Source organism: Solanum stenotomum, chromosome 7, assembly GCF_019186545.1.
Source record: "Solanum stenotomum isolate F172 chromosome 7, ASM1918654v1, whole genome shotgun sequence".
Lineage (NCBI taxonomy): Eukaryota > Viridiplantae > Streptophyta > Magnoliopsida > Solanales > Solanaceae > Solanum > Solanum stenotomum.
The window spans coordinates 54828821-54972999 of record NC_064288.1 but is presented as its reverse complement, the minus strand read 5'-3'; the positions used below and the strand labels follow the sequence as shown (position 1 = coordinate 54972999).

Sequence of the window (144179 nt, the reverse complement as noted above, 5' to 3'; positions counted from 1 at the left end):
AATTTTAAGTGATAATAATCAATTTTAAATATAATATTTATATATATTTAATGAATTTTATCAACACAAATATATGTTTGAACAAAATCTATTAGATTCTGACAAACATGTATGCAGATTACTAGCTCCGCCTTTGAATGCACCATAATTATCAATATCTTAGCTACATTGACGAAAAGGTGGTCAATTAAATAATATTTGTCAAAAAATTGTATAGCATATTAAGAAAGTAATACTCAGTAGATACATGAATTAAAATTACTTTTTATAATAAATGTATTAAATTTTAAATATATAAAAATTAGTGGATTTCACTTTTCCTTGAACACTACTCAGCATATCTTGTTACCATAATATAAGCTAATTTTAGTTGGTCAATGTGAATAAAAGATTAATAGGACTCAACTGTTATTAGTGCATATATAGAAAAAATATATATTTATAAACTCTGAACATTTATAAAATTATTAAAGTATATATAATTATTTCACCTAAAAGTGAATTATTTTTTTAAAAAAAAATACACTTTCACTTGCATAATTACGTTTTCAATGTTAATAACTTATAGAAAGCCTCAGTTTAAATAAAGAAAATTAAATTCATAGAAATATATGAAATTCATGAGGATTTAACATCTTATATTTACGATATACATTACGATAAAAGGATTAGAAGAATTTCCTCACATACCTAGCTAACTCTACCCTATGTAATTTAACGTAAAATAACATTTTCAACTATTTATTCTAAATTACATATTATTATTATTATTAAATATAATTACTTATAATTATTTTTTAAATAGTTTAATTATATAAATATTTTTTACCTCGTCAATATATCGAATTCATAATTATTACAAGTCTTATTGGCGGTGACCGCCCAACAAATGAACAACTAGTCTAAAAATAAAAAGACTCCATGGTCCACTCAGTCTCCAAATGGGGAAAATTTCATAAATTACTAAAATCAAGAATTGTGATGGAATTGTCAGAAATTTCTTCATTTTAAATTAGAAACATTTTATTCAAATTGATAAAGTGAAAAAAATTCTTATTAAAAATATTTTTTTAAAATTAAATTTTATAATATATAAATTTAAATTTAATCAAATTTTAATACGATATCAAACTCCACTACAAGGAAAAATACTAGAAGATGATATTTCTCATCTCAACGGGTAAAAAGCAAAGGAAAATAATTAAAAATATAATCTTCTTTTCTAATGTGGGGTTACAAAAAGGAGATGGTGACATTACATTTTGTAAATGAAAAAAAGAATATTTGTCTGATAAAAATAGTATTTTATTGTAATAGTTGGTTGATTTCCATTTTGAGAGTATCATGATAGCAAAAGTCATAAAAAATTCTCAAAATTTTTAGCCTATAATATGTATATTTTATTTTTTTTGATACTGTGATATTCTATGTATATTGATTTGTGTTATACTTAATAAAAGAAATTTACTACACTTTAATTTCTCATTTCGATATGAAATTTATCTAAAATATCATATTTATTTCTTTTCAAGAGTTGTCATCAACCTAAAAGCTGATCAGTCTTCTTATGTGACCTGCCTTACGTCAATGAAAATCACATGAAAATAAGAGAGAATCTTATAAATTCTTTTTTTTGTCGTGTCTTATTTGATGGTGGATAGGATTACTTTCGTGAAAAAATAAATAATCAATCGAAGCTAAATTTTTGTTTATTATCCGATATTCAGTATCATATTAGAGTTAACTAAATTTAGAATCATGTATTGCAGAGTCCGTTCACGAAGATAACGATGCTTCTAACAAATTTTTTCCGTTATTGAAACGGTTGTATACTTGTATACTCTTCTTTTACCTTGTTCATTTTGGCTTCTTTAATGAATAAAGGTATATTAATATAATAACAAGATTTGGTTAGAATATAGAATGGCTTGCAAGCAATATAATCAAGACGTTAATTGAAAAATGCCAACAACAACTTTTAAGAACCATAAATTGAAAAATATCAAGGGCAAAAGAAATTTACATAAACGAATTTGGACGGGTTAAAATTGGCTAAGTTAATAAATCAATAGATTATGATTTGCCTTTTTGAATGAGTCAGTATTCAATTTTTGCTTTTTAAATTGGCTGATTTTTAATTTTTGTCCTTCGAAATCAAATTTATGCCTAGCTAGCAAAGAAAACGGTCTTTAAGGGCACGGGACATAAATAATGAAATATTATGATGTAAAAATATAAATTTATGACATGCGAAAATGCATAAAATTAAAGACCAATACAAAATAGAGGAAAAAGTGCAAATAACCTCGTTAACTGACCACACTCGAATGAGGTGAATTGAGTTAATAAAATCAAAAGTGATAGATTTAGTTGAATTTGAAGGAGTATTTTCATAAATTAATTTAACGATGTGAATGTATTTTGAAAAATGGTATCAACAAAGTAAGCAAATTAGCATGTTACGTGCCTTTGGCTCAAAGAATATATAATAGTATACATATATATAGTAAAAAAACGTTATATATAGTACACGTGCATATAAAATATACAGAACAATTCCACGAGTAGGGTCTGATGAGGATAATGTGTATGCAAACACATATATTAATACTCCCCACGCACCGATACATCAAAATTTTCAGTTAACATAATGACATGATAAATGTTTTCTCGTATGAAAATGACATATAGATGAGCCAAACTTTTAATGGATAATGTAGATGAACACTTTCTCAAAATTTGATGACATATTTAAATCGTACCCTAATTATTTGTCAATATCCAAAACTAATTCAAGAATCAGTTAAGCTCGTCAACAAGAAAACCAAAGAGCAATGTGAATGCGTTTTGGAAAATGGTATCCACAAAATAAGCAAATTAGCCTTTAATTGGCTCAAAGATACATATAATTGTATAATAGTATGAGTGCAACAAGCACAATTCTATTTCTATACTTTGAATTATGTATACACGTGCAAAATATATATATATATCAGTATAATTTCACGAATTTGAGACTTTGAGGAGATAACGTATACGCTAACACATATATTAATACTTTTTGCCCACTGATTACATTAATTCAAATTTTGAATTCGTCTATAACATTCAATATTTATAGTCTTATTATTATATAATAAAGTCTTACTATAAAAAAGGTATGCATTTTGCTTGCTTCACAAAAAAAAAAAATGACAACATGAATGATGAAATGAATTTCAATAGTAATAAGTAAGTTCCTCATTGCATAAAAAAAGTTGGATTGCTTCTTCAAGCTTCTAATTAATTATATACCGTGTAATTTATAGTGTAGACCATTCCCTAATATCCTTAAAATTCGTTAGATTTAATCAGGATTAAAAAAACGGTACGTCATGCAAAAGTTAGTTATTATTTTATTAATATTGAATTGGACAGGTTTATAATATATATATATATATATATTGGGAAGAAAATATCTCATGAGGTAGGATCTCCATTAAAATTGTGAAATGTCATATTGCATAATCCAAAATTTAAAAATCACAATGCTAAATATCTCGAAATTAATATTTAGCTTATTGTACTTTTATGGTATATGTCTTTATCCAATTGCTAATTGCTGCAATTTGTGTGTGGATGACAAATCAAAATGCAACCAACTAAAAGAAGCCACAACAACAAAACAAAAAAACTTGATATAAAAGTGAAAAGTGCAAACCATATCATATATACCTAACATAATCACTATAATAGTTGGATATTTATTGATTACATAGAGATATTTTTTGTTATGTGAAGCCCTTCAGCTTAGCTTGTGATTGACGAATAGTTCCATGCATAAAGTATTCTGTATTCACGTAAGATTTGGAGAAAAACCGCATCCAAAAAAATTTGATATAAATAGTTTAACTTGATATGATAAGCTTTCACAATTTAGCTTAATTTATATTAACAAGAACCTAAAAGGCTAAAATGTTATAGTAAATTGATAAGAACCTAGCTTCATTAGTTAATGTTCTTTTATCATATACATTTGAAAGTTTGATGAATGACTATGAATCATGAGACCATAAACCAAAATATTTTCATTAAAATAATTTCTGGTGTAATAATGTAAATAATTAGTGAAAACTTTATCAAATTTGAAAAAAATTGTAATTTGTAAACAAGTATCAGTAAAAGATAATCATTTAGTTTTTACCAAAAAAAATGGCAGTCTACCTTTTTTTTATCAATCTATCTGACATTAATATTTACTGACTCGATTAATTCAATTTAATACCACGCATATAAAAACAATTAGGGAGAATCACTTGCTATCAAATGTGGACCTACTCTTAACATGTAAGGGGAATCGATACCTTATTAAAAGGTTTTAGAGCTGCCTTTATTGGTTATAAATGGTTTTTTTCAGAGACACATTGGCGAAATACGAAAACAACCTCATCTACTTCATCATATTGTTTGTAGTTGTAATATATAATTTTAGGCCAAATATTACTCATTGACTCAAAATATGATCTATTAAAAATATATAGATACCTTGTAACTTCCATTCTCTTAAATTCTCCAAAATATATCATGAGTTATATTTAGTGCTGATTACTATATAATAAGAAAGTGCTATTAAATGTGGCTGATATTACCTACCTATTTCTTTCCTCTATTTTAATAATAATTAATTCTTTTTCCCTGTTGTTTTGCATGAAGGATTCAAACTAATTTCTACCCCCACCCACAAAAATATTCAAATGAGATGCGATAGAAATTCAAATTAGGATTCATAATATTTAAAGACAGATTCAAAATTTGAAGATGTTGATTCCTGCATCAACCTCAAGTATAATAATGTACTAAATTAAAATAAAATATTTATATATTTTTAATGAATATATATATTTAAGCCATAAATCCATCCTTTATTATATTGTCTTTTAATTTGTCATGCTTGAGCCACCCTCAATTTCTTTTTCTTTTTTTTTCTCTTGAACATTTGCGTGTTGATAACATCACCAAGCACTAGTTTATCTTTTTTTTTTTTAATAAAAAAACTCTATGATGCATTTTATTTTGTAGTCTCCAATCTCTTCAATGTTCAAGTGGGGTCTCTATCATATTCATATCATCAATTCCTTTTTTTTATTTTTATGGAAAGTCAAAAAATGATGTTTTTCTTAGTTAAATAAATTTTTATGTATATCATCATATTAGGAGGATAAAGCATGAAAAGTGTAATAAAAGCAATCAATATTTGGTAGGTTAAAATTTAATTTGCACGCCATGGAACACAACTTGAGATCTAATCAACTTGATTGTGCACTAAATAATGTAATATGAATTAATGATGGATAAAATTACCTGACTTATTCAACTAATTATTAAGTGTTAAATCATTCCATTATCAACATAGTATCATGATAAATGTGTATAGTTATTATTTCATAATTGAGGATTATAAACTTTTTAAAATACATTAAATACCACATATTTTCAATATGAAAAGGATAAAAAAATACGCATTTTAGTTAGCTAAAGATTAACTATACTTAATCAGATATCATATACAGATCAAAATCCAAGGTCATAGATAAAAATACAATTATCCTCAATAAAATGCCAAAGTGAGGTGTATGCTCCATTATACGATTGATTTTTGTGAGGATATTATTAGTACAACAAAATAATATTTATACTATCAATATGATGTTACTTATTATTTACTTTATGAGGAATAAAGTGTGTATTTTGTGATATTTGATTTTCATTCTTTCTAACATTACCTATAACAAATCACCCTAGAAATGATCATTTTTGGATTCCACAAACATTACTAGAAAATATAAAATTAGCTATGAAATTTATTGATATCCTCAATTAGTCCAGAGCTAAATATTACATAACTAATTAAATTTTCTTATAATCCATCGCCAAATGAAATTTCTGTTATTTAACTATTAAGTTTTGTCTGTAGTTAATTTTTTTTTTTTTAATTAACCGACTTAGAGCAGAAAATAACAGAAAATCCACCAAGGCCCAAAAAAAAAAATAGTCAACGAGTGTAAACTTATCATGGTGCATAGTAATTAGTAGTCAACCACTTGTGTTACCAAAAGGCCTTAGTGGTCCTACTTGCTCTTTTAACTTATTATAAATGAGGTAAATATATATATATGGTGTCTGGTGAGAATCCACCAACAAATTAAGGTGGATTTTTCCACAGTAATTAACAACTAATAACAGCAATAATCTCTACTTGCAAACTCATTAGATGGACAAAATTGAAAGACATCAGAAGTATTAAGGATAGTCTAATTAATACGGATAAGACACAAGTACCCCTTAGACTATGACCAAAATTCCAGAGGCACACCTTAACTAAATTAAGGTCTTATTATCCTCCTGAACTTAATTTTTTTTGTAATTTTGTACACCTTTTGTCTTACGTGGCACACTCCGTGACTCCACGCAATTGAGGAGCGTGGGAGATATTTGGATGATACGTAAGTCAAAAAAGTGCACAAAATTACAAACAAAATGGGTTCAGTGAGGTAATAGGACCTTAGTTTAATTGAGGTACTTGTACATTTTCCCTAATTAATATGGTATAATATTGTCTGGTTTGAGCTAAATTACTTTTATATGTTATTTTTTCCCCTTATCAATTTTTAAGGTGAGACGACTTACCCCTGAGCTCAATAACAAAATCGAATTTAATGAATGAGGTTTAACTAAATCCCCTCCATCCAGAGGTGAAGAAGTGTCAACACCAGTTTCAAAACCCAAATACTCTCATCGTGGAGTATAGAATGGGGTTCAATAATAAAAATCTTAAAGATCGAATATATAAAGGTTCAAATTCAGGATCTGATCTCTATCTTTATCCAATAATTATATGGTGCAAACATGATTATTTAAAAAAAATAAAGTTTTTGTGTATATTATATAAACAGTTGAATCCCATGTACATAAAAAAAAAGCTTCCAAGTATATAGCATTTTAATTTCCTATTTTTGAATCCTCTGATCTAACTTCTGGCTTCGCCACTATCTAGCCGTCAAGTTGCACAATCAACAAAAATCAACAAGGTGGGGTCCAAAGTGTTTCCTGAATTTGACTAGCAAATAGCCTTTCGACGTTTTTTTTTTTGGTAAACTTATTTGATATAACTAGTTATCTTACAATTGCAAGGAGCAAAGATGTCATGTTAATTACTTCGTCTGTCCTAATTTATGCGATATTACAAAGTTTTCTCATATTTCTTAAACTCCATAGTACAATCAAGTTACATCATATAAATTAGAACAGAGGAAGTATATATATATATATATATATATATATAATAAGCTTATAACTCCAGTTCGTATTATTGAATTGTTGTCGTGTCTATATTATTACATTGAAACTCTATTTATAGACACTAGAATACAATCCTTTACCAAGTAGGATACTAATTACTATTCCTATTTCTATTCTAATAGGATTGTATAAACATATTCCTATTCTAATAGGTTGTATAAACCTATAATTAATACGAGGACTGATGAGGGGCTTGGTGAGATATCTGCAAGTTGATCGGTCAACTTCACAAAATTTACAGTCAATTTCAATGTGCTTGTCTTCTCATGAAATACTGAATTTGTTGCATAATGCCGATAAAACACAGAGTGATAAAATTACAGTGTTGAACTTCCCAAACCAAACTTGCAAAGATTGTTTCAGACCATAAAGTGACTCACATAATCGACATACAAGCTACTAAACTCCCCTGAGCAACAAAGTGCTCAAAATCTAGTATAAAGTATATGGATTGAGTTGGAATCAATAGATGAGTCAATATTAAACAAGAAAGTCACTAAAAAATTGGTCGGAACATGCTCATACGCCAGAGTATAGATTTGATGGCTGAAAGTGGTCACAATCTAAGAAATAAAATTACATGGGTAGGGAATGATGGCACGACCCAACTAGAAAATAAGAAATTATTTAGGAAAGGTCGGATTAATGGCACGACCCTATTGAAGAAGAGAAAGTATATGGGTAGGGTCGGAATGATGGCACAACCCTACACAAATCAGATTTGAGAAGTCACTTAAAAACTAATGAAACTACACAAATCAAATCTGAGGACTCACCAAAAAGACACATGCTGCTATGCAACTCAGATATGAAATAGTAGTTCGGAAAAATCTATGGTACCACGCAAATTAAATAGGAAAAATAGTCCAGAGAGATGCACGGTGCTATACACATAGGATATGAAAAAGTAATCACCGGAATGATGGCACGGTGCTTTTTTTTTTTTTTGGTAAACTTATTTGATATAACTAGTTATCTTTGACATTCAGCCTAACTTTGATGAATAGGTTGGTTTTTTCTTAATATAACTTTTGAAGTATATTAGTAATGGAAATGGATATGTCAATAAAGCACTAAGAAGCAATTGCAACAAAAATATACAAATTTAAGTAATTTATGACGGAGATATGTTGAAACAAAAAGTTTGCTTCAATTTGACAGATGCATATTACATTCTTAAAATAATAATTTGAAAAATAGAGGAAGAAGTAACTTCAGGAACACTAAACTTGTCAATAATAAGTTTCGTGTGTCAATACCCTACTTAAAAAACTTAGTAGCTAAATTGATAGTTAGTAATATGGAAACATTTTTGCCCTTATATTCTTAGAAAAAGGTTATATTTATCCTTTATAATACTTTTTTTGATATATGAAACTTAAAAAAGAGGGGTGTGTTTCTCAAACTAATAAGTGATAGTTTAGGTATGCAACTCACACTCATAATAGTTTATGTATGAAACTCAAAAAAACGAAGGGAAAAAAGGGTCAAAAATGCCCTTAAACTATGTGAAAGGAACAAAAATGTTCTCCGTTTATAGTTTGGCTAAAAAATTCCCTTACCGTCAATACTTTAGTTCAAAAATGCTTTGCGGTCAATACTTCAGTCCAGAAATGCCCCTATTGTTACAAAATGGGTCAAAAATGCCCTTTTCCGAATAAATATATTATTTTTTTCTTTTTAAACACATCTTCTTCCTAATTAAAATACGGAAAAGGGTCAAAAATACCCTTAAACTATTCGAAATAGCTCATATTTACCCTTAAATCGTTTCTAAGGAAAATGGAGAAATGAGGGAAAAATTAGGGGAAATGGGTGAAATCGTATTGAGGGGAAAATTATTAGTCTACGGGGCAGTGGAACCCTATTGGCGCTTATGTGGCATCCACACGGCATTTAACAACTTCCGTTAATAAGAAGGGTATTTTTGACCCAATAGTCGGAAAGGGTAGATTTGAGCCGAAATATTGTTTAAGGGTAAATATGAGCTATTTCCGATAGTTTAGGGGTATTTTTGAGCCTTTTTCGATTAAAATATTATTAAAGAACACCATTCTTGTTTTCTTTCTTCTAAAATCACTTTAACAAATAAAAATGTAGGAAATAATTTTTTCTTCTTAATCTCATTTTATCAAATAAAATAGAATAACTTCATGTACCATTTCGACTGATAATATATATCATCTATATAAGATCATAGTATATCCATCATTAATTTATATTTATATAAGGATAAAAAATAATGATAATAAAATAAGAAATATTTTCATTTTTTTAATTTTTTTTCTAAATTGAAGTAAGATAAACATTTGCTAATTTAAAAAAAAAAACATTATTCGAAAAAGAATGTGTTAAAAAGAATATAATAATATATTTATTTAGAAAATGAGCATATTTGACCCATTAAATGACAATAAAGACATTTTTGTACTAAAGTATTGAGGGCAAGGGCATTTTTGGACCAAACTGCGAACGGGGGACATTTTTGTTTCTTTCACATAGTTTAAGGACATTTTTGTTCCTTTCACATAGTTTAAGGGCATTTTTGACCCTTTTCCCAAAAAGAAATAATTTAGATGTGTTTTTGACACTTATCTTACAATTAACATGCAGTTATATATCCTTTCACGTTGCAAGAATGAATATATTCTCACGTAATTATATAGTATTTGATCAAAATTTATTAAGTTTTTCTATTATTTTTTTCTAACGGATGAAATCTTTATTACTCATTGTTTTATTTTTTTTTATAAAAAAAACAGGTTTTTAGAGTCGCCACTTAATTTTTAAAGAAAAATTAAGAAAACTGATTTTTAAAAGATTAAACAAGTAAATCAATTGAAAATATTATAAAGGGTTTGGGGTTCATATTAATGTTTTAAGAAGGTTTTAAAAGCACCTAAAACGTTCGCTAACTCGCGGTTATTCGATAATTAAAATATTTGGCTAATTATTTAAAAGAGATAAGCATGCTTGATTAAATAGAGGGAAATAAACAACTTAAGGCTAAAAATCACTTTAGAGGGGAGAGGGGAAATATTATAAGGATATAACTTAAAGTTGAGAATACTAAAAAATCCAAAGTCAAATAAAATATACTTGTTTGATTTTAAAAGATATGGTTGATTCATCTTTCGGGGAATTGAATTAAGGAAAAAACCTTAGAATCAAGTAAACAAATAGGAAAAATTGTATGAAATAGTAAACTGTTAATTCAAATTAAATGTTGTAGCCATAGTTTATTTTATTTGTAATTCGCAGCAAACTTCCCATTTTTTTACCATCTGATTCGGTATACAATTAGTCATTTTCGGTATACAATTACCCATTCAGTATACAAATGTATAAAATGCGTTTGTGTTTGTATAAAGCAAGAGAAAAATGTATATACAAATACAAATACATATATTTTCGTCCTATACACTTATAATTATACAAATACAAATCTTATTATACAAATTACAATGTATAAATGAATTTATACAAAACTAAACAATTTGTATAAAATTGGATGTATCTAGTGAATTATATAAATCAAAAGCTCCGTAGCAAACATAAAATTTGCTATGAAGCGCAATTATGCAAACTATAGCTATAGCATACAAATATGACTTTTATGTTTGCTATATGTGAAAGTTGCTCCAAAATTAATTAATCCACCAATTATATAACAAAATCACAACTTAATAATTTTTCTAAAAGTAACTCTTTTGTGTGTTGTTTAATTTACTTTCTTCCCTTTTGTTGTGTAAATAAAACTTATTATGAAAATATTTAATTATGAATTCTGAGGTTTAGAGTAAGAACTTCAAAATAAGTCTATCAAAATATGATTCGCTTAAATTTGGTTGGCTTAATGATTCGACTATTTATTAGTAATTGAACTTATTTTAATCCATTCAAATTCAATCCATCTTTTAGGCTAATTAAGTATGTATCAAAAATTGATCCATATAAAATCATGTTAAAATATTTTGTTTATTTGATATATTATATAAAGTCATAGTGACGAAGAATAAAAAGTTTAATATGTCAATTAGGAAATATAGAAAAAAAATCAAATAAAGAAATGATAACTTTCAAAGAATTAGAGGATAATGATTCTTCATTTGTCAATTTTAACATGTTCAAATTCAACTTAAAATACTCATTATAGAGTATGGAAGGTAAAAATAGTTAAACACAAATTTTATTTTTTAAAAAAAACCTACGTTGCTGACATAACTTGTTATGTTTTTTATGGCATAACTTATGAAATATAATGATACGAGCATATAAATTTATATTGCAACAATAGTGTTTGTTGTCACTCGTGAACTTTTCATAAATGCCTTTTTCTTTTCTATAGAATCCCACATCTCTTCAATTTTCAGATTCTTTCCTTGCTGCATCATGTGTTTGTGTTAAAGGCAGATGAATACATTACAATTCTCCATGGCTGGTTGTTCACATAAGGTTCCTCATACTTACTCTCTCTTTGAGGCATGAATATGAGGTACAATCAGATGGTCTTGCAAAGTACAAGCCCTGGCAACATATATTATTACAGTGATTAGTTACTTCAAAATAACTTTCTGATGGTTAAATACTTCTGGTTTTATTTGATATTTTTGTGCTCCACCAGAAGTTTTGGATTATTCAGTTTTAACACAAAAACCATACAAGAAGTACAATTTTGAGTTGTCTTTCAATACGAGAAATCTTGAAGAACCTAAAAGTTGTCTCATGTAAAAACTTATTGTGATCTTGAATGGATTGTGGACACGCAGTCTGGAAGACACTATTTGTACTTTGTTGAGTGAAAGATGGCAGATTTCCACCGAAGATTGGTTTCCNAGTCGTCTTTCAATATGAGAAATCTTGAAGAACCTAAAAGTTGTCTCATGTAAAAATTGGTTGTGATCTTGAATGGATTGTGGACACGCAGTCTGGAAGACACTATTTGTACTTTGTTGAGTGAAAGATGGCAGATTTCCACCGAAGATTGGTTTCCTTGCCTCCTTTTTTATTATATGTTTTACTTGAGCTGTAGCCAGGCCAAGGGTTCGCTTGGGGCCAGCAATAGTCTCCGAGTGTCTGCCACGTCCAGGGTACAGGCTCGGGGCGTGACATTTATACTCTTAAAAATAGATTTATATAAAATACTATAACATCAAAATACAAGAAAAGTTCTATTCTAATAAATTTTAATGAAGAATGTTTTAACCGAGCGAAGCGCGGATCCATTTCCTAGTTATAGTTAATATTAGTTGCGCGTCACACGAATACGTGTACTAATTTACTGTAATTATTAGAACTGTCAAAAAGGGTCGTCCTAGTCCCACCCAGCCCAAGCCTCGCAGGCCAAGGAATTTGAAGGGCTAGGGTGGGTTGGTCCTTCATTCGGAAGGGCTTGAAAATGCTCAACCCAATCCAACCCAGGGTCGAGGACTGGGGTGGGCTAGCCCTTTTTTCTGTTTTTTATTTTTTTTTCTGTTCAAACTTATAATTCTATAACATCAAGAAAATGAGAAGATTTTCAAATCAAATTTGCAAAACAATGGTGTTGTTTTAATAACACTAGCAAAAAGTCTAGTGTAATTAGCATGTATCTCGCATACCAGATACGCGAGTGAAATAATAGAGTAACAACTAAGATTGGAGGGAGGCGAGGGCGCGAGATTTGTCTATGCATCTTAGATACATGTGAATCTACTTGGATAGAGTGTATCTAAAATAGATTAACCTAATTTTGAGTCCATATATTTCGAGATACATGTATTTGAACGTACCAAAATCGGGTAAGATTCATAATATTACAACATAATGTGTATTTAAGTAATTAGATTATATACTATGAGATTATTGTAAGTTACCCTTAAACAAAATGTTTTGGCCCATGGGCCGACCCGACCTTGCCCCGATCAAGCCTCAAGGGCCAAAAGCTTATATGGGTCGGACTTATAAGCCCTACTTTAAAATGGGCATGAAAAATTATATCTCAACTCTACCTCAATAACGAGTTGGGTTGGGTTGGGTTGGACCGGCCCCATGGGCTAAGCCCATTTTGACGGCTCAAGTAATTATAGGGGTCAAACGTATCACCCATGTTCATAGAACTAGTATACCTGAACTCGACTAGAAAACAACTTTTTTGACTAATTCTTTTAAGTTTTTTTTTGTAAACTTATTGTAATATAAGCCGTCTAAATCACAATTAAAATATAAAGAAATATGAATTTTATTAATGAGTAATGCGGGTATAATTTTGTTTCTCTCTTTAATTTGTGACATATTTCTTGAACTAAGATGGTTTGAATTTGATACCTTGTAAAGTCCCAATTCGAATTGAACACGTAATTATATATGTGAACTAGGCTTCGAAGAATTTTAATTGAAATTGAACACATTTTTTAGAGTTCCAACTCGAATTGAACAGGTCTTCCATTTGGAAGAGTCGTGTCTACCGTAAAAAGTAAAGAGGCCATGCTGATTAATTACATAAAGCTTCTTCACGTATTAGAAAAGAAAAGGCGGGCAAATAGCCTAGAACAATTAAACAATAAAGGAAAGTAAATTGCAGGAACAAAAAATAATTTTGCAACACAGAAATTAAAGTTGGAATAAAAATTGAAGATCAACTAAAAAGAAAAAAAAAAATCATGTTTCTGTTGTAGCGATTTCATCTTGTTTCCACATCTTTATGGTCTTGTTAGAGTCACAAGTAATAAGTGTTGTACCAGTAACGTCATATGTGAGAGCATATATAGCCTCAGACTGAGACGATCCCATTGTTTGAGCTTGCTGAAAATTGTGACCGCTTGTCCAATCCCAAAACCACAAGCTTCCATTGTCACCTCCGGTAGCCATAACACCTTCATGATTGACGGCCATTGCATTGATTATAGTCGTGGTGTGTTGCATATTGTGTAAAAATTGTGGGTTGGGAAGGTTGAATTTTTTTATGTTGCCATCGGTTGATGCAGAAGCAAAAGAGGAATAATAATAATTTTGAACCATAGCACGTACAGATCTGTTGTGATGAGTGAGTGTTTCCATTGTCTTACCATATCTTATATCCCACAACTTTATGGTTGAGTCGTGAGAAGCTGTCACCACAAGTAGCTGTTGAGGAAGAGTAAAAACAGAGGAAACAGTGTTTTCATGTCCGGAAAGAAGATGAATGTGAGTTTTAGTGCGGATATCCCAAACTCTGCATGCACAATCCCTAGATCCCGTGAACAGAAGGTGGTCCATTGTGGGATGAAGAGACAAGCAGTAAACGCCACTCAGATGGCCATGAAAGGAATGAATCACCTTATTTTGTTCAACGTCCCAACATTGCACTTGTCTATCATCTCCAGCAGAGAAGATCATGTTGCTGTTGTTGTTAGCAACAACACCTCTTATTTGCTCAACATGACCTGTCAACGTTACCTTTAGCCTACCACTTGCTAAATCCCATATCTTGATACTACAATCCGCGGAACCTGTACAGAACCAAGTATTAGTAGCATCTACCGCAACTGATCGTACCCACCCCGAATGACCGCTAATAACCCTGTAATTTTTCCACCTTCTCTCCATCATGCTTGTTTTTGTCCAAAACGTTTTGATTTCATAGTTATAATTGTCAAATCCTAAATGAGGTAGGATTTATAAATTTATAACTACATGGAAGGCTTGAGGTAGCAATGGCAATATATGGAGCGGGTGATTGGAGAAACAGAAAACTTAAAAATAGGACTAGGAATTTATTCAATAGGCTCAAATTTACTTCTATACAATTACAGCAATTAAACTCCTTTTAATAGAGTTTGATAGCACTAATTCCTACTATCACTCAATTACTAACAAACTGAAAGGATTGTGCTATCTTTATTCAACCAACTATGTACGTGAGACTAAGTCAAGTCAATTGAAATATATTTATTATTCTTATAATCAACTTGATGAAAAATTTAACACTATTTATAATATGTTAATCGTTGTAACAAGCCGCCTTCAGTTGTAGGCTAACAATATGACACAAAAAAACGAAATTCTTGCCCCTGGACCCGCACAAAACTAAATTATTTTAATATTGACCCGCTCCGCACCCGCATATATATAAATCCGCCTTGCCCCGTCCTATTGCCATCCCTAGCTTGAGTGATGATAGACAATTCCTCAATGTTTTCCAATTTTTCTATGCAAGTACAAGATGCACTTCTTCCTTCTGCGACAAGGCAAGGAGAAAATCAATCAACTAAAACCTAATCCAAGAGATTAATAAGAGCCAGATATTGCAAGTTAAAGAGAAGGAACCCAAAAAAACCCAAGAAAACAAGTAATCTCACAAAAATACGGGGAGGCAATATATAATAGAAAATGATGAAAGTTATTTGAAAAAAAATGTTGGAAAAAGGTTAGTTTCCATACGATTTTGTCATGTGATGACAAGCCATATACAAGTAAAACCTCTATAAATTAATAATTTCTCTAAAATATTATTTTCCTCCAATTTCGACTTGGGCCAATAAAAAAAAATCATCAAGTTCAATAAGATAATAAGATAATAAGATAATATATTTTCAGAAGACCCCTATAAAGATATATGGTCTCATTAATATCATAAATTAATAATTCTTTAAAGTACAAATATATCTAAGACAAATTAGTGAAATATGATTCTATTGTGTTCTATTTTTTCTTAAAATTTAAATCTAGTTGAAGCTCATCTCTAACTTTTCTTATAGCATCCAAGAGCTCCGGTGTTGTCTTTTCTAACTGCACCATAAAATTGTGAATAGTTCTAGATGCGATACGTGTTTCCTTACGCGTAACTGGTTCCAAAGATATAGTATCATCTTCAACTTCATCATCAACATTGTTTTTTCGATGATATCCACAATTTCTTCTAAGGTCTGGACCTCTGAACATGTATCACTTTCACTCGGATAATCCAACATGTTATTGACATCCATTTTATTGCGGTAACCGAGATCATCAATCATTACCTCAAGTTCATGAATGATGTTTTCACAAGTGGATTCATTCAAATTCTCTAAGATTACATCCCCAGACTAATGTTACAGTGTCGAAAATAATTTGCTATTGTCTCTTGCTGAACATTTGTTGTCCAAGCAGGGATTGCAAAATTTATAGCATCCAAAACATTAATCTTTGTTGGATCAGTTTGTCCCACTTCATAGCCTTCTAATATCTTACGATAAAATCTGTTATGATAATACATCTTGAAAGCTCTTATTATCCCAGTATCACAAGGTTGAATTTTGGATATCATGTTGGGTGGCAAGAAAAACAATTCAACAATTTGTAGTCCTTCAATATTTCTATTATGGGTTGGACAATTATCTCTATTCATTGTAAAGAAATTCAAGAATTCAATCATTCATTGTAAAGTTGTCACGCCCCAAACTCAAGGGGCGCAACTTGCTCCTAATGCCAAAACTCAGGCCCGAGCCGACCCTGATGAACCATTTGCTACTAGCGCATGGCAGTCACATGCAATTAGAAAACAAACAAGTATATCTCGGCTTAAAACTAAGCTATCGGCCGGCAAGGCCCCTGTCAACAGATCTACAAAAGAAACAGCTACTCCCAAGAGTTCATATAAAAAAATTGTCAACTAGCACAAAAGTCCTGATTGGGCCGTCAAGGCCACCATGATCTCTATACCAAAACTGAAAGCATGTATATAACAAGACAATGCATCACACAACTAACAAGCTTCAGCAAACCAACAAACTAGGCCAGCATGGCCATAACGTAGTTATAAACCCCACACACTAGTCTACAAGCCTTTAAAAGTATTAACGATTGGCGGGACAGGGCCCTAACCTACCCATAAAACTATGTACAACAAAATCTAACAAACCTCCAAACACTGGCAGCTTCGGAGGAAAGAGGCTAGCCAACTGGTTAGAAGTCAATCCTGCTGTTGAGGAGGTCTACTTAGTCATCTGTCAGGACCTGCATGCATGAATGCAGCGCCCCCAGGCAATGGGGCATCAGTACAAAATAATGTACAGAGTATGAAAGACAATAGGCTATGATCAAGTATGAAAGACAATAGGCTATGATCAAGTATCCTAATATACTGGAATAATCCGATAAATAAATCAAGGATAAAATAAGTGTACTGACCTGCTCCTAAATCTAAATTTATCAAAAATAATAAAACAACAACCTAACAGAGCCCCCATAAGCTCGGCAGGTACAAACAGCACACAAGACCACCTACTCAGGCCCCCATAAGCCCGGAAAGTGTCAATCAGTCTATATACCCCTATCGATAGTCCCCTAGCCCTGTAGGCAATCACATAGCCCTCTTAGGCATTAATATAGCCCCATAGCAGCACATAGTTCTCTTAGGTATCAACATAGCTTATAGACAACCCATAGCCCTCTTAGGCAACAACATAGCCATGTAGGAAGCCCATAGCCTTCTTAGGCATCAATATAGCCCTATAGGCAACTCATAGCCCTTCTAGGCATCAATATAGCCCCGTAGGCAACATATAGCCCTTTTAGTTATCCATTTAGCCCCATAAGCAGAACATAGCCCTTCTAGGCATAAATCACATTCCTGCAGCTAACCACAATTGCCCCAAGGGGCAATAATAACAATCAAATCGTTAAAAGCGAGCAATCTAGTTATAAGCAACCTGTACAAATAGCTTCTAAGTCGTGTCCAACATAAGGACGCTACAAACTGAATAAGAATTCCGACAAGGGAGGATTATATCAACTCGAGCAGCCAATAATCAACAATAACTGCTACAAGTATATCAAGTATATTAAGGAACATGCCGTAAGTAGGGAATAGCCTTAACATACCTTTTTTTTGCTAAATTCACGTGGCCTAACGACTTTTACTCATAACTCCCTTGATACTACAACAAGGTAGGACCATAATTAACACACAAAATAAAAGATACCATGACAATACGATAAAAGATATGTATTTCCGTCGCAAATTGCTATTTGCTGCTTATAAAAGCTAGATTCGATGAAAGAAGGGTCTTACCTCGATCTTAGGTTTGTAATACGCCTCAAAACCTTCAAATATATTCAAACCCTTGTTGTCCCAACACTAAAGTGTGATATGCTACGAAATCAATTAAACAAATTATACCACGATGATGAGCCCAACGCGTAGAACAACTTTCGTCAAGGACTTAAGTCGAGAAAATTTATACTTCACTTGATGCTAGAAATGGGTTTCTCTCATTTCTCTGGTTATTAGCTTAAAAATGAAGAAAAAGTTCGAAGAAGAAGATATATGTAACTTTCCACCGACCTAGGGCCCCACCTCACGTGCCTGCTTACGCAGTCCTACGAAAACGTAAATATCTCTCTATTCTGAAGTCGTATGAACAAATGGTTTGATGCGTTAGAAACTAGACTCGTAGACCTTCGATTCGATAGTTTGTGGGCCCCATAAATCTTTATAGATTGGAAGAAAACCTCCAACACATTTGACCCAAATTTAAGAGAAATCTTTAAGAAGGAACTTACGATAACTTCCGCCAACTTTTATTTTGCCTTTTACCTAACTTCAAAACTTGAGATGCAACACTTGAACACTTAAAATAGGACATACCACATAATTCTTAATTTATTACCCACCCTCCTTGTCTTTCCATGGAGATACGAGTAATTTTAGACGTTTTGGAAAGTCGGAATGTTACAAAAATAATACATAATGTTCATTATTTCTTAAAAATCAATTATTATTCATTGTATTTTTATTAAAATTAGCATTCAATGTATGATGATGAGAAAAAAAAACTATATAAGCAACATATGAAATTTCTTTAAATCATATCCAAAAATGGCTTCAATATTTAATATTATGGGATGGACAATTATTTAATATTTATGTGAAATCAATATATATGATACGTAAATTAGTAAGATACAATGATTTTGATGTATTCGTTGTACTTTATGTATAATATTTTTTTTATGTGAAATCAATAAATATGATACATAAATTAATAAAATACAATAATGTTGATATAATCAAAATTAACCTTCATTAAATCTCAAACCATTCTTTAAATTAATAAATATTAATTTAGCGATTAAATAATATCTCTATAAAATAATAAAATTTCATGGTGTCACCTATATTAATTTATTGAGGTTTTACTGCATAACTTTTCGTCAATAGAAACATTGCGATCCTTGATAAATTTGCCCTTGAATACCACTAATTCATCTTCCCAAATGTACTATAATAATCAGAAGATAAACTATCTTTTAAGAAAAAAATGAATTATGAAGAGAACATATAATGATCTATGAAAGTTTAGTCTTGGAATCTAATTTTTAATAAATAAATAGTTAATTTCTATTATTATTTTAATTTACAGCGTATAATATTTTTAACTGATTTCTGTTGGAATGTACGCGTCCACCAGTGATCACAGGACTAGGTCCCTCGACAGAATTAAAGTGCAGAAAATAAATAACACAATGTAAAACAGGCACAAGAGTTTTACGTGGAAACCTCCTTGCTCAAGGGAGTAAAACCACGACCTGTCACATAGGATTTTCAAACTGTTTTCACTAATCTTCTCAAGCAAAAGCGAAACACAGTTTGCAACCACAACGGTGATATTAACACCCTAATATCACACTTAGTAATACTCATATTACTTAAACAAGCCAAAACAATAATCTTATTGCCCACTAAACCAACTAACTCTAGTTGATCTAGACTTTAAGAAACCCCAAGGCTAACTCTAGCCACCAACTCCGATCTCTAAGAAAAGAGCTTAAACGAGCAGCAACTCTGCTGCACCACACATCAACTAACTCTAGTTGACACTCCTAGGCAACTTTACCCAATAGAACACCAAAACAATGGTGTAAAAGGCTTGACCAAAACTTAGAAGATTCGACTAATTAACTCTAGTTAATACGACTCAAACTAAATATTTAGACGAGCAAATGATCTACTATCTTTTATAACTTAGGAGCAGATTTACAATGTAAGCACATAAGACACAAAATTCAAAATACAACAAAGACTCTTCTTCACTCTATCAGGTCCCGTTGTTGAGTTGAGTAGCGTTATTCCTTGAAGATGACCTTCTCTTTTCAAACTTATGAATTTTTAGAGAAAATACAAGTTTTTGTTTGCCAAATCTTGAATTTGTGTTTTGTGTTAAGAGATTATATCAAATGAAGACAAACTGCTTGATACCTCACATTGGCTGAGAGCTTGCTTCTCTGGAAGGACGTGCACCTACCACATCAGAGGTGACAGCTTTTCTGACAACTATCTTGTCGTCCTTTTTACATACACAGTCTTGTAGGGACCAGGTCCCTTGCAAACTTTTCTTAGTGAGTTCTTGAGAAGACTTGCTGACTCTCTCTCCTTTTGAATGAATGATTTATTTTGTAGTTTGTCATGTTGATTAAATCAACCATAAAGAGTTATTGACTATTGGACAAACAACCTCGTCCATTCTGATTAGTGTAGTACGTTGACGCCTCACTAACCTCTGACAGGACAACTATACAGTTGTACACCATTGTAAATTGGACGAGAGAACTCTGCCAGGGATCGGGTCCCTGCAATTGTGAGCCACTAAAATAGACAGTCTCATCCGCTCTTCCTATTAGTGCAGTACACTGCACTTTTCACCTACCACCTGACATGACAACTTTACAGTTGTACCCTACCCCATTTGAATCTGGATGAGAGCACTCTGCTAGGGACCGGGTCCTTGTATTTGTGAGGATCATTAAAACACATAGAATATAACATTTTTATAAAGATCTTTTTGCAATCCATCATAGAAGAATTGTGGAAATTGAACAAAGGCGCAGTCTTTTTCATCATATTGGGAGAGATGGAGTATATTTAATGAGCTAGATTTGGTTCAGTAGTTTTTCAATAAAGTGAAACATGACATAAAACAAAAGATAGTTGATCTTTTTAACTTTTCAAATTCTTCCTCTATTCTTTTTTCAATCTATGTTGCTCGAATCCTTCAACAAACAAACAATTCAATCGTGTTAGAATTCAGATCTTTCAAACATGCATTATTTTTTGAAAATCCAACATGGATACAACAAACTAATATACCTAAATTCATCTAGAAAGCAACCTTTTCACTTTGTTTTATAGTTTTTGTAAACTTATTAAAATATAACTTGATCATTACCTTAAGGCGAAATAATCTAATGGACCATTGTACTTGTATGCGTTTGTATTGTGGATCCTTCTACTTAACTTTTTATCAACTAAACCCTTAAACTCGATCAAAAAATGATTTTTAAACCCCTTTTATCATGTGTGTAGCCCACTCTCCCTTAAATAGATGACATGTCAAATCCATGTCACATAAATTAATAACACGTCATAATTATCTTTATTAACTATTTTTATAAATTATTAATCAAACTATTAAATAAAAGGTAAAATAATTCTTTAAAGTAAATTCTTTTTTCTCTCACCTTCCTCCAACTTCCGTCCACCTCTTCCGACCAAAAACCACCACCACCACCACTTACACCCTCATTGTATCTTTTTCTTCCATTTAAACTTGTCTTCATAAAAAAAAAAAAAGGGGTTTCTTCTATTTAAACTTGTCTTCATACAAAAAAAGAGGGACATTGAAAATGAAAGTCTTGAAAAGAAAATCTTGAATCTTAAATTAGATCTAAATTAATCTTCCTTTGTTTCCTTTTCTTTTTCTTCCTTTGTAACTTGTAAGCCTTTTGTATCTCAAAATTTTACTCTTTAATGATGGTATCTGGTGAAACTAAAATGGAAATTTATAAAATGAAAAAATAAATAAAAAACCGGATCTACTAATGGGGTGGGGGTGACTAAAAAGGGGAATTGAGGCAAAAATGGAGAGGGGATAGTTGAAGCCTGAAAGAGGGGGTTAGGGATGGCTGAAAAAGGGGGTTAGGGCTGATATAAGACCAATGAACAGATTGCTGAGCTGACAAGTTGGTTAAAACTATCATTCAGATAGTTAGTTATATTGTTAAACCAGTTAGTTACACAACTCCCGCCTAATGGAATAGTATAGAATTGTGTTGTAATAGCATATAAAGATCTCAAGTGTAATAGCACCATTCATTGATTGACATAACAAGAATTCTCTTCTCCTTTCTACTATTTCTCTGTCAAAGATAAACACTCAGAACTCCCCTGTTTTAGCCATCATCTTTTTCGAACTATTGTTCCTAGATTAACAATACCCATCCAATTACTGAATTCCATTGTATGTGCATCAATTGGTATCAGAGCAAGGCTATTCTTAACACGGCTATGGCCAGAAGCAAGAATCAAGAAAGACCCACGGAAGATATGGATGCTAGACTTCTGCAAATTCAGGATCAATTGCAGATAGTGATAGAAGGTATGACTAGTAGTAACGATCATCATACGCAAACAGATAAAGAGTTGTTTAAAATCAAAGAGGTGATTGGATACATGAGTACTCGAGGAAGAGAACAAGAACATGATAAAGTAGAATCTTCAAATGCTAGAACGTGTTCAATAGAATGCCCACATGAGAATCGACCCAGAGAAATGCATAATGGAGTTCCTCCTACTCGTAATTTCTAAACTCGATATTCATGATTGGAATTTCCTAATTTTTTTGGATTTGATTTGCGAACTTGGTTGTATAAAGTAGACCAATTCTTTGTTATGGATGAAGTTCCTTTTGATCAAAGGGTAAGGGTAACTTCCATCCATTTATAAGGGGAAGTCATTGCTTGGCATAGGTCCTATGTAAGGTCTAGGAATCCGGTTCTGGAACCTACATGGACTGAATATGAGCTAGCCTTGAGTGAGAGGTTTGGGGAAGGGTTTGAAGACCCAATGGAGGAGCTCAAGAATCTGCAGTAAACTAGCATTGTTAAGGAATACCAGGCTAAATTTGATAGACTACTGACTGGGTGAATCTGTCAGTTGTTTTTTAGAAGGGTTGAAGCCACAGTTAAACAAATCTGTAAGAATTCAGAATCCAAGAACGTTGATGCAAGCCTATAAAATTGCTAGATTGCAGAAAGGTGTCTTTGAAGCTCATGCTCAGTCTTGGCGTTTGAAGACTAATAACAAACCCCAACATTCCATTCTATCTACTCCAACCACTTTTAAACCTCAAATTTTTCAAATGTCTTTCATATCAAACCCCATATTCAGGAAGCTTTTTGAATCAAATGGGAGTATAGTTAACAATTTCAATGGAAACAACCCTGGAAGGGGGTTAATAGTAGCATAAATGGATGAAAAAAGGGCTAAAGGGTTATGTTTTTCTTGTGATGAAAAGTACATGGTTGGCCACATCTGTAAAGCAAAGAAACAAATCTTTCTGGTGGATGTAATTGAAGATGAGGCAAAATCTGAATTGGTAGAGTTAGAGCAAGAGGTCAGGGAGGAGACAAATGAATTCATGACCATATCCTTGCAATCATTTACAGGAGTTACTGGCTATCAGACGATAAGGGTAACTGGTTATCATGAAAAAAGGCCCTTACAAGTACTGATTGTTACAGGAAGTACCCATAACTTCATTGACCAAAAAGTGGCCAAAAAGTTAGGTTATAAGCCTAATCCATTCTTGGAGCAGTCAATTAGTGTAGCAGATGGAAGAAAAGTGCAGACTGCCTCTATATGTAAAAATCTTCAGTGGCTTTTACAGGGAACAACGTTTTTTTTCAGATTTCTTGCTTTTACCTCTGGGAAATATTGATATTGTATTGGGGGTTCAGTGGTTGAACACCTTGGGCAGAATTTTATTTGACTTCAGCAATAGGACCATTGAGTTTATGTATCAGGGCAAAAAAACATATGCTAAGAGGTATTAGTAGTCAATTTAAGGCAACTAAGGCAAGGACCTTGAACAAGATAGATGTAACGACTCGGAAAATGATAGAGTGAAACTAGAGCCTCACATGTGAGTTTGGAGTCGAGAACTTAATGAAATGATTATATTTGAATTTGACCCAAAAAGTTCTTAAAAATGTGCTTCGGAAGTTACCGGAAACTTGTTTAGCGGTATACTAAAAGATCCGTTTCGTTTTTCGAAAATCCGACTTCATATTCTTGTTTAGGGGGTCAAATTGAGTGGGAAATGGGTCTAACCCAAATTTTAGAGCAACCGTATCAAAATTCGAAATTTCCAAGTGAAGCCTTTTTCGAGGGTCTACTTTGGAGGGTCATATCTCCTAGCACACAAATTATTTGGGTGGCCATAATATATCCATGGAAAGCCCTTTGAGTTANGTGAGCCACTAAAATAGACAGTCTCATCCGCTCTTCCTATTAGTGCAGTACACTGCACTTTTCACCTACCACCTGACATGACAACTTTACAGTTGTACCCTACCCCATTTGAATCTGGATGAGAGCACTCTGCTAGGGACCGGGTCCTTGTATTTGTGAGGATCATTAAAACACATAGAATATAACATTTTTATAAAGATCTTTTTGCAATCCATCATAGAAGAATTGTGGAAATTGAACAAAGGCGCAGTCTTTTTCATCATATTGGGAGAGATGGAGTATATTTAATGAGCTAGATTTGGTTCAGTAGTTTTTCAATAAAGTGAAACATGACATAAAACAAAAGATAGTTGATCTTTTTAACTTTTCAAATTCTTCCTCTATTCTTTTTTCAATCTATGTTGCTCGAATCCTTCAACAAACAAACAATTCAATCGTGTTAGAATTCAGATCTTTCAAACATGCATTATTTTTTGAAAATCCAACATGGATCGACAAACTAATATACCTAAATTCATCTACAAAGCAACCTTTTCACTTTGTTTTATAGTTTTTGTAAGCTTATTAAAATATAACTTGATCATTACCTTAAGGCGAAATAATCTAATGGACCATTGTACTTGTATGTGTTTGTATTATGGATCCTTCTACTTAACTCTTTATCAACTAAACCCTTAAACTCGATCAAAAGATGATTTTTAAACCCCTTCTATCATGTGTGTAGCCCACTCTCCCTTAAATAGATGACATGTCAAATCCATGTCACATAAATTAATAACACGTCATAATTATCTTTATGAACTATTTTTATAAATTATTAATCAAAAAATTAAATAAAAGGTAAAATAATTCTTTAAAGTAAATTCTTATTTCTCTCACCTTCTTTATTATTATTGATTGACATAATAAGAATTCTCTTCTCCGTTCTACTATTTCTCTGTCAAAGATAAACACTCAGAACTCCCCTGTTTTAGCCATCATCTTCTTCGAACTATTGTTCCTAGATTACCAATACCCATCCAATTACCGAATTCCATTGTCTGTGCATCAATTGGTATCAGAGCAAGGCTATTCTTAACACGGCTATGACCAGAAGCAAGAATCAAGAAAGACCCATGGAAGATATGGATGCTAGACTTCTGCAAATTCAAGATCAATTGTAGAAAGTGATAGAAGGTATGACTAGTATTAACGATCATAATACGCAAACAGATAAAGAGTTGTTTGAAATCAAAGAGGTGATTGGATACATGAGTACTCGAGGAAGAGAACAAGAACCTGATAAAGTAGAATCTTCAAATGCTAGAACGTGTTCGATAGAATGCCCACATGAGAATCGACCCAGAGAAATGCCTAATGGAGTTCCTCATACTAGTAATTTCTAAACTCGATATTCATGATTGGAATTTCCTAAATTTTCTGGATTTGATTTGCGAACTTGGTTGTATAAAGTAGACCAATTCTTTGTTATGGATGAAGTTCATTTTTATCAAAGGGTAAGGGTAACTTCCATCCATTTAGAAGGGGAAGTCATTGCTTGGCATAGGTCCTATGTAAAGTCTAGGAATCCGGTTCTGGACCCTACATGGACAGAATATGTGCTAGCCTTGAGTGAGAGGTTTGGGGAAGGGTTTGAAGAACCAATGGAGGAGCTCAAGAATCTGCAACAAACTAGCACTGTTAAGGAATACCAGGCTGAATTTGATAGACTACTGACTGGGTGAATCTGTCAGTTGATTTTCAGGGGGGTTGAAGCCACAATTAAACAAATCTATAAGAATTCAGAATCCAAGGACGTTGATGCAAGCCTATAAAATTGCTAGATTGCAGGAAGGTGTCTTTGAAGCTCATGCTCAGTCTTGGGGTTTGAAGACTAATAACAAACCCCAACATTCCATTCTATCTACTCCAACCACTTTTAAACCTCAAATTTTTCAAATGTCTTTCATATCAAACCCCATATTCAGGAAGCCTTTTGAATCAAATGGGAGTATAGTTAACAATTTCAATGGAAATAACCCTGAAAGGGGGTTAACTGTAGCATAAATGGATGAAAAAAGGGCTAAAGGGTTATGTTTTTCTTGTGATGAAAGTTACATGGTTGGCCACATCTGTAAAGCCAAGAAACAAATCTTTCTAGTGGATGTAATTGAAGATGAGGAAGAATCTAAATTAGTGGAGTTAGAGCAAGAGGTCAGGGAGGAGACAAAGGAATTCATGACCATATCCTTTCAAGCATTTACAGGAGTTACTGGCTATCAGACGATAAGGGTAACTGGTTATCATGAAAAAAGGCCCTTACAAGTACTGATTGTTACAGGAAGCACCCATAACTTCATTGACCAAGAAGTGGCCAAAAGTAGGTTGTAAGCCTAATCCTATCTTGGAGCAGTCAATTAGTGTAGCGAATGGAAGAAAAGTGCAAACTGCCTCTATATATAAAAATCTTCAGTGGCTCTTACAGGGAATAACGTTTGCTTCAGATTTCTTGCTTTTACCTCTGGGAAATGTTGATATTATATTGGGGGTTCAGTGGTTGAACACCTTGGGCAGAATTTTATTTGACTTCAGCAATAGGACCATTGAGTTTATGTATCAGGGCAAAAAAACATGTGCTAAGAGGTGCTAGTAGTCAGTTTAAGGCAACTAAGGCAAGGACCTTGAACAAGATAGATGATGAAGACGCTCAGTTCTTCATGATGTCATTGCTACAAGAGGGTAGTAAAGTACTCAGTTGCCACAATATTCAGGTTGATCAAGGCATGGTTGTATCACTAGAGATGTATGTCTTATATGATCAGTTTGCTAGCATATTTGCAATTCCTACTACATTACCTCCACATAGAGGACCATTTGATCATAGGATACCCCTCTTGGAGTATACCAACCCTGTAAACAAGAGACCTTATAGGTATCCAGGTGTTAAGAAGGACATTATTGAAAAATTGGTTCAAGAGATGTTAGATCAAGGAATCGTTCAACAAAGTACCAGTCCGTATGCATCTCATGTAGTCTTGGTGGGAAAGAAAGATGGGAGTTGGAGGCTTTGTGTGGATTATAGAGCATTAAATCAATTGACTATTAAGGACAAGTTTCCTATACCCATAATTAAAGATCTTCTGGATGAGTTGGGTGGAGCTGTAGTATTCTCCAAAATAGACCTCAGGGCAGTGTATCACCAGTTGAGAATGGCTAGTGGAGACACACATAAAACAACTTTTAAAACTCATGAGGGTCACTATGAGTTTTTAGTTATGTCGTTTGGCTTAACTAATGCACCCTCCCCTTTCCAAAGCCTTATGAATGTTGTTTTCAAACCATTATTGAGGAAATCAGTCTTGGTTTTTTTTTTTATAACATATTGATTTACAGTAAAAGTATGAGAGATCATATTGTTCATATCAGGTCTGTGTTTGATCTAATGAAGCAATTCCAGTTGTGTGCTAAGCAATCAAAGTGTGCTTTTGGTGTCCACAGAGTGGAGTATTTGGGACATTTTATCATTGTTGAATGGGTATCTACTAACCCTAGGAAAATTGAGGTTGTTCAACAATGTCCCATCCCTACTAATCTTAAGCAATTTAGAGGATTTTTGGGGTTGGCTAGGTATTATAGAAGGTTTATCAAATGATTTAGTTCTGTCAGTAAATCTCTACATGAATTGTTGAAAAAAGATGCATGTTTATGGAAGAAAGAGACAACTTTGACTTTTGAACAGCTGAAACAAGCATTGATCTATGCACATGTTTTGGCTATGCCTGACTACTTTAAGCCCTTCTTGGTGGAAACTGATGCTAGTGGAAAAGGAATTGGAGTTGTATTAATGCAATAGGGACATCCAATTGCCTACATCAGTAAAGGCAACTTTGGCTTTTGAACAACTGAAACAAACATTGATCTCTGCACTGTTTTGGCTATGCCTGACTACTGTAAGCCCTTCTTGGTGGAAACTAATGCATTTTTATGGAAGGAAGAGGCAACTTTGGCTTTTGAACAGCTGAAACAAGCATTGATCTCTACACTTGTTTTGGCTATGCCTGACTACTGTAAGCCCTTCTTGGTGGAAACTAATGCTAGTGGAAAAGGAATTGGAGTTGTATTGATGCAACAAGGACATCCAATTGCCTACATCAGTAAATCATTAGCCCCAAAACATCAAGCTATGTCTGTTTATGATTGAGAACTGCTAGCTCTCATTTTTGCAGTGACTAAATGGTCTCACTACCTACTAGGTAGACCAATTATTGTCAAAACTGATCAGAAGGCATTAAAGTACTTGCTAGAGTAGAAAATTCATACTGATTTTCAAGTAGTTGGGATCTTTAAGCTTATGGCATTTGACTTCTCTATTGAATACAAAAAAAGGGTTGAAAATAAGGTTGCTGATGTTTTATCAAGAAAACCTGATGCTGAATTACTGGGCATTTCCTTGTTAACTCCTAATGACTCACTTTATTAACAAATTAAAGGCACCTGGTCCGCTGATGCTAATCTGCAAGAGTTGATTGTTAAGTTGCAAGAACGTCCTTGTAAGTCCTTTACTTGGACTAATGATCAGTTGAGATGGAAAGGGAGATTAGTAGTAGGTAATGATCCTTTGTTAAGAAAAAACATCATCAAGTTATGGCATGATTCTACCCAGGCAAGTCATTCTGGAATGGATGCTACAATCAAGAGGCTGCAATTATTATTTTACTAGAAATCCCTCATTTCAGATACCAGGGATTACATTAGCATGTGTGACATTTACCAAAGGCATAAGTATGACGCCTCTGCTTATCCAGGCTTATTACAACCATTACCAGTTCCTGAAGGAATATGGACTGACATCTGCTTAGATTTTATTGAAGGGCTCCCTAAGTCTCAAGGCAAATATATGATTCAAGTAGTGGTCGACAGGTTGAGCAAGTCTGGACATTTCTTGAGTTTACAACATCCATATACTACACAATCAGTTGCTAAATGCTTCATAGATAATGTCTTTAACCTTCATGGGATGCCTGCCACAATTACCAGTGATAGAGATCCTATTTTTCTTAGTGATTTCTAGCAGGAGTTATTTACAATTTAAGGGGTTCAGCTGCAGAGGTCTACTGCTTACCATCCTCAAACAGATGGTCAAATAGAGGTCTTGAATAGAACCTTGGAAACTTACTTGAGGTGTTTTTGTTCAGACAGGCCTACAGAATGGTCTTCATATTTACCGTTAGCAGAATGGTGGTACAATACCACTTACTACACTTCTATCAAATGTACTCCGTATGAGGTATTGTATGGTCAGAAACCTCATATTCATTTGCCTTATATAGTGGGTGAAACTGCTAATGAAATGGTAGATAGGTCCTTGGCTGCTAGGGAAGCTATTCTACAGTTGCTCAAATTTCACATTGGTAGAGCTCAACAAAGGATGAAGGACATGGCTGATAAACATAGGTCTTAAAGGAGTTTCCAAGTTGGTGAGTGGGTATACTTAAAGCTTCAGCCTTTTAGGTAGGTATCTGTAAGTGCCAGACCTTTCAACAAATTAGCTGCGAGGTACTTTAGGCCCTATCTTGTGGAAGCTAAAGTTGGTGCAGTGGCCTATAAGTTGCTTATGATTGTTGATGTTAGGATACACCCTACATTCTTCTCAATCATCTTCCTGTGCTTCACCTTTCAAGTCCTTATTGTCCTTTGTCGGAGCTTATTCTTGAAAGGAGGTTGGTGAAGAGAGGAAACAAAATTATTTGTCAGGTTCTTGTGAAGTGGACTGATATTGACGTCTCTCAAGCTACTTGTGAGTATCTTACTGAGCTTCAATATCGATTTCCTTCTCTCCACACTTGAGGTCAAGTGTGATCTTCAACGAGGGGTATTGATACAAAACTAATGAACAGATTGCTGAGTTGACAAGTTGGTTAAAACTATCATTTAGATAGTTAGTTATATTGTTATACCAGTTAGTTACACAACTCCCGCCTAATGGAATAGTAGAAAATTGTGTTGTAATAGCATATAAAGATCTTAAGTGTAATAGTGACATTCATTGATTGACATAATAAGAATTTTCTTCTCCTTTCTACTATTTCTCTCTCAAAGTTAAACATTCGGAACTCCCCTGTTTTAGCCATCCTCTTTTTCGAACTACTGTTCCTAGATTAACAATACCCATCCGATTACCGAATTCCATTGTTTATGCATCAAGAGCAAATATGGGGGGTGAGGGATGGCTGAAAAGGGGGATTAGGGTGACAGGTGGGCTGAAAAGAAAGGTTGGGACGGGGATAGGGGTAGGAGTGGGGGATGACTAAAGAAGGTGAGGTGAGGGAAAGATGAAGGCGTTTTTTTTAAAAAAATTANTTAAAGAAGTTTCCAAGTTGGTGAGTGGGTATACTTAAAGCTTCAGCCTTATAGGTAGGTATCTGTAAGTGCCAGACCTTTCAACAAATTAGCTGCGAGGTACTTTGGGCCCTATCTTGTGGAAGCTAAGGTTGGTGCAGTGGCCTACAAGTTGCTTATGCCTGTTGATATTAGGATACACCCTACATTCTTCTCAATCATCCTCCTGTGTTGCACCTTTCAAGTCCTTATTGTCCTTTGTCGGAGCTTATTCTTGAAAGGAGGTTGGTGAAGAGAGGAAACAAAACTTTTTGTCAGGTTCTTGTGAAGTGGACTGATATTGACATCTCTCAAGCTACTTGTGAGTATCTTACTGAGCTTCAATATTGATTTCCTTCTTTCCACACTTAAGGTCAAGTGTGATCTTCAACTAGGGGTATTGATACAAAACTAATGAACAGATTGTTGAGCTGACAAATTGGTTAAAACTATCATTTAAATAGTTAGTTATATTGTTAAACCAGTTAGTTACACAACTCCCGCCTAATGAAATAGTAGAAAATTGTGTTGTAATAGCATATAAAGATCTGAAGTGTAATAGTGACATTCATTGATTTACATAATAAGAATTCTCTTCTCCTTTCTACTATTTCTCTCTCAAAGCTAAACACTCGAAACTCCCCTGTTTTAGCCATCCTCTTTTTCGAACTACTGTTCCTAGATTAACAATACCCATCCGATTACCGAATTCCATTGTTTATGCATCAAGAGCAAATATGGGGGGTGAGGGATGGCTGAAAAGGGGGATTAGGGTGACAGGTGGGCTGAAAAGAAAGGTTGGGACGGGGATAGGGGTAGGAGTGGGGGATGACTAAAGAAGGTGAGGTGAGGGAAAGATGAAGGCGTTTTTTTTAAAAAAATTATTATTTTATATTTTTAAAATTTAAATATGTTCTTTACTTGCCTTTACATGCGTGTGGCCACACTCTCTCGCCAACTCATTCATTCTAATGACACATAAGCATGGTCAATAGTCAAAAGGGTTTGATATATTGTGTTTTAATGAGTTTAAGGGCTCAATTGATAAATGATTAAGTAGAAGAGTCCATAATACAAACCCATACAAGTATAGGAGTCATCAAATCATTTCACCAAAATAATTCTAAAATGCCATAGCAATTTTCTACAAAAAAAAATGAAATTAGAATCCGGTTCTAATTTAAGATTGAAGTTATTCATTCAACAATTTTCTAAGAAACAGTGAGTAGTGCAAAGCGAATGAGGTTGCTCTACCGTTGATGAGACGTCTCAAATTCGAGTCTTGGGTATATTAAGGGAACTAAATAAAAATGAACTTTTGCTTAATCTGTCACATTCTTTATAATTTCAAATTTACATTATATTATATATTTTAAATATAAAAATATATTTAAATAAGAATTAACATTAATAAAATCATAAATGAGTAAATCGCCTAATTCCTGTCTCAAAAATATTGTGGATCATCAATTTGGCTAGAAATAGAAAAATAATTTCCAAATCCTAAATAATTTAGGATTTATAAAATTATTTAACTTATTATTAATGTTTAAACCAAGGGTGTGCATTGGTCGGTTCGGTTCGATTTTATGAATTATCGATACGATTTATCGGTTTTCTATTTTTAAATACGCTAAACCAATAAGATAATTTTTTTATCGGTTTTCGGTTTATCAATTTTGTTCCTTAACGGTTTGGTTTTCGGTTTAGCCAATAAGAATATGCTTATAAAACAAATATATGACTTCTCTAATAAATTTGACATGACAAGACAAGACAAGAAAATAATGTAACTTTACAAAAGCTCATAAAATAGAAATAATAATAACAAACATGAAAAGAACTATACATGTGTAACACAAAGAGAAATAAAGAGGAATATGATTATTACTTTAGGTTTTGACGATATGTGTACTGTAAAGTTATGAACTCAAAGTCATGGCGAAGTATGAATTGATAGCTAAATGACAAAGACATAACTATTAAGATGTTGAGATTAATATTTATTAATATGTATGTATATGTAAAAGTATTAAATTACTATAGTCTTAACTCTTTATGGGTTATCGGTTTACCCAATTACCTAATATTGAAAACCAATACCGAACCGATAACCCGATAATTTTTTTTATAAAACCATTAAGAAATCGTTAACCCAATAACCCAGTAGCAATAAATCAACAACACATTTTTCGGTTCGATTTATCGGTCAATTCAATTTTTGCACACCCGTAGTTTAAACTCCTCTATCAACTTGGAATCATATTCCATTTAAGTCGTTTCTAGCTCATATCATACCAAGTCGTCCATGAAGAAAAAATTTTAAGTCAAAATAGTTAACAAATTAAATTTTAAAATGTTACAAAAAATCGCAATAATCATTTTATTTTATTTGACTCTCCAAATAATAAATGTGTCATATAAAGTAGTGCCAATAAAATAATAATTAAAAAAAAGGTTAGTTTGCATACCAACAATTATTTTGTCATGAGGTGTCAAACCATATATAACGTTTCATCCGTGGAAACATGATCCTTGATCCTCCAAATGTACTGTAATAAGCAGAAGATAAATAGATACAAAATATTTTTAAAAAAAATTGAATTATGTAGAAAACATATAATGATCTATAAAAGTTTAGTCTTATAATCTAGTTTTTAATAAATAAATGATTAATTTTTTTTTATCTATTATTTTAACTTACCTCGTGTAGGTCTTTTGATTGATTTTCTTAAGGGTCTTTTTGCAATCCATCATAGAAGAATTGTGAAAATCGAACAAAGACAGTCTTTTGTCATCCTATTGGGATAGGAGTATATATAATGAGCTAGATCTGGTTTATTAGTTTTTCAACAAGGTGAAACATAACATTAAGCAAAAGATAGTTGATCTTTGTACTTCTCAAATTCTTCCATTACTCTTGTTTTAATCCACGTTGCTCAGATCCTTCAACAAGCGACAATTCAATCGTGTTAGAATTTAGGTCCTTCAAACATGCATTATTGTTGGAAAAACCAACATGGATACGACAAACTAATATACCTAAACTCATCTAGAAAACAACCTTTTGACTTTGTTTTATAGTTTTTGTAAACTTATTAAAATATAACTTGATCATTACCTTAATTCTAAAATGCCATAGCAATTTTCTACAAAAAAAAAAATGAAATTAGAATCCGGTTCTAATTTCAATTTGAAGTTATTCATTCAACAATTTTCTAAGAAGCAATGAGTAGTGCAAAGTGAATGAGGTTGATCTACCCTTAGTCAAAGGTCTCAGATCCGAGCCTTGGGTATAGAATATCCTTGGTAAGGAGCGCTTCCTATCGAACGGAGTCCTAATACAAATTTAAATTAATCGGCACCAATGTAGGTACCAAAGACCAAATAAAAAAAAGTTACTCATTCGTGATAAACTATTTATGATGCTTTCGGTCTCTATAACTCTGTTCATTCCTAAATTGCCTATCCATATTCTAGGTAGATTGTATCAATTCGGCGAATAATTTCAAATAAAAGTATCTCCACAAACAACTTTGTTGCAAAAATCTGATTCACTTTTTGAATTTCATAGATTTGTAGGAGTTGTATACTTGTATATATAACAATTATCCTATGTATTTTTTTTTGTACTTTACAAGTACCTCCTTGGTACCTTTTTTTGATGAATCAGAATGATGTTCACACTTGATTTTAAATACTTACAAAATAATTGTCACAATTGTTTTGAAAGTTAAAAGATATTACTTCCGTTCATTTTTAATTATCACGATTTCTTTTTTTAGAATCAAACAAGGGAATTTTGGTCTTCTCTCCTAACGAATTTCTCCTTTGCTACTCCCTTTCGCTACTTGGAGCCATTTTTTTTCTTATTATAAATAACGTACGCACATATGATCTATCTACTTAATGGACTAGCTTCACTACGACTCATTCGATCTTCTATAGCAACTTTCAAACCATTTCATTCATTGTCTTCTTCTCAACCTATCCCCGGTCACTGAACTTTGATTAACATTTTACGATGTATTTTTTATTTATATTGATATGCCAAAAAATTGCAATTTATAGTAATTTTTAAATATCTAAATAATTTATTTAAAATATCAAAAACGTAATAGTAGTAGCAAGTTATATAGTGAGTCATGAGCTCACACAGATTACGAGGTAAATAGGAAGTGCATACGGACTGCCTGGATGAAAAAATAAAAAATTTATAATCCCCAATTCTCCCAAATAACTCGATTTTCCTTTTTTATTTAACCTTTTTCGATTTAACTTCCCACTAATGAATTTTCCTCTCTAATGGATACACTCGTTTACTCAGCGCTTGAAGAAATTTGCTCCAATGGCGATTCCGGTCTCCATCTCTCCAAGCTATGGCCAAAGTTACAACCTTCAATTTCCACTCAAGGCCTTCAACTTTGTCCAAACGTCAAAAAAGTTCTTTGGTTTAACCTCATTGACATCCCGGGCCTTAAATTTGAATCCAATGGCGTTGTTTATAGTTCGACTGATAGTTGCATTCGTTCGTTCGAGCATAGTGAGCGATTGGATTTGAAAATCATCGCGCCGGAGCATATGTGTGATGCTTTTATTGGAGTTTATGATATTGAGGCCTCCGATGCTAAACTTTCTGACCGTGAACGGCGTGTTCTTCGTTACCTTGCTACTGTTAGGTTTGTGTTTGTTTTTTCTTTCAAATTTCTGTTATGAGCATATATGAATTGTTATTAGAGTTAATTGATAAAAGCTATGCTGGATTTCGAATTTCATAGCTTTTATGCTTATAATCTAAATTTCTCTACATAGATCACCTTCATGCAGTTATTTCATGTAGTTATTAAGAGATGAAACAGAGGTGAGAAGGAAGAAGAAGAGTAAAATCTTATTAGAAGTTTTAGCCTCTCAATGAGTACAAATCAGGCCTTTTATATAGACTAACTAATCGAGTGATCAGTTATAACTAACTAACTATCTTAATTATGGTTAATAACTAATACTAACAATCTGAGAGATAGAATTAGACAGTTCTTCCATTTAGTCTACATTTGTTACTACTTGATCCTTCTTCTCAATACTCGCCTCAATCTAGGTAGTGAGAAAATATCAAACACTCTTAGCTTGGAACTCAAGTAGTGATGTTGAACCCTGCTGAGTCCTTTGGTTAGGATGTTTTTTGTAGGAATGTAGCTAGTTGACACCAACCTTGGTTTATTTTTCCCCTTATAAAATGGCAATCAATCTCATTGTATTGAGATTTAGTTCTTTCATGATAGACAGGGTTAGCTTCAATTTACATTGCTGCTTTACTATCAGTATATACGCTCACAGGTTCCTTTGCTTTAACTCTCAAATTCTTCAGAAGTCCTAAGAACCATATCAGTTCAGCCACGGTGGAAGCCATGCTTCTGTATTCTGATTCTGCTGAGCTTTTTGAAACTGTTGACTGATTCTTAGATTTCCAGGTTATCAACGAGTCTCCCAACTTCACTAAGTAGCCTGTTACAGACTTTCTTGAATGAGGACAGGATGCCCAGTCTGAATCACAAAAGGCTGTGATTGTAGAGTTGGATTTCCTAGACATGCCTTGTCCCTGTTGATTCTTCACATACCTTATGGTCCTTAAGTCTGCTTCCATGTGAGATTTTTTTGGTTGTTGTAGCAACTGAGTTAGAGTCTGTACTCCAAATGCAATATCAGGCCTAGTCATGGTGAAGTGATGTAATTTCCCAATCAAATCCTTGGTATCCTGTTTTGTCAGTCAGAGGATCATTGATTTCACTAGTTGAACCCTTAGTTGTAGTCATCATATTGTCTGGTTGTTAGCTTGGCATTAGTATCTAGTGGTGTTATTGCTGGCTTAGCACCACTGAGTCCAGCTTCTGAGATGAGTTCCGGAGAATATACCTCTGATGCATCAATATTCCATGTTCAGACCTTGCAAATTCAATTCCTAGAAAATATCTCAGCTCACCAAGATCTTTCATTTTAAATGCTTGTTTCAGTTTTCCTTTGGTTTCTTCAACTATTTTTAGACTGTCTCCTGTTATCAGCATGTCATCTACATAGATAAGTATAATAGTTGTCCCTTCTGGTGTCTTTCTGATAAACAGTGAGTGGTCATACTCACTTTGTCTGAACTCGAAGTTTGACCAGTGCTTCACACAACTTGGCATTCCATTGTCTAGATGCTTGCTTAAGGCCATATAGTCTGAGCATATATGAATTGTAATTTAGAGTTGATTGTAAAAAAAACACCTAAAGTATCTTGTTTTTTCGAGTTTGGTACTATGAAGAAAATTACTCCCCATGTCCCAAAATACTTGTCATGTTTAGTTTTTGGGGTGTGAAACTACATGAAACTTTGATGGAACATTTAATGTATATTTTTCAACATATTTATATCAGAAGAATTGCAAATTGTAGTACTTTTGCGCATAGTTTTGGAATATCTAAATTTTAATTTTGAAATATTGAATCAATCTAGTCCAATTTAGTTTTGAACATTAATAAAATTGACTCTTCAGAAGCGAGATGTGACAAGTATTCTGGGATTGTGGGAGTAGGACTTGTGAAATTCCGTGGTCATAATAAATGTGCCATTACATTTGGGGGATGTAAAACTTTTGTAACATAAAGCTTCTCCTTAATGCTAAAGTGAGAAGTTAAAATTAAATCGTTTTCAAATTTAGAAAGATGTCAACTTTTTTGGGACTAAGTAATAAGAAACTAATGTTATTTTTTTTCTGGTCTTAAACATGCCATAATATTAGTGTGGCTATACAAGCTTTTGCATGAAAGGTAAAATTGGAAGTTTAACAGAAGAAAAAAGACTTTTGTAACTTGTAGTCTTAAACATGTTGTAACATTTATGTGGTTATAAAAACTTCTCATCAAGGGTAAAAAGGGAAAGTTTAAGAAAAATATGTATCTTTTGAAACTTGTGGTTATAAACAACACCTAGGTGATTTTTCAAGTACTTGATCACCTCCACCGTCAACCGGTAGGTTGAGGGTTCGAGTCACGCTGGAGGGTAAGTGAGAACGCTATTGGTCCTCCTGGTAGGGGTGGAAAAAAACACCTAGGTGATTTCTTCCATCCATCTAAACCTTGATGTTCATGAACTTTTGTGCACATAACTAATTCCACGGAGTTCTTCCCAAATGTTGTGTCCGATCAACTTTTGTGCACATGGGCTATACTGGATACTTGCTACCTTCTACTAGTAGCAGGTAACTCTTCTACAAGTCTTAGATAGATGGGGGAAAAATCATCTGGTGGTATTTGTTTGCCAGGATTTAAACCTTGGTCCCAAGATTCTTTCCCACTTTATTCATATTTAGGCCATACCCTTGGTTGTATGCTATGGGGAAGAATTATTAGGTTTACTAGTAATTGAAGTAGCTTAATTGCTTACCAAGGTCTCTTAACTTTGACTGAGTTTCAGAGGAAAAGGAGTAGCACAAAATGAGCTTGGCAAAGACTTTAAGATCAAAGGCAACGACATGTTTTACATAGTGAGGAAGCTTGAAAAACGAGGATTGATTGTCAGACAACCAACAATCCTTAGGATTAGAGACATGGGTCCAGTTTCTACCAATATGCTCTATTTATCCCGCTATGCAAAGAATTTGGGTAGTCAACAAAGGCTTGAGATAACCAAGGGGGTTAATTCCTTGGAGGATAGTGAGATCACTGATGGTGAAGATGAAAATAATGTTGGTGTTGCTGAGGAATCTCTTGATGTAGATCTGTGCGTAAAAGATTTTCTACCAGAACTAGAAGCCGTCTGTGATAAGCTTGAAAATGCTGAGGGAAAGGTTGGTTTTGATGTCAAATGCTCCATCTATCTGGCTTTTAAATGTACTCTATTGCTGATTCTTTTATTTATTTTAATTTATGAAGGTCCTTGCTATGGCTGATATCAAGCCAGAACTTGGTTATCAAGGGACTCGTGGGCATAGGAGATGGAGATATGTATGTTCTTCCTTTTTATTATTTTGTATCTTCAGTATGTTGCAACTCATAAACCCATCTCATGCATCATATTTAAATCCAAAATTTTTACTCCTAGATTCTCAAGAAGCTGAAGGAGGCTCACTTGGTGAAGGAGGACGAGGTCATTATGGATGGGAAGGTCAGTGAAAAGTACTGGCTTATAAGTACCAACTGCTCTGGGTTTCATCTGTTACATTTTAGACTTTCCATACAAGTATCTAAGACACCTTGAAAGTGCCCATGGCTTTACTGCATATACTCCCATTTCTTCTACTGTTTCTCCAAGTGCCCATGGCTTTACTGCATATACTCCCATTTCTTCTACTGTTTCTCCTTTTCCTTTATGGACTTAAAGTCCTAGGGTAATTATAATTCTTTTCTAACATTTTCTCCTATTGGAATCATGGATTGAACATCTTTGTTGGGAATCCACTGAAAATTGGTCAAATTGCATCAGCTTTCTGAACAAATCTAATCTAGCGGAAATCAGTTTAATTTTTGTTGATTATTTATGCTAGATTTCCTTTTTGTTTGATAGGTGTTTCAATCAACTTTGTATCTTACAGTAAAGAAAGTTTTTGACTAGATCTTTTGCAGCTGTTTAGTCTAACTTGTACTTTAGGGAAGTATATTCTTGACTTTCAACTTAAAGCAGTTCTGATAATAGATAAAGTGAGAGACGCTTAAATATTTACGTAATACTTTGATGAATTGTATACTTGTTGGAAGAAGTAATTCTTTTTCTTACCAAAGACTATTGCTGATTCAACCTAGTTAATGCAACTGAATGACATATTGTCCTTTTCTGAAAGTTGTTATTGGCCCAAAATTTTGAATTGTGATTTACTGCATTGGAAACTGAGACTGAAATACATACGTACACAAGGTTTGCAATTCCATAAAATTAAAGAGATTATGACAAATTTCTTGCTAAATAAAGGTCAATCTTGCCTAAACTCAAGCTTGGACTTTAGTGGAAGGGAAGTATTTATTTTTTGGTGGTTCTTGGATTCTTTTTAGTTTTATACTTTGATTCATGTGGTTATTGGATCTTAATAAGATATAAGAGTTGTATCTGGAGATTGGAAGCGGCTATTGTCTTCTGCTAAGTTACTCTTTAAATTTTTTTCTGTAAATTCTCAAACACATTGTATGAATTTCGTTGAAATTAGTGTCCAAAGAGTAGCGCAAAGATTCACTGGGTTGAGCTGATCCTTTTCTTTATTTTTTCCCTTACTTTGGGAGAGGGAGAGGGGGATGTTGTTGGAGAGGCTTACACCTAAAACTTGAATGATTGCTAGTTTACTAACTATTGAATTGATTCCAGTGCAAGTTTTTTAGCTTCACCTTATCCCACAGGCCACAGCTGTCATCCACAACTCTTTTGTAAAAGAATAATTCTTAGTTTCACCATTTCTTGTCTTCATTTTCTTTCTAACTAAACAAATTTCGAAGTACCACTTTTTTTCCTGTATAATCGATTTAAAAAAAAAACATATGTGCCATAACAAAAGTGTAGAAACAGTCTTAAGCTCTTACATATTTTATAGGAATTAGGACTTTGACTGGCTAACTAATTGCTTATCATATGCCCGCATTGCAGGAGGTCAAGTGTCTACATCTGTTGAAGGGTTTTTCACCAAAACATTTTGAAACAATGATGAAAAAGGGCAAGGGAGGTCATATTTCAGACCTGCTTTTAGAGCTTCCTATTGAGCATCAAATTTACGATATGGTTGATGCTGAGGGAGATAGAGGGTTGCCCTTCAATCAGGTATTGGATGTTTTCTTTTATGAATGTCAAAACTAATGTTGATATCATTTTACTAGTGCTATTTTACGTGTATATTGTCTTCTTCATTTTGGTGTAATTTCACCCAAGCTGTAATTTGTGTCCTGGATCATATTTTCTGATTCTTTTCGCAGTCAACTTTGAACTTAAGTTGATTATGTCTTTACGATCACTTTTAGGTGCAATTTCACCGAAAGCCTCATTTTTAACTTTATGATTTGTTGAAGTGTGTGACCATCTCATTTAAAAGCTTAAGATTTAATTATATTCTCAACACACCCCCTCACGTGCGGGCCTGATTCTTTTTCATGGCCAAGCACGTGAAAATTCTTTTTAATTTTGGGTGGCAGTGAGATTCGATCGCAGGACCTCTGCCTATTCTAATACCATGTTGAAGTGTGTGGCCATCTCATCTAAAAATAAAAACTTAAGCTGTTAGAGAGAGCACACTTTTATTATTTAATTATATTCTCAACATGATCATTCTTCAAGCCTTGGATCATATTTTGAATCTTTTGTGAGTCAGCATTTTGTGATTTGGTACTCATTTATGTGTATACTATGAAAAATATGACAAAAGAAGAGACATCAAATGTGTATTTACAGAGTCCCCCGCCCCTCGGCCCCTCCAACACACACACAAAGGGATTTTGTCTAATGGTAAGAAAGTAACACGTGGTGTGTTTGTTAGATGCACATCACTGGTTCAAATTTTACCGCAGACAAGGATTGGTATTTAAGTGAGAAGGGTAGAGGGTGGGCGCATTATCCGCCAAGTTCCGAACCCTATGTCATTAACCCTGGTGATTTCTCAATTGTAAAAGAAATAATTATATAGTTGACTAGTATATTGTAATGACCTCAGTTGAGATCTCGAAATCGAATTGCAGAAATTTAAATTGGACTATATATATATATATATACATGTATGTATTTTTGCTCCATTTGCACCTTTTTTCATTAAAGCCCACAATTTATTTGCGCTAAAAGCTCCAACAGACCTAGATTGCATACAAATCACAATGTTGGTTGAATATGAATATTATTGGGTGGGTTGGGTTATGACCCACAATTCAATCCATCTTGACCTAACCCATTTTGACCCAAATAAATTTTGTGCTTGTTGGATTGCTATCCGTTTATTAACTAACTCGTTTTGACTCGCCCAAATTTAACCCAACCTGCTCATTTGAGTTTTGACACACAAAAGTAGAAGCAACTTTTCTGTTCTGGGGAAGGAGTTACAAATTTCTGACTGCATAGTCTCTCTATTTTGGTGGTGTAAAGAGAATTGAATAGAGGAAGTAGATTAACTTGTAGACTTCTTAGGTGCCTTTGGGGATGCCTCTGGGAGCTAAAAGCAGGTCTATAGGTATTTGGAATGGGGTGATTGAAAAGTGTGAAAGAAGATTGGTGAATAGGAAGAGCCAATATCTTTCCCTAGGGAGAAGACTAACACTTTTTATTAGTGTCTTGGATTCTATGCCTACTTATATGACGTCCCTTTTTCCTATTCCTGATGGAGTAACTGATAGACTGGATGCTCTAAGAAGAAACTTTATATGAGAAGGCAACAGTGAGACAAAAAAAAATTCACCTGGTTAAATGGAAAGCCTTGATTGGGAATAAACAAGCTGGAGGACTAGGGGTGAGAAACTTGAAGACTCAAAATCAATGTCTACTAATGAAATGGCTCTGGAGGCTAACCTCCAATGAACAAGCATTATGGAAGGAGGTGATTCAGGCCAAATATGAAATGGAAGATCACTGGTCAACTAACATGGTGACCAACACTTATGGAACCAGCCTTTGGAGAGCCATATGGAATCTCTGGCCAAAACTTAGAGGGAACTGTAAAATCAAGATTGGAAATGGTGTGAAGGTCTTATTTTGGGAAGATAGTTGGCTGGAACAAGGTCCTTTAAAAACCCTTTTCCCTGATGTGTCCATCCTCAACCAACAACAGAGGGCTACTGTAGCAGAGGTTTGGTCAAACTAAGGATGGAATCTGAGGTTCGGTTAGTTTAGCTACAAAATAAATATATTGCAAAAGGTTTGGTTAATATCCAGAGCTCTATAGAATTCTACTACTCTCTGGATCTCCCAATCATTAAAAGGCTTTCTATAAGTTGCAATATATTTATTTTGTTTTACATTTATGCCTCTTTTAAGATTGCTTTTCAGTTATAAGGTATGAAACACATTTATTGATTGGATTCATGTATTTGTGTGTGCATTTGACTTTTCAAATATGTCTCTTATGCGAGGGTTCCTTCAGATGTACATATGTGATATCAAAACTTTCCTTGCCATTATAATGATTTTTCAGGTATGCAAAAGGCTGGGATTAAGCAATAAACAACACTACAATCGGCTGTTTGATATTGTTCATAGATTCGGAATACATATGGAGCCAGAACTCATGAACAAAGCCAAGGTTTACCGACTCTGGACACCTGGAAACCATAATCCTGGAGCTTCACCTATCACTCTGAATAAACCAGTAGTAGACCCTTCCGAAATTTCTGGCTGCCCTCCACTTGGAACACATAGAGAATTTCAAGAGAACTCAGCATTAGCCAGACAAGATGTGGATGCTTCAGTTCCTGAAGGTAATGGTGTAGCTAATAGCCAAAATGNTATCACTCTGAATAAACCAGTAGTAGAGCCTTCCGAAATTTCTGGCTGCCCTCCACTTGGAATACATAGAGAATTTCAAGAAAACTCAGCATTAGCCAGACAAGATGTGGATGCTTCAGTTCCTGAAGGTAATGGTGTAGCTAATAGCCAAAATGTAAGCACAGGAACTTCCCCAGAAGTTTCTGATGGCTTGGTGCTGGATGAAAAGAATGGATCTGTCCCAGTTTGTCTGAGCAGTTCACTGGACTCGACCATCAAGGTAAGCAGTACCACTTCTGATGCAGAGTTGCAGATAGTGAGTGCAGCAGCATCATATGTTGCGCCAGAAGATGCACTGGCTCTTGCTGTGCCGACGCCTCCAAGACGCCGATCTTATCCGAGGTATCCCTGTCTCACATTGGAAGCAACCAGTGCAAAGAGGGAGCAGTGGATACTTAAATTTCTACAGGTGTTTTTATTTTCCCATTCTTTTTAAGCTTTTCTGGCTGTTAGGATATTGCTACAGATAAAGGATCACAAATATATTTTCTTTAATCAGGAGGAGAAGTTCCTGGTCAAATCAGAGCTATACAGACGGCTGCAGGATCTTGAGAAGGAGAAGACGACAGAGACAGACAGAAAGACCTTAGATCGTTGTCTGAATAAGCTCTTGCAAGGAGGATATTGTAAACTTATCGTTGTTTATGTCCCTGTTCTAACAAATTGTAACCACAGTCGTAAGATACAGGTTGTTTTGCACCCTTCAGTTTCTAGTGTATCTGCTGAACAGATTCATGAGAGATTCAGGTCTTTTGAAACATACATCCGCACTCAAGCCTCTTCTCAATTGAAAAAGGGAGAGCCATTTTCTCAACTGAATGATCTCACCAGGACACATCAAAGCACAAAATTGAACCAAGCTGAGCGAGCTGAAGCTATGCGTACAAATGGATTTGTACTGGCCAAGATGGTTCGCACAAAGATTTTTCACATTTTTCTATGGGAATATGTGAACAGTTTGCCTGGTTGTGAAGATGTTTTGTCATCTTTTAAAGATGGTCATGACCTAAAAAATCCTCATAGTACATCTAAATTAATTGATTTAAATGCAGCTATTAAGGCCATGCCGCTTGAACTGTTCTTACAAGTTGTTGGCTCTACTCAAAAGTTTGAGGATACGATCGAGAAATGTAAAAATGGGTTTCGCCTTTCTGATCTTCCTCTGTTGGAGTACAAGCATCTGATGGATATCCGAGCGACTGGACGACTATCATCATTGATTGACATTTTGCGACGTTTGAAGGTACAATGAATTTTACTTTGAGAATTTAGATTGTTGATGCTTGGAACCATGTGGTTACTGGAAAGGCTTAGAACTATTAAGATAGGAATGTTGCTACTGGAAAGAGGAGTTCATTGTTTTCCCAAATGACGAATTTTCTTCTATATACATGCCTTATTTCTAGAGGAGCTAAAATGTTATCCAGCTGTTTGACTGGAGTTCACTTACAATCTCCATTATCCACTAGATGTATTCTAGATGCTTTTACAATAAAAGAGGATGATCCTGTGGCTATTGTAGACATCCTAGGATCCTTATAAGATGGAGGGGGGGTCTAGTGATAGTTTTGCTTTTTTGCTTTATCTTTTTGTTTGATAGGCACACTCCTGTGGATGTAGGATATGCTGTAAATTTTTGGTTACCAGCTTTGGGCTGATGATTGATATACAAAACATTACCTTTATAAAAAAGAGAGCATAGTGTAGTTCAGGTTGCTTGTAGAGAACCTGATACATGAAATTCAGTCACCGATAGCTCTTGACTAATTCAAAAATTATTTAAGGAAGAACCTTGATGAGAGTGAAAATTGTTTTCTTTGTAACTTTCCCAGCAACGTCTTTTTGCTGGTATTTCTAATGTATAAAGTTACTCTTTTCCGATAAAAAGAAAAGTTGTTAGCTTCCAGAATATTTAGAGCCTGCGGAGTACTCAAAGAAATAGCAGTTTCTGTAGTTGAAAGCTGTTTACGACACTTGTAGGACGTCTTATAGGTACTGAGTTTCAGGATTAATATTCCTGATGATGCGTTCAGTTTGGTGTTATGTGGTATACCCCCTCTCTCCAATAAAGAAAAGAATACAAGAGAAAGAGTCAGAAATTATAATTGGTGCTAACTGCCTGACAACATATCTCTCCCTGTGAAATACATTCTTACTGGTCATTCCTATAAGTAAACGGAATCCCAAAGTTTCAATAACTAGTGCAAAAGCTGGCTATTGGACTCTTAAAAACTGTCAACGGGTGCGTGTTGAATTCTCCAATAGTAGTGCATTCTTGGAGGATTCGACACAGGTGCTGCAACATTTTTGAAGAGTCTGAGAAACATAGAAAACTGGTAATCGTAATTCACTCTCTGAAAGAGAAAAAGCTTCATATATTGGAAAATCAAAACTGACTTATGGAATTCAGTATATTGAACTTCTTCCTACTCTTGTGTCTGTAAGAGTTTATGGTAGTTGTTATTGATGCAATAGTTAATTGGTTGTGTATTTTTCTTATGGCAGTTGATTAGGCTTGTATGTGGTGGACATCCAGAAAACACTGCAAATCTCCCTCATACTACTCTGACTCACGTATTGGAGCTTAAACCTTACATTGAGGAACCTGTTTGCTTAGTGGGTTCATCTCATTCTATTCATTGTCCAGATCTTCGCCCTCAAATCAGACATGATTTTGTTCTTTCAAGTAAAAAAGCTGTTGAGGAATACTGGAACACTTTAGAGTATTGCTATTCTGCTAGTGATCGTAAAGCCGCTTTGCATGCATTCCCCGGCTGCACAGTTAATGAGGTTTAATTCTTTCTATTTTCTTTGTCTTTCAGTGACTACTTCGAATTTCCATTCTTTGAGCATAGTGGATGTCCATGGGAAAGGCCAGACCACAGTAAGTCTATATTTGATATAGGCTTACCTTGCATTTCTAGAAGAGGTTGTTATAATCTTTTCTACAATTGAGTATTTGATCTACCTTAAGTGGTATCTTCAGCTTTTAAAGGACATAACAACTCGGGAAATGGCCAAGAGTTGACAATACTTCATGCAACAAAATGTGTAAAGCCAAGGGCCTTAATTAGCCAACTTATGATGAAGTTGTGCACTTAATAGCATGTCTAATTTCTGTAGAGTTCGATTGCATCCTTGAAATGGTTAAGAACGTGGGGAAATTTCTTGTTGTACTTCTATTTCTCTATGATTTGTTATTTATTATTGAAAAATTACTCCCTTTGTTCTGTTATACATGGCAGCTGGAATAGGAGTTCAAAATGTTACTGTGAGTCTGTGACTTGAATATTATATTTGCTAATAATTGAAGAAAAATATTTAAGTAACGCTTGAAGAGTTACCTTGATAGAGAAACCATCAAATCAAAGTTTGAAAATTGAATTAATAGTAGTGATTTGAATTATTGAAAGTTGTGAAATTTGTATAGGAATGGAACTGATGTTGAGCCTTTCGCCCAAAATAGAAAGTAATTAAGGATGAAAATTTTTTCTTTGATCTGTTAATTTGGAGGAATAAAGTGGATTGCCATGCAAGATACTTCTATGCCTATCCGAAAGAAAGATTGTCTTTTAGAACTTTCATTTGTTTATATAATAAGATGGTTTGCTTTACTTGGTTAGTCTCTTGCTCTTTTGCATGTTTGATGCTTCTTTGTGCTTAAGAACTTGCTGCTGAATGAGTATTATATTTGGAGAAATGTTATTTTTGTTTCATCTTCTGTAGCATTGTATTTAGGCTATCTGTCCCTCTTGATTATTTATTCTCAGTTTCTGGTTGTACTGAGAGGGAAGTAAAATGTTGGTCAGGTATTTCTTTTCCGATCATGGGCTTCAATCAGAGTTATGACAGCTGATCAGCGGGCTGAACTCCTTAAGCGTGTTATTAACGATGGCCCACAGAGGAAACTTTCATTCAAGGAATGTGAGGAGATTGCTAAAGATCTGAATTTGACTTTGGAGCAGGTTCTTCTGTGTTCTCTTTGCCCGCTCTCTGAGTTGCAATAAGAAAATTATTTAATCAACTTACAGGACATCTGGAAGTTGAATCTGTTAAAAAGTATTAATGTGGTAGTTTATCTAACTTATCTGATCATTAGATATTATGAGATCATTTAGTAACTGTTTGCCTTTCATCAACTCGTTTCTTTTAATGGGATGCCAGAAATGTAGTTATGTTCTTGGCATTTGGAGAACTCATTTACACAAAAGTAGACATCTTCGATTTTGGTCGTTTTCAACGTAAAATCATGTCAAGTCTTACTCCACATTTTTTTGGTTTTGAATTGTATGTGTTTATGTTGTGATGCTGCTATCAAGTTGAAAAAAACTTCATGCGCAACATAGTCTTTCCTCTTTAGTTTACTTATTTTGTTGGCCATCTTCTTCCAGTAGTGTTAAAATCTGGATCCACTTGTAAGCCTATAAAAACAGAGTTGCTGAGGCATATATATTGGGAAATATGCTGCTGGCAAACTTGCTGATTCTAGGTTAACAATTTATTGTTGGAAACCAGACTTTCCAGATTAATGACTTGCTCGAATGTCAGAGTTTAATTGCAGTTCTGCCATAAAATAAGATAGTTGCCATTTTTACGTGCTACTAGATGAGTAAAGCTGAATTAGTTTGGTATTGGAAGGTTAAAAAGGGGAAATAATAGAAAACACAAAAATATTGAAGAGACACCCAAGCTACTAGGTTAAGGGACAGAAGGAATCTTACCAGTGTTGATCTGAAAAAGGATATAGATGAGTTACTGCTGATTTTGTAAAAAGAGAGAAGGAAGAAAAAGATGAGTCAAAAACAACAAAGCAAAAAAAAAATGGAAGAGAGATGAGTGGCGGTTGATGTTGACTTTGTAAAGGACTTCTAGTTAGACACATAAGGCCAGCGTTCACTGATAAAATAAAAGATCAATATTGTACTTAATAATCTACACTCCTGAGTAGTACATATCTCTGTTAAGGGAGCAATAGTACTGCTCTTAATTATGTTTTGTGCTCCTGACTCGAACATGTGCATGTTTTAGGGCAGCCACAACATTGTCATACAAATAAAAGAAGATACATAGAAAATCATCATGTTAAAGGACCAAAAGATTGCTTACGAGGGGCCAGGAGTAAAGTATCTGTGTTGCCTTCAAATTTTTCCTACATCAGTTTATTACTAAATCTGTCACAAACAAGCAATATGGTAGAAATCAGCTTCTATTTGCATGTAAACAGTGAACTCTCACTTTCTTGCTGCTCAACTTGATGAATTTGAAACTTTATCCTTTTTATTAAGGAGCACATTTAAATGATGAATCAGTGAATGCATCAAACAACACCTAATGATCACTTTTGCGTGCATGAAGAGCTAAAGTAGTTTTCCATTAGAAATCGTCTTGATTGGTACTCTCTTATGTAATGGCTAAAGAAATTCTTCTAGACCTTAAGAGATTCTTATTTTTTGAAGGAAACTCTGTTTGTTTAAGCAAATATTTAATTAAATTTGTTTTTAGACAGTCCCATTCTTGGGGAAGGCTCATTCTTACCTGTCACTGGAAAAAAAGAAAGAAGCTTTTTCCAATACTGATGTCTCATTTATATCATTAAAGTATGCAAGTCCTACATTTTTCAGTCAGGTTACTGTTCACTTGCAGGTCCTTCGTGTCTATCATGATAAACGACAACGACGACTTACCAGCTTTGATCGAGCTTCAGATGCTGGAAAGGACGAAATTCAGCCGCATCAAGGTATACCTACATTATCTCCAAAGAAAAGGAAAAGACCTGTAACAAGGAAATCTTCAAAGCCTGCGGAGGCTGGTACCGAGTTTGGACAGCCCCAGCCATTGAGCCAGATAGTCAACGAGGAACAAAGCTCTTTCCCGTCTACTTCATGTGCACAGACATGCAGCTTGGAGGGATATCACCTTCGAGATGATGTGGTAGCTGCTGAAGAATCAGAATTACCTGAAGATGGTGGGGTAGGACGTGCTTTTCTTGATAAAATTGCCTTGTCAAGAGCGAAGCCTACACGCAAGGGAAAGTTTTGGTGGACAGATGATGTAGATAGGTAAATCTTATGAATTATTCCTACCTCATGAGGTCAATAACCAAATGGCTGGTTGGTATGCACAGATTTTTTTCAAAAGTTCCCGATGATAATAAGATTTTTGAGCTTAAATTGTTGATTTACTGCTACATCCTTAATGCTACCCATGGTATCCTGTTGCCTGGATCTATTTGTATTTTTTAAGCTTATTACTTGGATTACATGAGAAACTTTATGTACAGGCAACTGGTGATCGAATATGCAAGACACCGAGCTTCTCTTGGAGCAAAATTCAATCGTGTAGACTGGGGAAAGCTTCATAATCTTCCAGCACCACCTGATGCCTGCAGAAGGAGAATGGCATCATTGAGAACAAATCGACAGTTCAGAAAATCTATTATGAGACTGTGTAATGTGCTTAGTCAGCGTTACGTGGATTACCTTGAGAAATCCAAAGATAAAAAATTGAACCATGAGGGTCATCAAGCAACACAGTGTTATTGTCTTAAAAATACCTCAAACTTCCTCTCTCAAGATCCATGGGATAACTTTGATGATGCCAATATAAAATTCGCCTTGGAAGATGCTCTGCGTCACAAAAAGATATCCAAATCGGAGACCTTGAAAGATGTTCAGCCTTTCTTTGATAACAGCTCAAATGTTAATACTGATGAAAGAGATGTGAGACTCATGCTTTCTTGTCAGTTATTTCATGAACTTCTGTGGCATAAATTAGTCATTAATTACTTAGATTTAGGCCTTAGCATTTCAACAAAAATATCAGCAACTTGAGGTGCCGGCACTTGCTGTAGGTTGTTTGCCTAAGTGTAGCTTATCTTGTTTTTTGAAGAAACTGTGACTAACTCAATTTTTTTCTTTACAAGATTGTTATTTGAATTTTGTATTTAATTTGTTTGATGTTCCCCTCTCTTTCAGGGTTCTTGTGGTCCTCAATCAGTTTTACCAGTTTCTTGTGGCCAATATGTTGATAATTTTAGTGAAAATACTGAAGATTCTGGTACACCAATAAGCTCAAATAGGATCCCTCAGAAGTATGTGAATCTCACGATTGGTGGCATCCCCATCAGTAAACGATTATATGAATCAGCAGCAGTTGCTAATGCTGCAGAGCTATTTAAGCTCATCTTTCTCTGTAGCTCAAAATCTCCACTTGTGCCAACCTTGCTTGCTGAAACTTTAAGGCGCTATTCTGAGCATGATCTCTTTGCTGCTTTCAACTACCTCAGGGAGAAAAAAGTTTTGGTAAATCTTGTTTTGTACTACTATGTATTTAGATGCTGGCCTTGGTACATTTTTGAATTATCTCTCCATGTCAAATTTATGTGATGATATTTCTGTTTAGAGATGTTCATAATACTTTATATGATTCCATTATATATATTAGTCTACAGTTTCGGCAATTTTCAAAAATTCAATTTCATCAAACAATTGAAATTATTTTGTACTTTCATGTGATGTAGGACTAGCTTTTCATTCATCACTGTAATATTTATTTCCACTTCAGTTAGTTAGTATATTAATATAAGTCAAATTAATGTCTTAAATTTTGTGCTAGTCAAATGCCATATAGAAAAACAGGAGTATAAATTTACAGCTTGTTTTTTTACAAGTAATCTGTCTTCACCTATGTCCTATAACTATAAACGTAAACTAATTGAAATTCACTATCATTTTCTTCAGTAGGTGCAACTGTTGCTACAAAGACCCATCCTGTGTCTTGACCTATAATTAGAAAAAGATTTGTCTTCATCTTTTGTCTCCTGCAAATATTTCCTAAGCTTTAAAAAATTCTCCTTGCAGATTGGGGGCCATTCCAATTGTCCTTTTGTCCTTTCTCAGACCTTCTTGAATTGTATAGAATTTTCTCCATTCCCAAGTGATACCGGAAAAAGAGCTGCTAAGTTTGCTAGCTGGCTTTGTGAAAGAGAGAAGGAATTGATTGCTGAGGGGGTGGATCTTCCAACGGATTTGCAGTGTGGAGATGTTTACCACCTTCTTGCTCTGCTTTCTTCAGGAGAACTATCTATTGCACCATGCCTTCCCGATGAAGGTGTTGGAGAGGTTGAGGACTCCCGGACATCTAAACGCAAGAATGATGACAGTGAATTTTCTGACAGTGACAGGTATAAAAAGCTAAAAACTTCAATGGCTAGTGATAGTGAGCTTTGCTCACGCCGGGCAAAAGGTTTTCCAGGAATTAGGTTGTGCTTGAGGCATGCTACACTTTCAAGAATAAAAATTATGGATTTACTCAAAGACAGTGATAACTATACTTGTGCACAATCTGTTAAAGATCATCAAGCCACTGATATTGGCAGTGTCTCATTCAACTCAGATGACCAAGTAAATGAACTTCAAGATAGCAGAGTCCCATATACCGCAGTTTCTCCGACCGAGTCACAATGGCAAGCCATGACGACCTATGCTGAACGTGTTTGTTCCTTTGGTTCTTGTCTGGAACAGAACTCTCTGGTATATCCGGAAATGTTTAGATCTCTTTATTCAGCTATCCAAATGGCTGGTGACCAAGGTTTGTGCATGAAAGATATCTCGAGGATTCTAAAGATGCAAGGTATGTAACCACAAACCTACAAGGTCTTCTAACCCCGCTATTTAAATACTCATTACTTCTATTTATTTTATTTTATTTTACAGATAAAAAGCTTTCTGAAGCTGTCATTGAGGTGCTAGAAGCATTTGGACGAGTTTTGAAGGTGCGTCTGAATTAACAATTAGCTATCTTCCCTTGTTATTTGCACCATCTGATGAAGTTTCATGCACCTGCTTAGAGTTACTAATGAAAGAATTCTGATGAAATCCTCAGTTATAGTTTATCTGATGTTATTTTTGTGAAATAAGACTTCTCACTCCTTTACTGAATAGGAAATATTAGTAAATGGATTGTTTTAAAAAGAGTCTTCTTGTAGAAGAAATAGAAGCTGTTGGTTCATTTGCTTTTAAAACAGATACTTGTAATGGTATGCTCAATGTGGATTCACTTGTGTGGAGTGTAAGCTAGTTTTGCCTGAAACTCCTCTAGGTCTCTTCATTGTGTGTTTTACTTTTCTGTGTAGTGTGTTTGTCTTGTCACTTAAGCCTTGAATCTTGAGAATTTACTTCATATCACACTGACTGTGGTTGCTCCTGAAAACAGATGGATATTACTTTGAAATTCCCCGTAGCCCCCAAATTGTATTGTATTTAGAATAATGGCATATCTTGGTATGTTTTAACATGAATATGCCGGTTTAAAGTGTCAAATGATACTCCCTCTGTTCCATTTTTTGTGGCACCCTTTCCTTTTTAGTCTGTCCCAAAAAGAATGCTACCTTACTATAATTAGAAACAATTTTAACTTTTAAATTCCTCTTTTACCCTTAATGAACTGAAACTCAGCTACACAAATATGTAAGGATTGTTTTAGACCACAAGTTACAAAAGTCTTCCTTTTTTTCTTAAACACCGTGCCAAGTCAAAGGGTGCCACATAAAATGGGACAGATGGAGTATTAAGAAAATTGTTGTTTATATAAAGAATCTACCATATATCGCCTGATTTTTTGTTAAAGCATGATGTACAATAAAGACAGGATGGAAAGAGAAGAAAATATGAGTTGAGAGGCCAAAATGCTTTGATGAGTTCCCTGATGTCTTGAGTTGGTTTAGTGATATGGAAAATTTTGGTAGGTTAAAAAATGAATCATGTGACTAGGCACCCAAATTGGCATAGTTGTCACGAACATGTACTTCAAAATTCTTGTATTACTTGTAGATTGCTCATCAGTTTAAGTTTGGTGTGTTGGCGTTCTTCTCAGTTAAGTGTTAGTATGTCTCTTGTGTTGTGAATTAATATAACATTGAGCCATGTGTTCTATGAATAAAATTGATGGACATGCTTAATTCGCTGCTGACCAGCTTCATCAATATTGTGTGGAGGTAGTCACTATAACTCAATAAAACCCATGACATAATGTATTAAGCTTGTTGTAGTTGTTTGTTTTACATGTGGTTTGATTAAGGAAAGATGGCACTATAGCTAGTGATGTAATTAATAGAGAATGGAACAGAGTGCAGTAGAAGGCCCATCTTCTATTCAACTAATCATCTAGTGGCACCACAAAATGCAGGTCAATGCTTACAACTCTATTCGGGTGGTTGATTCTTTATATCGTTCCAAGTACTTTTTGATTCCAGTGGCTGCTATTCATGAAGATGCTACATCATCTCCTTCTGAAGATTCTGAGGCTAAAACATATGAAGAGTCTGCTACACATAATGGAGAAAATCATAAAGATGTGGAGTTGCAGAATTCTGATAAGGTACACAAAGTCACAATTCTTAATCTTCCTAAAGCGGTTGCTGAACCTTCAAGTAAAAAGCAAACCATCAATGAGGCAAAAGGTTGTCGGCCTACTGAAGCTAGTTCACCCACAAGAAATCACCCAGAAGAACCATATGATCTCCGCTCTACTGGTTTGCATTTGTGTAAGCCAATATTGCCTTGGCTAAATGGTGATGGTACTACAAATGAACGTGTCTACAAGGGGCTTGTACGCCGTGTTCTTGGCATAGTGATGCAAAATCCGGGAATAAAAGAGGTACGTCCTTTTACTTACATAAAAACATAGATACCTGATCATGACCAGTGAATCTGTGCAATTTAGAAGTATTACTTTCTAATTTTGTGCATAATGAATTGCTTCAAAATATTAGGGACAATTGATCCTTGTTGGTTGTAGAATAAATCAGTGAATTTCTTCTTAATTTTTGTCTAGTTCTCGTTGTTAATACAATATCTTTTTTTTCTCATTTTTCTTAGTCTTTAGTGCTAGGTTCATTTGCTTCTCTATCTTTTTCAATGTTCTCACAGATTTTGTGCTATGTTCTTGGGAACACCACTTCATATCGATTTGTTATACTTCATGTCATATGGATTCATTTCCTTATGAATACTGGAACTCAATCATTGATGATTGAATCATAGAGTCATTCTTTTTCCTCATCTTGATCATTGATGAACACTGCATACCAATTTAAACATCCATTTTCAGTTTGACTGTTTTATGTATAATTCACCCTCGTAGCAATATATATATGTGTATATATATACACAGATACTTCTAATTTATATTATTAGTTTCAAACTGACTTCTTAATTATTGTTCAGGGTGATATTATCTGCCACATGCATGTTCTGAATCCTCAGGTATGATATTTATTTCTGTTTCCTCAGACTTGTTTCTTCAGTCTGTTGATTATCAGATAAAATGTAACATGAAGCGGTATCATTGTTCTTGCCCAAGAAATGATAAAAATTCCAATGATCTCTTCTCCCAAGGCCTTCTTTCCATAAATTATGAGCTGCTCAAAATTTTCATCTCTTTACCATACTTGTAGTTTCTACATACCGGGATATTTTCTAGTTAGTGAGATTGTGTGATCCTAGGACAGGGGCGGAGTTAGAAGCCCAGCTACAGGTCGAAACCAATAGCTTTTCCTCGAATAATGTAGTTGTGTTGAGAAATTTATTAAATACGTACACATTAAATTTAGAATCTAGTTATTAACACTTTGAAGTCATCGTTCTAAAATCCAGAACCCAAAAGGTTGAAATCCTGACTCCATATCTCTTGAGGCAGAGAATGGCTGGCACCTAATAGTTCTACTTTTTTGGTCTGTAGATAGCAAAGAAAATCTAAGTTTTGGTAGTAATGGAGATCTTAAAGTCTCAACAATATTTCAAATCCTTTTGCTTGTAATGTGTTATGGGTGACCTCAACAAGGTAGGGGTAACGTATGTGTACACTTTACCTACACCAGATCCCACTTGTGGAATTACACTAAGTTATGTTGTTGTAGTAGAGTAATGTTTTATGGGCATGAGATAGACAAGACACTTTTACATCTTCTCATCTGCTAAAACATTTTTGTTGTGTCTTTCAGAGTTGCAGAAGTTTGTTAAACATGATGGTCCTGGATAACGTTATCTTTTCGCGTAAGATTCCTCAGGCAAATCCAAGCGGAGCACCAGCAATTCTGAGTAGTCTTATTGGTAGCCATTTCAAGAAATCGAAGTTAGTTTCAAGGGAACATTTCTTTGCAAACCCCTCTAGTACACACCTGTTGTAATGTAGGTAGATGTTGGATCTAGTTATGTGTTTGTTTTGATCTTTTTGTTCTCTTGGTTCGTGTTTGGGACTAAGGCTTAGTTGTTGTTGTCATCTCCTAGTGCTGATCTTTGTATAGTAATTTTCCTAAAAATGCACAACTTGTAGCCCGGTCAGACGCAGAAGCGGATGTAAATGTAATTTTAGGATTTCCAAAAATCCAATAGCTTTTGCCTAACTTGTGGTCGGTGTAGAAATGTATAAACTTCAATTCTTGAATTCACCTCTGACATGTTCAGTTAACGATCTTGTTTAGGTAAGAAGAATCATTTGATCCCTATAAACTTTTCCATTTTTACTTGCGTACAAGGAAAATGGAAAGGGAATCAAGAAATTAGTTGATAAATTGATGCTTCTTGATTTCGTTAATGGTTAATTTTAAATGAAGAAAAATATTTCACTTTTTTAGTATTAAGCTAGAAAAAATGTTCAATTAGGAAATTAATCATCGTGTAAGTAAATACATTATATTGCAATTTTCACATTTACTACTTTTATAGATAATTGATTTAACTAATTTAAATTTACTCTTGATAAATACATTACGGGAAGACTACTTCATATCAAAAGGTTATTTATTCTCCATTGGGTGGAAAAAGGGATATTATAGCTTCCTTCATGAGTTCACACAAAGTCATACATGTAGTAATTTTATGCCATCGAAAATGAATTTAAATTATATATATCGTCATCATAACCAACCATGACATGAATTTAAATTATATATTGTGAATTTAAGTTATATACACTATGGTCTATTGGTATGAATAATTAGAGTTAGTCTCAGTTTTCAAAACTAGATAAAATTAAGGTAATTTGTTGCCTATGGTTGTTTAAGCCATGAATGCAACATTCTCAGCTTCTGCTCCCAAAGCTCTAATGGAGCTAAAAGCAGCTCTCTTTCATGGCTTCCAATCATTCAATCAACTTAAACACATTCATGCTCGCCTTATTCGTTCAGGTTTTGATCAAAATAACTATCTTTTGAACTTGCTATTAAAATTTACTTTGAACAATTTCAACAATCCAAATTATGCTAAGCTTGTATTCAATCAAACTCAAGAACCCAACATTTTTCTTTACAATACTATGATTCGTGGGTTGGTTTCGAATAATTGTTTTCACCAATCAATTGAATTTTTCCATGGGATGAGAAATGAAGGTTTCTTACCCAACAATTTCACTTTTCCATTTTTGTTGAAATCTTGCACAAGGTTATCGGATTTTGAATTGGGTGTTAAGGCTCATGGGCTTGTTGTGAAAGGGGGATTTGATTATGATGTGTTTGTGAAGACTGGGTTGGTTTGTTTTTATGCTAGGTGTGGATTTCTTGATGATGCACACCAGATGTTTGATGATATTCCTGAGAAGAATGTTGTGTCTTGGACTGCGATAATGACGGGGTATATTGATTTTGGGAAGTTTAAGGAGGCTATTGGTTTGTTTCGGAGGTCGTTGGAGATGGGTTTGAGTCCGGATAGTTTTACTCTTGTTAGGGTGTTGTCTGCGTGTAGTCGGGTAGGGGATGTTAGTGCTGGTGAGTGGATACATAGGTACGCTGTGGAGATGGATATGGGGAGGAATGTGTTTGTTAATACTGGTTTGGTTGATATGTATGCTAAATGTGGGGAAATGGCGAAAGCTCGTGAAGTTTTTGATGAGATGGTAGAGAAGGATGTTGTGTCTTGGAGTGCTATGATACAGGGTTATGCAGTGAATGGGCTTCCTAAAGAAGCTTTGGAGGTGTTTTACAGGATGCAACGACAGAGTGTTAGGCCGGATTGCTATTCAATGGTTGGTGTACTTTCTGCGTGTGCAAGGTTAGGAGCGTTAGAAGTTGGCGAATGGGCTAGTAAGTTGATGGACATGAATGAGTTTTTGTCTAATGCTGTTTTAGGTACAGCACTTATTGATATGTATGCTAAATGTGGACGGATGGTATCAGCTTGGGAAATATTCAAACAAATGTTGGTGAAGGATAGAGTAATCTGGAATGCTGTTGTATCGGGTCTTGCTATGCACGGATACGTGAAATCTGCCTTTTGTTGTTTTGGTCAAGTAGAGAAACTTGGTATAAAACCTAACGGAAACACATTCATCGGTCTCCTTTGTGCTTGCACTCATGCTGGCCTTGTTGATGATGGTCGCAAATATTTTCAGAGCATGACTCACTTGTACTCTTTGGAACCAGCAATTGAACATTATGGATGTATGGTTGATCTTCTAGGCCGAGCTGGCTTGCTGGATGAAGCTCACTCGTTGATCGAGAATATGCCAATGAAGGCTAATGCCGTCATTTGGGGAGCTCTGTTAAGTGGCTGCCGGTTACATCGTGATACCAAGTTGGCTGAACATGTGCTAAAGCAGTTGATTGAATTGGAACCATGGAACTCTGGAAACTATGTTCATTTATCAAATATCTATGCATCTAACAATAAATGGGACGATTCGGAAAAAATCAGGTCTTGTATGAACGAGAGAAGAATGCAGAAGATTCCTGCATATAGTTGGATAGAGATTGATGGAATAGTTCATGAATTTCTCGTTGGAGATACATATCATCCAATATCAGATAACATATACGTTAAACTCGGTGAATTGAGCAAGGAGTTAAGAGAGGAAGGTTATGTTCCAAAAACAGAATACGTTCTATTTGACATCGAAGAGGAGGAGAAGGAGCATTTCGTGGGCTGTCACAGTGAGAAGCTCGCGCTTGCATTTGGCTTACTAAGTACTAAACATAGTGATGTCATCAGAATAATAAAAAATCTCCGTATCTGTGGTGATTGCCATACGTTCTTCAAGCTTGTCTCAAAGATAACGGAGAGAGAAATTATCTTGCGGGATAATAATCGTTTCCATTGTTTCCTTAAAGGATCATGCTCATGTGGAGATTACTGGTAAGACTTCAGTTGGTAATATGATGTTGCAGAAGAGATAGACCTAATAAGAGGAGCAATGTTGTAAAAAAAGGCAGCCTGATGCACGAAGCATCTCGCGTTCACGCAGGGTCCGGAGAAGGGTCGCACCCCAAGGGGCATGATGTAGGCAGCCTACACTGATGCAAGCATCAGTGGCTGATTCCACGACTCGAACCTATGACCTATAGGTCATACAGGGGCAATTTTACTGTTACTCCAAGGAAGAGGAACAGTGAAATGCGGGAGCAAACTATTGTGTGGCAGACCGTTATATGGTATGAATCAATTGGATAATTCTTTTAGTATTTCTAGAGTTAGATTCTCCGTCCTCATAAATGGTTGTCTTCATGGCTTCTTTCCTACCTAGAGAGGCTTAAGACAGGGAGATCCTCGTTCACGCTTTCTCTTTATCCTTGTGATGGAGGGTCTCTGCAATGTGTTATACATTGCCATGTAGAAAAACTTGATCAAAGGCTTCATCGCCAGCTCCAGTACACACTCCATCTTACATGTGTTATATCTAACAATTCATTGATCCTATGTGATGCAGAGGCTGATATGTCCTCCACCTCAGGTTGATCCAATCTACTTTTGAGGTTACACATCATGTAGCATTGGAAGCATTTCTACAAATTCTCTGGGCTCGTCGTGAGCTTTAATCAGTAGCTATATGGGATGGTGTCATAGCTAGGTGGTGCAAAGTGTATTGGTTACTTACAGAAGAGGCATTTTACCTGCGCAATAGACGCTTCGTGTGAGGATCAAAATGAACCACCTGTTTCTACATTTTAAGATCAGTTTCATTGCCCAAATCTTGGATATGTTTTTCTCCGTGTTGGGACTTCACTAGTCCATGCCTAGAACCACGAAGGAATTCCTCCAAAGCTGGTACAAGAGAGTGCTAAACAAAGACTCAAACCGAGCGTGGAGCTGTCATTTGGAGAGAGAAAGAAGGGGAATGCTTATAGGTCATGAGTTCGAGCCATGAAATTAGATACTTGCGTCAAGGTAACATGTCTACGTTATACCCACCCTGACTGGGTACAACCCTTCCCTGGCCCCTGGGTGAATGTGGAATGCTTCGTGCACCAGGCTTCCCCTTATTTAGAGTGGAAGAATTGAATTTTTGAGAGCAAAAAAGGCAGAATTTAATGACCTTGAAATACAGTTGTATTTTCTTGCTTCCTAGCATCTTCTTTATGCTGGATATTTATATCAATAGAATTACCCTTAATTATCTACAAAATAAAAGAGTAGTGTATGTATATTAGAAAACAATTTGCTATATGAAGAATTTAAAAAATTATGGGTTATTTTATTGCTTTGGCAAGAAAAATGCTTCTGCTTTGTTGTTATAATATAATGGTGGCATTAAGATCATTTTGTTTTATTTTGTGTTCCATTTGTTTTCATTATGACTATTTTATACACTACGCCAAACTCTTTTAGATGCACTCACTTATCACCAGGAAAAAATACATCTGAACCCAACACTTCCAACAAACATTACAACAAATAGTAGATATTAACCCATAGCTTCAAAAATACAATATGGTCAACGTTAAGAACCTTAAAAATTGAATTCATAAAGCTTAAATTCTGGATTCGTCTCTGTTCAGCAATTCTAAAAATCACATGTAGGCTCCAGCATATTCCTATAATCCTATTGGGAAAAATCATGGAAAGAAATAGTTGCCACAACTAGATAATTACTACGCTTGATCTTAGCCAAAAGGTCGAGAAAGGTACTAGAGCTAGACAGTAACTTATCAATGTAGAGAGATTGATATTGTTCTCTGCATCTGCAGAATAAGGATTCCCTTTCTCTTCAGATTCTTCCGAGTTCGGAGTCAAGCAGGCTTGCTTAGTTGCCAACCAAGAAAGCAAGCCAGCTTGAATGGTATTTTAACTTTCCAGATATGCTTCCAAGGTCAGTTGATATCTTGTTGCCCAGTATTAGAGAATTAACAACAGGCAGATTTAAATAAGAAATATCCAATCCAAAAATACACATGATCTCAGGACAAGATATCCCCCCGATCTAAAAAACAGAGAAACAACATGTTCATGCTCATTGCAGAGAAATTGGCATCAATGAAGAAGGGTTCACGCTGGTCAAAAACAAATACTTCACATATACAGTCACTCGGGCAAACAACCCTCCTCTAAGAAGAATTGTGCTATGTCCCCCCGATCCCACAAATGCTCAAAACAAAGCCACAGGGCATACAACAAAACAGAAGATCACGTGAATGATGGCGATCAAACTTATCAAACCATTTATCCTTATGATAAACTCAGTATTTTTAGAAAAGCTAGGAACAACAATCTTACAAAATTATATTCATCAAACAAAATACTTAACCATCTGAATCTCTTTTTTCTTAAAACCACATTTCTCATAAAAAGGTCTATTCTCTTCAGTGCAATCAAGGATTACCTTATAACACCCCATTGAATGAGCATGATCAGCAAGATACTCAACAATTCTCTTACCTAATTGCATCCCACGAGCACTCGAATCGACCACAACATCCTCAATATGTCCAGCTTTACCACAATTCCTCACAAACTTCTTCTCAATAAACACACTTCCAGTCGCAACAATCTTCCCTGATCGAACATCTTCGATCACACAAATACAATGATCATCGCCATATTTCGCAATTTCTTCAAATCTCTCCTTAAATTTCTCATCCGAAACAGAATCACAGACAGTCAATTGTCTCAGCAATTCAATAAAGCCTTTTTCTTTGTCAGTAACCTCCAGCTTGCGGATATGAAGCGAATCTTCAACAGAATTTTCGCTCTGCATCATTGCCTTCAAACACTAACCAATTTTCCAGCATAATCATTTTAGATTCAAAAATAACAAAACAATAAGGTTTCATATGACCAAATCCAATATAAGTAAAATATCAATACCAAAATTAACAACATACACAACACATTCCCACAAGTGAGGTCTGAGAAGGATAGAGTATACACAAACCTTACCTCTACCTCGTGTAAATAGTGTTGTTTCCAAAAGACCCTCAACTTAAATAACACATAACGCCAAATACCGAAATTAGCAAAAACAAAGACTTCTCCTAAGCTTTATCTCAAATTAACTAAATCATCAAAAGGAGAAAAAAGATAAAAAAAAACTATATGAAAGATGATATAACTGAAAATTTCCAATTAGAGGCACAACTAAAGTATCAACTATGGTTTCGGCAGAACCAAGAGCTTTGGCCAAAACAATTATATCTATAATCATATCAGAACTCAATAAGCTACATTTCCTAAAATCTAAACATATAAACTTCAAATTCTGAATCGCTATTTGTTTCCAAATGGAGATTTCTCATAATGAGTTGCCCAGTATTACCCTTACTTCTGTCAAGTATGTATCATCATCTAAAATTAACTAAGCTTCTGCAAAATCTATTAAATCACACCATAGCTTTGAACTAGTAATTCATAAAAGCAATGGATTGTGTTTTACTATCTTCACCAAATTTAGCATATACAGCAAATTGATGCACAAATCCAATACAGAATCACAAGCAAAAAAACATATATTGCATCCTTTCAATCAGTCAAATCCAATGGAGATAGAAATTATTGTCCAATTTGAAAAAGGAGAAAAAAAAACTGACCTGAGAGAGCAAATCATCATATGAAGAAGAAGATCTACAGGGAAATTATTTCGGTGAATTGCAATTTGGACACAAAAGAGAAATGTAGATGAAAAGAAAAGAAAATGGGCCGGGTCGGGTCGGGTTGGTTAAATGGGTGAGGATCTAAGGAAATTGGGTATTTAATATTCGGGTGTTTATTAAAGAGCAACTTTCATATATAATAAACACAAAATTCATATTTGTATGTTATAGCAAAGTTTGCATAATTGCGCTCCATAGCAAATATATATATGTATAATTCGCTATACATATACAAAAAAAAAAAACAGTTGTATAATCTATTTCGGTATACATATACAAAAAGATCAATTGTATAAAGTTAGAGAGGCGAGTGAGCGAGCGAGATCTGGGAGAGTGGCAAGCAAGATCTGGGAGAGGGGAGAGAGGGAACGAAAATATATGTATATATACAATTTTCACGCATTTTATACATTTGCGTTTTTGTATAAAGTGAGAGAGACGAGTGAGAGAGCGAGATCTGGGAGAGTGGCTAGAGAGATCTGGGAGAGGGGAACGAAAATATACGTATATATACAATTTTTTCTCGCTTTATACAAACACAAATGCACTTTATACACTTGTGTTTGTATAAAAAACGAGAGAGGCGAGGGAGAGAACGAGAGTGGCGAGCAAGATTCACCAGGAGAGAGGTGAAATAGCAACAGTTTGCTATGAGGTACAATTAAATCAAACTATATTTATAATATTTAATTTGAATTAATAGTTTGTTATTATATACAATTTTCCCTTTATTAAATTCTAAACTTCGACATGTGATTTTTCATTGAATTAAAGGTAAATTTGTTACAAAGTAAAATGGAAGGAGTATTTTGAATTCAAAGTATAGGGAATAGTGTATTTAAATTATTTGTAATGGTATAGAGATATATTTGATTATTTTTTTGTATTTCTTTTGCAATGTTTGATTTGGTTTGATTTATTAAAAATAGTATGCATTGAGTAATTTTAGAAAGAAAAAAACTATAAAAATATTATCTACATATATAATGAAAAGAATTTTGATGGACAAATATATCTTTAACCGTGTTAATGTATGTATTAAAACTCTTTGCATTACTAATATGATGATTTTCATATATTAGTTATACATATTTTGATATCAAAGAGAGTGTATAACTAATGTTTACATAAGTTATATATAAGTTGAAAAAGTATACTGATTGTATCACTAAATTAAAAGTAAATTGTTTTTTATTTTATATATTAATATGTTTAATCCCTTTGACACAATATATACATATATTTTAATTCTCTTTAATTAAAATTCTGATTCTACCGCAAAATTATAATTTTAAGAAATTTAATGTATGATCATTAATCATTTGCAAAAGGCCTGATAATGTAAGCCCATAAAATAAGAAGAGTACATGATAATCGACAAAAGTGCAGCTTTAAGGTAGCAAAAACCTATTGAATTTCCACCTTTTAGTTCTTTCTTCTTGTTTTATTTTTATTAAGGAAAGTTAGAAATAATCGACCGGAATTTTTTTATTTTTAATGAAGAGTTTTGAATTAAAAATTAAAAAATAGATAACTTTTTTATATGAAGCGCTTTTATCCTTTTTAATGAGTTTTTTCAATATATACTCGAATTAGTGAAGTGAATGAATTTCAGATACTTGATAAGTAAAAAAAAAAAAAAAAAAAAAGCTAAAAGGATAATGTTATCTATTTTTGAAATACTACACATTTAGTAGTTAATTTTGTTCCTTTAAATTACTCTAATCCCCAACAATTAATAATGAAGTATAAAACTCAATGAAACACTAANTAATTGTATTTTGTAACAACCTCAATTACATTTTTGTTTTACATTTTTTTCATCTTGGACAATTTACAACCTAATTGTAAATTATATTGTCTTAACAAGCATGGATTAAGTATTTTTAAAGATGTATGAAGTTGTATACAATCTGTATAAATACTAGAATAAACGAATCTTACAATTTAAAACATAGATCATTAAATGTTGCACCAACATCAATTACATCTGGTTTTATTTTGTTTTTTTGAAAATGGATAAAAAAGACTTTTTAATTAATTTTAACAGATTAGAGTGAATTAAGGAAAACAAATATTCCTAATTAGTTTGAATCTCCTAAATTTATGCTAATTAAAAATTATCATCAATCAATTCAAATTTAATTAATACATCTATTTCCATTTTTTCAGTTTTTTTCTTTATTATTTCTAATTTCGTTTTTTTTAAAAAAAATTCATTTATCTTTTTTTTTTATTAAAGTTTTTTCCAATTAATAAAAACATTTCTTTTTTTTTGTAAATTTGTTATAACCTGAAATTTTTAATGTTATAGCTTGAAAGTCTAAATCTACTGCTATAGCTTGAAAATAGTACTATAATATATGTCATATATGAAATTTACACATTGAATTTCCACCTTTTAGTTCTTTCTTCTTGTTTTATTTTTATTAAGGAAAGTTAGAAATAATCGATCGGAATTTTTTAATTTTTAATGAAGAGTTTTGAATTAAAAATTAAAAAATAGATAACATTTTTATATGAAGCGCTTTTATCCTTTTTAATGAGTTTTTCCAATATATACTCAAATTAGTGAAGTGAATAAATTTCGGATACTTGATAAGTAAAACAAAAAAAAGAAAAAAGCTAAAAAGATAATGTTATCTATTTTTGAAATACTATACATTTAGTAGTTGTTTTTGTTCCTTTAAATTACTCTAATCCCCAACAATTAATAATGAAGTATAAAACTCAATGAAACACTAATTTAAGCATTTAAATCAACTTGACTATTTAGAAGACTAATTAAAGTTTTAAAAAAAGAGGTAATTTGTCATTTGGAAAGATGACAAATCTTCCAACAAATCATTACAATCTGTATTAAGTGGAATTTGTGCTTGTAGAAATTATTTCTATTATTTTGTCTATTTTCATGATCTTAAATTATGTTCTCCATTATAATTATTTGGAAAAAAAAGATTACTTATTTAACACTCGTAATTATTTTTCACCAACGAAAGCCAGGTGCATTCCTAAACTCGAGGTTGCGTCCATTCCACGTGCTTTTCTAGTTCCTCAATTTGTTATCCTATTTTTTTTAATATATAAATTATTGAGATAAAACATAAAATAACCTTTAAAAAAAACTGAAGAAAAAGACAGAAAGGAGTAGGTTATATACAAACTTAAAATAATTCCATAACAAAAAATAATTCATTAAATTAAGGTGACAGCTTAAACAGTGAAGGACTATTTTGTTGCTACATATTTTACAGATAATATTTGCTATGACATCAGTATTTATTAGAGTATAATTTATGTATGTGTAGCTTGTGGATAAATTTACATGTGATTCACCTAAGTACTCCTTTGAAGACATATTTATTTTTTATACCTCGATTATTTCATTGAGTATAAATATCGCATAAGACTTAAATAATGGAAAGAAATTATTTATTATTTTTACCTTCACTAAAATTCAAATATAAGATTTTACGATTTTATTCTTATTTCATTGATCACTAGGTTATATGCAACCTTGATTATTCCAGTGCATCTGTTATCTCATACCAACATATATATTATGATTTGCATGCCGCGACCTACTGATGAAATAAATTATCTAAAATATTTTGGAAAAACTACATAATTAGACATAGTTCACTACTATATATGTTATTATTACATATACTTTCAAAATATTATATATTTTATCACTAATTATGAATTTTCTATCATATATTGAAGACAATACACTTAGATACATGTATTTTGCTACCAAATACACAAAATATAGGAAGAGAGGTGAGCGAGATTCGTATATATCCCAAATATATATAAATCACACTACATATATATTTATCTATATCTAAAGTGGTTCACATGATGTATCTCGAAATTATAAGCTCTTTCAATTAAACATTTTTCTTACCAAACCTTATAATTGTCGGTATGCAATTCAATTCAAAATTTATGCACTCTAATTTGGTCCCTACTTGAGTATTTGTTGCCATTGAGGGACCATGTTGCCTACTATATATTAAACACACCCAATAAGAATTGCATATCCAATTCAAGTCTACAAAATTAATTAAAGTTAGGTAACTAACAATATCAATCAAAGGATTATAATACTACTTATAGATTCATGTGAATTTAGTAGTTTTTATCAAGATATTTTATATATAATATATTAAATTTTCTTTTAAGTATTATAAATATGCATTTGTAAATTTAGTTAGTATTATATATTAATTTAAAGTCGTTGCAAAAATTCTTAAAAAGTGAAATCATTATTCTGTCTTTGATAACAAGTAGTTTTACATATATAATAATAATGATTGAAATCCCTTCACCGTACTCAGAGTTCTAGAAATCAAGCCCTTAAAAATGGTATATTTGTTAGTAGGGAACCGTTTATAACTCCTCTAAGACAATCTACTACTTGATTCAAATTAGTTAATCAGATAGTGAATTTAAATATTACGAGATGTAATTAGACTCTTCGCCTGGTTTTATGCTCATTAAAATCAACTAGATGTCTGAAAAATAATATAAATAGAATGCTTTGTCAATATTATGCATGACATTTCTTTTTATACTTAATCAAAAGTTTTGTGTTTAAGTTTTATATAAAAATTTTTTTTATAATAAGCACCTTCTTCTTTAATGGATCATACGTGGTGTAGATTGATAGAAATATCAATACGAATATTGAACATCGGATAGAAAAGGAAAAAACCTAAGAAGCATGACCCTCTAAATTGCACCTAGTCAAATGAATCTAATTGTTTGACATGGTAGTCAAAGAAGTGAGCTTCTCTATTATTGTTTGCTAGGTCAATAGAGTCAACAAACCATTTTTTAATCTTGTTTTACATATATTATATAGTTAATAAGAAAGAAAAATGATCAATTGATTTAACATGAGTACTAATGGAAATTATTTTAATGGGCAGTTGAAACTTGAAAAATTTAAATGTCTAATATTACAACTTTGTCTTAGAAAAATAATACGTAAATGTTCTTTATTTGTTTTGCTTGACATTATAATAGTATCACGAGTTGCTCATTGGCAAAACAATAATAATAAGTATTTGATATCGTTATCACAATTTTGTCTCCAAATTGGAATTGAAATTATTATATTCATGACCTATTAAATCATTAAAAAAAAAATCAAAAGTTGAAATTAGGTAAGAAAAAAATTGGTCTACTCTGGCTACTGTATTAAATATTTACCAACCAAAAAAAAATTGAAAATGAAAATGAAATTACATACAATAGATTTAAAATTGACCCATGCAACGTAGAAATCAAAAACATCATTTTCCAGCAAGCTTGACCAAGACAATATAGAGTGGAAAAGTAGCATTGTCATTTTTATTTTTTTTGGATGATCGCTCCGTTCGGATCAATTTTTATGTATCTCGATTAATTTCAAAGAATATATTTGAATTATAAATCTCACGACTCTCAACCATTTTATTGATCACACGAGCAAATCCTTAGATGCTGATTTTTTGTGATTATATATATGTAACAAAAGATTACTTGACCATTGAAAATTGTAATAAGTAGTAAGGACTAAGTACGCAATCGATTATTTTTAATTATAAATTTCAGATTTGAGTTTTGGATGTAAAGTCATCTCTGATAAGAAGTGTTTTATTTTCTAAAATAAGATTTTTTAACGTGTATCTAAATTAGTCAAATTTTAAAACGAGTACAAAATATCAGAGGGGAAAAGAACGACTTGGAACTTGTTGGGTCAATTATTTTGTTATTATATTATTGGAATTTTTTTGGATTTTTGTATTATTATATTATCTTTTAATGTTACTATATTGTTCTCTTAAATTTCAAGCTAATAATAGACGCGCATACTAAAGGGCGTGAAGACTACTTCTGAGTTTGGCAATATAATTGGATAAACTACGGATCGTTTGGTTCGAATATAAGTTATACATTAATTAATAATAAATGAATGAGTAATGTAACTTCCATTTCATGAGTTCTTAGAAGGACGTAACTCACACGATGCACCTATAATTATGACATTCACTCACACGATGCACCTATAATTATGGTGTTCGGATCAGTTTGCAAGCTTTTCAATGTAATTGTATGAAAATATGCTACTTTCAATTAGGATGTGTATTAGATAATTCTATTCATTAAGACTTGGACTAATGTGAAGAGATAATTTTTTATTTTTCTTTTATCTCTGTTAAAATCTGTACCTGAAATTTCATAATTTTCAGTTTACTTTGTTGATTGTGCCTCCACAAATTGAGTGCAAAGTTATTGTACCTAACTACTATTACTACTACTTTTTTTTGTTGATAAAAATTATACATTAGTTTGATTTTTTAAAGTACATACACATCATAGGGTATTAAGGTTATATAGAAGAAATAATGAATTATATATATAGTAGTGGAATTATTGATTTAAAATCTTAGACAAAAAGTGCAAAATAGACTTTGAGTGCTTTCTTTAAATGCACATAAGGGTATTATCGAAGCTTCTACTTTAAAAAAATCAAAAATAACACTCTAGGATTGAAAGTAAAGAAATGAGACAAAAAGAAGAAAAATACAAGCAACAAAAAAGTAGGAGAATATCAAAGTCAATAGCTCTTTACTCTTTAGATGTACCATTCTAGTTTCAATTTTTTTCCTTTCCTTAGATCTCGATTAATATAAATTCGCATCGTGTAAGGTTCATTTAAAGAAGAGCCATTTTACTTTTTATTTTTATTTTTCGTTCGATGTCCGATAACCACATTGAAACCCGACTATTTCAAATTCTCATCATGTAAAGCTCTATTTGGGGGAACGCTTCTTACTAATGATTTAGTCATACCCAGAGTTTGAACTCAAGATCTCTAGTCAAGGGAGGAGTAGCCTCATCCACAACACAACATCCTTTGATGGTGAAAACACTTTCATTCTCAGGACTCGAACATAAAACCTTTAATTAAGAATAAAAAAATTATATTCATCTCACCACAATTCTAATTAGTCAATGCTCTAGTAATATCAATGATATATTAAATACATACAAAGAATTATTCACTACCTATGATCTAGACTGAATTCTACATTTATACATTCTAAGGATTTTGATGTTGCCAAATGAATTGTATTTTTTTGATAGAAATGTAAGTGTTTTGGAAAAACCTTAAATCACTCTATTTGATAAAAGAATCAACTAATTATTAAAAAGATATATATCTATTTTCATGATATATGGACCTACACAACCTATTCAAGTCCAAATTATGAAACTACAATAGACCACGTACAATCAAGACATGTGGATGAGACTTGACTTTGAGCAACAATTATTGACGCACCATTTTTCCGAATGATAAAATTAGTCTATAAAAATATGACTTATTTAATTGTATATATGAATTAATGATCATTTATTATTAACTCAAGCTAGTTTATTGTCCAATAATGTAATTCGTTTAAAAGTTGAATTGATATATCCTTCAAATTTATAATATCAATTTCTTTTGTTACAAAAAAAATGTCTTGTTTTTATAGTTAAAAATAAGTTAAAATTTAAAATTCTTTGATCTTACACATAATAAGATAAGTTATAGTCATATTAATATCTAACATTCTTTTTAAATCATAAATTATAAATATTTTTATTTTTAAATTCCATAACTAATAAAATCGTACCACATATATTATATTGAAAGGATTAACAGGTTTAAAAACACTAACTCTTTAGAATGCACACTTTTGGAGTTAATAACAAAAAACACCGATAGCAATCTACTTCTTTCGGAGTTTCATACATTAGTTATTACTCCCTTTTGTATTAAGACACGCCTCCATGCGCTTAGTGTCGATCTGAAACACATATTTAATTAACTAGCATCATTGTGTGTTTTAATACAAAGAAGATGATAATTTAGATAAACTAATACGATGAATCATTAAGATATAAAACTTGCGTAAAAAAGAAGAAGTTAGATATGTTAGCCCAATATGTGTTACATATATTAGCTACTATATTACTTCCTTTTATATTAAAACACACCTCGATATTAAGTTAGCCTCCACGCACCTAATGTCAATCTGAAACACATATTTAGCTAACTAGCATCATTGTATGTTTCAATACAAAGAAGAGTATAATAAATAATTAAAATATGAAACTCGAAAAAAAAATTGAAATATGTTTTTAAAGTGTGATAACTTTTTTTTTTTTTTTAATGTCAACTGCCAAAAGTTTAGTAGTGGAATAATCAAAACAGCTCTTTATTCAAAGTCCGTACGGGCGAGTATAACTCTTCTATTTTCATACTCGAGCGCGTGGAATTTATACTCCCTCCGTCCCTATTTATTTGTCCATATTTTCTTTTTTAGTTGTCCCTATTTAGTTGTCCATTTTGACAAATCAAAAAAGGACAACAAATTTTTTTCTATTATACCCTTATTTACACTTCTTGAAAATTGTAAAAGTGTATGTTGTTTCCCTCCAATTTATTTCACTTGAATTCAAATAAGTGGTTGTAATTTTGAAGTGAAAAGTTGTCATAAGGGTAAAATTGTAACTTCACTGTGCTAATCATTGTTGCCTTAATCTGTGTGCCATTTCTAAAGTGGACAACTAAAAAGGGACGGAGGGAGTATCTCATAAATTGTTTCGTCCCAAAAAATTTGACAAGTGGACTTACCGGCGAAAAAACGCAGTCTATATATATATATATACACAAACTCCGTCTCACTCATTTCATTCTCCGGCGACTATTTCTCTCTCTACAACTTTCTCTCTCTAAAACTCACTGGACTTCGTTCGTTGTCCGAATCTCAAGGCCTTTTGTAGAGCAGAAGCAGTTATTTGACCGAATCTCTCTCAATGGACGTCGAAACTACCGGCGTGTCAAATTTTGATCTCAACAACTCTTCCTCTCAGGTTAGTTCTATTCCTCCGTATAGAAAACTCATTGACATGTCGGCTTGTAAACTGACGGAGCTCCGTATTCCCGATTTTCGGAGCTCCGACGACATGCCGGGACTCGAAGGATTTGGTTCGCCGGTTTCTGCTGGTGTAGAATGTGAAAACGGTATGGTTTCGTTTCCGGCGTCTCCTTCTGTATCTGAAAATGGAGGCCGGGAATGTGATTTTTCTGAGTACGTTGAAAAGACGCCGTCGAATGCCGCGAAGAGATTGCAGAAAGTTTATCGGAGTTATCGTACACGGCGTATGTTAGCTGACTCTGCTGTGGTAGCTGAAGAGCTTTGGTACGAGTTTTAATAATTTACTTTAATCAAATATAATTCATTTTTTATATTAACGTGAAAGAAATTGCATCTTATAGTAATATTTTTTTTTTGTAATTTTGTTGAATTTTTAAACTCGATTTAGTTTAATTCAACTTTAAAGATTAGTTAAATTAACTCTGTTATTTGTATGAAGGTGGCAAGCAATAGATTATGCTCGGTTGAATCACAGTACAATTTCATTCTTCGATTACTCGAAGCCGGAGACGGCGGTTTCACGGTGGAATCGCGTCGGCTTAAATGCTTCTAAGGTATTCTCAGTCTCAAAGTATCTGTCGTAATTTTATTTTAGTACCATCACTATAATTGAACAACCATAAGATCAACATAATTGAGGCATTGGTTGTCTTCAATAATAATTGCTACTAAGGGTAAAATAGGATAATCTTGTATTAAGCTTCTAAAACGAAAAAATAATTTGAGATAACTATTTTTAGAAATCAAGATAGATATTGAACTTCTAGAATAAAAAATAATTTGAGATAACTATCTTTAGAAATCACGACAGATAATTTAAGACAGAAGAAGTATTATTTATGTTTTACTTTGTAGATGATTGATAGTAAACTATAGGCTAAATTATGCAGAGATCTCGATACCAAGCTCAGGGATTAGTTTTCCTATTTGTATAGTTGTACAAGTTCTAGTTCATATAAATTGAAAATTATTAAAAGACCTTAAGTATTATACTATTCATTGTTTTTTATAGTAATATAATTTGCCTTTCTTTTAAATTACTAGAACTAGCACAAGGTCCCATAATTTAAAGCTGTTTTTGTCATGTTAGGTGATCTTTCGTATTCCACTCTTTATTTTGTGTAGTACTTAGCATAGTGCCCACCTAAAGTTTTGCAGCTATAGTTGTGTGGAATTATTCTCAGGGGTGGATTTACCTTAGGCGAAGGTGTGTCACGTGACACGACTTAGTTGAAATTTTTTTAAAAATAATTATAAATAACTGGAAAGCAAACTGAAAATAAAGAACAAATACAATAAAGTGACACTCCTTAAACCAAATATGAGCTTAGCTCAGTTGGTCAGGGTACTTCACTTCTGGTTTGACGTTGGGTGTTTGAACCTCAATACCACCTTTTTCTTTCTTGGTTAAATTTTTTAATCTAAATATATTTCGCTACACATAAAAATGCTAAAAAAAATCTTAATTTTTTAATATAATTAATTATATTTATTTTAAAAAGTGACACCACTTATGAAAAATCTTGCGTACGTCACTGATTATTCTATGCTACAAACAAAACAATTCGAGAACCCCACGGGTGGGATTACACCGAGTATGTTGTTGTTGTTGTAGTAATCTAAAAATTTATGCCGGAGAATTAACATTGTAGTTGTAATGCAAAATTTTATACCGGGATTATTTTTCGCATCTGAAAAAACCAAACAAGTATTAACTATATATACATTCTGGTCAGGTTGGTAAAGGTCTATCCAAAGATGCTGAAGCTCAGATATTAGCTTTTCAACACTGGATTGAGGCTGTGAGTCTGTCCTTTTTACTCTGGTGTCCGCTCTTGCTTTATTCAATTTCATTATTAATGAAATATATACGATATTTGATCTATGTGTTGTGGTAACTGTAGATTGATCCACGCCATCGATATGGACATAACATGCATATCTATTATGAAGAATGGTGTAAAACTGATGCTGGCCAGCCCTTCTTCTTTTGGTAAGGAAGCTGAATGCTGAAACTGGTATCACATGCATTGTCTCAAATGTAAATCTTCAGGTCGTCAAAGCCAACAACATAGACTTTGATGACCTGAAGATTTACATTTGAGACAATGCATGTGATACCAGTTAAACGTTATAAGCTTTAGTCTGGGTAGCTTAGAATGACTAGGTATGTGCAGGTTGGATCTTGGAGATGGCAGAAAGGTTGATCTCAAAGAATGTCCAAGAGCTAAGCTTCAGAAACAATGCATCAAGTATCTTGGACCTGTATGTGCTGAATCTTTTGTTACTTATGATCTACATATCATGTAGTTTAGCATCAATCACGCACTGCAACAGACATATGTCCACGAAAATACTTGCACCAACAGCTCCGTCATACACGATCTAACTTGATTCCTTGTTATGCATGTCCCATTACCTGATATTAGGACACAACTCCTGATTGTTCCTTCTTAATCTTTTTATAATCAGCAAGAAAGACAACATTATGAGTACATAATTGCTGGCGGGCAAATACTGCATAAGCTAACCGGAAGTTTTCTTGACACAACTAAAGGCCCCGATGGGGCAAAATGGATCTTTGTGATGAGCACATCAAAAAGACTCTATGCTGGTGAGGTGAGTGGTATAGTGTTGCTGCATAAATTTCTTGCTTTTGTTTTCCTTTATTAATATAACTTTTTACTGTTCTGTAATGTCTTTCAGAAAAAGAAAGGAATGTTTCATCATTCCAGTTTTCTGGCTGGTGGGGCTGCTTTAGCTGCTGGAAGACTAGTGGTACAGGATGGAACAGTGAAGGTAAATTGATTTAAGTATCATAATCTTTATCTGAACTACTAAAAATCAAATTGATCAGGTAGATTATCTTTACCTTTGTCGGATATGATCTTTATATAACGCTGTCTGTGATAATTCTTTCGCAATTTCCTTGCAACTCCAGTACTCTACACCATATAATTTGCATATAGGCTTGTTATACCGAACTCTTTTGCCTTGCTGTTTACAATGTTTTACTTGAATTCTGCTACACTCTGACATCCTTTTTCTTCAGTCTATTTCACCTTACAGTGGCCATTATCGGCCATCAGATGATAGCCTCGAAACCTTTTTATCGATTCTCCAGGAACACGGAGTCAACGTGGATGAAGTTGAGGTGAGTGATTATCCATGTGTCTAGTCTTACATCCATATTTCTCTTCTGTATGAGAGAGCTGTTTATCACATTATCTACTTTTGAATGGCACAAAGACCCAATTAGTCCTCTACCCGACCCCTAGAGCCTATTGTAAGCTATGTTGTTAGGACTCGACATTGTAAGTGTGTTTTTGGAGGATCCAACACGGGGCTGGAGACTTAGGGTGGGATTCACCTTCAATACTCAAAGGAGGCAATGCTTACTAGGCCCCTAGGCCTTTTACCATACTGTCTGCTTTGGATCAGAATTGACTTGTGAGTATTCACCAAGTTCTAATCTAAATAATCTGCATCTTTGTGATCTGTCATCAGATAAAAAAGGCAAATGAAGACTATGACACCTCCGGAGATGTAAATGTAAATGTAAAATCTGTTGACAAACGTCCGCCAAAACTTTCAACTCCTCCACAAGCAGTGAAAGAAGAGAAGAAAGAATCAATTGGATCACCACAAGCTGCAACTAGCTGCTACCAGAGAACGCTCTCAGGCGGCCTTCACAGCCCGAGAACAGAAGTGCCAAAGACTGCTATACTAGAAAGGATCAATTCCAAGAAATCATCAAGATCATATCAACTTGGCCATCAACTATCTCGAGTCTGGTCAACAGGCGCCGGTCCAAGAATTGGCTGCATTGCCGATTACCCTGCTGAACTACGATGGCAAGCCTTGGAACTAACTAATGTTTCACCTAAACCTTCTCCATCATCAACTCCTAGACCTTTAGACGCTCTTTGTTCGCCTACTTGTTCTTCCCCAGTTTTCAACAATGTACTAGTAAAGTCTTCTTGAACTCAAAGTCTTTTTTTCCTTCTTAAATTCCATGTTCCTGCTACAATATACTCTAGCAAGTGTAAATGCCATTTGTACTTCTAACATTTGAGTATGAGTTATTCCCTTCCATATATGGTCTCTCATGCCAATCTAATTTGTTTTCTTCCAATTGGCCATAACATGATAATACGTAGTAGCTCGTACATGAAATTCAGAAGCAATGACGAGAGGGAGTTGCTCGGATGGTAAGCACCCTTCACTTCCAACCCGAAGGTTGTGAGTTCGAGTCACCAAAGGAGCAAAGGGGTGGAAGCTCCTAGAAAGGAAAAAAAAAATCAGAAGCAACTATAGTATTAGTTAAATATTTTTTATTTAATTTAAACAAATCCAACTTTGCTCAAGTCTTGTGAACCAAGAATTACTTAAATTGGGCTAAATAATCTCGTTTTCAGATGAAATTCAATTTTTTTAACCTAATTCTATCAAATTAGGGGTGACTAACTGACTAAGTCAGTATTGACGGCTCTGACTAGTCATAATATCTTTTATTCCTTTTTTTATTTCACCACAAATAAAAACACACAAATGATTTATTTCATTTGTTTAGCCTTAGTGAACTTAATTATCCAACACAAACACCAAGACTATCAAAGACAAAAAAATACTCCCTCCGTCCCTATTTAGTTGTTCACTTTAGAAATGACACATAGATTAAGACAACAATGATTAGCATGGTGAAGTTACAATTTTACCCTTATAGTACAATTTACAATTTCAAAATAAATTAACTCAAGATAACTAATCAATGTTGGAAAATTCATAAGTTTATTTACTTTATTTATGACAACTTTATTTAAATAAGGGTATAATAGGAAAAAATTTGTTGTCCTTTCTTGATTTGTCAAAATGGACAACTAAATAGGGACAACTAAAAGAGGAAATATGGACAACTAAATAGGGACGGAGGGAGTAATATGGTGCAGTTGATAAAACTATGTTTCAGATTCAAGTCTTAGATCTTTAAATGGGTGCTCTTCCCTGAATGGATCCTATGCGGTGCAAGTGTAAAAATAGTCGTGTTTCAATGCATGTATCGATATCGGGTGAAAAAAAAAGGTAATTTGTTATGCTAGAAACTACTACTAAGTGCCAAAATTAGCTTTTGCACGTGTGGCCTCCACGTGTACTTTATAGATACATAGAGCTTCTTTTGTACCTATATTTATGATCTGGCAATGACACGTTGTACTCATTCACCGCTTTAGTTTTTCCTCCAATTTCGTTTTCTCCATTCTTCTTCTTCTTTTATCCTCTCTTATACCTCACTATGAATACCAAACCCATCGGAAATTCAACAACACGGCTGTGCACGGCGGAGCAACAGAGGTTTTCCGGTAGCGACGACGACAAAGATGAACTGGTGGATTGTGAAATGGAAGAAGCAACACAAGCTTCGATTTTACATAGAGGCGGATCTGAAATTTGAAGGTTATGATTTCTTTTTATAACCATTTAAAATTAATATACAATCTACAAACTTTTTCATAGCGTAGATAGGATATAAACAAAAATTATTGAATTTAGGTGAACCGAACCACCTCTCGACTATGAGGTTAGTTTGTTTTTTCAATTTAGATTTTTTCCTGTTTTTTTTTCATTATGGAATTTATATAGTTGATTTTAATTTAGAAGTATTAATTTATATTTAACTTGTAGAGAAATAAGTGGTAAATAATTTAAACACGTTGTGGCTACGTAAACAGTAAGAAATACGACAAAAATAAAAATAGTAATAAGGCGGCAATGATAGAATAAAACCTTAAAGTTAAGTCGAATTACGGAATTACCCTATTTTTATTTTCCACGTGGCAGCATTAGAAGGGGCCACATCCCTCCACCATAATGTCCTTCGTAGTTCACCATGATAAATTCCTATTGGCATAAATGAAAACAAAACATATCAATATTATAAGTTGAAACAACTAGATTAAAACATAATAAGAATTGGATTTTAATATTAATTAAAGTAATCTATATTAATTATTGTTTTTAATAAGCGTATTTAAGTTTAAAGTGGACAAGTAAAACGGAGTGAAAAATAACTTTACAAGCATCTTTTACTGAAACACTAGTTGACAAGTGGCTTATGGAGTAGCTTGGTGAAATAGCTGATAAGTAGCTTACGAGTGTCGGTGTATACAATTTTCTACACCATCAAGTAATTTTTAAAATAAACATGGTAACTTAATTAAGTAATAATAAAATATCTTTATTGAATATAATTATAATTATGGTAACATATAGCAAAGGAAAGTTGAGTCCTCTTGCTTCACTAACTAAAATTAATTTAATTCATAGTTATCTTCTTAATTAACCAAGTTTATTTGGTTTTCTAAATCTGATTTTTTTTTTGGTTCTATCTCTTTATTTTGTTCTATTTTTTAGTTTTTGCGTCTTCTTTCGTTGTACTGATCTTTCAATTATTTTTAGTTAAATCATGTTTTCAAGTTGTTCATATAATAATTATATTTGTATTAGTGATTAGATTGTTACCAACCTTTTGATCTTCAGTTTGGGATACTGTAATATTGCAGATCAGAATAACAAGTTGCTATTTTTTTTAATTCTTCTTCTTGTGTGTACGGATCATGACTTTGCCAAAATTTCAAAAGAAAAAAACAAGGACAATTAAGAAATTATTTGTGCCATTGAAAATTACTTTTGATGAAAAAAAATATTTAGACGTAGAAAAACAAATAAACTTGGTTAATTAAGAAGATAACTATGAATTGATTTTGGTTAGAGAGTAAAGAGGACTCAAATTTCCTTTACTATATTTTACCATAATTATAATTATATTCAAAAAGATATTTTATTAATTACTTAATTCATTTAAGTTAACATGTTTATGTTAAAATTACTTGATGGTGTAGAAAATCTTGCACAGTGCATAAAACTTTTTTTATTTAATCTATAAATAGAAAGCTTATTTAATTTATTTTTATATATAAATCTCAAGAAAAGCAAAAGAAAAATATATCCTTCCACTAATTTAAGTGGCTATATTTTTTGTATTGTTATTAATTGTTTTATAACAATTTGGTCCTTTTCATTTGGATTAATTCAATCTCTTTTTCCTTCTTATATCGACTCATATTAGATGCACATCTTACCAAAATATTTATCTCATATTATTTGATCACTTATTAAATTAGGGTATAATTAATTATTTTTTTCCAGTTTATCCCTACAATTAATATGACATGTGAAAGTTTAAACAAATTTGGAAGATCTAAAATTTCTTTTTCTGAACAAAAAGTAAAGTAATAAATTGATCAATTCATTAATGATTTTTTAATTATCAATTTATCGTGTAGAATAGAAAGTGTCTATCTAATATCGGACAGAAGGAGTAAGTGGTAAATGTATTAGCCACGTTGGTGCCATGTAACACAACAAAAGGCGCCGCAGAGATATAATCGAAGCTTTCTTAAGACAATGAATTTACGAAACTAATGCCTTTTATTTTCCACGTGTCAGTATTTCAACTGGCCACGTGTCAGTAAGTTTCCACCTTTTCTCTCTCTTAATTTAAAATATACTATTCACTGTCTATTTTATGTCAATCATAAGTTTTGAAAGTATTTTTCTAAAAAAATTTATTCCTAAATCAGGTACAATCATAGTAATATACAATAATAGCATAAAAATAGATTATTATTTTTTAATTATTATATCTGCCGAGGAGAATTTGCTTTTTGCACCACTAACAATTTTTTTGTTTTTGTTTAATGGTTTTTTTACCCATATTCTTTCATTCTTATTATTTTCTTTCGTTCATTTTGTTACTGATCAAGAGCTCTTAAGTCCTTTATAAAAGCCGTAACACTTAGGGATATCAAAGTGATCGACCCAATTTGACCTTATGTAGAGCAGAATGCGAGAGGACATATTGAATTTTTGCGAATTGAGTACATAAATCAACTCTTTCTTTAAGTCGACTTTAAGCTTATATCGATAATAACCAATTTGTGAATACGTGCTTTTAGAGTCCAAATCATTTCATGATAAAGTATATGAATCGACTCTCTGTTCAAGTCGATTCTAGTTATTTTAGTTATGTTTTTTTTATGTTATTCATATCAATAACCGGTTTATGAATGAGTGCGTTGGAAGTCCAAACCCGCGCCCCGCCACATTGCCATCATGTGCCAAGCCTCAATATGTGACATTGTCACACACGTGGTTTTTGGTGATACAGTACAATAGTGGGAGTGTGCATTTTTCCTGATTTGACATGACACGTGTCACTCATTCACTACCCTCTTTTTTTTCTTTTTATTTCTTCTCTTTTCTCATCACTTTTAATTTTAATTTTAATTTTTTTGGTCTGCAGTTTATTTTTCTTTTCAAAATGAAGGACAAATTTAGGCCGCCGTGCAAGGCGGAGGAAGGGAAGTTTGCTGGTGGAGATGAAAAAGATGAACTGGTGGATTTTGAGATGGAAGCAGCACAAGCATTGGCTTGTTTAGCTCATCCAGGGAGTAGAAGTGATGAGTTTTCAGTTCCAGGACCATCTGGTCGCTCTGAGGTAGTTTTTTTTTTTAATAGAAGAACTTTTTTTCATTATTTCGAGTTATTATAGTCGATTTCAACTAGTTTGTGATTTTGTAAGTATATTGTGTGTGTTTTGAAATTTTGATTTTGGAGTGTTATGTAGTGAATATTGAGTTGAAATGGGTAAGTTTATGATGATATGTGTATATGTATGCAGGCATTGGTCATATGCGAATTTGTGTATTTGTATGATGATTATTGAGTTGATTTCTCATATGGTCGTGTTCAGGTAATAGTTGGCGATTGGCTATTTGAAGTTGTGAGTATTTGGAAAAAGGAGTTTTTGTTTTCAAATTTGAAAAATGATATTTGAAAATTGGAGTTGTGTTTGGGCATGAATACAAATTAGAGTTTTTGTTAGTAGTTTGGAGAAAAAAAGTGAAAACAACTTTTTTGATGTTCTTCAAATTTCGGAAAAACCACTTTTTTTTTCTCAATTCCAATTTACTTCAATAAGGGAAGTGCCTTTCTAGCTATATGAGAAATCAACTCAATGATTATTGTACACTGTGACTTCCACGATTGGAATTGTAGCCCTCTAAAACTCTGCTAGTAATCTTGGTTACAATTTGTGGTGAGTTAGGAGTGATTTCTTCTGTTTTAATGAAAATTTTGAGTAGTGAATAGTTTTGTTTATCGTTTGCTGAAACGATGTTCTTGTGCTATGTTTATCACATTATTTTGCTCTGTATGGTTTGTTATGCTTTCTCAATTATTTGTTATGTCTTAGTTGCTAAGCCTTGTTTTACCTATGTACTGTCCTTTTCATACTGCCTTGTCATGTGTTGAGCCGAGGTCTTTCGGAAACAACCTCGTTATCTTCACGAAGTAGGGGTACGGTGAGTACACTCTACCCTCCCCAGACGCCACTTGTGGAAATACATTGGGTATGTTGTTGTTGTTGTGTGTTGGCTGAAACGACAAAATAGGGTGCCTTGTTTTTACTTCTGAAATCTACAATTCGGGGAATTTGCAAGCAGGGGCGGATGTACAATTAAAGCTACTGGTTCAGCGGAGTTTAGTAACTCTGTCCCAAACCCTGTACATGTGTTTTATGTGTTTTGGGTATATGCCCTTTTCTGAAGAGCACATGAGCTGTAGGTACAACTACATATCCGGGTACTATTTTAGGTGCAGGTTGTTTTACGGATTTAATAATTCTGAACAAATATTAAATGTCGAACCTGTTAATTCAAATAATCAGCGAGTATAGTTGCATCCTGAATCCGCGAAGTTCAAATCTTAGATCCGCCTATGTAATTTGCACCGGGTGCTTTAACTTAAATAACTACTAAATTCTCCGGTATAAACCAGTGGAAAAGATAATGCACATATTTCAAACATAAGTAGCTCAATGAGCTCATTAGAGGCAGTTCCAAGATTTGAACTTGATTTTTTTCAATCTGTAAGATTCTTTGGCTAAACTCATTGTACTTTACAAATAATGGGTTCAAAATTTAATATTTGTTCAAAGTTTTGAGATTTTTCACATATATATATGTCTGGTTCTTGTCGAAAATACTAGGTTAAGTTGAACCCATTGTGCAAAGGTGGATGCAGCCTTTGATGAATCGCATGGTGTCTTCACTTAATCTTGGAAAAGATAAATAGTTTTCTTGATTTAGTTTGCAATGGTAAAGCCTTCTTGTGAATTTCAAAGAGTTCTATATTAAACTCCGCTTGTTTACTATCTTTTCAGCAAGTCATTTTAATGGAAAGCTGTTAGAAGAAGATGTAAGTTTCCTCTAAGAATTTCACCAGGTAGGGGGTTTTCAAGGACAACAATGCAAGGTGTTTTACTATTAAAAGTTCTAATACTGTTTTCTTTTAATGAATTCTCGCTAAATGGGTTTTACCCATATGAGTTCCATGTTATATCTTTACTTGTGGTTTGTCCTTAGAACTGTTAGAGAGGGGTGGCCGAGACAGTAGATGCAAAAGATGGTTTGGAAAAAGAGCTCGCTGGGCACCCAAGGGTGTGGCCTAGTAGTCAATGGGGTGGGTTGAGATGCTTGAGGTCTCAAGTTCAATTTCCAGCAGAGACAAAGACACTATGATTTCTTGCCATATGTCCTTACCTTGGTGGACAGATTTACCTAGTACCTGTTGTTGGTGGGAGGTGATAGGTATTCCATGGAATTAGTCGAGGTGCATGAAGTTGGTCCGGACACTACTCTTATCCAAAAAAGGAAAGAAGAGCTAGCTGGTCTGACATGATTTTTAGGGTTAGTATATGAAATGGTGGTTGGATTGTTAGTTCCTCAGTTCTGCTCTGTGGCTTTTTGGGTAGGGCTGGAAGCTTTGCATGCCATTAAAGCTTTGATTAATGCGTGAAGGAGGACTGAAATGGGATGAGACTTTTAAGTGAGGAGGAATTGTTCTGTGATGGGGCTAAAGATTGGTCTTTCTGTGCTTGAAGAAAACCGTTCTGTTTTTGTGGAAAAACCGCTCCTTTTGGATCATTAGCTTGGCTATGGTTATGGACCTCTTTGAAATGTCTCTCATTTTCAGCTGCATGATGATGAGAGGAATTATGTTTGTGGGACAATGAGTGTTAGTGATGTAGTCTGAGATGGGTGGTTACTGGTGCAGCAGTGAGGGAGGAGATAGTAGCCGTTGTGAATAGTAGGTTATCAGTCGGTTTCTCATTGGTTAATTGCGGTGGTGGATCTGGTGGGTCCGTAGGTGGGGTTGTGGGACTGCTGGTGGTCCAAATAAATCAATGGAGAGCATGTAGTGAGAACTTACACATTTCCTTTAATATTTTTTTATAGCTTGAGCACATTATTTAATAATATCTTTTAATTTTTCGTAATTATATACTCATTGACATTGGTACTCGCGCGAAGTGCCTATCGTAAAACTAGTACTCTATATTATAATTTCATGCACACTGGCATATTCAATGTATGTTTCTATCTAGCATTATTCCATGCTTGGGCAGAATTCATAAGATAAGACGGATCATGGTTATCTAGCATATTCTTGCCGTAGTTGGGTGTATGCCCATTCATAATATCAGCTATATCTAATGGATAATACTACTCATTAGTTTGCATGTATTTACTCCAGAAAACTGTTAGTTCCTGAGTATAGAATTGAAAATGTGGCTGGGGGATAATGGAGATAAAAGATAATCCTAAGTAGGGGTTTCTCTAATTGTTATCGTCTCTTTATAGGAGGTGGAAACATCTTTTCAAAGTGCTGATGAATCATGAAGTTCAAACTCAGACATTACAGTTTCATGTATGTATTAATGATTATCTGTTTTTTGAAACCGGTAATTTCAGTGCTCCTAGAAAATCAAGTATCTGTACTTCATCATCTATAAATTATAATACGTTCTTTACAACCAAAAACATAGAGCTACAATACAATTTGTCTTGATCTTCTGAAACGGAATTAAATCTATCTTCAAAGATCCTCCCATTCCTCTCTATACACCACAACTTCTTCTGACTCTTACTGCCTCCACTTCTGTTCCAGCAGCTGAGAAGGTCTCCTATATGTTATGGCATTTCCATTCCTCCTTGCTCATACTATGGAATAAGCCCCTAACCTGTGCTGTAACTTCGCAATGTAGAAAGAGTTGGACACTTAAGACTGTTGGTTTTCTCTGCCTCCTGGCATAAAACATATCTTGAGGCTATTTGTATGCCCCTTTTCTGTAAAGCTTCATGTGTGAGGCATGATTTCCTGGCCACCAACCTTGAAAAACACTTATCTTGTCATGTTTGCTTACAAGCCTATTAAGGGCATACATGATGAGCAGTATCAAATGACATGTCTGATCAGTACCGTATAACATTTCGACATTTCCATACGGAGAAATAGATAAAGCTATATCATATTCTAATTTGGAACTGCTTTAAGGATTTCGGCATGCCATTTTGAGTTTCAATTTCTTGAAGTCATTCATCTAGGAAGGTCGAGGTTAAGATCCCTTCCCAACTCTCTTCTTCATGATGGATGCTTGATATTAAGAATTTGTCATTGCAATGACTACTTCGCTACTCTGGAACCACTCCCTTTCCCTTCCACCATGTTATAGTACGTGTCGCCAGTTTAGTGGAAAGCTGTTAGAAAGAGCTGTAAGTTTCCTTCCACTAAGAATTTCACAAGGTAGGGGGTTTCAAAGGACAAGAATGCGAGGTGTTCACTTTTAATGATTCAAATACCTTTTTCCTTATTGAATTCTTGCTAAATGAGTTTACTCTATGGTAGGAAAATAGAGCAGAATTTAGATAACAAAAAAAGCATATATCTTTGTGCTGCTTGGTTCTTGAAACTTTACACAACTGACAAGAATGTCTTCTTGAGGCAACCTATCTGAACTTAAGTTGTGAATTATGGGTTGCTCGTAGTGGAAGTTAGACCACCATTTCCATAATTTAATTGCTCGATCTAGCAGATGAAGTTGTATCATTAAAATTGTTGTGGAATTGCTGACCTTCTCTCTTATGGAGAAGGCACAGGTTAGAGTAGTTTGTCTAGTGCAACGTGGGCTTAATTTTAGCTGTTGACGGGATTTTTCCGTCTCTAACAACTTTCTTGAAGACAAATTAACACTTCTATCTAATCCAGTTTCTTGATGAGCATTTAACTCTCATTTAGAGGAAAACAGTACTCTTAAAAGAAGAAAATAAAGGATCTTGTTAGCTTTATCTAAGCAGACACATATATTGACTTTTGATACTATTACCAGATCTTTTGGAGGAGTTGAGTAATTCTTTTGCTTTTAACAGGAACAAGAAATAACGATACAGTCCGAGCAGGAATCTGAACCAAAAACAAGCCCTCAACATGCTCTGAACTGTCCACCAGTTGCCAGCAGAAGATCGAGGCATAATTTGACTGAGGTACTGAAAATTATTGATCTCTCTCTCATCCTTATATCCTTCAGGATGTCCCTGCATTGTTGCTTGATTTTGGTAATCTCAGGAGGAGAAGGAAGAACGAAGACTCTGTCGTGTTTTAGCAAATAGAGAGTCTGCTAGGCAAACAATTCGCCGGAGACAGGTATGCTCATCTGAGGGATTCTTTTGGTAACATCAGTTTATAAGCAAATTTCAGTTAACTAATTCAAGTTGTATGGTTGTTGTTTATTCTCTCCCTGCGGAAGCTATATGTTAGAAATTACGTCTGCATCCTGTTCACTTGTTAATAATAAAGTACTTAATGTCATGGCAAGGTCTTAATTAATGCAATAGCACTTCATGTGAAGTCGTGCATTTCTTGTGTTTGTATGAGAACATATCGTGCTCATGTAATTATTTCTTCTTAGGCAATGTATGAAGAATTGACAAGAAAAGCAGCTGATCTTTCATCGGAGAACAACAATCTGAAGAAGGTATTCAGATTTCTTTTCACTTGTATTATCCGAGTTTTGACAAACAACTTGGTTGTGAAAGTAATGTATAACTTAATCCATGCGATCTTAAGATACTCGTCCTACTATTACATTTCCTTTTATGGTATGCTACAAATCTCCACGAACTCATTTTTTGCTGGATGATGTTTGTTACAATTAGAAAAAGGAGCTGGCAGCTAAGGAGTACGATTCTTTGAAGAACGAAAATGCTACCTTAAGAGGACAGGTAGTCCTGGTTTTATCGAGGAATATATCAACTTAGAAATTCAGAATATGAAAGAGAGATATAATCCACCTGCACAGTCACATGTGAAAAACTATAACGAATGACTTTGGCGTTCTGCAGATGTCTAGAATAGAGAAGGCAGAAGCAGAGGGAACAGATGGTGCTTCTAGGTCGAAACCTGTAGAAATCTCCACTACAAGCCCAGCTCCAGCTCCAACTCCAACTCCAACTCCGACTCCAGCTCTGACCTCTCTTTTTAACCAGCCTCCTATATTACCTTTCTTTTGGCCATCCATTGTTCAACCTTTCAACTTATTACAGTGTAGTACCCAAAATATTCCTGATATTGCATCAGTGGTGCCTTCACCTACTGCCGGCGAATTAAATTCTATTAACAGACAACAGAGTTCAAATCCAGGAAATCCACTATATGTACTTCCCTTCCCTTGCTTGATCCCATTTCATCCTCAAAATAATCCATTTCTTCCTTGGGCCTCTACCGTTGCTGGAAAACATGCCGAGACTTCCTCAGCCACAACTACCCAGGAAACCGAGACGGAACCTGTGCTTGGTTTTCCACCAGACTCGGGTGCATTTGAGAGAAGGCGGCAGCGCTATAGAGAAATGGTCCCTATGACTGGTCCCTCTCAACATCAACAAGACGATACCCCCGATCCCAATGCTGTCTCTTGTACCGCAGGACATGGAGGAGATACTTCAGAAAAGACAACTCAAGAATCCATCACCTGCTCTAGCGAAAAGACGGCAGACGCCATTGCAGCAGCAACAGAGGCTCGGAAACGAAGGAAAGAGCTACTGCATTTGAAAGGCCACCATTAAACTTCCCAGGCATGAAGTTTGGCGAAAAATATTGATTTGTTGATGGTCAATCTCTACAGTAGAAGGTGCACTCCTTTTCGGTTTTTGTCTTAGTATATATATATATATAAGCCATCTTTTAATTTCAGTAAGAGATAGATGTAACGGCAGCAAAACATTACAAGTTTTGTGAGAATTTTGGTTTTGCTAAGAGTGAAAATATTAGAAGAGGATGTAAAATATATGTGCTCCTGTATTTTGAACATTTCAGAAGTATAGAATGTCTCTTTCTAAATTTTGAAATAATTTACGTCAGCCCCTAATCAATACTCACTAACTAGCTAAATCTGATGTGAGCCCCTCATCAGGCGAATTAACAATGGCGGAGTCAGAAATTTCATGAAGGGTGTACAAGAAACAGTAAAAGATGAAAACCAAATGATTCAATATCTTAGTATCTTATTGAACAATAGCTAGCTTTTAATACACAACATTAAATAATGGCCTATAAACTAAGATAGGACTTTTAACATAAGGTTTTTTCCCACCCCACACTAAAGAACTAGAAATGTACCATGATTTATCTCTAGTGAACTTTCCCTTCAACTCAACTCTAAATGATTTTTTCTCATTCACTTTACTAAATGACAAAATATTTGGCACAACATTTATAGAAAGACACTTTGGTCCCCTAACTTTTGCTTTATACACAGCTTTGCCATTCCCAACATATGTCACAGTTCTATAAAAAATTGCAGAAATATCACTTTCATTTGGATTTTGAAGTTGTAAGTGTATTGAAGGGTAATTTAGTCCATCTGTCCCTAATGCTTTTGGAATACTTGAACAGTTGTACATTTTGCTTCCAGTGAGTAAAGCTATGTTTGTACTGTTATAGCCTTCTTTGCAAAAATAGCCTATATATGAGTTAATATCAAGATCATATATTAAACCAGGATTAATTGCCTTTCTTGGATTTATTTGTCCTGATCCTGAGGCTAATTCAGCTCCCACTGGCCTAATCTTCATAGATGTAGCTGAAAATTAACAAAAAAAAAGTTCATTAACTTCCATATAACAACAATATAAAATAATTTTTACGCTATCAGATCAAACATTGATGAAGCTAACTACTAGCGAAGGAAGGTTGGTTAAATCTTAAATTTATAGTAAAATTGCTGATTTCGCCAGTCTCATTTTTTGTGATACACTATGATTCAATAAAGAGTTCACGAAAAAAATATTAAAACACTTTTGATATGAGAAGTTTAAAGTTATATTGTTTCTAAATAAGGAAGTATGACATTCTTTTCGGAACAAACTAAAAAGGAAAGTACCAGGGGGACATATGGATTCTGAATTGATTTTTACCCTATCAAGTCGCCAAGTGGAGCATCTACCGTTTATGGAGGATGGTCAGGTGAACATCCTTCATCAAAATAATTATACAATACTATATATATATATAGGTCTATACAACAACAATACAAAATAACTTTTACACTATCAGGTCAAACATTAATGAAGCTAACTATTGGCGAAGGAAGGTTGATTAAATCTTAAATACTTTTAGTAAAATTACTGATTTCACCATTAAGCTTGCCTAAGTAGATATTCTCGCCGTTCCATTTTTTGTGATACACTATGATTCAGTAAAGAGTTTACAAAAAAACAAAAACACTTTTGAAATGAGAAGTTTAAATTTAAATAGATTCTAAGTAAGGAAGCATAGCATTCTTTTTGAAACAGACTAAGAAGGAAAGTATCACACATGAAAAAGGACATAGGGATTCTGAATTAATTTTTACACTATCAAGTCGCAAAGTGGAGCATCTACCGTCAATAGATGATGGTTAGGTGAACATGCTTCATAAAGAAAATTATTCAATAATGTGTATATATAGGTCATATATTATGTTTTATACATATATATTAAATTCTGAATATACAAGTGATACTAAGAAAAAAATAGGAATTAACTACAAAATTATTCTCTATTAGTAGGGGTGTGCAAAAATCGAACCGGTCGATAAATCGAACTGAAAAAAGTGTTATTGATTTATTGCTATTGGGTTATTGGATTAATGGTTTCTTAATGGTTTTATGAAAAAAAATTATCGAGTTATCGGTTCGGTATTGATTTTCAATATTGGGTTATTGGTTTAAGAGTTAAGACTATAGTAATTTAATACTTTTACATATACATACATATTAATAAATATTAATCTCAATAACTTAATAGTTATGTCTTTATCATTTAGCCATCAATTCATACTTCGCTGTGACTTTGAGTTCACAACTTTACATTATACAAATCATCAAAACCTAAAGTAAGAATCATATTCCTCTTTATTTCTCTTTGTGTTACACATGTATAATTCTTTTCATGTTTGTTATTATTATTTCTATTTTATGAGTTTTTGTAAAGTTACATTATTGTTTTGTCGTGTCAAATTTATTAGAGAAGTCATATATTTGTTTTATAAGCATATTCTTATTGGTTAAACTGAAAACCGATAAATCGAAAACTGATAAAAAATTATCTTATTAGTTTAGCGTATTTAAAAATCGAAAATCGATAAATCGAACCGATAATTCATAAAATCAAACCGAACCGACCGATGCACACCCCTACTATATAGTCAAGCGATAGCTAACATGAATTTTTTGATAATCCGTAGCTAAAAGTTGTATGTCATTAATTCATGTTTTTTCTTTACCAGGCATGAAATTCGTGGTGTGGTCACTAAAGCTACCTAAAAAGATAACTAGATGTAACCGTCCATGACAAGTACTCAGATTAATAACCCGAATTACACGTGTATAAGTTTGAGACAGGTGTCGAAAATGTACCGGTTGTCATGAGAGCAGATTTAATAGCCGCAGGAGACCAATCAGGATGAAAGGATTTAACATAAGCAGTGGCAGCAGCAGCATGTGGACAAGACATGGAAGTGCCTGAATCAACATTATACTTCACCATTCTCTTGTCTTTAGTTCTATCACTATTGATAGAATTCAATCCTGTAAATGCAGCCAAGATGCTCAATCCAGGGGCAGATATGTCAGGCTGCCACAAATAAAATAATAATAATATACGTCGTGTTAGAGCAGTAGCAGAGTTAGAGTTTTCACTAAAGAAAGTCAAAAAACAAACACATGTTAGATGAAAAAATCAAAGAAATTTAACATATACTCCATGGGTGACATTTGAAGAGGGTAAAGTATATGTAGTCTAAGGATAGTCATAACGTAAACACATGGCGACAAAAAAGTCAAAGAGATTTAACATATAGTATACAACACCAACATACGTATTGTTATCTCATGTGTGACATTTGAAGAGTGTAGAGTGTACGCTGTCTAAGGATAGCCAAAACGTAAACACACGACAACAAAAAAGTCAAGGGAATTTAACGTATAGTATACTACAACAACAACACCCATTATTATCCTACAAATGACATCTGAAGAGGGTAGAGTGTACGTAGTTTAAGGGTAATCAAAACGTAAATACACAACGACAAAAAAGTCAATGAGAATTTAACATATAGTATACAACAACAACACCCAGTGTGTGACCACACATATAAAGCTAGAAATAAAGAGGTTGTTTTAGATAAATCCTCCACATTTAGCATATAGTATATACACATAAATTTGCATTAAGAGAAGTCCAAAAGAAAATAAATAAATAAATAAATATACGAAGAAGTTAAAGAGATTCAATACATAGTATATTGATATAATTATTTTATCTACCTATTGATATAAAAGAATTTTCTAATTAAGGGGTGTCAATTCAAGCAACATAGTCCGAGTATTACTGTTGAATGGTGTTAGGCCTATGGTAAAGATATACTTAATTGTTTTACATAAAAATACATTTTGCACACGTAGGTAAAAGAAACTTTTATGAAGTAGTGTTAGATGACATTTCTTGATAAAATGACGTTTTTGTCATTTGATAAAATATTTATATAAAATATGTTTTTGCCTATATACATCGAAAAAACCAATACGAAGCGGTGTCTGATGAAACCATTAATTCTCATTTTTTTTACCTTGAGAATGTTGAGACTGATTGATTGGGGTCCTCTAGATGAGAAAGAAGGCACAAATGGTGCAGTCATGTTCACAGTTCTTGTTTTGTATATAGCAGCTTGAGGGGATCTGAATATTCATTTAAAAAACCATCAGAAAGAAACATGATATATTATTCAATGTCGAAATCAGAACTTTTAGAAAGAAAAGTACAAAAATATATTAGTACACATGAAAAAATTAAGAAAATTCAACATTTACTCTCTCTCTATATATATATACATATATACTTATATAAAACATAAAAAACAATTTTGATGTCATATATACTTCATGAAAAATTGATAACAACTAAATTTTCATGAGGAGAACACCTTTTTCCCTTTTATTAATTAATTCATTAAATAATATCAATAAAAGTTGTGTTAGAATGATAAATTTTTCCTTCATTGTTAACCAAATGTCTCAGTTCCGAGCTCAAAATATGAAGCTCAAAAACATATTATTTCATGGCATGAATTCAAATTTAATTAGTTTCCAAATACGAATAACACCCTATATAGAATGGAAGTAAATTAATTCATAAATATCGTGATAGAATGATATGTTTCTCTTTCATTCTTAATCACATGTCATGATTGATCCCTAGGTATAAATTCATCTTTTCTTAGGAAAAGCTTTACTCCAGTATTTAATTTCATGACACGAATTCAAATTTAGTCAGTTTTTCCAATACGAACAGATACCGAATGAAAAAAAAAAATTCACAAACAAACTTACTTTGTAGAATGTATGTACTTCTCAACTTGTGCAGCATATGTTGTGTTGATACTTGTTGATGATATATATGTAATAGATGGAGTGTCTGTCATTTTGTCAGATAATATAATTGTACCAGCTCCTTGTAATCCTTTTAGGGCATAATCTTGTTGATTACTTCCAAGACAATATAGTATTTTCCCTTTCACTTTGCTCTCATCTAAAGCCCCATAATCGCACGCACTGGAGTTTAAGAAATAAATGAAAATTGTAAATATATGAAAGGTGTGGTGACAACATAAAAATATAAATGTATCATGTTTTTGTAGGTTACGAATATTTTCCTTTATGTTCGGTGAAAATCACATGTTATACTATATTTCATGACTAATATGTGCGTTATGATCAATACATGTCCGCATTTTAAAAAGTAATGATGAGATAAGGTTAATGAGGAATAATATATTGTTTGTAAAATAAAATTGGAGGATAAGTAATAAAAATCTCAATTTTCATTTCAATAAATAAGTTGAATGAAAACCCTTTGATTCATTTATCATTATAGGCAGACAGTTGTGATATTCTTAAACCTGTTATATTATTAGTGTCGTTATAATATTCTTGAAATTTGTGATTTTAAATATTCATAAATATTTATTTGGGTCGGGAAGAAAAAAATGAATTTAAAACAAATTGAGGTTGTAAACATGCCATAATGTTTATGCAGATTATAAGAACAATGCTTTTACTTTATACAATATTATAAATATTTATGTAACTATAAAAACTTTTCATTTCTGGTAAGGTGAGTCATATGAAGTTAAATAGTTTTCAAGAGTATAGAAATGTACGTTTGACTCGAAACAAATTAATAAAAAAATAGTGTCACATAAATTGAGACGTACCTTGAATTTCCATAATAAGATGCATTCTTTGCTTGTGCAAGAGTTCCAGAGGTTAATGAAAACCATTTTTTCGTTGGTTCAAATGTGTTGACTGAAATTCCCTATAAAAGGAAAAATATATTAATTTATCATATAGAACTTGTAACAACATTTTTTTTTTTTTTTGGTTTTCCACCTGATGTTTGGAGTCTGCATTGGAGCTCTGATTAAATCCGGATCGCGCTCTGCAGGGCCCATTCGGAGATGGCGCTCCCAACAGGATTTTCTCCATACCCAGGGCTCGAACCCGAGACCTCTGGTTAAGGGTGAAGCACTCCCTTATTATATATAGAGGTGTCAAATCGACAAATTAAGTTAAATTTGAACGAGTTAGTCATTGTTCTTGATGAAATTATTTTTCGTGGAGTTTTTTTGGTTTCCCATCCGGTGTTCGAAGTCCACATTGGAGCTCCGACTAAATTCGGATCGTTCACTGCATGACTCATTCGGAGGTGGTGATCCCAACATGATTTTCTCCGTACCTAGGACTCGAACCCAATACTTTTAGTTAAGGGTGAAACAATCTCGCCCCTGCACCACAACCCATGTTGATATTTCCCGTGAAATCTATTACTACTATAGAACAATGACTATTTTTCAATCGCTGAGGCCGATTAGGTAACACAAACATATATATATAAGTGAAATAAAAGAGTTTGTGTAACTTACAGAAATAGCCACTCCATTACCCAACATAGCATCAGTCTCAAATTTTCTATCAGAGCTAGTAGCAGCCACTGTGAAAATCCATGGTGCTACATTTTCAATAGTTCCCAAATCAGGCCCACTATTTCCAGCAGCACAACATGTCAAAATCCCCTTTTTTAGGGCATGAAATGCTCCAATAGCAATTGAATCCTCGAAAAAATCGCGCCCTCCGCCTCCGACGGAGAGGGAAATTATGTCCACTCCGTCGGAGATGGCAGCGTCGAACGCGGCTAAAATGTCGCTGTCCGTGCACCCCATGGACCAACACGCTTTGTAGGTGGCAATGCGCGCGGATGGGACCCCTCCGCGTGCAGTGCCTTCTGCTAGACCGTACAAGCTAGCGCCCGGGACGGGTACTCCACCGACCGTGGATGCCACGTGGGTCCCGTGGCCTTCGAAATCGGCCGGGGAGAGCTCGTTTTCATTTCCTGCTCCTCCAAGATTGAAAAATTGTGCTCCGATCACTTTGCTGTTCATTTATAGAAATATTAGTATGAGTTTAACTTTTATACACTAACATAAAAGAATCACTACAAAAACATGAATTACCAACAATAACTTGTATTTATTAAATTGAGGAAAATATCGAATGCGAATAAATTTTTAACTTACTTGTTGCATTTAGTGAAGTTGGCACCTTGGCCACATTTGCCTTTCCATTTTGAAGGTGGAGGCCCAAATCCTTTATCATTGAAACTTTCTGATTGAATCCATATTCCTAAAATATGTAAATTCCAAATAAATAAATAAATGTAAGTGTTGGTGACATACCAATAATATGTTGATCAAGTGATGGAATGAAATCCATTATGTTTCATTATTTTATAGTGTGAGCCGGTTTGCACACACCTAGTGAAATGGGATGGATTAATAAGAATTTTCAATTTATGAGTTCTGAATTTTAGAAAAGATATGTATTCTGAATAATTTATGTATACATATTCGTATATTTCTTAACATAATAATATAAGGTTTTAGCCAAACTAATAAAATTTGTTAATTGTTTACTATCTCTCACCAAATTTTACTATCTCTCACCAATACAAATACTACATCAAAAAATTTCTTAATTGTTTATAATGGATACTGATTTGTATTCCTAAAAAAAAACATATACACATGTCATGACGATGGTGTTAACGCCAGTTCAAATGTACATTAATAATCCTATTTCGCATAAGCGGATTCATAATTTTGTGTATGAGTTTTAAATTCTAGAAAGAAACTTGTCGAAGTATGATATTTCTTAACAAATACAATTTTCCAGAAGATGTAGCTAGAACTCTAGCTCCGCCTCTAATCTATATCATCAGATACCTACGATCTCCCACCCGTACAAATACCGTATCAAATAATTTTTGGTAATTTTTTAAACAATGGATACTAACCTGTATCAATAACACCAACAATAATATCACTTTCAACTTGATTTCGTTCAACATTCAATGGCATGCCAATAAAATCCCATGATCTTGTAGTATAAAGTTGTCGAATTGTGTTGGGAAACACTGAAATAACATCTTCTCTATCTGAAAAAATAACAATATCATACTAAATTAAATTAAAAATTGACGATTTTTTTATAAAAAAATTAAAATTAATTGATATTCGATATTATTTCATACGAGATAGAAGGTCTGCTTCTTCTGGCAATAATTTTGTCACGAACCCGTTAAAACTTTTGTCGTAACTGTGTAGTACCCTCGGTAGTTGTGCTACTGCTAAACTGAAAATCGAAAAAAATAATTGAGAAAATTTAAATAAAACAGACAATATTTTAAGACTAGATTAATTAATTAATTATGGCGTACACATAATTTTTCATAGGGGTATCCACATTTTACAAAGTGAACACATGAACAAAAAAAACACTATTCAAATGGTATTTACTATAACTATGACTAGTATTCATATTTTGAAATATATTCATAATAATAATAGTTTTTCATAAGAAATATAACTAATTAAATACGTCATTAGTGCATTCATTTTGAATCAAATAATAATTGAAGCAAAATGTCTTATTTTTGTTACTAGGATTGTCTTGAGTAGTAACTTAATCCGGCCGAATACAAGTATCTGACACCAGGTGAAAATCAAAATAATATGTATACTCCAATCAATCGTACTCAACAAACTTCCGATGATTAACAACTATATCAACAATCAACAATAATAATAAATTCACACACACACACACATATATATATAGGTAGAAATATATTTACTTTGATCCAAATGCTTGTTTGAGGATGTTGTTGTGATTGCTAAACAAGGACCTTGTGTCCTTTGGAAGTTCTCCCATATACACAATATATGACTGCAAATTACACATTATAATAACATGATCATTAAAAAAAAAATTAAAACAACAAAAAAACTTTTAAAAATGGCAAATATAATGAAACAACATCAACAATAACCAACAATATATTAAGTGTAATCCCACAAATGGAATCTCAAATGGATAGTGCGTACATAGCCTTAGTCCTACCTCGTGAAGATAAATAAGTTATTTCGAAGAGAACATCCATTTAAATAAAGCATAATAAACTCAAGTATGCAAGCGGATCGAGGATACAACAGTGAAGTAGACATGCTAATCACACCGAAAAATAACATTAATACAAGAATTTTACAAAAATAAAATAAATTACCTTTCTTTGATTGTCATTATTTGCATTTGCACTAACTAGAAGACACAAATTGAAGATGAAAATGAAAATACTTCTCCACATTTTCTGTCTTTAAACTTCAATTATAATTATTTTTGTAGATTTAATTTAGTTGTAAGAGTTGTGAAGATTTAGATTTATATTGCTTTGAATGTGAATTTTTTTTTCCATAACTACTGGGACGTGTTGAACTAATCTTTCGGATAAATGATTATTTTTTAATATTTTTGTTTTTATTTTAATTATTCTTTTAGATCTAGTTATGTGTTTGTGTATATTATTATGTAAATTAAATAAAAAATTTGAATTATTATGTGTTTGTGGAGTGGTTGGTGGTTAAAAAGATCCATTTATGTCTCTTTCCACAAATTATGGGATATAATTAATCTTGTAGCATAAATTTGTCATTTATGTAAAGTTGTCATTTATGTATTTTTTACTGTCGGTATTTTCTATTTATATCCTCATTATTATATAAATGACGCAGCTATGCCATTTTTGGCTAACCGAAGTGAAATAATCACTTTTATTTTTTTTATTATTAAAATAAAAATCATGTACGAGTATATTTGACTATCCTCACAAAGTTATAACAATAATAATCTGAAAGGGTGTGTGTACAAAACTTGAATCACTATCTCGTGAAGGTAGATATATTGTAATTGAAAAATCTTCAACTCAAGAGCATCAAATTCAAGTATAAATAAGAAGAAATAATATGTAAAACATATAGAAGAAACGAAAAACAAAGTTGTGCAAAGCCTACATGAGAGGAATAAGAATATCTGAATGTGCATAATTTTCTTATTTATAAACATAATAAATATGCAATTGAAATAAAACAACAATGGTATACATATAAAATTACAACGGGTTGATATGCTGCCAAACATATTTATACATCAAGAATTCACTTTTTCTAACTGAAAATGAGGTACATACTTTCAAATTCGTCTAAAAGTGATTTTCCACACATCTATTAAAAATAACAATAAATAAAGCATAAGGTCAAAATACTCTCCAACGTTTGATTATATCTACCATAATATGTTTTATCACACGTCAAGTGATAGTCAATTATCTTTTGATTACATGAGTTGATAACGATATGCAACGCACGTGTCAAGAAATAAGTTAATTAGTAAAAGTTGAACAAGTTGGCTTATGACCCGATTCTTAACACAACTCAGTCTAATTCGAATCAATTCAAGTAATTTTTGATTACTCGGCCTATTTTGACATGTTCAATATTTTCAGCCCAACTCGGTCATTTAAAACTCATCTCGATTTTCGTGCACGGTAACAAATCATCAAGACATACTGATCTATTAGGTTTATAATTAATGTGGTAATTATGAACTTCTTATCATGTATTAGTTCTTGAGATTAAATTAATCAGTATGTTATTTGCTTTTACCCTATATAATGCTTCAAAATACCTTGCTCCAAATCAAATCAAGTAAAAGTTATATGATCGTCATTTCATTTTACTTGTCGTCCTTACTTTACTCGTCTAGGGTATAAAGTTCAATGCCAAAAAATAATAATAAGGAAGGCCCTGTGAAGTTTGCAACATTTGTTGTTGTTCAATACTGGCCAATTATCCTGGGTAATTGTCCCTATTTCTAATTCTCACTAGCACTAATAATTTATTTTTACTAGAATTTTTTGATAATTTATTGTCAAATATTCATTATTAAATATAATTAATAACTGATTTCACAATGAAATGCTGATTATTTTTATTTTTAAAAATATTTTCAGTTGCAGATTTTCCATTGTTTTTGTGTTGTGGGTCTCAAACCTGTTTGTTTATTACATTTACTAAGAAAAACATTGACATACTTTAAAATATACTTACCACGTCCGTTGTGAAATCATAAATGTAACTTTGTAGGTAATGCAAGTTATACCCTAAAAAGTAACAAACTTTATTAAAGGAAATGACAAATATGGAAAAAAAAATTAAACATCCATCTTGAAATTTGAATAATTCAATTATTTTGAACAATGAAAAAACCCCAAATATTCAATTAGGCTTATAATTTATATGGTAATTAATAGTCAACTTGCTTTTACATTTTAATTAATTAATGAGATGACATTAATGAAATAGGATTTGCTTTTTTACCCCTATATAATATTGTAGAATACTTTGCCTCAGATTAAATCAAATAAAATTTATATTAATTGGTATCTTTTGTGAAAAATGGGAAAGGCTCTTATGAACTTTGCAACATTTGTTGTTGCCCTATTGCTAATCATCATGGGTAATTTTCCATCATTAAATTTTAGTTTATGCTTAATTATCATTATAATATTATTTTTTTAAATAATGACAAAATAATTTGTTTAAATATTTTCAGTTGCAGATTTTCCATCCAACAAGGTGGATGCTACCCATTGTGATTTCAAAAAAGATTGTAATTGTTTTGAGTCTCCAAATCTTCCTATTCCTCTTTGTATTTTTCATAAATGCCTTTGCATTGCCAAGTCAGAGTTTGAAGACTAAAGTGGCTTTAGTAGTCAAGAATTGATGATGTCGAGATAAAAATTTATTCGCGCTTGATATTTATATTTATATGTATCATGTGCAGGGTAAGTTTTTATTGTCTATGTATCGACTCTTGTTGGTGTGTGTTTTGATTTCCTTAATAAATCTGGACTTCAAGACTCTTATAGTTCTCTCGGATTATTTGTCATTTGAAAAAGTCAAGAACAAATCAGTTTTTTTTTTTAATTTTATTTTTAGTAATAATTGTTCTTGAAGACTATAAACATCTTAGGATGATATATAAATAAAGTAAATAATCACTACAGTGAGAATATATCTTAAAAAATAGATAAGAGTAAAATAGTTAAAATTCCTCCTACTTAATATTTTTAAGGGTGTGTAAAAGAAAAAACATGACAAACAATTTAAACGGGAACACATGCTGCCATTATTATGCTATTTGCAAATAAATTGATGCTTTAGTACTATTTTTGTTTCACAACATCAAATTTATGCTACCCAAAAAAGATTTATTACTGCTCTTCTGTCAAAATAAATAAATAAATAAATAAAACAATAAATCAATATTTAAAATGTAGTTATTCAACTAATTTTGATTTGTGTCGTATAGACTAGAGTACTCCATTTAAGAAAAAATTATTCCATTCACGGGGCCTCAACTATGAAATCTTTGATTAAATAAGGAAAGACAAACTTGTATACATTTATGGGTGGTTATAAATATTAAATAGAAAAGTATCTAAAGATTTTTTATTGGTCAGTTTTAACTACATACTTAGCGTAAAAGATGAATTTAATTTAGCTGATTAAAATTAACTGAATTAATAAATAAATAAATCATTAATCTGGTCAAACTTGTATGAATTGAACAAGACATATATATTTATATAGGAACATTTAATTGTGTATAACAAAAGTTTTGAATCATATCATTGTTATCTTTAAATTTTGGTTAGATGCTCAGATTTGTTCCCATAGTGTCACATTCCTTTTTTCATTGTTAGAAAAAAAGGAGAGAAAAAGTTTTTTCAATTAAAGTGGCGATATTGGATACAAATTATTTTATTTATAGAGTTATCATTTAAAATTGAGGTATAGTGTTTTAAGTCATTTTTTGAATTCCTAATTAAAAGAAAATAACTTTAAATTGATCTTGGATAAATAGTTTGCCTAGTGTTCGCTTAAATTGTTAAATTTCAATAGTCATAACTAAGACATAAAATTACAACTTCAATTTCGACATACACCTATCAAGACGTATAAACACAACCTCTGCTTATGTATTGTACCTTAATTTTGAGCCTACTTGTCCATAGGATTAAAGATTTATATTTTTAAAAGAAATTTGGATCAAGACACACAAGCACAATCTCACCATTTTATTAATTCTCTTTATCTAAGGCACAATATTATGGCCTTAATTAAGACGATATGTTATGTGCGCACTTGCTAGAGCTTTATACTTGAAGCAATTATTCTCTGTTAAAATTGGGACAAATAATTTATCCACTGTGTTGAGGGTTACGCACAAATTGTGTGTAAAGGCGCCAGATCCATGGGCTAATATACACGAAAAAGGTAAAAGTTGAGTAATTTCTAAACATTGGTTTATAAATGCAAGAATATGCATGTAAAAAATGGCGGAACTATATGCAATGCTTCCCCAATTCATTAAGAAGGTCCTCATATAATTTTTTTAGAGAAAAATTTCAGGTGCCCCAAAGACGCCAGATCCATAAGCGGGGAAAGTCGGGTGCCCAACCATTTTAAATGGATAAATATGAGTTGGTACCCATACAAATTACTCATTATGTCACCCCTAAGTGAGAGTTAAAGCTCCTCTCCATCAATATATATGGTACATGTGATTCCACTTTGAGTGAGGCTAACTTGGTCATTTCATATATTATTTGGTGCTTCTTATGCATGTGCCCCTCATTTACATTTTTAGGTGAGAATTTCAAAAGTGCTAATTATTCATATTTATGATTTTACTTTGAATTATTTATATTTTCAAGAATTGTTTGAGAATAATTGAAAGAACAAAAGTGGAAAGTTGTGTTCAATTTATGTCTTAAACATTTTTACTTAATGGATATGCATTGTTATAATAATTCACTTATTTTGAAATACAAGAAATAATCATCTTTCGTTCACAATTAAATGATAATTAATGTCATTAACTGTACATTTGTAGCAAATGATGATTATTAAATAGGAAAAATCTTTTTGACCAAAATGGTATTTTACCGATGTTATTTTACCTTTTTAAATATTTTTACCATTTTAACTTAATACCTTTTAACTAAAAAATGTAAAAAATATTAGTTTATTTTAAAATAAAAAAGATATTATAGATTTTTTAAATTTCTGGCCATTTAACATTACTCAAGTAATATACTCCCTTCATTTCAAAATAATTGAATTGTTGAGTCAATGCACACCTATTAAGAGAAAAAAATTAGGACATAAAATAAATACCATTTTCCACTTTTGCGCTTTTAGATATTCTTCAAAATATAAATAATTCAAAGTAAAATCATAAATATGAGCAATCAACTCTCTTGAAATTATCACCTAGAAAATCCAAATAAGGGGCAAAATGGGATTTACACTCTTGAACTTTGAACAATTCACTTATTTTGAACTATGAAAAAAAGTTTAACAATTTTAAAACGGAGAGAGTAATAATATGTATAAAAATAATGGCTAATAAGTGAGAGAATAAATTCTTTTGACCAACATTAATTAGAGAAATTCTAAATATGATTCTTATTCCTTTTTACTAGATTTGGTTTGACCTCTTTTTTAAATTTATTTTAATCCAAACAATTATTGGCAAATCATTATTAACTCACATTTTAAAACCCCTTCATGAGATTCTATTAATTACAAGAGATTTTCTTTTACCCCCTATATAATGTTGTATAATACATTGGTCCAAATCAAAATCAATTAAAAATTATAATTATAATTAGTAGAAATTGCAGTGAGCTATTATGAAGTTTTCAACATTTTTTGCGGCTCTCTTGCTAATCATCATGGGTAATTGTCCCTTCTTTTTTTTAAAAAAAATAATATTTCTCTCTAGCTCTAATCTTTTGCCAAATAATTTGTTGTTTGATAGAATTTTTTAAATAATTTATCGCTTAATAGATCTAATGATAATTTTGTGTCGTATATGTGCAATGATAATTTAATAATTCATCGCTAAAATATGTATTTTTCTTTGAAATTATTAACCTTATCTAATTTGAGCGATTTGGTTCATAATGGATTCATGTGTTAGTCTGTGGTTTGGTAATAACTTCTCATTTGTAGATCTGTTAAATTTTGATTGGAAAGTTCAATTCTAAAGATGAGGAGTTTTCTTATATTTTTTTTTATATATAAATATATATATATATATATGTATGATTATCTTGCTATATAATTAATTATTTATATATAAAATGATGATTTGTTTTCTTATATGCAGTTGCAAATAATTCATCCATCAAGGTGACTGCTCTGCACCATTGCGGTTCAGCCCATGATTGTGTAGTAGTTTGTCGTGATCAGAAACCCCTTTGTATTTTTCATATTTGTGCATGCATTCACAGTCGAGATGAATATCATACACGTCTGGAGAAAGGCAAATTATATATGTATTGATATATAAGTGCGTAAAGCAAAAAATACAGGATATTTATTTATGATTCAATGTCTTTCCTCTAATATTTGTTGCACCTTTTTTTTTGGATTAATTTATCTTTTTAAGTTCTTACTCGATACACCTCATGAATCTTTAATAAAAGAAAGTGATTTTTTACTTTGATTTGTAAAAATAAAGATAGAATAAGAAATTATATTTATCGAAAAAAAAGGTGTAAAATATCTTTCGAATCTTGTGATTTTCGTATGATCAATTTTATTGATTTATACTCATTTTAAATAATTTATAATAAATCACTTTTGACTTAGTCACTTAATTTATCTAAGTGATTTGCTTAGAAATGTGACTTACATTTCTAGCTAGCCTAAAAACATAATCCCACACGATCTTGTTTTTGGAAATTATTGGTTCGTACTTAGCCAAGGGAAGTAACCAAACATGTGCTCAAAAAATAATTATTTTTTATGAGTCAAAAAGTGTATTCACACACATAACTTATTAATTAGTTAATGTTTTGATCAAGAATCACAATCGAACACATTATCAATATCGCTTAAATTCACCTAAATTTATTTGTTTAACGCAACCAAATCATGCTTCAACGTACTGAACAAATAGTTATAACATTCGTATTCTATAATGAATGTTCTTGGTAGAATTTGAACAAAAGCTAAATTAATATGATGTCACACCCTGAGCACCCTAGCGGTGATCGACACTTGAAACCGTTGTTGTCCAGTGAACCCTTAGTCTGGCATTATGTGAGACTGAAATTTGTATAATATGTATATGCGTATGAAAATAACTATGATAATTGTATATATATTCAACTAACTCGTCTATAAAGTCTCTAACATATTGAAGAAAGGTTACTGGGGCAAGATCCTAGGCTACCTAAATATTCTACTAACAACATAAATAAACTACTAATACTCAAGATAAATTGGAGACCTTTGAAAGCAAGAAGGTCTCATCATAATCAAGGACGAACCAACGTTATAGGTTTCGGATGCTCGAGCATTAATAATCTCAACCCGTATCGCGTAAAGTTATACAAAAAATAATAAGAAATCAATATAAAGAACAGTTGAGCACCCACAAACAATAATGTTTGATAGGTGCTTTGGTTCTGAAGTCAGCATTATTTAAGACATTACTTAATTGCTTCATTTATAATTCTAAACATTTTTTCTTTCTTTTCATCTTCACCCTTTTTTTTGGTAACATTTTAATTTTAACTTTTTCTTTTAGTTATTTTTTTACTTTTTCAATTTTCTATATCTCATTTATCACGATAAAAAAAACTTAAGCTTTTAGAAAACTCAAAACTTATCGTATGTAAATATTTGTAATTGTAAGCATGCATGCATGATACAATTATCCAATATCTTTAAAATATGAGAAGTCGTCGAAAATTGTATTGCTAGAGAATTTTTTTTATCTAAATTAAAATATTTTTCTCAAAAAATATATTAATATTAGTTAATTGTAGTTTTCCTCGGTAACTTGTGTTAGAAGTCTTATTTGTAATAATAAGTTTTTTTTTTATTTTCACATTAATTAAAATAATTATGCATTTATATTAAAAAGTGAGTACCTATGATTTTAAAATTTTGGATTCGCCATTGTAAATAATATTATATTTATAAAAATAATGATCAATATGGGAGAGAGAATGAATTATTTTGACCAAAATTAATAAGAGAAATCCTAAATATGATTCTTATTCTTTTTAGTAGATTTGATTTGACCCGGATTTTAAAATTATTTTAATCCAAATAAATATTGACAAGTCATTTATTAACTCACCTTTTAAGACCCTTCATGAGAATATATTAATTACAATAGATTTTCTTTTACCCCTATATAATGGTGTATAAAACTTTGCTCCAAATCAAAATCAATTAAAAAGAAATTGCAAAGCAAAATAAAATAAAAAATATGGGGAAGGCTCTTATCAAGTTTTCAACATTTGTTGTTGTTGCTATGTTGCTAGTAGTGATGGGTAACTATCTCTATTATCATTTCTCTCTATATAATAATTGATTATTAATATAATTTTATTATTATTCATCGCTAAATAAAATTAGCGATAGATTTTTGTCAGATGATAATTAATTTGATTTTTAAAAATATTTTAGCTGCAGATTTTTCATCCAGCGTGTGGGCAGGGCTCTCTTGTGAGAAGAATTATGATTGTTCTTTATTTTGTGGGTTGCAAGGTTTCTATGGTGTTTGTTTTCTTAATAGTTGTGGTTGTTGGGCCAAGCCAAAGTTTGAAGTGGCTTCAACACCCAAAAATTGATAATGTTGTGATAAAAAAATTATCACATTTAATTTTTTATGTTTACATAAATTAAAAGGGGATAAATTTTTATTATTGATGCATCTTCTTGCAAGTAGATATCAAAGCACATGTGATATATAATAAATGAATCTATTAAAGTCATTTATTTCTTCTGTCCATGTTTGACTTGACATACTTCTTAAGAAATAATAAATGGAGAGGTAATTTTACTATATCACTCATAAGTTATCTAAATTTGAAAAATGAATACTTCCTCCATTCCATATTTGATGGACATCTTACTAAACTATTTGTCCTATATTATTTGATTACTTACTAAATTAGGAGAGAATTAATTACTCCCTCCGTCCCATATTATAAGTCACCTATTTCTAAAAATAGCTGGACCACAATATATGTCATTTTATAAAATTTATGCATAAATTACCATATTTTACCTATTAAACCCTTGATTTATTAATTAATTAATCTTGAAAATGTATTTACTTTGACTAACCTAGGAAATCTACAAGTAATTAATTTCATTGGGAGAGTACTTCATTCATTAATTAACTATTTTCTTTATTCACTACTTTTTCTATAAAATTTGGTTTTGAAAAAAAATATCAACAAACAAATTAAATAAAAAATGAAAAAAAATTCAAAAATAATCTTGAAAGTTGAAGCTTCAACAAATTTTATCAAGGAAGATGACATTTCAAAAAGTTCAAAGGATGTAAAAATAGAAGACTCAACCAAAACACGTGAAGGCCAAATTGAGAAAAATCAAGATCCAAATAAAGGAGTTATGCACCATTTAAATCAAAAAATAAATGATTTGTCGAACTAGAACTAAAATTCATTTGTCGTCTAATTTCATTATCAACAACATCAGATTCAGCAGGAAAATTTAGATTAATTTGAAGTAATGGAATTTGAATATTTTGTGATGTTGTCATGTTTGCTTTAAGAATTTATATATAAAAATTAAAAAAAATATATTTACACAAAATATATAGGAAAATTGAGGTGGGAAAAACTTGTTTTTAAAATTTTTTTGGATCAATTGGTGAAAAAATTTGGCTCCAAAAAGTAAATTTAAATAGTCATCCAAATGCATTTATATTTTTGAAATCTAACATTTCATCATTTATTACAAAGTTGTCATAAGCAAACATTAAATAAGGGCATAAGGGTAAAATTACTTTAGTTCTTAATGCAAGTGCAAATGAAAAAGGTGACTCATAATATGGGATGGAGGGAGTAATTTTTTCTTATTTTACCCCTACTATTAATATGACCTTTGGAAGTTTAAACAAAAAATTTAAATCTAAAAATTTCTTTTTTCAAGAGGCTAATTAATATGAACCCTGTAAACAGTAAAGAAAGCTATTAATTATTTCTTAATTACTGTGTAAAAATAAAAGATGTCCATCTAATATGAGAAGGAGGGAGTAAAATTTTATAGCAAGATAAAATAGACACAAAATGATAAATATCTCTTGATATTCCGAACTAGAAAAGTGAAGTTGGAAAATTACTTTTAATATATTAGATAAGTAAATATGAAAAGAAAAAGTAATAATAAACGATCTACATGGCAGATTGGCAGGTGAACAGACTCATATTCAACTCTTTTTTGCGTTTTTTATTTTAACATGCCTTTAAAACTTAATAATTTTTTTTTATAGTTTCATGTACTCTACATGTACGAGGCACGTACTCTAAAATCTATATTATATCAAAATAAAGCATTTTATGTTCTTAGACATGTTGATTGAGTGATCCCTTTATCCTTCAGTAAACGATAACAATAGATAAAACTGTGATTTACTGTTTTTCTTAAATAATTATAATTAAATTTTCATCCTAATCATAGTTAAACCAGTCTAATTCCTAGAAATTATAATTTCCTTATCTGATTTTTATAATTTGTTTTATTAACATATTAAGCCTTTACTACAACTATATATATTATATTAAATAAATAAAATATAAGATTTTTTATGGATCAAATTTTGACTACATACTTGGCCCAAAAGATGGATTGAATTTGAATGGATTAAAATTAATTAATTAATTAATAAATGATTAAGCTGTTAATCTGGTCAAAGTTAAACTAATAAATGAGTGAGTCATTAATCTGGTCAAATTCTAACTATTAAATGATCGATCATTAATTTGGTCAAACTCAGATGGTTCATAAAAAGATTATAGTTCTATTTGGTCAAACTCAGATGATTCATAAAAAGATTATAGCTCTAATCATCAGAATGAATAATTATATATTTTCCTAATTAAGTTTTATTTGCATAAAAAGATAAAGAAGTAAATCAAACTACACCAAGAAAACTACTATTAGAAAAATTATAAAAGAATATTTGGAATTTTATTTAATAATTGGTAGATTAATTAATTTTACAGTGAAAATCATTTTTTCCTTTCCACAAGAAACTCCATATTAAGATAGCTAGGTACTCGAGTCTATTAAAAAATAGCTTAGATGTACAAATATAGGGGTGTATAAAATTGTATCGAAAATTAAACCAAATCGCAAATTGAGTCAAATCGAAAAGAAAGACCCAACTAGTGGTTTGGTTTGGCTTGGTTTGGTATTGAAAAAAAAAATCCGACTATATTTGGGTTGGTTTGGTTTTAACTAAAAAAAACCAACTCGAGACCAAACCAACCCGACATTATATATGTAATTTTAAAATTTTATTTTATACATAAAAATATTTAGTTTGATATTATTTTAAAATATTTCTTGTACTATTTCATAGTTTTTATCTTTTAATATATTATTTCAAGTTTAAAACTTAGAATTCGGAATGGTCCAATAAAGATTATAGTTCATAGATGTTGATAATTATAATAAAACTTAAATCAAAATCAAATTAATACTAATGCAAAAAGAAAATCAATTCAACACTAAGAATGACAATAATATTGAATATTTGTTCTTTAGTTTTACATTGGTTTAGACAATTAAAATACATAATCTAATTTTAATTTTCCTTAAATATTTAGTAATGTCACTAATACTTATTAAACTTATTTTAACATGATTTAGTACTTTATAATTATGATCATTTTCATTATGACTTTACAATATTTATTTTATATGATGATTTCATTAATATTTTTTATTGAATATTTTAGTGTCACCAGTACACATCTCAAATTTTGTGTTATTTTTTTAAGAAATACCTTAGATAATTGTATTTTGGTTGGACTAAAGAAATATTTGGAGCAAAAGTTAATTCTATGTTTGTATGCAAACTTTACCGAAAAAATCCAAAAATCTGAAAAAATCCAAGGTTTATTAGTTTGGTTTGATTTATAAATTTAAAAATTCAACACAATGGTTTGGTTTGGTATTTGAAAAATCCGAAAAAATCTGAATTTTGTTAGTTTGGTTTGGTTTATAAATTTAATTTTTTTACACAAATGGTTTAATTTGATATTTGAAAACCCGAACCAACCCGGTCATGTGCACCCCTATACAAATATATCCACGAATTATACAAACAGACAGCTTAAACCGTAGCTACGGTCCGTAAATATGCAAACTATAACTATGAAACATAATTAAATTTATAATAGTGGTTATTTGCCAAAATTTCCCAAGTAATGGTTAATAAGGGAGAGAGAATTAATTCTTTTGACCAAAATTAATTTGAGAAATTCTAATATAAAAAGTAGATTTGATTTTAACCTGTATTTTTTAAATTTTATTTTAATCCAAATAATTATTGACAAATCATTTATTAACTTAACCTTTAAGACCCTTACATGAGATAAAATTTAATAAAATCTAAGTAGATTTGGTTTTGATTCGATTTTTAAGAATATTAAATCCAAATAACTATTGACAAGTCATTAATTATCAACTCATCTTTTAACACCCCTATATAATGTTTTATAATACTTTGCTCCAAATCAAAATCATTTTTAAAAAATTGCAGAGCAAAATAAAATAAAAATATGGGGAAGCCTCTTATCAAATCTTCAACATTTGTTATTGTTGCTCTATTGCTAACCATCATGGGTAATTATCCGTCTTTATTAGTATTATTATTGCTATCTTTCTCTATCCTTAATTTATCACTAAATTATTTGTTATTTGATAGAATCTTTTTAATAAATCATTGTTAAATGGATTAGTAATAAATTTTGTTGTTTAACTATAAAATTTCTGTCATTAATTTCAATTATTTTTTGATAATTTGCCATGTTGCTAATCATCATTGTTTTGTCCGCTTATTCTCTCTTGTCATAATTTATTATTTTATATAAGTTTTTAATTATTCATCGCTAAATAAAATTAACGATAATTCAGTCTATATGATGATTTGATTTGTTTAAATATTTTAGTTGCAGATGTTTCATCCGGCAGATGGGAAGGATTCTTTTGTGTGGAAAATGAGGATTGTAATTTATATTGTGAGTTTCAAGGTTTATATGGTTTTTGTATTTTAAATAGGTGTCTTTGCTTTGACAAGTTAAAGTTTGAAGGTGCTAAAGACAAGTTAAAATTTGAAGTTGCTTTAGCACCTAATAATTGAGAATGTTGTGATAAAATATTATTTGTATTTGATATTTTATGTTTACATAAATTAAATATGGATAAATTTTTACTATTGATTTTATTTATATATATGATGTTTCAATATCCTAAATAAATGTGGACTTTAAATTTTTTTATATTAGAGTAATTTATTTATTTTACTTAAAATGTATATATTTAATATTCAGACCTTTGTGAACTTTGTAATTACATTTTTTTACACGATTTAAGCAAGACAATAGATACTTCAATGTTTTGAACACATAGAACAATAGTACCAAAACAAATGTCAAATCCAATTAATTAAATAAATTAACATACACGATCTTTTTTTTTGTGTGACATCAATTTTATATTTTCGTATTATAACTGTAAGTTATTTCGTAAAAGGCATAACATTATATATTTTTGACACCAATATAACAAATAATTTTATCGCAGTATAAATTCATATGTTGATATCATTATATTTCACAAGTTATGTCATAAAATAACATAACAACTTATGTCAGTAATGTATGTTTTTTTTTTTAAATAAAAATTTGTGTTTAATTATTTTTACCTTCCGTACTCTACAACGAGTGTTTTAAGTTAAATTTGAACATGTTAAAATTGACAAATGAAAGAATCATTATACAATCGTGCACAAAATTTATTTGGATTGAATCAGGATGGCTAGACAATAAATCATAGTTGAATCTCTAATTCTTTAAATTAGAAAGTTATCATTTCTTTATTTGATTTTTTCTATATTTCTTATTTAACATATTAAATTTTTTATTATTAGCCTAAAAGATGCATTGAATTTGAATGGATTACAAATACATTGAATTACTAATTAATAGTCGAATCATTAATACAGTCAAATTTTAAACGGATCATATTTTTATAGACTTATTTTGAAGTTCTAACTCTAAACCTCAGAATTCATAATTAAATATTTTCCTAATAAGTTTTATTTACACAACAAAAGGTAAGAAAGTAAATTAAACCACGCACAAGAATGTTACTTTTAGAAAAATTATTAAGTTGTGATTGTATTAGTATATAATTGGTAGATTAATTAATTTTATACTGAGAATTGTATTATTTATTCTTTTCGTTTCACATGAAACTCTTAATTAAGATAGCTAGGTAGTCGGTTTCTTAATAAGTCATATTTACAACCTTTTATATGTCCTAATTGTTATAAAATTTATGGGAATATATTTACGTTATTTAGAAAATTATATCCTATAATTCTAAGTTGATATCTTAAAGCCTATAGGTATTAAAATTGGAAATTTTATACGAATTTTATAGTGTTAAGAGCTAATTATATTATATCCCTACTTTTTTTCAAATTACAAAAATCTCTTATATTTGGTAGAATCTGGATACATTCCAAAACGTCTTGATACATCGTGTAAAGTGATTTTGAATACATAGTTCAACATCTTGATATATCGCATCTCAATTTCGAATACACCACTCAATGCTCGGTACATCGAGTACGTCTTAATACATCAGGAAAGTGATGTATCCGAGAATAGGAGAGAGATATTTTTGTAATATTTTTAAATGATAGAAAATATTAATGAATATGATAAAAATAATTGGTATATTTATGTAATTTTTCATTAAAAGTAATTGGTTTTGACCCACTTCTAATCTAGTCATAATTAGTTACCTTATGTGAGATTACATTAATCACAAATGGGGATTTGTCTTTACCCCTATATAATGTTGTGCCCCAAATCAAAATCAATGAAAAATTATAATTAATTAGTAGAAATTTCAGTGCAAAATAAAATAATGGGGAAGGCTCTTATGAAGTTTTCAACATTTGTTGTTGCTCTGTTGCTAATCATCCTGGGTAATTATCCCTATTTATTATCATCTCTTTCTATCTCTAATTTATCGCTAAATAATTCTCTATTTTCAAAGATTTTTTAATAATTCATCGCTAAATAAGTTAGTCATCAAACTTTATTGTTTCGTTACAAATTTTATCTATGACTTGTTATTTATTTAATTTATTTCTTGATAATTTATCGCTAATAAAATTAGTGATATATTTTTGGTATATATGTGAAATGATAATTTGATTTGTTTAATTATTTTTAGTTGCAGATATTCCACCCAGTAAAGTGGTAGAAGCACAAGTGCAAAAATGTCATCATGCAAAAGATTGTACTTATTGTTTTATTCCAATATGTATTTTTCATAGATGTTTTTGCTTGTCCAAGACAGAATTTGAAAAGACTTTAGTACCCAAGAATGGTGTTAAACCCGAAAATTGATGTCGAGATAAAAATTTATTCGTGCTCAATATTTTTAATTTACATGAATTAAGTGCGGATAAATTTTTATTGTTGATGTATCGACTCTCGATATGTTTTGATCTTCTATATTAATGAATATGAACTTCAATATTATGTCATTAATTTCTCTATTTGATTACTAAATTTAACTTTTCATTCTTCTTTAATCTGTACTACTATATATATATATATATCAAATAGAAATATATTGAAAGAAGGAAACTTTGATGTGAGAGAAATAATTTGAATAGTCAATGGACCATTAATTAAGGAGTTTAAATTTTAAGATAATTATTTAATATTATATTTAAAAGATTTGTGTATGATATAAATATTAAAAGTAATAATATGTGCAATTATTTTAAATAAAAGTAAAATAAATATATATGGTAGTAATATATATGTTTTTCCTAATTATCACCCAATGTAAACCTTTTAGAATTAGGATTCCTACAATATATTTAGGGTAATCGTAACCTAAAGTTGTAGGATTTTTATCATCACAGCCACCGCCCTGAGAAGCAGTGCGTGGACCAAGGAGTTTTCGACAGAAAATTATATAGTTTATACAAAATTGAAAAGGTATATATATAGTAGATGTTAAATCTTCGATATATTTATTTTTTCATATTTTGAATTTTTTATTGAAAATTCACTATAGATTCTTTTTTGTTTGTTTGTTACATTTAGGTTTTACTAAATCAGTTCATAATTGATAACATGAAATATATGACACATAAAGATAGTTGCAGGTCCAATTTTACTCAAGTGAAGATTGATTAATCTTTAATTGTTTATAAGATTTGCATTGGTTTTTGACTTTTGACTTACGAGCCAAAAATTATATGTTAGAAATTCTTATTAATGACTTTAAACTTATTTTTATCATTTTTAACTTATAACCAAGTGTGCTTAAAAGGCACTTAATTTATTAGTAAAATGTATTCAAATCAGTAACCAAAAAAAAAAATGTATATTCCTCTACCACTATATATATAATGCTAAACAAGACTTTTATTTACACTACTCCAAAGTTTATAATATTTTCTTCTTTTAAAGAGTGAAAAAAAATGGCCAAAATTGTGATGAAGTCTGCTTTCTTTGTTGCTTTGTTGCTGATCACCATGGGTTAGTTTTTCTCTCTCTCTCTTTTTTTATTATTATCCTCTCCCATCCTTTCCTATAATTTCTCTGTCCTAATTTATATGACATTTTTTCATTTTTTTAAGAGTCAAACAGTTTAAGTTTGATCGAAATTTGCGCATGGAATCTTTAAATTTTTTGAAATGAATTTATATATTTGTAAACTGCGTAAAACGTAATATAAGTCACAATAATTGAAAATTCAAAATGTTTAAAAGATAAATGAAAGATTTACGGTCAAAGATAGATTTATTTGAATCACGAAATTTGAAAGGTGCCACATAAATTGAGACGAAGGAGATACTATTTTATTTTAAATTATGTTTGTATTTCATTGGAGCAACAAATAAGTTATTTCCGTGTAACGTGTAGATCACATATTTTAATTATGAAATCAATACTTGTATCACACTGCACATATTCTATAACGAATTGTTTATAATTATCTTTGTTTTTCATTGAATCAACAAGTAAAGTTATCTTCAACATATAAGTTATATACTTTAACTGTGAAATCAGTCATTGATATTTGTATCACGTATTCAATAATGAATTGTTTTGAATTATTTTTTGTTTATATAGTTGCAGATATTTCAAGTTCTAAGGTTGAAGCAATTCATGTATGTGATAATCCAGAGGATTGTGAAGCACGTTGTCCTCATATTCTAGATGGACCATCTTCTAAATTTTTTATTTGTGTTCATCATAAATGCATTTGTTGGTCCAAGAAAAAGATGCAAATTGCTACTACACAAGGAGTCACAAATAATAAAAATTGATGTATTTTTTTTTTTATAATTGAATTGATGTGGACTATGAGATCCTGAGTAATAATATATACATGTTGCATTTTTTATAAATGTATATTGTGCGTTGCTTTGTTCATGTTGCTATTCTGTTGTCGTTGTTTTTCTTTAAATCTTGCTTTTATTATATTTTTTGAGTTGAGTGTATCAAAAATATCCTCTCATTCGATGTCTTGTATTCTGAAGGAATTTAATCCACTTACTTTTCCTTGTTTTGAAGTAACCGTCAATAAGAAGGATATTCCAAAGCTGTTTAACTAATTAAAGAGCATTTTTGAGCTAAATTAACGAACAACGAAAATGAATAGCTATTTATTTTTTGAAAAGGATAAAAAAAATTATTCAATATTTAATGGACATTTTTGTTTTGATTTTGGAGACTTCTCATTTATAGTATAAGTATGATGGTTCATGAGATTACATTAATGACAATTGACAAGTGAGATTTGCTTTTACCCCTATATAATGCATTTTTCCCAATCAAAATCAATTAAAAGTTATAATTAATTTGTAGAAATTGCAGTGCAAAAAAATTAAATTATGGGCAAAGCTCTTGTGAAGTCTACAACATTTGTTGTTGCTCTGTTGCTAATCATCATGGGTAATTGTTCATCTTTTTTTATTATACCAGCCCTAATTTATCGCTAAATTATAATTCATCGTTTGATAATTTTTTTTTATAATTCATCACTAAATAGATCAGCTATCGATTTTTGCTATTTCATCATGAAATTTTGTCCAACCATAATTTTTTGCTATTTCGTCATGAAATTTTGTTCATCCATAATTTCAGTTATTTCTCTTCTTTTTTTTTTCTGAAAAAAATAATTTTCCCTAATTTATCAGTAAATTTTAATTCATCGTTTGATGGAATTCTTTTGATAATTCATCACTAAATAGATCAACCATAATTTATTTTTTCTATTTCGTCATGAAATTTTGTTCATCTTTAATTTCAGTTATTTTTCTATTTTAAAAATAAAATAAAATAATTTGCCCTAATTTATCACTAAATTATAATTCATCGTTTGATAGAATTCTTTTGATAATTCATCACTAAAAAGATCAACCATAATTTATTTTTTCTATTTCGTCATGAAATTTTGTTCAGCCATAATTTTTTGCTATTTCGTCATGAAATTTTGTTCGTTCCTAATTTCAGTTATTTCCCTTCTTTTTTAATAATTTGCCCTGTGGCTAATCATTATGAGTTTGACCCTCTTTCTAACTCCCCAAATACCACAAAAAAAAAAAAGAGAAATAAGTGACAGATTAATCTTTTGCTAATTTCAAATATTAATAATTATATTTTAGTTTATATTAAAAATAATGATTTAATTTTTTTAAATATTTTTCAGTTGCAGATATTTCATCCAGTAAGGTGGCATATGCAAAACTAGTAAAATGCCATGATAGATATGATTGTGTTTATTGTTTAATTCCAGAATGTATTTTTCATGAATGTTTTTGCATTACCAAGTCAAAGTTTGAAGTGACTTCTATACGTGGTGTTAAACCAGAGAATTAATGTTATGGTGAAAATTTATTCGCGCTTAATATTTATATCTACAAATATTGAGTGTAGAATAAGTTTTTATGATCGATGTATCAAACTCTTATCATATCATGCATGTTTCAATTTCCTAAATAAATGTAAACCTTAAAACTCTTATGTTAAGTAATAGTACATGCTTCCACAATTACAAGATTTGATAAATGAAAATAAGATCTGACAAATATCATATCATAATCAAAACGTATAACGGTCCGAGCGATCATACTTAACATAAATGTAGCCACTAAAACCATTCTAAAAAGGGAGAAAATATTTGGAAGCTACATATTAGGAAAAAAAGTCTGAAATATATTCGAACTTTGATCGAAATTGCTGTAACAATACCAAACTTTGGAAAGGACCTTTTACCTCCATTCCCTATTTAATAGTGTATTTTAAAGGTATATATGTGCCCACGTGGACATTATAAATATTGCGTCAATATAAATAGTAATGTGTCCACGTGGGCACATATATACCTTTAAAATACACTATTAAATAGTGCAGGGGGTAAAAGGTTCTCCACAAAGTTTGGTATCGTAACAATAATTTTGGCCAAAATTAAAGTATTTTTCAGACCCTTTTCCCTAATATTATAATGATTTTTTGAAAGAGAGATACAAGGTTGAAAATATGAATGAAAAATTGTGTCACAAAATTTTATTAATATAGAATTTTAAATAACTGCATAAATAAAGTAGTAGACTCCTCCTACANATAAAGTTTGGTATCGTAACGATAATTTTGGCCAAAGTTAAAATATTTTTCAAACCCTTTTCCCTAAATATTATAATGATTTTTTGAAAGAGAGATACAAGGTTGAAAATATGAATGAAAAATTGTGTCACAAAATTTTATTAATATAGAATTTTAAATAACTGCATAAATAAAGTAGTAGACTCCTCCTACAAACAATATTCAACTTTTTTTAGTACTACAAAAAAATGAATATTTTTATTAAATTATAACTATTAGATTCCTACAATAATTAAACGATTAATTATTGTAGAAAAAGTATAGCAGTAACAGATACAATATCCAATACATATATGGTGTGAACGACTCTATTTCTTCCTATTATTTTCATTTTGTCCTTTATTTTTGAGACACTTGTATTAAGGCTTATTCTGTTTTTTATTCGTATTTAGAAGATTTTATATTTATGACACCAAATCTTGAGGGTGTATTTTTTTAGTTTCCACATTGTTATTGGTTATGAAACTCAATTATTGACTTTGATGTATAAATTCAAAATTTGTATATGCTTACTTTAGCTATTTGTATACTATTTGTTGATATATTTGATTTGTATAAGTTATGAAAAAATCATAATAAATTACCTTGTTTGTATATTGGCAAGCGAAATATACAAACAGAATTATGAAAAGTTCTTAAATGTATAAATACAATTTTTTTTATATACTTACCTTGTTTGTATTTGGCAAGCGAAATATACAAACAGAATTATGAAAAATTCTTAAATGTATAAATACAATTTTTTTTATATACTTACCTTGTTCGTATATTAACAAACGAAATATAAAAGCAAAAATAACTAGCAAATGAAACTATAACTATGGAGCGTAATTAGACAAATTAATGACGTAGCTAAAGAGGTTTATTTAATTTAATCTCATTTGCTATTTATGAAATTTTCTCCTAAGTGCTTATTTTTTTTGTTTGATTCCCGGGTGTATAATATATTAATTTACCATCAAATTAGTTGGGAGATTAGCATTTACTGGCAATTGTTAGTTTCAAAGATTAATAGTAGTAACTTAGTAAGAGATTTTTCTTTATTAATTGTATTTGACTAGAATTCTTTGGGAGAATATAGCAATTACTGATAATTGCAATTACTAATTTCAGGATATATTCTTGACCCATTGGTTTAGACTATTTTGACCTTTAATTTAAAAAAGAAAAATTACCAATTTCAAAAACTGACATTATTAGTTAAGTTGTTTGTTTGATTTATATTTTTGGAAAATTTTATTAGCAAAATGTATTCAAATCAATAACCCAAAAAACTATTGTTGACCAACTGCTTCTATTACTCTACCACTATATATATTATTTGAAACAATACCTTTTTCCAAATCATTCCAAAGTTAATAATATTTTCTGCTTTTAGAGAGAGTGAAAAAAAAATGGCCAAAATTGTGATGAAGTCTGCTTTCTTTGTTGCTTTGTTGTTGATCACCATGGGTTAGTTTCTCTTACTTATTTTAAAATTTTGTTTTAGTCATTGTTAAACGAATAAATGAGTCTCGGAGCAACGATAAAGTTGTTTTTATGTTAGCTATAGATCACGAGTTAATTCGAGTTGTGGAATAAAATATGATGTTTGCATCAGGGTAGACTGTTACATTATAACCCCTTAGAGAGGATGCACCAATCCCCGACATGTACGGGTCTATGATGTCGGCTATGGGCTCACGTGAATTCAATAACTTTTGTCCAAATCATGCCTATATATTTGATTGTGAACCTTTATTAATTTAAGATGGTAGTAGAACTATAAATTTCAAACCTTTAATTCATCTCTGAATTTTAAAGTGGATATAACATCACAAAACCAGGTTCACCTCAACCTAGTATTTTCAACGCGTAACATTATAACTTATGAATAAAAATACACTAAACTTGCAATATATAGTATGTTTGAATACCGTAGAGCTTAATTAAATCATGAATTTGCTTCTGCCTTTAATCCTTTGAACCCTATATGAATACTGAATATTTTATACATTGAGCCATACTTTTTAATTAATTTTTGTTTATATAGTTGCAGATATTCCATGTTTCAAGGTTGAAGCTATTCATGAATGTGACAATGAAAGAGATTGTGAACCACGTTGTCCTCATACTCTAGCACCTGTTTGTATTGCTCATAGATGCATTTGCTTGTCCAAGGAAGACATGGAAATAATGGCTACTAAACAAGGAGTCATAATTAACAAAAATTGATGTATTTTATTTGATTAATAAATTTATGTAAACTCTGAGATCTTGATCTTGAGTTATTATATATACAAGTTGCAATATTTATGCATTTGATCATTGTGTTTGGTTTAATTTATAAGAGTACTTATGAGGTCATGAAAAATTTTACTAAAGAAAGTTTATTATTTGATGTTGATGAAAATGATTTGATATCGGATAAAAAAGATAATTTTGGGTGAGATAGTATTTTTACTAAAAAAGTTTATTATTTGATATTGATGAAAATGATTTGATATTGAAAAAAAAAAAAGAAAAAAAAGAGTTGGAGTGTGTCAGCGTCGGATGTCTGTTAGTTAAGGTAGTTAAAGTATCTAGATGTGCATTCTCAAAATTGGAGTACTTTTTTTTTATCATATAAAGCCAAATTTAAATGTTTATGTATTATGCCAAAAATAAAATTGAAATCACAAAATGATAGTGAATATTACTAATATTCTTATATTTCAACCAACAAAATTACAATAATAATTAATGTAAGTATTGTAATTTTCTATAGAAACATGAGATGTCACAGAATTTTATGTAAGTAACTGTCATTTTTATATTAAGTGATTTTTTATGTAAGAATATGTTCAATTTAAGGCTCTACTTCCTGCTTAATTTCAAACTATTATTTACTCTATGTTATTTTTAAGTAGCGTCAACTTATTGAGTATGTATATATGTAATGTATGTATGTTTCCAAAGAAAATATATTCTCTCACACATCTATAAGATTTGGTGAAACAATGTCATATCACTTCTTTTATTCAAAAGTAGTACTTCAAACACAAATAATACGTGCGATGTAAGATATATATAATTTTTTTTTGTTCAAAAAGAATGTCACAATTCCTTTATCATTCCATTTAAATAAGACGGATATACCTTTCTAAATTTGAAAACGATTTAACTTGAACCTTCATTTCATCCTTAATGATTGTCGATTTCTTATAACCACACAAATGTTATTAATTCAATGTTTAAAATCAAAACATTTTATAAATCTCACAATCACTTAAATGTTTGATACATGTAAGATCCAAAAGAGTCAAAAAAAAATTTTAATTTGATGTTCAATCAAAATATGTCACATAAATTGAAACGATTAAGGAAAATAATCTCACCAGTAGTCATTAAAGCAGATTTAACCAATCAGGATGAAATATCTATCATAACAAAGTTGAGACTTTTCTCTCTCCCTTTTTAAATATTATTTTAAGGTTTTGGCACCCATAAAAATCATTTAATAACATAAGGATTATTCGATTAAATTATATATATATATGCGTGTGTGTGTGTGAGCGAGAGAGAGAGAGAGAGATTAATATCTCTCATTTATTAGAGGACGGGTAGCTTTGACTATAAAAAACATGCAATTAATACCTTTTTAGTTTTCCAAAACGATATTATTTTTAACCAATTTATTTGGAAAAAACGACAATGAAAAAGAATTAGATGAGTATATGTGAATCATATTACTATTATAACAATATATTCTGTGATGTGTGAAGAGGATGAGAAATACGTAGATTTTATATCTATTTTTGTGAACATAAAAAGTTGTTTTTAATAGACTCTCGACTCTAATATCGATAAATAATTGGCTAAACAAAGGGATTTACATGTACCTTTCTTTCATGTGAATTCGATCCATTGCTTAGAGAAATAAGCATACAGAAATTGAAGAGAAGAAAAGAAATGCACTTTAATACTTCCATTATTTGATCTTTAATTTTTTTTGTGTGTATATATATATAATAATAATAGGTGACATTGGAGAATTTAATATTTTGATAATGAAGATAAGAAGTACTCCATTAAAGTTTAAACCACACAAAGAAAAGTTAGTTTTAGAAAAATTATAAACTAATATTTGTAATCTTATTAGATAAAAATAATGGTAGAAGAAAAAACATCTAGTGTCATATGTCTGGACATGTTTTTATTTTAATTATTAATATCTTAGGTTCATCTGAGTTAAGCTTGTGATGGGTTCATCTTATTTGTGCAGTCATGGAATTTGATCAAGATGGATACATATTATTTGGAGTTTATTGTCCAACAATATGCAGGTACATTGTTATTTTATTAATGATAAATGACATGAATTTTATAAATCAGAAAGAGGTGTTAAACAGGGAAATTCTATAATCGCCGGTCAGTCATAGGGGGTGCGGTGAATTCATTCCCAGGCCTTGTACTCACACTATGGTAGTTGGACATACCCAAGCCGGGCTAGTGATTGGGGTGAAGTCGTAACAATGTAACTTGGATCACCCCCTTTTCACGGAGAACTAATACAAATTGCTGTTTGATTGCTTTACCACCCAAAAACAAAAAGAAGGGAGCTATGTCTAAGTTAAGCTTGGAGATAGAAGATGTAGCAAGACCCCAAAAAAAGAAGGAAGCCGCGTCTGAGTCTGAGTTAAGCTTGGAGATACAAGTTTTCTTTCTGTAAGACCAAGCTCATGAACTTATTATCTTAGATTGGAACAAGTTTGATAGGACAACAAGTTTAATGGACTCAGTATGGGATCCAATTGGCCTGGGATCAATCAGAAGAGAACCAAAATAGAAGCAGATTTCTACCAGTAAGGTTACTTAGGTTGGAAGAGACATCAATATTTCAGACATGATTATCACAAAATTTCTCAGCTTATGACAGTAGAACGAATCAACTATCGAAGAAAAAATGATTCTCATAAAACAAACGTTGAATGTTGTTATTCCTGTTCATCTACTATCTAATGTGAGTTTTTGCTAATATCAATGGATAGCCTAACACAAACTGTGCTACCCTACCTACTGCAGAAGGAGCTACGAATCGGTATCAGATCATGATATACTGTAGAAAGTTTTGGTGCTAAGTTATGATAGCAGCAGATCAGAACATACAGACAAAGTTGATGAATTCCAAAAGATTTCACTTTGCAGAAAGAAGTTGCCGAAGCCAAAGGAGGTTGATAACATAATCCAGTAGAGGATCGATTAAACAATGCCTTCCTAATGACATTGTTTACTCGCCTGCCATGGATGATTTTTCGATATGGACAACTAATTCAAATGAAAATTTTGGCTATACATCTATTTGGGAAGGCTGAGCAGCGGCTAAATATGTTAAAGAACACAATGACCAAGATCAAGATGATCTGACTCTCAGAAACAAAGCAACTGTCGATTTCAACCTAATCGGATACCTTCAAAAACACTGTATATGTTGCTCTAGATTTCAACAAGAAGATAAACAACACAGCTCAATGTATCTAGCAACACAATAATCTTATGCTTGGCATCATTCATGATCATAACATTATCAAACATCAGAATAACTAAATGTCGAATCAACAAACATAAAACTCGAATTCAAAATTTGATTTTCAATGTCCTAAGGCACAGATATTTGAGAATAATAAGTTTTTGATATCCCCTGTTTAGAGGCGAATTCAGGATTTCAATTCTGAGTTTCGAATAAATAAGCAATTAAAATTGCAGAAAAGCAAAACTATAATTCAACAATATCAAAACACAATCTAATAAACAAAATCATAATTTTTTAGCCAATTTTGTTAATTTAGATACCAAAAAAGTAAAATAGTTCTAAAAAAAAGTTCCTTGCAAGTTAAAAGTAAAGTAAAGCTTTTGCTCACAACATCTCTTGTGATTTCCTCACGCATCTCTTCACCTTCTTCACAAATTCCCCCCTATTATCCCTCCATTCCTTAGCCGCATCAACATTCGCCGGCGATTCATCATTCGGACTCGTAAGCATCGAAATTATACTCAGCATAATACTCTCCACCGTATGCACCGGCGTCCACCGCTCACTCGCCAGCTCATAATGATTCGGATCATCACCTGGTGGATGAAGAATCGATATACAAACCCTACCGTCAGAATAAACATTCGGATGCCAGATCTCCGTTGTGAATTTCACCGTCGGTGGATTGTTAGGGTAATCCGTCGGAAAACTCATTGTAGCGTTGAAAAATCCGCCGTCGAATAAAGTTTCCGGTGGACCGATGATTGAGATACTCCATTCAAAAACGTTGTTCTCGTCGACTAAACCGGCGGAGAAGCCGTCGACCGGATGACGGTTTAGGTCTTTCAGCTGTTTTTGGAGGAGAAGAGCGGCTTGTGAAGAAGCCATTATTATTATTTTTGTGTATTTGTTTTTATTTTTAACAAAAACAGAGAAAAGAGTTTTTCTATTATTTGAGAGATTTGTTTTCTATAGGGGGTATATATAGGGCCTTTTTTTGTGTAAGTTTTTTTATTTTAATTAATTTAGGAGTGGGAGTTCGTGAATAACTGGGAGACGGAAGGTTGAAAAAAAGGAAAAATAATTATTGGGTTTTAAATATTTCCTAGTTTATATTAATTACTAACCCCTTTTTTATTTTCCAAATTTGTGTTGATGGTTAATTTTAAGTTTTGATAGTGCATATTCCAAAAAAAAAAAAAAACAAGTCTTACTGTGGTTATAAAAATTTTTATTATGGCTAAAATATGTAGTTATTTTTAATTACAAAAAGGTAAGTTTTTTTTAAAGGGACATAAAAGAAAAGTTGTGTCACATATATGGATCGTGTGATAATATTGCTTGATCGATTATTGTGAATATAATTTATGTTATGAGTTTAAATACCTCTTTATAATAGTGTTCTTCTACAATAATAATAGTATATTACAATGACAGTTTTTTAACTGATTTTTTTGGGTAAATCAAGAGTTTATCGGATAATTATACACTTATAATTTATGTTGGTACATTGAATGAATAATAATTATATATGCATCATTTATGGTGATTATATTTCTTTGAATTGTGTACTTAAGTATCAAAAGAGGGGCGATTAGAAGCAATTCTTGAGAGTGAATATTTTTCTACTGCTCGTTTTTATCAATAAGTTATCTGTTACTATCTTTACCTTTTTTACACCCCACTCGTAGAATTTAAATTACATTGAGTACGTTGTTGGGTTTATAACAAACTACATCGATAAGTCATAACCATACTTTTCTTGAAATTGCTAATATACATAACAATAACAATATATCCAGTAAAAATCCACAAGTGGGATATGAAAGGGTAAATGTTCGCAAATATTATCATTACCTTGTAGAGGTAGAGAGACTGTTTCCTAAAGACCCTCTCCACTCAAGTAAAGAAAAAGGAGACAGTGAAGAAAAGATAATAACTAGTAACAACAAAACGGTGCAAAGTTTACCAAAAAGAAACAAAGATAACAATAGAATAGTGTGATAATCAATAAACAACATACTAGGACATATTATTGAAAACAAGAATAAACAATACTATATATTAAAAACAAGAACTACAATAAAACAACTAGTACGATGGCAAACACTGCAAGACAATCTTGTGCTACCCACTAACCTACTAATCCTTAATATGTGTCCTCCACACCTTTAGGGTTTATAAATATTGAATGCTCAATAAACTCCAAATAATTCTCTTGAAATTGCTAATATACACACAACATAAGGGGATAACTTAATACTAATACTAATACAAGCTTACAATCTACATCCTCCCCTTGTAGTTAGTTACTCAAACAGTTTATAAATCAATCTGTTGACAGCGTACCAGCCCCGCAGCTCCTCCGTAGCATAGCCATCTCTCACTGCCTTTGTTCATATTCCATCTTATCCGGTGGATCGACAAAATTTTGGGAGGTAACTTTTCAAATTTCTCTCTCGATCGTGTTGCTTCTTCTTCAGCAGCTTCTGGTTTCTGGCTCGTGGATTTTGTTTTTGTTTTGGATGTTTGAGATGCTAACTCGTCATCGGATCCTCCTTCAACGTTTGGATCATTGCCGTAACATAGAGCTGCAAGGTGAAAAGACGCAACCATGCTCAGAATGGGTATCGCGGAGTTATATTTGAGGTAGCAAAATTGGTAAATGAAAATCAGTAGAGCAGTTCAATATGTTACCCAGGGGTTGTTCATCTGATTGCTCTATCACTCGTTTATCCTGACCATGAGGAGATCTCGGGATAGCATCACGCCATTGTTTCCCTGAGTAGATCATTCGGAAGGGAGTATTTGGCACTGGAGTAACGACGCTAATACCTGATTCATCCTCGGAAAATGATCCACAGAGAAAATGTGGTGCACGAGTTCTCATGGGATCATTATACATTTTGCTAGCAATCTGAGTATAATGGTAATATGAATAAGGTCTCTGATTGGACAAGCATAACGTTTACATCTAACATAATACATACTTGAAGGAAATCATGCCAAGCATATCATCATTCAAGAAAAGTACCACTGAATGTACGAGGCAACATTGAATAGTCGAGAGACCAGGCTGCCGAATGAGAAAACATGACCACTGCAGCTGTTAAAGCTAGCAGATTGTATTGAGAGAGTGAAGCATTTGAATATTCTACAGAAAATGTGAGATTAATGTTGGGCGTACACCATGCATTTTCATACTCATCCAGTGCTTTATTGATTGTGCAGACTCTCATTTTGGACTTGTCTTCTTTAAATATAAGAGTAGAGAAACCTTTTTTTTATATGTATATCAAGAGAAACTTGAAACAAAAATTTCTAAGACGTTTGGAGGTGAATCAAGGGTTCGAAACTGGAAGAGTTAAAATATGCCAAAAAAGCTGTGCCATTAGAGCATATGAGCACATTAAGGAAAATAATCGAAGTGATATATATATACAGAGAGAATAAACAGAGAAAGGCTTGTTGACTTCGTGATGTTGAAAGGATTTGTAACTAAATGTGGCTTATACATAGGGGAATTGGACGAGTGGTTAAAAGTTGCAGAGGAGACCAGTCGTTATTCAAGAGAGAATGCATAAATGTATGTTGTAAGCTCAGATTTTACCATATCTTTCTTTCATTTTCATGTTTATTGATGGGTACAGTGGAAATCAAAACATTAGACGATAATGAGATTCTTGATATACAGTATCCTGAACTTTTTTTTTTTTGATAAGTAAGAAATTCTGAACATGGTTATACTGATACGAAGTCTGCATCTTGTGTTAGAACTAAGGCAGCAAGGGATTGAAACGGAATCTTTAACAGACCTTTTTACAATTAACATAAATCATATAGTTACTGTGCTCTCATATCAAATGAGAACAAGGGATTCATGACGGGATTGTAGGGGTTAAATTTTAACTAAAAGGAAAAAAGAAAAGGCAGATTATGGTACTACATGGAGAAATATTGTAGTTCCAGGCTAGTTAAATGAAAGCATGGATGTCAGTGTCAATGGACAATTTATCTTTTGAAATGTCCTCCTCAAGGGAACTGTATAGATTTCATTATGTTTTACCATAAACTTCTTTAGTATAACTTTTCTATCCCTTTTCCAGATATCTATGATCACGGTAACAATGTCAACCAGACCCTTCTGAATATCTCAATACAACGAAAAATGTAGCAGGAAAAACCATAAAAAGAACAGATTTAACAAAAATCATCTTAACCAGTACACACCTGAAACCGAGCAGCTGTACCATCTACCCCACAGTATGCAACCATGCCTAGAAATCGCAAAAAAGTTTAAACAAGCATATAAGTTAGAATTCAGGGAAAATGTAATTTATCTATCGATATCAAATATGTATTCCAGTCACACAATGCCCCCACCCACAACACCTGATGCCTTAGAATTAAGCTGATCCTTCATTGTCTTCCAAGCTGTGCCATAATGCATAGAAAGTTAAGACTGCATACCCTTCTCTTCTACCCCACCCCCACCCCCCACCCCCCCAAGTTCCCCTTAGCTAGAACAAAAGGTGCAAGTTGTAAACAGAAAGGTCATGAATCAGTATATGCTGCCCCTTGTTTTCCCACAAAAATTCAGAGTCATAATGCAAACGCTTATTTGATCACTCATGAACATCTCATTTTGATACTACTTAAATCTATGTAAGAAGTAAGATCTTTGCAGATGGAAAAGATAATAGATATTTGAAAAGTTGAAACCTGTTACACGAGAAGCTTGCACACTCCATATCCCAAGTAGAGACCGAGTGAAACTATGAAATCCCTGTTGTTTGGTTCCAGCTAAAAAGTTTCCTGTGACAGGTGCATCATATGCAGCCTTCGGCAAGCCAAGGATCTTTAGTGTCCCATCGTCACATGATATTACAATAAATCTATGAACATTAACAAATACAATTTGAGAGAAAGACGTGAAAAGTAGATATCTAAATCAAATTCATTAGCAGGATATGCTCATACCTTGGCTCTGGCAACCAGTCCACACTGCATATATGAACTCCCGAGCCTACATGATACTCCCGGAACGGACGGAAGGGATCCCTGTTAGAAATACAAGGTAGGGTAGGATATTAAGAAAAAGAAAAAAAGATACGTATATATATATATACACACACACACACACACATTTATAAAGGCACATACAACAAGCAACTGGCATGGGCTTTGCAACCTAAATATTGCTTGAAAGTCCCATTACAAAATCAATCCAACTGCAGATTTCGTATAGCAGAGTTGACCACTAAGTTGTAACGATGTCTGCCTTATGATACAATTTAGCAAAGGAACATGAAAGTACCCTTCATACCCTCACAATCTGAGGATAAACAATTTTCTAACAGTCGGTAGTCCATAAAAATTATCAGTGCATGAGCATATAACCAAATAATGGGTTTTCATAAGAAACTACAGCAAAGCAATATAAAACATGCCATATTCCGTTGCTGAATACTGCTTGAGCCTGCACTATGTATAGTTCACAAAAGTATGATGAGCCCTGGGACTTAACTTATAATGCAGAATAAAGCTTAAACACACACACGCGCGCGCACATATTTATATATATATATATATATACATATACAAAAACCTAAGTTGCTCGGACTCGGGTGCGGGTGTCCGATACGGGTGCGGATCCAGAGGTCAAATCCTTTATGATCTAATTTTTAAGATTCGGGGATATGGATCCATTTATGGATACGGGTGCAGGGATTCGCCTAAAAATAATTAAAATATCTAAAAATAGAGTTATAAAACCCAAATAATGAGATATTATGAGGAGAACTTGAAGAGAATCTTGGAATGAGATTAAAGGAAAAGGAGTGACATAGAAATTTCTATATAAAAGGTACTCCATTTTCTTCAATTTCACCTTAGGTTTTGTATTGACTACAAAAATCATTAAAACTCTCCGGACTTTCCTCATCAATTTTGGTTAAAGTACCCAAAATCGGTTGACCAAATTGGACATGGATCCCACACCCACACCCATGTCGTGTCGACACGGGTGCGGCACCAAAAGTGAAGAGTCTACGCAACTTAGATACAAACTAATCAAAATCAAACATAATTCCTCTTCAAGAGAAAAAGGACACACAATGAATCACGGAAAAGAAAAAAAAACTTGCAACTCTTTTATTGAAAACGCATTGACGCTCAAGAGACTAAGAGGGCTGTGAGTGGGAATAAATGCAGAAGAATGCATATGGATTACTTCAAATCATTATGTACCTCTTCTCCTCTTGCTTTTCTTTCAGCAGGATGAAAATAAAAAGGTATAATTAGCATGGGAAAAAATCATAATGATAGAAACTATCAGAGGACATAAAGCATATAGAAACAAGATTACCTTAAGTCCCAAAATTTCAGCCCCTTGTCACCAGCTACCATGATAATATTTGTATTCCCGGAATCACTGCATACAACATTGTATCAAGTAGGCCAATCAGTGAACCAGACAAAATACAAGAGAAGCTTAGACAGTCACTACATACTCACTATGTTAATCATACTGTTGAAAAACACTAAAATTCTTGAACCATTAAAAAAATAGTTGGCACTGAAAGATACACATCAAAACAAACCCCTTCGTTCTGATTCACCCAAGAATTTTCATAGTCCGACCTATGTTGAAACAAATTGCAAGCCACAAAATAACTAAGTAGACACAAACTGTACCAATTACAGGATAATGCAATTAATGCTGCTTTATGAAAACCTAAAAGTAACATGGCCTTTATTTTAGAGAAGTTACCATATAGATTGCTTTTGGAAATGACCTCTAATAAGTTTAGCACAACAAACCTTTCCAATGGTGCCCAGGAAAGCGCCCGAATACGACCTGTATCTGCCCTGAAGCAAAGCAAAGGCCTCGTGTCTGCAGGCAAAAGGACTGTAACATGAAATCACAACTGTACAAAAAAACACTATTATATGACTTGAGAAAAGTCTTTTGTGAAGAAGGATGTGACTCAAACTTCAAAAACAAAACAGCATTCAAGTTATATCGCATAACTAGAACAAGTTAAAAGAGGATTAACTAAACAAAATTGCCACCTCACTAAGTTGAAACTCATGAAACCAAAGAAAAGCACAATACAGAAGTTAATTAATACCTTTAGATGAATTATTGGCTGAAAACTTCCACAAGGCAACCTATCCAAAAGCACCTATCAGTTTTACAATGCTAAATAGTAAAAGTCTAGCAGACTCACTCTTAACATTTTGTAAGTACTCAAAATGCATTTCACATGAACAAGATACTGGTTAGAGATAATGAGATTATTATGCTTTGCAGCAGCATGGCTTCAAGTGTATCAAATAAGTTCAAGACATGTCGGAAAACAGACTCTAACAATTAACATTTGAAACAGGTACTTGGGTTCAGGGATGCAACTGAATTAACCGTTGCCTGTAGGACTATTTTGAAAAAACAAAGGGAAACAAGAAGAAAATTAAATTAGAACCAGTACCACTCCATCATGACATCCACAGAGAATCATATCATGCGGAGGTGAAGCAGACCACTCCACTGTTAACGGAATGCTACAAGAGAGATAGAAACAACAAGAGAGGTTAATTTAAGAGAGATTGAAAGATCATGTAGAAAGAGAATAAGCTTAACAGTAATAAACAAGTTGCACCCTAAGGAAAATGTTAAATTTAAGGGTTTTGTTAGAATAAAGTTCTTGGGGAGTGGAACTACTAGCAAATATGGTTATGCACATATCATTACAAAGTTAAGAGTGCATAATGCTCAACCAATACAGAGAGATGCTGCTCGTCTACTGTGAAGTTTAACATTTGTATAAGTGTGAACTTTAAAGTCTACAACCCCATATCCAACACTAAGCTGAATCATGAAAATCTATTTGAATGGTACTGTTCCAAGAATTTTCCTCATCTTAGTTCACCACATGACTCATAATCCCAGCTTCAACAAGACAAAGATTGTTCACAGTCTACAAGTCATAAAGAAAGGAACGCAAATGCAGAAAGTAAAACTTCTTTAAAAATCATATGTACAAATCATAGTAAATATGTCACAGCAAAAACATTTTGAACCGTCAAACAGAACAGAAAGAGCAATTGAACTCTGAGCACTAAACTACCTTTGCCCATCACAGCCCTTAAGCATTGAACATCTGAATACAGGTTGTAATTTCAGGAAACGGGGGTCAGTACCCTTCTTTTGAACGGAAGGATAAATAGCTTTAATTGTATGAGGAAAAGGAACCTCCCACCTGCATTAGATGATAAGGGTTATGAGATTGCCTAATCAATAAACATAGACGACCAGGCATTTATGGTGGGAGAAAGGCAGAATGCAAGAAGCTGTACAAAACTAAAAGAAGTAACAATGAGGAAGAACAAGGTATGAAAACAATCATGACTGACTATACTTCCATTTATGACTAATAAATTGGTCCATTTCATGGAGATAGAGGAATAACTGAATCAAAGTCATTTCCTCAGGTCAATACTTTTAAGGCCTTCAAACATTTAAGAAATAACTCCAAGCTGAGCCTTCTTGGTGCTATTCAACATCCATGCATCTAAGTAATAATCAAAATGGACTAGACTACTGCAGCTTGCAAAGTAATTGACTTTAGGAGGAATCCTATTCTACTTTTGTCCTCCAAAACTATGGAAATCCATCAAAAGTGAAATTTCCAAGTCTTCAGCCATATAAAAAGATCACAGCATAAAATATGGACGTTAACTCAAATTTTATATGAAGATCTGTGGCCTTTCAATGTTACCTTGTTTCTCACTCCTCTCCTCGTTGCAGCAATAAACGGAGAACTAAGGTGTTACTGAAAAACTAATTGCCTTGTGCTTCACTCTCATCATTGAAGCTCTTAATAGGTTATAAAATCGGTGGCCTTAGATATTTCCAATTTCAAAACTAAGGTGTTACTGACAAACTAATTGCATCAAGTGGATTCATTCTGTTCTAAATCCCACCAGGAATCCAGAGCAAAATAGATTTTCCATGAAAGTTAAAGAGAGAAAATTTAAACGGAGAACTTACACTTCTAAAGTTCCATTTCCCAATATCACAGCAAGATAACCCATTCTGTGTCTGGAGACATCATAGTGATTTAAAGGCCTCCATTTAATATCCCGTGCTATTTTTCCATTGTGAGCTAAGCACAACACCATTCTAGGTAGAGAAACATCCGTTGGTATGTCCTGCATTAAATCAGAACCATTCTCATCAAACTGTGAGGAATGAATGCCATGGCTCTCAGGTGATTGGGACGTGTTGGGAGATTCTTCATGCACATCTTGTGTTAGCATTGGCAAGGGCAAGGTAGGATTATGAGTTTGGTTTTCCATTCTTTCTTTTTCTTTTTTTCTTCTCTTTGTGGAGGCACCACTCTCACTGGACCCTGCTGATACAAGACGATTGCTAGTATATGCCTGGGAGCTCACAGCTGGAGACTCTTCAGCAACATCTTGTGTTAGCGGAATCACACCAGAATTCTCAGTTTGACCTTTCAATGTTGCCTTGTTTCTCACTCCTCTCCTTGTTGCAGCAGTAAACGGAGAATCTAGAGATGCCGCATTAATACATCTTTCTTGACTTAGCGCAATATCTACTTGGGCTTTATTCATATTTCCGCAGGACAAATCTACATAAAGTTCTGTTGATTGCAGCGAGCACTCTATAGCAAGAGGTTGTAAACTGTGGTCTTCACAATCTCTATCACCTAAAGATTCAGTAACAGGCTTCTTTCTCGGTCTTCCTCTTGGTTTTTGAGGTCCAGATGCTTTTGCCTGGACTGCTTTACCAGGGTTCTTTTTTGGTCTTCCTCTTGGTTTTTGAGGTCCAGATACTTCTCCCGTACCTGCTTCACTTCTTGTCAAATTTCGATACGATTTTTGGTTAACCTGAGCAAAATAATCTTCTTTCACAATTATATCTTTTTGAATGAGATCTGGCAGACACCATATCTGAATTACACCTCTGCCTGTAAGTGAGGCATCAGTCTTGTGATATGATGAATCAGGAGGATGAGGAGCAATTGCGACAAACTACAGAATCAATTGAAAATGCAAGAAATCAATATGGATCATATCTGAGTAAGTGTGCTTGATTTATTTTTTTTAAAGTAAAAAACAGATAAAGACATGACGTTTCTTGATAAAGTAAAATCAACATGAGACACTCGGTACAGAATGAGTAAAACTTATAAACACCAAAATAGTTACATTTCACTGATTAAGTTGATTCCATTTCCTTCTCCCCCTCTGTGATATTCCATTGGGCCGTTAATACTGCTCAAGACATAATAACTTTTGATGAGTAAGCCATCGTATTAAATGACACACCAAAAACAGCTGCATTTCCATTAGCTTTTTAAAGCAATTGAAGAGAGGAAGAATCAAACAGTTAAGGGACAAATCAAGCAAAATTCCCTGTGCTACTGTAACTCGACGATAAGACCTATCAGTACATTGTCCCACTCTTTAGCCAGATTTTCTCTTACATTGTTACCTTAATATGTTTCTTGACAAATCAAGATTAGCTCTCATTCTCTGTGGTAACCAACTGCATCTCAAATAAACAAAAATGAATGCTGAATATCTTCTCAGAATAGTCAAGTTTTAATGACAAATTTCAATAAACAGTTCATCAATTAATATTCTCTCTAGAACAGAAGAGAAGGTACAAGGAAAAGGAATTGGAGATGAGACAGACTCGTCCATTTGACATCATTGATTTTCTTTTCTTTTGAGGAGAATAAACAAAGGATCAAGAAGTAGATTAATAAGAGCATTACCTCACTTTTGATAGGAGCATCCCTATTTTCATAAGCTTGGGGACACCAGTCCATCCCCCATGCTAGACCTCCAACATACATCACAAAATCTTTGCTGCAAAAGATACAATGTAGACACCAGTCTAAATCATTTTGCAAAAAATCTATAAATAAATTGAACAGTGTGTAACTAACAGCCCAGCAAAGTCTAGTCCAAAAAATTTTAAGAGATCATAAGCACTATCTGTAACACAACAATAATGAGAAAAAAGCATGAAAGGAAAAAACAGTTACAAAAATTCAATGTTCAGAAAAGAGATTCAATAACCAACTCTAGTACTATGAAACAAGGAGAGAAGAAGACTTCTGAAACAGATAATGGATGGATAAAAAGATTCTGGATTAACAAGTTGTCAATCTCCCACATACTATATGTTGATGACACATTGCTTTTATGTGAATCAAGTAGCTGGAAAATCAGAAGATAGACAAGAGCTTGAAGCGAACTTGAAGGACCATACCGCAGTGCATCATGTGATCTGAAACAGTATTGCAAGATAATTTTCAGACTTCTGTAACAGTAATCTGAAATTTGTTGGTTAAAAGAAGGGGTTTTTTGATTAAAAAAAGGCACTGAAACAATGGATAGAATTGCAGATAAAAGAGGAGGTGCTTCTGAAACAACTATTGGAAAGAAAGTTTTGCAGACAAAATTGCCACCAGAAGAGGCATGGTGCCACAAGTAGTGGCCGAAATGGTCACTAGACAAAGGCACCGTTTGTAAAACATAGAAAAGAAAGAAAGCTTTAGAGCAGTGGGATGCATTAAGCCAACTTTCCATTAAGTGGAGGCTACGCAGTTCTTTACCAAGATCATACCTTTTTTTTCATAGGAAAGGTAAAGATTTTATTGGAAAGTACCAAGAAGGTACATAAAAGAGTACATCAGAGAACACAATCATAACTTTTAATTGACTGATGGAATAACAATGTACAATAAAGGCTCCGCATTGAACGGTGAAACATGAACATCCGAGTCAATTCACTGACATAACTTGCTCGCCCACCAACTTATAATATCTGGATTATGTAACTTTCACCCTTTCCATCAAGGCTAGAACACATGGAAAGATGTTTTTGTGTTTGCTGGAAATTTAACTGAGACCTCACGGTGCTCAACCCACTTCATAGAGACCAATGACCACTAGGTCACACCACGTTACTCCATTTAAACTCATCTCATGTAAGTTTTTACAAAATAAAATGATAACTCTGCCTACCTCGATTCTTTGGGAACTGGCTGCTCATTCATCAACTGCCTCTGCAACAAATCAGCTTATCTCATCAGAACTAATTCCAAGTCCAGAAAAAACAATAAACATCAAAATTCAGCTAAATAACAAATAAATGTACCTTTGGAACTTCCGCAGAAGAGAATTGAGGCAAACTTATTTCACCAATCACATCTTTCCCTTTTGAACTCTCATTCTCACAAGCAAATTTAACTTCTCTTGTTTTGTACTTGAGATATCTCCATTCTCTGCATGTCTCGACATAATTTACATAAAAAAAATTCAAAATTCAGCGTATATGAGCAGGAAAAAAGCAATTTTTCGACTTACATTAGATAATGGAGGAAGCTAAGCTATTAATCTCAGCTTTAAAAAACATTTTTACTTGTCATATTTCAAATCAATTTGACTAATTTTTTAAACTAAACTTAATCAAATTATTGTAACATTTAAAATTTTGATATTCGAAACCTAGCTAAGAAATACTATACTCGTATTATAATGAAAAAATATATCTTATAAAACTGGTTAAAATTCATGCAGTTTGAGTAATTCAAAAGAAATTTTATTTTTCAACTTACGTTAAGAATGTGATGGAGGAAGCTAAGCGATTAAGCTCAGTTCGATCAGTATCGTCAATTTCTGGTACACCGGTGAGCTTAGAAATTGTATCAACTGCTCTAAAGTGATTCTCTACTGAATAATCGAACAATGAGACTGGAATTCCGGAGGAAGACTCGCCGCCGGCGACTTTTCCCGGCGAGGTGGCGGGAGATTCAGGAACATTGTTATTGGATTTTGGTTGTGATTTTCTCTTCTGCTTACAACGCTTCAATTCGGCGGCGACTGAAAAATCGTCGCCGGTTTCCATTACTGTTGTTGATTTTTGTGTTAAACTGTAACAAAGAGCACGCGCCAGAATCGGCGTGGAAATTTTGGGGATTTTTTGCTGCTGGGGATCGAACCCTCGTTTTGTTGAATATGTGTAACAAAACAATAGAGTTTATATATTTTATTAACGAGAGTTGCGGTTGAGTGGTAGTCTCGAGTTCGAGTTCCTTTGGTATCGTCTTTGTTTGTTGGAAAGTACTTTATTCAATGTAGGGACTTAGAGCATGTTTGGATTGATTTTTGGCTATGACTTATAGGTCACAACTCATAACTTGTGATTTTTAGCATATTTTTATTATTTTCATTTTAAAATAAGTGTTTATAAACCTTTGTTAAATTTTATTCAAACACTTCAAAACTGTTTAAAAGTTATTTTGTCTTAAAAACACCTAAAATAAATCAATTTAAATGGACATCTAGTCGGTCTCCAATTCAAATATCTAACACCGCGTGAAATACCAAAAAAATTAGTATACAAATTCAGTCAATAAATAAATAAAGATACAATTTCAAAAATAGCAAAGATGATAGACATAATAAGACTGTGTAGTTATAGTGTTGGTAACTGTGTTCCATAACTATAAGTCTATAATTATGTTTGCTATGAAGGGTGTGGTTTGTATATTTCGTTTGTCGTTTGTATATTTGGCTTGCAAATATACAAACATGGTAAGAATATACAAATTGAGGTTGTGATTTGTATATTTCGATGCGAATATATAAATAGGTTTTCAAAACCTCATTTGTATATTTCGTTTGTCAATATACAAACATGGTAATTTATTATGATTTTTTTTTTTAAATCATATACAAATAGCTAAATTTATTCAATTAGGAATCGAATTATACAAATTCTGAATTTATACCATCAAAGACCAAATTATACAAATTCTAAATTTTTACAACTAAAAATCCAAACAACAATTTTTTATGAAATTGTAGTCATAGATTAAAAAAATAAAAATTATAGTCATATTACATAATATATTTTAGATATTTGTCATTTCGAATAATTTTCCCATAATGCAAATGGGTTTCAAAATATGGATAGCTAAGTAGAGTAAATTTTAGGTTTAACAAACATAAAAATCATATTTGTATGCTATAACTATAATTTGTATAATTGTGCTCCATAACAAACTTTATGTTTGCTATGACTATTAATCTGTATATTTCAGTATACATATACATAAAAAAAACATGTATTTGGATCTATTTGTATATTTTGGTATACAAATGGGTCCTGCATTTGCATATTTTGGTCTATTTGTATATTTCGATATACAAATAGGATGGCAAAAAACATAAAAGGTTTGCTGCTAATTACAAATAAAAGAAATTATGATTGTATCATTTAATTTGAATTAATAATTTGCTATTTCATACGATTTTATATTATTAAATGGGCTAATATCTAAGTTGGGCCTTCAGGATGTAATTGGCTATCAAATCACAAACGTTGCTCACCACCGTTTGGTCATAGATCATGAATTAGAAAAATTGAGTTTTTGAAGTTTTGTTTAAACGTATATTTTATTTTTAAAAAAATAAGTTTTGTGAATGAAAGACTCAAAAATTGGTTTGAGGCAGTTAATTTTTGGAAACTCAAAAATATTTGAAGATAAATTTTACGGCTAAACAAATATTTGAAGATAAATTTTCACAATTTACTTTCCAAATCTACGGTCAAATGCTAACTTAGTTTGTTGGTGCGTGCTTTCATATCAACTAAATATAACCTAACAAGTGGTATGATTAATTAATTAATAGCAAGATTAAATCTTCCGATTTTTTTTTCCTTGAAGATTGAATCTCTGCAGAGAAATTATAAAATTATTTAATGTGCTAATCAAACTGAGTTTATGCACTAATTGGGTAGATATTTTATAGAATAGTGAAAGGAATAAAAATTACATAAAAATAGTAGGACCAAATTGAATGAAATTGATCATAATGACATCCCATAAAAAGCCAATTCTGGCCAAAAGGGGAAAAATATTATGCCCTTAGTTATATGGAGAAAAAAAAACTTACATTTGTCAACAAGCAAAAGCAAGTTTAATTTCAAGATTAAGTAGTACTCTTAATTTCCCTTACAAATACTGGCAAACCGCCACGAAACGAGGCGGTCAGACCAGGAGAGAATTGAGGGATATGGTGTGATGGATGAGCTAATTCAACGTTAAATCGTCGGAGGAATGAAAGAGCCATACTTTTAAGCTCAACAAGAGCCATTTCTTTACCCAAACAAACCCTTACCCCAGCTTGAAAAACTGGATACTTATAAGGGTTTTCTTGGGAAAAAATACCGTCTTTATTAATCCATCTCTCTGGCTTGAATTCTAAACAATCGACACCCCATAATTCTTCCATTCTTCCCATAGCATAAGGATGATAAGTAACCCTAGTTCCCTTTTTAACAAAAGTCCCATCAGGTAAAAAATCATCCTCCAAACAAAACTTAGAATCAAATTGGATTGGAGGGTAAAGTCTCATACTCTCATAAACACATGCTTGCAAATAATGAAGATCTCTCAATTGTTCACAACTTGTGAGTTCTTGATTTAGTCCAAGAACTTCATTTGCTTCATCTCTAATTCTCTCAGCTACTCGTGGATTCTCCGCGAGTAGCCAAAACAAGCTTGTTGATGCAGATGCCACCGTGTCTCGTCCAGCTAAGAGGAAACTAATCACAATATCTTTTAAGTATGTCTCATTGACGATATCCCCTTGCATGAATCTTGATAAAAGATCCTTATGATTCGAAAACCCTAATTTTCGGCGTTGCCTTATGACTTCTTGTGCTAGTATGTTGATCAATTTGATGGCTTTTTTCAACTTCCTTTCACTCCCTATGTTGAAAAATCTCTTGATTTTCCATACAATTGAAGACACATGCATAGCTCTTTTAGCTGATAATTGTGAAGCTAAGTCAAAGGAAATAGCAAATTGTGAAATTGGAAGTGATAATTCCAAACACTTTGGATCTAATCCAAAGGAAAATCTACAAATACAATCAAAAGAAAATCTCCTAAAAACATCTTGTAAATCCAAAATCTTATCTTTATTATTAGCAACACAAGCTAATAATGGGATAAGTCTATTTTGGATTTCATTGTTCATTACGTCAAATGCAAATGATCTTATTGAATTTCGTCTTAGTTCAAGAATAGCCATTTTCCTTTGAAATTGCCATAAATCTCCGTCCACATTGAAGATACCTCTACCAAGAAAATCACCTAAGATTGTTGAGAAATTTTTCCCTTTTGGAAAATTATCAAATCTTGTTTTGAGCATGTATTCGACATTTTTAGGGTTTGCGGTGATGGTGTTGCCAAGAACATGGATGTGAATAGTTCTAGTAGGAGATTTTTGAAGAAGATGAGTATACCAATCACATAAATTTGTGAATTGAGGGTACCAACTTGATGTCATGTAACATTGACAAATTTCACATTTGCATAAAAACTTTAGTCTAACAAAATAGCAAAGGAGAAATAAGAAGAAGGAAAAAGAGATGATAAAGAGAAGAATAATAAAGAAATTAGTAGTAGAGGCCATGGATGATGAAAATACAAAATATTGGAGAAGAAAGGAGAGATATAATGAGTGATCAATATTATAGTAATTACCAAGAATACTTCTTTTTTTTCAATTAATAAATCATACTTACATGACTAATATATACTAGATGCTGACTCAATAGATATTACTCTCTGTCTCATTATGTGTCAAATGAAACTTAGAGAGTCATCTAAGTTCTTAAATATTTTTTAAATATTTTAAATTATTAATTATTATGATTTATAATATTTTAAAGTAATTTTTAAATAATACTATAAATTACTCTCTTTGTCCCAATTTATATGACACAAATACAATTTAAAAAAATTCAAGTTTTTAATTATTGAGATTTATAGTACTCTTTACATCATTTTCAAATTTCAAGATAGAATTACTTTTTCCTAATTTATGTGGCACCAATGAAATTTCAAGAGTCCAATTTTTTGCGTTTAAATATTTAAGTTGTTAATTATCATAATTTATAGTATTTTTTTAATGTATTTTTCAAATATATAAAACATCAAAAAATAAATATGATAAACAAATTAAAATAAAAATTTGCAAAAAAAAAACTAAAATACCCTCAAGTGCTAAAGCAAGCACGTCGACCTGCTACCTATTTTGGCACTGAAACTCCCTCTTACATCATATATCATTATATGCTATATTCAAGTTTTTCACCTACTATTCTCAATAAGTGGGAATATTTACTACTTAGCACATGACAAGTGTTGAATGATATGTGTTTAGATAATGTTGTAACATTCTTCTTTTATGGTTGTACCTTTAAAATTTATATTATTGGACAATTTAACACCAATAATTACCTACCTCATTTGGGCCCATATATATATATATATATATATATAATAAGTGGGAATATCTACTACTTAGCACATGACAAGTGTTTGATGATATGTGCTTAGATAGTGTTGTACATTCTTCTTTTATAGTTGTACCTTTAAAATTTATATTATTTGACAATTTAACACTATTAATTACCTACCTCATTTGGGCCCATTTATATATATATAAAATAAGCCACAATGCAAAGATTTTTATAGTATTTAGTTACATTGTAACTATCTTGTTAGCTTTCAACTAAAAGGAGTACTTCTTTTAAATAATAAATATGTCGTTGTATGAGCTATTTATTACTCATTCCTTTTGAATTTGTTAATTTGATTTTGATATGACACATAGTTTACGAAAGTAAATTAGATTTTGAGAAAAAACATTAAGTGATACTTGAAGTTGTCCCAGATTTTTAAAAAGACACCTTAACTTTGTGTGCGTCCTATTACCCCACAAAACATTCAAAATCACAATAAATACACATTTTTTACACAATATTTCCACTTTGGACAAAAATATCCTTGAAGGATGCTTTGGTAATTTTCCTATGATGAATTCGTTTTGTTTGTTGTTTAATTTTTTTTAAATAATTGTATAAAATATTATAAATCACAATAATTATTTACTTAAATATTCAAAAGATATAAAAATATGTAAAAGATCTGATTAACTCTTCAAATTTATCGGTGACACATAAATTGGACAAATGAAATAATATATATTATTTGAAAATTACTTAGAAAGTACAATAATTTACAGTAATTAACAATATAACATTTTAAAGACAAAAAAAATTGATTGAATCTCGAAATTTTATTAGTACCACATAAATTGAGAAAGAAGAAATAACCTTTATTATTTGAAAAGTGCGTAAAAGATATTACAAATCATACAACAATAATTAGCAATTTAGATAATGATAAGGGGTAAACTATCCATTGATTTCATAAAGTGCACAAGTATTGTAGGACATTCCAAAATAGTATAATAGACAATAATTATTGGACGGATGGAGTAGGATTAAGTCTTTCTTTCAGTACTTTTCTCACATTAATTAATTTCTCTCAACATTCAATTAGTGAATCTTTAGTAGAATTAATTAGAATACTTTTTACTTAATACAATAAAAGTTCAAATAAGATTAACATAAAGAAAAATTTTAAAAAAATCCTAAAAATCTATCAATATATTAAATAACATACAACATATATAACAAAAGTTCTAATAAGATTAACAAAAAGGAAAAAAAAAATTCTTAAAAATCATCAACAAACTACATACAAAATAAAAAGAAACCTATTCCAACAAAAGAATACATAAAGTTAAAATGAACTTTAAGAATTCTAGCATCTTAAGCATATTGAGGCAAACATTTTAATTTAATGTTATTTCTCTCCAAAGAAAGAAAGGCATTGAATATTTAAATTTAATGTAAAATTGAATTTTTTGGGGTTATGAATATAAAAGGTTTGAAAGTTATGAATATTATTAATACTAATTAAAAGTATAATTTATGAATATGAAGAAGTGTGAGTTATGAAAATAACTTTTAAAAATACTATCATTGAGAAAAATTCAAAAAAGGAGAAAAAAGAAAAATGAGAATGAAGGCCATAGAGAGCGCCACATCACCGTTTAAGGTAGCTCTATTGATGATTGTGAAGAAAGCATATTAATTGATTAAAGATCAAAAAGAGGTAATTAAACCCTAAAATATTATAAAGACATCTATAAAACTTGGTTGAAGCTCAAAATCTATTAGTGCCATATGAATTAGGATAGAGGAAATAACATATATTATTTGAAATAACATAAAACGTACTACAAATCACACAATAATTAGCAACTTCAAAATTTAAAGGACAGACAAAAAATTTGATCAACTCTCAAAATTCTACTAATGTCACATAGTTTGGAATAGAAAAAGTAATATATACGTAAAATGTGTTATAACTCATAATAATTAAATAACTTCAAAATCTAAAAGACATATACAAAATTTGCTTGACTTTCGAAATTCTATAAATGACACATAAATTGGGACTAAGAGAATATTGAAAATTACATATAAAGTATTATTAACCACAATAATCAACAACTTAAAATTTAAAGAACATACAAAAAAATTGTTTGACCGTTAAAATTTTATTAATGTCACATAAATTAAAATAAAAACTAAAAATATACGTTGGGCTCGTGCTAGCACGGGCTACTGTAACTAGTAATAGTAGAACAAGAAAAATAAAATTAAAAAAATGGCACCCCTCCCACCAAAAGAAGAAATAAATTGTCGATTGTCTATCTAGTCACCTAAAAGATAAGTATAAGTAATCGTTTATGGTAATGAGATCATCAGTAACATGGAAAATAAGGCACATTTATTAATATACAATAATAATATCGCAAAAGTTTATTTACGATTAGTATATATAAATTAAATCTAAAACATTTTTAATGCGTCTTTTTTATTTTGAATAAATTTCTAAGGGAAGCACGTGGTATTATTCTTCATTATTTTTAGAAAAATATTAGGCAGTACACTGAGCAAATGCTATTTATTATTGATGGGGGCATATTATCATGTTCCTTCAAAGTCAATAATATAACCTAAAAAAAGTACTATATTTATATTTTCTAGCTAGGTATATGTGCTTCATGTTTTCCTTGTCATTTTCGAAGCAAATAATATTCTCTCCGTTTTAATTTATTTTAGAGGAAGAAGTTTTTTTGTTCAAAGCTTTATTAGGGAAAATTATGTGATTACACGACTTAAGATAGTATAATCTTTAAAAAAAAAATCTCACCATTTGAATTAATTGCAAAAATCCTTTTTTTTCTTTCTCGCTCTCTTAACATTTGGATATATCACTCCACTTCTATCAGATACACACTACAACCTTGTTTGTGTATAATGTATCTGAAACAAATGTTATTGTTGATACATAACCTCAATTATTTCAAACCTAAATCGGTATAAACTTGGTTTATAGTTATGTATCTGATACATAACTTATTTATCTTATACACAACTTATGTATCGTTTGCTATGTATCGGGCGAAGGATCAATGTATCTGCCAATTCTGAAAATTCGAGATTATTATAATTTGAGAAATTTTTGAGACATGATGTAAGTAATATCGAAATTGTTGAGGTTTTTGTATTATTACTTATTATATTTTCAAGGTACGAGTCAAAAACGTCTAATTAAATATGAACATATTCCTATATATTCATTTCATCATAATCTTCGTCCAAAAAAAGCTCTAATTATCTTTAACTAAAGTATTTGTACCTATGCCTTAAGATCATTCATGACATATACCACGATAGTGTTTGCTAGAAAATTCATTTAAATCCTTCCAAAAGCATTTCTTATTATTGGTTTTTTTTTAATATTTCTTTTTAAAGTTCCAACTTCACTAAATTCTGTGGGGAACCAACATTTGGTCATCATGATTGTACATTGATTTAGAATTTAGGAACTAATCATACAAGATTCTTCACTATTAAAAAGATAATGATTATTAGTCTAACGATACTTACTTCAATTATGAATTTTGTAATACATTTAAAAAATCCTAACATTTATGAATGGTGTAGTGGTTCTCTCACATTATTATTATATATAAGGTAGGATTTTAAGTCTTCTAGGTTCCACTTTAATTAATAATGGTTTCCAGAGGATATGGTCAGGGTAGAGCTATGATTTTTAATAAGGGGTTCAAAATCTGAAGGAGTAAAAATACGAACTAATCGAAGGGAGTTCGACATCTATTATATATACCTAAAGAATAATTTTAATCATATATAAACGGGTAATAGTTTCCACCAAAGGGGATTCAAATGAATCCATTCACCATATAAGTATATATATAAGTCATAAGTTACCTATTACTCCTATATCTCTTTTTTTTCCTCTTGTGTTGTTCAAATTAATTCTAACTTTCACAATATTAATTATATGATAGTGATATTAAATAGACAAATTGGATTGAATTTAAACGAAATAAAATAATCTAAATTAACAATGAAATGAATTAATGATCAACCCAAAAATAAAATATATGTTAGGCACATCAATGTATAATACGTTTTTTTCTAGGGATCATTGCACGTTCTTACCATTATATTATATAGTTTTAAATTAAATATATTGAAATAAACCAAACATTTGTCGACAACATCCCACCTGAAATCTAGTGAAACTACATAATTTAATCTGAAATTTCTAATAATATAATTCAACAATTATTTCTTCGAGAAAGTTAAAATTATGTTTTTATTTTATTATAGATAATGACATGCTATTAATATAGATTGAAAACAAGTTGTTTTCTTAATTGCATTTTTTATCCTTCCATTATTAATAAATTATAATTTTAATCTTTGTAATTTCTGACTAAGTGCATTTAACCTTCAAGTACTAATTGAAACATGCACTTTTAGTCCATTCACTTATAAATATTCACAAATTTTCAAAACTATATATTAATTGTTATATCATTTAATTACGCATGTGTTCACTTCTAAAGAATTGTTCAAATATTTCACATTTTTTATGTGAGGAATCAAAAAGATACATTTTAATTATTTGAAGGTATTGAATTATATATCACAAAAATTAAAATTAAAATGACAAAATACCTAAAAATCCGTTAAATTTAACATATTTTATTCAGATTCCTCCTAAACTATCAATAGTCTTCAAATAGTTAACCCAAGTTCAAATGCAATACTTAGAAGTAAAGTCAACTTGATGAATCATTTAAATGCACACTAATATTTTTTGTTGTTTTTTTTGTTAGGAGAGAAATAGCTAAAAGATTCCCATATATTTTTTAGAACCCCACTAAAGGGAGAAGCGTTCTTATCTTTAATTTAAAGTTCAAACTCAAGATCGTTCATTATCTGCTATTGAATTGATTTAAACTAATTTATTTTTTATTTTATTTTTGAGTGGGAGAAACTTTGTAATCAAGAATTTAAATTATCAGCTAGCTACTAATTAATTTAGCCAAACAACATAATAGACCATCTACCTGTTTCGTCCAATTACAACTAATTAAAGTAATTATAAACATGCTTTCAAATTTGTTCATCAATCCCTTTCCTAAAAATATTCATCATCAATATATAGCCACAAAGATATACATATCCATTAGGTTGGAAGCGTATTTAAAATTTAAAATTAATGAATATTTATAATAATCTCAAATTCGATTCAATTCAAATAGTAATAGATATTTAGCAGATTTTCTAAACATATGTATAGAATCAAATAAAAGTTACTGTATTTACGTGATTTAGAAATTATATATTTTATTATTACATTGATGTAAATATTTAATACAAATAATTTTTACCCTTAAATAGTACCCTATAACGTGTAATTTTCTTTTGTTATACGTCTAATTGTCCTCAAATAATTCCAACACGTGAAAGAATGAAAAAAGAATAATAGTTGTACCTTTTGGAGTAACTATTATTTTAATACAAATAATAAAAACTCTNTATAGTATTTTGCTCTCATTTTACAACATTATTTTAATACAAATAATAAAAACTCTATTACTATAATTAATTTTGTGCACCTCAAATGTAATAGCTTAGTCAGATCTCGTTGTTTCATATCTTAGATCAGAGTAAGGTATCAAATGGTGTAGGGCTATTATAAGCTTGTACCATAAAGTATCGTATTAAATCTTCAAGAGTTTCTTATTTACATGCTACATTAACTATTCTTGATAACAATATTATTATCAAAGATCAATTAGAACATCGACTTCTGATGTCGATTTTATTTTTGGATTAATTGGACACGTCATTTTCGTTATCACAAAGTTGTTTGTGTGAAATGGTTATACATAATTGTCATTGATAAATCAAGTACTATATATAATTACTTCCGTGTACTTAAGAAATTACTAGCTAAAGGGTGATCCAAACTAAATTATTCGATTAATTTTAATTTATATGTCTTTTTCTTCTTTTTTTAGTTGGATTATAGAAAAACGTTTACTTTCTATATTTTAATAACTTTTAAATTTCAATATTTTTCGTTTGTTTCGCCTTAATAACACTCCCTTGTAGGAATGATATGACATGTTTAATTTGAGACCTCACACTGGCTACAAAATTTTAAAGAAGACAATTAGTAACAAATAACTTACGTCACTAAACAAAAAATTCATCACTAATTCTCTGAGTTAATATCTCAGATGGTCACTCAACTATCTACTTTTCTCTCAGAAATTCACTCAACTTTGTATTTTAACTCAAAAGTCACTCAATTATCCACTTTTTTCTCAGAAAGTCACTCAACTTTGAA

At 31.9% G+C, this 144179-nt stretch overlaps 10 protein-coding genes across 12 annotated transcripts; 4 read left to right on the top strand and 6 right to left on the bottom strand.

Annotated features, from left to right (window-relative positions):
- Positions 1 to 13977: 13977 nt before the first annotated feature.
- LOC125870056 (protein pleiotropic regulatory locus 1-like) lies at positions 13978 to 14904 on the bottom strand. Its single transcript, XM_049550421.1, has one exon. It carries the CDS (start codon positions 14902 to 14904, stop codon positions 13978 to 13980), a length of 927 nt encoding a protein of 308 aa, XP_049406378.1.
- A 20316-nt stretch (positions 14905 to 35220) lies between these two features.
- Positions 35221 to 55748, top strand: LOC125870273 (uncharacterized). 2 transcript variants are annotated; one of them, XM_049550666.1, is made up of 18 exons: positions 35224 to 35622; positions 38394 to 38766; positions 38852 to 38923; positions 39021 to 39083; positions 40548 to 40718; positions 43066 to 43348; positions 43505 to 43824; positions 43915 to 44658; positions 45921 to 46205; positions 47225 to 47380; positions 49059 to 49474; positions 49696 to 50134; positions 50390 to 50716; positions 51275 to 52046; positions 52130 to 52188; positions 53601 to 54071; positions 54641 to 54679; positions 55417 to 55748. In XM_049550666.1, exons 1-18 carry the CDS (start codon positions 35249 to 35251, stop codon positions 55600 to 55602), a joined length of 5550 nt encoding a protein of 1849 aa, XP_049406623.1. In that variant the 5' UTR covers positions 35224 to 35248; the 3' UTR covers positions 55603 to 55748. The 2 variants fall into 2 exon arrangements, with proteins under 2 accessions (XP_049406624.1, XP_049406623.1); XM_049550667.1 differs by lacking the exons at positions 47225 to 47380; positions 49059 to 49474; positions 49696 to 50134; ... (4 more) ...; positions 54641 to 54679; positions 55417 to 55748 and having other exon boundaries at positions 35221 to 35622; positions 45921 to 46211.
- Positions 55749 to 56432: 684 nt separating this feature from the next.
- LOC125871796 (putative pentatricopeptide repeat-containing protein At3g08820) lies at positions 56433 to 58583 on the top strand. Its single transcript, XM_049552469.1, has one exon. It carries the CDS (start codon positions 56481 to 56483, stop codon positions 58542 to 58544), a length of 2064 nt encoding a protein of 687 aa, XP_049408426.1. The 5' UTR covers positions 56433 to 56480; the 3' UTR covers positions 58545 to 58583.
- A 2319-nt stretch (positions 58584 to 60902) lies between these two features.
- On the bottom strand, positions 60903 to 62293 carry LOC125871750 (glucosamine 6-phosphate N-acetyltransferase). The gene is made up of 2 exons (XM_049552409.1): positions 62206 to 62293; positions 60903 to 61391 (listed from the first exon to the last, which is right to left on the bottom strand). The coding sequence occupies exon 2, from the start codon at positions 61377 to 61379 to the stop codon at positions 60909 to 60911; it is 471 nt and encodes a 156-aa protein (XP_049408366.1). The 5' UTR covers positions 61380 to 61391; positions 62206 to 62293; the 3' UTR covers positions 60903 to 60908.
- Positions 62294 to 71000: 8707 nt separating this feature from the next.
- Positions 71001 to 75349, top strand: LOC125871246 (IQ domain-containing protein IQM3-like). Its single transcript, XM_049551845.1, has 9 exons — positions 71001 to 71516; positions 71692 to 71806; positions 72989 to 73054; positions 73157 to 73245; positions 73430 to 73517; positions 73725 to 73871; positions 73959 to 74051; positions 74305 to 74406; positions 74760 to 75349. The coding sequence occupies exons 1-9, from the start codon at positions 71131 to 71133 to the stop codon at positions 75234 to 75236; spliced, it is 1563 nt and encodes a 520-aa protein (XP_049407802.1). The 5' UTR covers positions 71001 to 71130; the 3' UTR covers positions 75237 to 75349.
- Positions 75350 to 76465: 1116 nt separating this feature from the next.
- Positions 76466 to 86394, top strand: LOC125870956 (uncharacterized). 2 transcript variants are annotated; one of them, XM_049551509.1, is made up of 7 exons: positions 76466 to 76706; positions 79615 to 79809; positions 84581 to 84694; positions 84777 to 84854; positions 85120 to 85185; positions 85367 to 85432; positions 85553 to 86394. In XM_049551509.1, the coding sequence occupies exons 2-7, from the start codon at positions 79633 to 79635 to the stop codon at positions 86270 to 86272; spliced, it is 1221 nt and encodes a 406-aa protein (XP_049407466.1). In that variant the 5' UTR covers positions 76466 to 76706; positions 79615 to 79632; the 3' UTR covers positions 86273 to 86394. The 2 variants fall into 2 exon arrangements, with proteins under 2 accessions (XP_049407466.1, XP_049407468.1); XM_049551511.1 differs by lacking the exon at positions 76466 to 76706 and adding an exon at positions 76794 to 76830.
- A 319-nt stretch (positions 86395 to 86713) lies between these two features.
- Positions 86714 to 95510, bottom strand: LOC125871008 (subtilisin-like protease SBT4.15). The gene is made up of 11 exons (XM_049551584.1): positions 95364 to 95510; positions 94935 to 95026; positions 94332 to 94432; positions 94095 to 94235; positions 93319 to 93424; positions 92668 to 93175; positions 91960 to 92060; positions 91076 to 91297; positions 90316 to 90424; positions 89105 to 89321; positions 86714 to 87288 (listed from the first exon to the last, which is right to left on the bottom strand). The coding sequence occupies exons 1-11, from the start codon at positions 95442 to 95444 to the stop codon at positions 86732 to 86734; spliced, it is 2235 nt and encodes a 744-aa protein (XP_049407541.1). The 5' UTR covers positions 95445 to 95510; the 3' UTR covers positions 86714 to 86731.
- A 25107-nt stretch (positions 95511 to 120617) lies between these two features.
- LOC125870750 (ubiquitin-conjugating enzyme E2 7-like) lies at positions 120618 to 121411 on the bottom strand. The gene has a single exon (XM_049551254.1). The coding sequence runs from the start codon at positions 121348 to 121350 to the stop codon at positions 120847 to 120849; it is 504 nt and encodes a 167-aa protein (XP_049407211.1). The 5' UTR covers positions 121351 to 121411; the 3' UTR covers positions 120618 to 120846.
- A 1117-nt stretch (positions 121412 to 122528) lies between these two features.
- LOC125870749 (uncharacterized) lies at positions 122529 to 133515 on the bottom strand. The gene is made up of 15 exons (XM_049551253.1): positions 133122 to 133515; positions 132662 to 132788; positions 132529 to 132569; positions 131271 to 131364; positions 129515 to 130521; positions 128592 to 128723; positions 127953 to 128025; positions 127596 to 127635; positions 127285 to 127357; positions 126830 to 126895; positions 125443 to 125523; positions 125185 to 125357; positions 124693 to 124739; positions 123160 to 123379; positions 122529 to 123053 (listed from the first exon to the last, which is right to left on the bottom strand). Exons 1-15 carry the CDS (start codon positions 133409 to 133411, stop codon positions 122785 to 122787), a joined length of 2733 nt encoding a protein of 910 aa, XP_049407210.1. The 5' UTR covers positions 133412 to 133515; the 3' UTR covers positions 122529 to 122784.
- A 1944-nt stretch (positions 133516 to 135459) lies between these two features.
- Positions 135460 to 137020, bottom strand: LOC125871118 (cytochrome P450 94C1-like). The gene has a single exon (XM_049551712.1). It carries the CDS (start codon positions 136990 to 136992, stop codon positions 135502 to 135504), a length of 1491 nt encoding a protein of 496 aa, XP_049407669.1. The 5' UTR covers positions 136993 to 137020; the 3' UTR covers positions 135460 to 135501.
- Positions 137021 to 144179: the final 7159 nt, after the last annotated feature.

Coding starts and splice junctions, on each gene's coding strand:
- LOC125870056 (XM_049550421.1), bottom strand. CDS start 14,904: ATGGAGAGAAGGTGGAAAAATTACAGGGTTATTAGCGGTCATTCGGGG.
- LOC125870273 (XM_049550666.1), top strand. CDS start 35,249: ATGGATACACTCGTTTACTCAGCGCTTGAAGAAATTTGCTCCAATGGC. Junction 40,719..43,065: donor GAGGGTTGCCCTTCAATCAG/GTATTGGATGTT, acceptor ATGATTTTTCAG/GTATGCAAAAGGCTGGGATT. Junction 52,047..52,129: donor GAGGATTCTAAAGATGCAAG/GTATGTAACCAC, acceptor TTTATTTTACAG/ATAAAAAGCTTTCTGAAGCT.
- LOC125871796 (XM_049552469.1), top strand. CDS start 56,481: ATGAATGCAACATTCTCAGCTTCTGCTCCCAAAGCTCTAATGGAGCTA.
- LOC125871750 (XM_049552409.1), bottom strand. CDS start 61,379: ATGATGCAGAGCGAAAATTCTGTTGAAGATTCGCTTCATATCCGCAAG.
- LOC125871246 (XM_049551845.1), top strand. CDS start 71,131: ATGGACGTCGAAACTACCGGCGTGTCAAATTTTGATCTCAACAACTCT. Junction 71,807..72,988: donor TCGGCTTAAATGCTTCTAAG/GTATTCTCAGTC, acceptor CATTCTGGTCAG/GTTGGTAAAGGTCTATCCAA. Junction 74,407..74,759: donor TCAACGTGGATGAAGTTGAG/GTGAGTGATTAT, acceptor ATCTGTCATCAG/ATAAAAAAGGCAAATGAAGA.
- LOC125870956 (XM_049551509.1), top strand. CDS start 79,633: ATGAAGGACAAATTTAGGCCGCCGTGCAAGGCGGAGGAAGGGAAGTTT. Junction 85,186..85,366: donor AGAACAACAATCTGAAGAAG/GTATTCAGATTT, acceptor TGTTACAATTAG/AAAAAGGAGCTGGCAGCTAA. Junction 85,433..85,552: donor ATGCTACCTTAAGAGGACAG/GTAGTCCTGGTT, acceptor GGCGTTCTGCAG/ATGTCTAGAATAGAGAAGGC.
- LOC125871008 (XM_049551584.1), bottom strand. CDS start 95,444: ATGTGGAGAAGTATTTTCATTTTCATCTTCAATTTGTGTCTTCTAGTT. Junction 91,298..91,959: donor TCTTATTATGGAAATTCAAG/GTACGTCTCAAT, acceptor CTTAAACTCCAG/TGCGTGCGATTATGGGGCTT. Junction 90,425..91,075: donor AAGTACATACATTCTACAAA/GTAAGTTTGTTT, acceptor ATGAATATTCAG/ATCCCCTCAAGCTGCTATAT.
- LOC125870750 (XM_049551254.1), bottom strand. CDS start 121,350: ATGGCTTCTTCACAAGCCGCTCTTCTCCTCCAAAAACAGCTGAAAGAC.
- LOC125870749 (XM_049551253.1), bottom strand. CDS start 133,411: ATGGAAACCGGCGACGATTTTTCAGTCGCCGCCGAATTGAAGCGTTGT. Junction 132,570..132,661: donor CTTCTGCGGAAGTTCCAAAG/GTACATTTATTT, acceptor GATTTGTTGCAG/AGGCAGTTGATGAATGAGCA. Junction 130,522..131,270: donor ATGCTCCTATCAAAAGTGAG/GTAATGCTCTTA, acceptor TTGATTCTGTAG/TTTGTCGCAATTGCTCCTCA.
- LOC125871118 (XM_049551712.1), bottom strand. CDS start 136,992: ATGGCCTCTACTACTAATTTCTTTATTATTCTTCTCTTTATCATCTCT.